Genomic DNA, 121,896 nt, shown 5'->3' with positions numbered 1-121,896 from the left:
TCTCAATCTGTTGTCTCTCCCTCTCCACACAGACACAACCCAAGCAATTTTACCAGGGGTAATATTTGACTTGTTTCTTACAAAATGTTTACATTAGTGTCAAATGTCATTTTAAGGTCTCACTAGTGAAAAATGCTTGTCCTAATCAAAAGCAAAAAAGGCCAGACATTGTGGCTCATGTCTGTAATTCAAACACTGGGAGGTCGAGGCAGGAAGATCGCTTGAGCCCAGTTCAAGACCAGCCTGGGCAACATAGCAAGACCCTGTCTCTAAACAAGCAAGCAAACAAACACAACTACAACACCTTAAAAATGATGCAATTAATAATTAGCCAGTGCAGCTCCCTGGAGGAAGGTTACGCCTCTCACTCACGCCTGCTGTTGGGCTGAAAGGTTTTTTTTTTTTTTTTTTTTTTTTTTTTTTTTCCCCCGAGACTGAGTCTAGCTCTATCCCCCAGGCTGGAGTACACTGGCGTGATCTCAGCTCACTGCAACCTCCACCTCCCGGGTTCAAGCTATTCTCCTGCCTCAGCCTCCCGGGTAACTGGGATTACAGGTGCACGCCACCATGCCTGGTTAATTTTTTGTATTTTTTTTTTTAGTAGAGACGGGGTTTAACCATGTTGTCCAGGCTGGTCTTGAACTGCTGACCTCAAATGATCCACCTGCCTCGGCTTCCCAAAGTGCTGGGATTACAGGTGTGAGCCAACGCGCCCAGCCTGGGCTGACATCCTAAACTAGAACTAATCTGTTAAAGTTATATTAGATTCTTACAATGGAAATGGAGTAACTTGAAGGAAGACAGAGAAGCAGTCAAACTTTAGCTGCAACTGTGGGCAACTGTACAATTGGAAAAATGCAAGTTATTCAGCTGAGTGAGTCACACGCAAACACTACAGAACCTTGACAGAAGATAGACGTGTGACAAGCACGCACCGCTGTCAAGTCTCCCGTCGGAAGTCGTCACACAGACACACCCAAGGGTCTCATAAGTCTGGGGGACTGTCAGAAGAGACAGAGGCTGATTGTATCGCAGCTGAGCTTCGGGGTGCCAGGCCTGTGGGGTGGGGGTGCCTGTGCGGCACATGAAGACGTGCAGCGCATTGCAGGCTGAAGTCCCACAGCTGGTGAGGACACAGTAGGAACTTGAACCCAGGTCTGTGTAGTTCCAAAGTCAATGCCATCCCCACCCCCCAGGCCCCACACCTACAATAAGCATGGCCTGGGAGAACTACTCCCCATGTACATTTCTACCCATCTTGTACACAGGTAGAAATTCTCATCTAGCCAAGGGCCAGCAGGAAGGACCCACAGTTGCCCAGGAGCCACTGGGGCAGTGACAAGTACCTACAAGTGCCCCCCAGCCAGGCTTTGGGCATGTGCCAGGAGCAGGGGGTTGGCTCGGCTGGTTTCTGCCTTTGCCATGTCTGAGGGGAGACACACATTGTCTTCACATTCCTGGAGCTGCAAACCTCCTCGCTGAGAGCACTCTCAGTGGGTGGTCACTGAGTCCAGGAGCCACAGGCACCTGCAGAAGCATCTCCTGTGTGAGCCAGGAACAGGATACCAAGGACCTATGGGCGACTTCCCTTAGCAGCAGCCGCCCTTCAGCCTCCAGAGCAGGGGACCAGGTGCCCATGTGTCCAGGGGGCCAGGAGCCTGCGTGTCCAGGGCGCCAGGAGCCCGTGTGTCCAGGCTGTCTGTCCGTCCACTGCCTTCAGCAGCCACCTGTGTACAAGGACCATGCCGGAGCCTCAGGGTCATTTCTTTAATATATAATTTTATTTCTGGTTATAGAAACAAATGCTAAGAGGAGAAACAAAACTTCCCCATCCACATACAACAATTTAATAGATAAAAGAACAGTTAAAATAAATGAAAAACAAAAAGTAGAAATTTTAAACTTTGTTATAGCTTTAAAACATTAACGTCTGATACAATTAGAAATCACATTCAGATCTCAAACTCTTAAAAAAAAGTATGGCTCCTTATTAAAAAAATACTGTATCCCATTTGAAATGAAAACACAGGCCGCCTGCTGTTGACATGGGTGGGGCTGTTCCTTCCTCTGGTGTCATGCGTGCCCCCTCCCGGGGCTGGGGTGCAGCCACACCCCCACCGGGGCGCCCACCTTCACTTCTCCAGGGCGGGACACGCAAGGTGACATGACTGGAACTTCACATCCAATGCTCTGGAACTGACATTTCCACTTTATAGGATACCGCTGCTTTTTAAAGCACTGATTATCAAACATGTTGTGAAAAATACTTTAGACAGGCAGCCACTGTAAGGAAAAAAAAAAAACACTCACATACACACACACACACACACACACACACACTGAACACCCGCCCCTCCCAAATTATTTTTACAGGAGAATAATTGTTCAGATTAAAACAACAACAAAAACTCAGTATTGGCTTTAACCTCTCCCGCACGTGTGCTGAGCTGCCAGCCTTTGTCATCTGCAGGGCACGTGCAGCTCAAGTGTCTGGACTCAGTGACATCTCAGGACAGACTCTGGAAACCAGCTGTGGTCTCTCCTCCCACCCCCACTTCTCCTGAAACCGAAATCAAGCCACGTACATGAAGGTATTCTAGGTATCCAAAAAGCCTTTCTTGAAAGAAAGGAGAGAAGGACCAAACTTAAAATACTTGATTTGATTTTTTATTTTTGAGACAGAGTCTCCCTCTGTTGCCCAGGCTGGAGTGCAGTGGCGTGATCTCCGCTCACTGCAACCTCCATCTGTCCCAGGTTCAAGTGATTCTGGTGCCTCAGCCTCCCTGGTAGCTGGGATTACAGGCACCCACCACCACGTCGGGCTAATTTTTTGTATTTTCAGTAGAGACAGGATTTCACCATGTTGGCCAGGCTGGTCTCAAACTCCTCAGGTGATCCGCCCGCCTTGGCCTCCCAAAGTGCTAGGATTACAGGCTTGAGCCATCGCGCACGGCCAAATATTTGATTTTAAGTCCCCATTGTTATTGATTAAAAGAAAAAAAATCTGGACCAGTTAACCTGGAAATTTAGAGGCCACAGACGCAATTTAACATCCAGGCCTATGAACTTCATGCAGGGGAAAAAAAAAACATCTAATTCAGAGTCACAGACCTCATTTCAGCTTAGCCAACACATTTGGAAGCTTAGGGGTCAGTTCTAGAAGCTGCTTTTAACTGTAGCCTCGGAGGAGCAGGTCCTGTCGCCGAAGGGAGGAGAACGATTGAAGCCACTTCGCTTCCCCTGGCCCCAGCCTCCCTGCACTCTTTTCGCTGTGTCTGACACAGGGCAAACCACCGACGACTCAAATGAGCAAACGATTCCAGAAAAAAAGAATCCGAGATAAAGAATAACCAACTAGGTGTCTTCCCATTGTAGTCTCACTCCTCCCCCCCAAAAAAAAAAAAACTGGGTAAGGAGCAAAAAAAGCGACAGAGGCCGGGCGCGGTGGCTGACGCCTGTAATCCCAGCACTTTGGGAGGTTGAGGTGGATCACCTGAGGTCAGGAGTTCAAGACCAGCCTGGCCAACATGGTGAAACTCCCACCTCTATTAGAAATGCAAAAATTAGCCAGGCGTGGCGGCAGGTGCTTGTAACCCCAGCTACTTGGGAGGCTGAGGCAGGAGAATCACTTGAACCTGGGAGGCGGAGGTTGCAGTGAGCCGAGATTGGGCCACTGCACTCTAGCCTGGGTGATAGAGCGAGACTCCATCTCAAAAAAGAAAGGTGACAGAGTGACTTGGAGACCTCTTCAGTCACCTCTGGCAGCCTCTGGTTGACTGAAATCTGGAGGATGGAACCTAAGATGCAGCTGGGTCACTGGGGCCTGGAGCGGGGTGGGGGCAGGGGGTCCTCTACAGCCAGTGTTCAGCTGCTTCACCAAAGCCAATAAATACGTTCACAGCTTCTCCCTGGACCCCGTATTTTTCTTTTCAACGCATTTTCCCCATGGCGAAAATGACAGGGCAGGTGCAAAGAGTGACTAAGATTCTTCCGAGGGGTTTCTCCCTGGACAGAAAGAAAGATGCCTAAAAATAAACTGACTGCCCTCTTAGTAATATTCTCTGATACTCTGAGCAGCCAAAACCAGCCATTAGGATGAGTAAAAGAAACTAAAAAAAACCCCAGAGGCTCACCAATTCAAAGGAAGAATGCTCACTTCAGCCCTGCACAAAAATACAAGGAAAATGCCAGTCTTGGCGACCCGCAGAGCTTCTGGATCACAGTCAGGCTTCCCGGGAATGGCTGGCCCCGAGGGAAGGCCTCCGCTCACTGAGCCTCAGGGTCTCATTCTCCAAGGACTGGGCTGTTTCTCAGGGCAGGAGTCTGACCTCCAGCAGCTGGCACAGACTTGGGATGTGACAGACAGGCACGGCGAGGTTCATCAGTCACAGATGAATCCTCCTCACCACTCTCCCCGCTCCCCTCTCTCTCTCGTGGCCTTCTGATTCTGTTTTGCCCAGGCAGACTTCTCACCCACCTCCAGGAAAAGCCAGCCCAGCTTCACACCCCCACGTGGCACCACCGGTCATGACGCATGGCAGGGCTGGCTCTGGGCCCTCCACCCTGTCTGCCTTCCAGGAGGGGGTTCTCAAATGTTCCATCCAGCAGCAGAGCTGAGGGCTGCAGCCTCTGCCTGAGAAGGAGGAGCTGGGATGGGGCCAGAAAAGGCCAGCAGAGACAGGGTCGCACGCCTGTGGGCTCACAAGGCAACCCAAGAGTGAAACTATTTTCCCTAAAGAAGTCAGTGAAATGGGTCTATTTTTAAAATTTCAGTTCAGAGGGAAATGTGTGTGGTTGTATCCCCAAAATCGCATCCTTGCAAGCAGCTGTGACTTCGGGGTTTGGGAGACAGGGAGGACAGAGGAAAGGATGCAGCAGCTCCAACGGGACAATCCTTTCCACAGATTCAACTCCGACAGAATTCAAGCCACGTGGCGTGGGAAAGGGGCCCCCTCTCGAGGCACGGACCCAGCTCACCACCCTGCGAGGGGCCGCAGTACCCACCGAGATCCCCTGCAAAGCACAGATTCCAAACCCTCCCTCTGGTCACCAAATGTAGCAGCTTTTCGTATTAAAAGACAATGTGAATTGCAAAGGGCTTGCACCAAACCCAACAACAAAACAGTAAGTATGTGATGAAAACCGTGTCCTGAGCACTGAAAAACAGGCCTGGAGAAAGGAAAAGAAAATTGTAAGATGCAGGAAAACAATCTGAAAATAAGGGACAGAACCAGGCAGGAGACCATTTGTTATATTCTCAATTCTACCCTCACTTCCAAGAGCCAAAATACATTACCCGGGAACCTCCGGAGCTGAGTCCTGTTCTAAGGATTAATCCTGTCTTCATAGCAGCACATGTAAGCAATGTAAAGTATCCTTATTAAATAATATTGCTTCGAGGCAGCGGTAATGTCAAGGAGGCTTGAGGCGAGGCTGTGGGTAAACACGTTTTCATCAGGAGTGTGACGCAGTCACCGTGGTCGCCCCTTACAGCAGACCTACTGCAGCCAGGCCGCCCGCAGGGCCGAGGAGGCCTCCAGCCAGCATTCTGGGGCTCTGCATTTGCAAAGAGCCTTACAGTCATGTTTTGTAACTTACTCCAGCGTGAGGAGCGTGCGATTCCGCCCTGCAACATAAGGCGGCACGCTGGTGATTCTAAAGCCTTTTTTAGGGGGCTTTCTCAGAGGGGTGAGGAGGAGCCCAGGATGGACTTGGGGTATCCTCTCTAGAGAGCTCTACAGTTCCTCACCCCGCATGAAGTCACTCAAAGGCAACGCAGAATGTGAGGCTTCTGAAGCAAAATAGACCTGCGCTCCCGCCGGCTCTGAAAGCGAAGGGGAAAATCCTTTCTTCTCCGACGCTTCCCCATGTTCAATTACGTTTTCAGTTTTCCACTGAGGTCTGTTCTTTGTCTCTATAAAAACACTGATTTCAAAGCCAAGGAAAAGCTTCCTCCTCCTCCTGAACGCGCTGGTTCGCCCAAAGAAGGGATTTTCTCTCGAGAGACAGAGGGGAGCCCTTAGTGGGGGCTTTTTGGAGAGTCCCAGCTCCCTTGGGGTGTTCCAGGGAGGGCCCTCTTTATGTAGAGAACACGAGAGCATTCACTGAATGATGCCTCTGATCTTAAACCAGTAAACGGACCCAGGAGCGGGCGATGGGGCGGGCGGCAAGGCCCAGCTGGACTCAAAACTTCTTGGGGCTCCGGCAGTCTGGAGGGGGCAGGGTGAAGCCCCGGCCCGGCCCAACTCCACCAAATCCATCCCCTCCCTGCTCAAGAAGCACAGAGCGCAGTACCTAGGATCAGGGAACACTCAGCAACTCAGAAATTCATTCCCACCTTTTTCACTCGGCATGGTTCTTAAATCAAAGAAAAAGGAAATACAAATAAACAGCAAACCCCAAAGAGAACACACCAGACCTCGGGAAGGAAACTGAGGGGCAGCAGGTGTGAGACACACATGGCTCCACCTGCCTGGTCACGGTCCCGCCCAGTGTCTTCCCAGCGCCGCCTCAAGGGTCTCTGCATGGGGACCTGACACCAGCGTCTCGTTTCACCCACAGCACATGGCGCCCTCTAGCGTGAAGCCGGTGGGAGAAGGCTGGGGCGCTGCAGAGCCGTGAGACCGTACTCGGCCCATTGGTGAGGGATTAACATTGAGGTTTTTTAGGAATGTAGAAAGAAAGCAGAAGAGGGACAGTCTATCTGGGTCCCTCAAAGGCATGAGTGACAGATTCCACCCTCAACAGAGGGCAGGTGTCACCGGGAGAACTTCCACGTGGGAAGAAAGACACAAGTGGCTGAGGACGGGCACACACCGGGACACTGGGCACCATGCCCTTGACAGCCAGGTCTCCCTGAGCTCCTCTGGCCCTGCTGCTCCGTGGACACTGGGCTGGTGGCAGAAGCTGGCACGGGAGAGGGTGCCCTGAGCCAGCTGCTGCCGTAGCAGCCGGGGAACGCTCAGGCCCTGCTTCCCCACTTCCCAGGTGCCACCAGATGGCCTCTGTGGATGCCTGTCCTCAACCACTTAAGACGTTGTTTTTGGGACTTACCTCCTAGCCAAAGTGGGTGTTTTCTTGTATTTGGTAAACCTGGCAATTATCCCGCAGGAAGCAGAAGAGAGAAGCGGGTTACCGAGCCCAGGGGCTCTGAGGGAGCCCCTTTCCGAACAGGGCAAAGCAGGAGGGGCCCTTCCCAAAGTCACCACTGTGACCTGCTGTTTTCATCCGCTGTGGACCGTGCCCCCAGACCCTGGTGACCAGAGAGCAGGCCCTCAGCCTCTGCCTCTGCAGTGACCCCAGAATGGGGCTGGAATCAAGCTGCTTTTGCTCCCCACATTTCTGCATGTCGCTAGGGTCAGCTCACCCTTGAGAACCCAGAGAAGGTTCTTGGGTCAACCAGACACGGCTCAGGGTCACAGGCCGCCCAGGCTGGGGGCTGAGGCTCTCCCGGTGCCCCTGGCCTGTGTTCTTGCTTCCGCAAAAGCGCCTGGCTGGGAGGCACTCACTGGGCTGGCTCAGGGCACGCCGGGAGGACTTTGTGGCCGGGATGTGCAGCTCTTTTGGGCCCTGTCCCTTCCTGGGCCTCTGGCTACCGGTTCCAAGACAAGCTCCAGCATGAGCCAGGCATGGTACCTGCTCAGATGACCAAAAACTCTTTCAAAATCTCATGGTTACGAGCCCAGAGCAGTGGATCCAGGACCCAGGCCTCCTCTCCCTGCCCTGCTCTGAGTCTGAGCCGACCCCTAGGACCACGTCCCTTCATCCCTCTTTGCAGTCCCCGCAGAAGCTAGACAGTGAGGACTCCCAAGCGGCAGAACGCAGCCCAGGGATCCTGTGCTCGCCACCTTCCGGCTCCATCCACCACTCCCTTTCCACGCCCTTGGCATTGAAGCAGTGAAATCAGAGAACGCTACCGCTAACAGGAAGAATGTGCTCCGTCTCAAAACCAGGAAAGCAAGTGGGTCAGAGCCAGCCTGAGCAGACCAGGCCAAGAGGCGACCTCACTTTGTGACCAACACGTGGTGCAATCCTGGCACGCCGCGCTCCCTGCAGACATCAGCTTGCACGAGGAGGCCAACCTGCAGTGGCCCAGAAGCAAACAGAGCTCCCCCGAGGGTGGCCACGTGCAGCCCTGGGGACACACAATCACCACGGAGGAGAGAGCAGCAGCAGGTGGTCACAGAGGCCCCCTGTGACGGGCGTTCCCGGGAGGGCGCCGGCTCAGGCCACACAGGCACCGGTGTCAGGGAGCCATCTCCAACCACCACACCCCATTCTCTCAGCCATGCACGCACACACCAGGCACCACGGAAAGAAAAGGCCCACAGACGACAGCAGGAGGCTTCAGTGTGGTACGGGGCGCAATCGCTCACCCTCCACGGATGGAACTGCACCCAGGACGGCCGGCTGTGTTCATCCCGCCCCCACTTCTCTGAAACCTCACCCAGCGCAACAGGTATGGACTTCCACAAAGAGCTTATTTCTCATGGAAAGGTTAGTGCCATAGAAACGACTCATTTTGGAGGGCTTAGAAAAACAACAGAATGGGAGAAGGAAACTGAACAGGGGTTTTCTCTATCTAGGTGGAAGGAGGGGGCCCACAGAGGTCCTGCACTTGTCCTGGGGGACAGGGACTCTGATGGGGCCACGGGCGACCCCACTCCGCCGCACAGCACGCGTGTCCTCCCGCACTGCCTCGGAATCACTTTGAAAAAGCATTCTCCCTTCTTCTCCAGGGAGACACCTGCCCAGCCGCCTCCCTCAGACGCCTTCCAGGCACCTGGGTCCCTTTGTGGCTCTCCCGCCACGGCCCGGGTGGAGGCTCCTTTGCTGGTGAGAGGCTGTGACACAGAGGATGGGCGATTTCCAAGACCCACTACTCCTCAGGCTCTTCCAGAGCTCTGTATTGAATCTGTCGCTGTTTCCCCAACAGGACAGCCAGCGCCGGAGCGGCCAGCAAAACTGACAGCTGACCTTTACAGGGATGCAGCTCGCATCTCCAACACACACGGAAGGACTCCTCTTTCCTCCTGGAGCTGGGCTCGGCATTACACAGCTCTGGCTCAATGCCGCTTGATGACAAAAGATCCAGGCGCCACTGGCCGTCTTAATAGAAGTGCAGGAGGGGCTTCCTCAGGGACCTCGGAGCCACCCAACTGCTGCAGCATCCCATCCTCCGGTTCTCACCGTGTAGCAAACAAAAGCAGTCGCGTTGGCTGGGGCTGGGTGTGGAGGCACAGGCCTGCTTGCCGCTGCTGCTGGGGTGTGGTCTCCCTTCTGCTCACGGACGGACCTGAGCAGTGGCCCAGGAGCAAACAGAGCTCCCCCATGAGGGTGGCCACATGCCACCTCCCTTCTGCTCACGGAGGGGCCCTGGAGTTTCAGGCAGGAGAAATGGTTCCAATTTAAAACAGCAGATCAATGTGGGAGTGGTACGGACGCTGTAACTGGGTGAAAGAGCAGCTGGAGCAGAAGGCATTTGGCACCGTTGGGTCCCACTGTGGCCGTCAGCACCGGGACGTCAGAGCCACGGGAGAATCTGGGGAGGTCTGGTCTGCAAAGCAGTGGCCCCGACTGTCCCCGGCAGTGCGATGTCTGCGGCGGGCGGATCCAGGCCGATCTTGCATCCTAGGAAGCTTCCACCGCGAATGCCAACCCAGGAAGCTGCTGCTCTTACTTGAAGTTATCAGAGTGGCAGGTTTACTCTTCGAGGGGACTCAACCCAGCGGGAACCCCAGACCTACGGCCAGTCATCAGACCGTCAACAGATGAAATCCTCAGAAATACACGATCCCTTTTGTGTCTGCCTCAGGTGTACAATGAAGTCTGAATTCCAAGTTTAAACAAAGAAAAATTTGGGGTCCAAAGTGAATCCGAACACCCCCCGAGTTAATGCCAACACTCTCCATGTCACGTTCCGGGCAGAGAGGATGTTAGGCAGTCCGTGGCTCGGCAGCTCCTGGCTTCCTCAACAGGCATCCGTCCGGTTCCCGGGCCTCCCCGGCAGCCTCGGTGTGTGCCGTGCTGCGTTTCTGTCCGTCCTCCCGAGACAAAGGCAGTTGGTCGTGCAGCGTGGAGCAGAGGGGCTGTCTTGACACATTCCTCGAGATGCTGAGCTCCAACCTCCTCCCCACGCCCGACAGGGAAGCCTGGGGAGAGGAGGTGGTGCCGAGGGAGAAGGAAATGAAAGCAAAGAATTCCCAGAATCATACAATCAGTTGTCTGAACTTGTTTATGTGTTTTTGTTTTAAACCACGGGAGGGCAGGCGATAAAATGGAAAGGGCTGGGTGTGTCCAGGTGCTGCTGATGCCCGCGGGCCGCCATGGGCTGTTCTCCTCCGTCTGTGGGTGCGGCCGCCTGAGCTGCCGGGTCCAGCTTCGGGGTCGCCGCTGGGTGAGTCCCACTCCCCCACATTGCAGGTGACCTCACTCGCCGGTGCCTGGCCCCTGGGGGCCAGCGGCTGCGATCACTCCAGCCGGTGTGGTTGCAGCCCCACTGGGCTCCTCCACCCGGGACCTTTTGACCTCGGGCTCTCCAGTGGAAGAGGCAGAGGCAGAGGCGGTGGTGGCAGTGGCTGGGGTGGTGGTGGCCGTGGCCGCGACGGCTGTTGCTGACTCCTTGGGCCCCACCTCACACACCCGGGTGACCACCACCGGCGCGGACGAACTCGCCTGGGTCGCAAGGAGCTGCAGAGGGCTGGTGAGGGCTGGAGTGGAGGAAGAAGAGGGTTACTCTGGGGTCTGGTTAGGACCCAGCTATTTTTTTCAAGTCACCTACACAGGGGCTAAGCCGCCGAGCAGGAACCAGAGCTCAGTGCACCCCTGCCAGGCAGGCCGGCTCCCCTTGCTCTGCTCCCTGCAGGCCCTGTGGGCCCTGCCGTCCCCTCCCCACCTCATCTGCCCCGTCTCTACTGGCTCCAGCCTGTCGGGTGGAGGCCCCTCTTGTTGCTGTCTGGATCCTGCTAGACATCAACGGCTCGCCCCACTCCTTTACACAGACGCACCGCCCTGAGCCACCCTGCTGACACCCTGCCCAGTGCCCTTGCACCTCAGCACCCCAGCTCTCCTCCTTCCCTCCACCTCCTGCCTCACCCCATGGAGCGTGATCCAGACACTGGGCAGGTCTGGGTTTTCCTTCCACCCTCTTTTCTTTCCCCCCTCCTTTTTTATTTAAGGGACAGGGTCTCGCTCAGTCACCCAGGCTGGCATGTAGCGGAGCAATCACAGCTGACTACAGCCTCACTCTCCCGAGCGGGGGGCCACAAGTGCGCGATACCACACCTGGCTAAGTTTCTGAATCTAACGTAGAGATGGGGTCTTGCTATGTTGCCCGGGCTGGTCTCAAACTCCTGGGCTCAAGCGATCTGCCTGCCTTGGCCTCCCAAGGTGCTGGGATGATAGGTGTGAGCCACAGAGCCCAGCCCCTTACACCCTCTTTTCTTAGCATTATCCCGGTGCCTGGAGTATAGCAGGTGTGCAATAAACTGAACTGAGTGGAGGATCGGGTGATACTGGGAGAACATTCTCGTGCTGCACTGACTACTGGGAGCCACAGACCTTGGGATGTGGCATGGAGAACAGGGCCAGGGCCTCACCGTAAGCGTTGCCAGCTAAACTGTTCGTGGGAACCGCATGCTTTCCATTCTGAGTGACGGCCCGGACTGGAAGGTGGTGCTGCCCGAGGGTCACAGGTGTGGCGGGCTGCAGGATGGTGACTGTGTGTCCAGGGACCCCAGGGGCCATCTGGCTGGCCACTGTCTGGATGACTCCACCGGCCGCGGGGATTGTGGCAAATGCAATGGTGGGTTTCTCCTCCAGGCCTGCGGGACAGGAACCAAGTCAGCACCACACTGAGCCAACGACACAATCGATTTCCTCAACGCCTGGGCAACAGGTTGCCAAGTGGGGAAAGTGAGGTCGGCACTGGGAAAAACTTGCTTTGCTAGAGGAAAATCTCACGGGCGAAATAGGTTTGGGAAGAAAACAATTACTAAGGTTTTCGAACAATATTTTTTTTTTTTTTTTTAGACAGAGTCTCACTCTGTCGCCCAGGCTGGAGTGCAGTGGCCGGATCTCAGCTCACTGCAAGCTCCGCCTCCCGGGTTCCCGCCATTCTCCTGCCTCAGCCTCCCGAGTAGCTGGGACTACAGGCGCCCGCCACCTCGCCTGGCTAGTTTTTTTGTATGAACAATATTTTACTTACCTATTTTTTGAGACGGGTTTTGTTGCTCTGTCGCAGAGGCTGGAGTGCAGCAGAGCGATCTCGGCTCACTGCAACCTCTGCCTCCTGGGTTCACGCCATTGCCTGCCTCAGCCTCCCGAGTAGCTGGGATTACAGGTGCCCGCCACCACAACCGGCTAATTTTTGTATTTTCAGTAGAGATGGGGTTTCACCATGTTGGCCAGGCTGGTCTTGAACTCCTGACCTCAAGTGATCCACCCGCCTCGGCCTCCCAAAGTGCTGGGATTACAGGCGTGAGCAACCGCGCCCGGCCTAGAACAGTATTTTAAATACCTTAGCTTTAACCAACCCAAATTTAGCCTGAGAAAGAAAATGTATTACTTGGAATGAAACGATCCTGATTAGAGCTGTAACTTGGCCTTCCCTCACCAAACTGCAGTTTCATTACGGCAACACTGAAAACACCACCACGGAGACGAAGTCAAGGGTGGAGAGTGGCGTCAGGCGGTGCTGCCTAACTGAAGGTGTTCCGGAGAGGGGCTACTTTTTCCCTAAATGACTTCTAAAGTCTCCTTACGAGGGAGTCGAAAAGAACAGTCTTCCCAGGCTCGTTCTTTCTGCAGAAAATACTAAATTCCAAATGCACGCAAGGCCGCAGCACAACCGAATTTAATGTTACCTTAGGGCAAGGACACAGCTATGTGCATCCGAGGGCCCTATTCAACAAGGAAGGACGCATCTGTGGAGAGTCACGGTTTTTTATTTTTTTGAGACAGGGTGTTGCTCTGTCGCCCAGGTTGGAGTGCACTGGCGCAATCTAACTCATTGCAACCTCCGTCTCCAGGGTTCAAGCGATTCTCCTCCCTCAGCCTCCCGAGTAGCTGGGACTACAGGAGTGCACCATCATGCCTGACTAATTTTTCTATTTTCAGTAGAGATGGGGTTTCAGTACATTGGCCAGGCTGACCTCGAACTCCGGACCTCACGTGATCCACCCGCTTTGGCCTCCCAAAGTGCCGGGATTATAAGCATGAGCCACCCACCCAGCTCATGCTGATTTAAAAGGACAAGGCAGCGAGAGGCAGAAGCAGAGAATCATCCTCCTCAAGCCCCAGGCCCAGGCTGATGGCGCTGCCTTGGGGATCTGCCGGCCCAGACCACCACGGAGGGTCCTGCGAAGGCTGCCAGCCGCAGCTGCATTACCTCTGGCCTCGCTGCCCAGGTCCAGCACGGCTGCGCCCGCGGCATCATGGGAGCCTCCTGCCGAACCCTGGCTGGTGAGGATGTATCCGTTGGCCGAGTTGGCAGACGTGGTGACCACCCTGACCATGGTGACGGTGGGGGCCTGCTGCACAACGTGGATGGCGTGACCTGCGGGCTGCTGTGAGGTTACGATGGAGGCGGGCATGTAGGCCACGGGCTTGGCCACGAGGCTGGACGGTCGGGGAGGCACGGCCATGATCACTGGCTGGGCACTGACGGGGGAGCCTGCATGGAGGGCGGAGAGCAGATGGTGACCCCTCCCGCACCCCCACGAGCCCCACCCCAACCCGCAAGAGGGCCGCCCGCTCCTTACCGGGTGCACTTTGGGAATACCGGTACTCTGGGACAGAAGCTAACTTGGACCCAAACTCAGGGTCGTGTGGAATGGGGGAGCCCTCCCGAGACAGGCACTCTGGGGTCTGCAGGCCGCTGGAGCGAGGGGACATCAGTCCGGGGTGTGTGGGTGAAGCTGGAGCGCTCCTGGAAGAGAGGGAAGGGTCGTGGCAGTCAGCACCCACGCTGAGGGACAGGAGGACATTTCCGAGACATCACGCATCTCAGTGTCGCCCCCATCCCCCGCCCACGCTCCCGGAAGTTGTCTCTGTCCTCCCCATTCAGACAGTGAGAAATGCCCCCTGAAACCTGAACCCAGTGTTTAAAACTCCATCTGAGCGGGGGCTGCATCGGGGGAGGCTCCGTTCCATGGGAGCAGACGGTATCATCTGAGGTGTTGCAATGAACGCGACAACCTACAGAGTTCACTTCCACCGAGGTCCAGCCAGGTGTCCGTGAAAATGGCTCAGGCCTTCTGTGCCAAAAACATAAGCTTCTGTTTCATGGGCACAACGATTATACCATGAAAACTCTACCCCTGAGAGTAAAACGAGCTTTGGGAGCACAACTGTTTCCTGCACAACTAACAGTCCAAGCACGCCCACTCCCCGCCCGCTCCCTGCCACCATCGACCCAGGCTCTACGATACAGCGTTCCTGCCAGGTGCCACCTATGAGGGCCTGGCGTGGGCCACACGGCCGAGACCCGGGCCTAGAAGCAGTCAGCTTTCTTCTCTGGGACCACCCAACACACACATGAGGCAGGACACGCAGCCCAGCCACGCCGCTGCACACGCAAAGCAGGAGGGTTCAGCATAGACCAGAGAGGCAGGAAGCTGGGACTCACCAGGGACGGCTGGGGTAAGGAGCAAGCTTTTATACATACACACACACACACACACACGGACACACATACATACGCAGACACACACATATATACATATATATAATAATTTTTTTTTTTTGTAGAGACAGGGGTCTCGCTAGGTTGCCCAGGCTGGTCTTGAACTCCTGGCCTCAAGTGATCCTCCTGCCTCAGCCTCCCAGAGTGCTGGGATTACAGACATGAGCCACCGTGCCTGGCCAGAGTCTTCATCATTTTACAAACATCCTTGGTCACTTTGCATATGCTGTGTCTACCGCGGGTGGCTGAGCTGGGCCCTTCCTGGGCTCCACAGGCAGAGGCCCGGGCACTCCCTCTCCATCCCTCCCCTCCCTGCTGCCCTGCAGTCTCTTCCAGACCACTTAGCTCCCTGTCTGTTCCTCATCCAGGGGCCTGGAGGCCTTGACTGTGGATTCCAGTGCACACCGGACTCAATCCCAAACCCATGTGGCCAGGCCGCTCCCCAGTTCTTGAGTCTGCCACGGCTCTAATTCTTACCAAGAGTCCAAATGCCTGTCAGGGCCCTCTCTAATCTCCCCTTCCTCTACCCAATCACCCCGTTTCCTAGGACCTGCCTCCCTTTAAATCCATCCAGCCTCTGGAAGTCAAGCCAGCCTCCTCCCTCTTTGGAAGACACAGCTCTTGCCGTACAGTCCTCAGGGCCCAGAGGGTCTTCCTCCTTCCACCGCCCAAGCAGATTCTATCAGCACAACACCTGCTTCCACAGCTCCAAGTGCGACCTTGAAGATGGACATCTTCAATGTCATTGAAAATGACCTTGGTGGCTATCAGGGGTTCACCCATGTCCCCCAAAGGAGACACACTGGCATCCTAACCCCCAGTACTTCAGAACGTGAGCTTATTTGGAGACAGGGTCTAACAGAGGTGATCAAGTCAAAAGGTCATGGTCATTTGAGTGGACCCGAATCCAATGACTGGTGTCCTCGTATAAAGGGGAAATGTGCCCTGACACACACAGATGGTGCCACTTGAAGATGAAGGCAGAGGGTGGTGTGACACACCCACAGGCGGAGGAGTGCTGGAGACCGTCGGCAGCCAGGGCGGAGGCCTGGGGAGACTCCTCGCAGCCTCAGACGGACCCCGCCCTCCCGACACCTTGTCCCTGGACCTCCAGCCTCCCTGCAGAACTGTGGTACAATCATCACCTGTTCAAGCCGCCCAGTATGTGGTACTTGTTTCAACAGCTCTCGCAACCTAATGGTTAAACAAAATTTCTGTTCACGTTCCATTTAAGTCATGTTATGTTCAGATTGATATATCTGAAAATTCATTTCAGGCACAGGGTCTGGCACTGTGATTCTCAGGTGAACAGGGCGTATGGTTAAGGCAGGAATTCAAAAAAGTATCTGAATGTCACTTGGAGCTCAGTTGAAATGCTCAGTTGAAATGCTCCAAATGATGTTCTAACACTTTTTTGAAGTCCTACCTTAACCATACGCCCTGTTCACCTGAGAACCGCAAGGCCAGACCCTTGCCTGAAATGAATTTTCAGATATTTCAATCTTTCATCGAACCGTGTTGGAAACAGAATTTTGAAATGGGAAGCACGAGATGCTAACGTGTCCTTCCGCTGGTAAGGATTTCCGGGAGTGCCGCTCAGGAGATCTCCCCCACACCTGGGATGGGCTCATCTGAGGTGCAACCTGGGAAGAGCTGCCCAGGCTGCTCACAGGAGGTGCTGCTCCTCCGGACTGGGCTCGGCCAGGACCGAGATGGGCAGGGGAGGCCCTGACCCACCAGGTGGGCGGCGGCGGCTGGGGGAGGGTCTGTCCACCCCGCCTGCAGCAGGGCTGCGTTCCCAGCATCTGCGAAAAGCAAAGGTGGTTGTGGGCTCCCCAAGTCATACCCTTCGTCTGTCCCTTCAAAGATTCGGCTCTCCCTGGGTCCTCTCACACTGCAACGGAAAGCTCAGTGCCACCGAAAGCTACAGTCCACTTATTCTCGGCCTTAGGAACTGTTCCCATTGCTACACACATTTCCACTTCTAAGAACTAAAATGTGATTTTTCATACAACAGTCAGTGGCTTACTTAGTAATCTTACTATTTTAGGAGTTCTTGGTCCTGAGGTATTCTTTCAAAACAGAAACAAAAACAGAAAATGGTGGAGTCTTTGAGTGCCAAAACCAGCAGTCACTCCTCGGTACTTGAGGGAAGGGGGTTGCAGGTACCAAATCTGCAGATGCTTATCCTAGTTCCTTGTAGAAATGGTGCCGCCTTTGCATACAACCTGCGCACATCCTCCTGTAAGCTTTAAATCATCACCAGGTTGCTTATAATCCCTACCACACTGTGCATGCTATGTAAATAGCTGTTGTAATGTATATTGTTTCATTTGTATTACTTTTTTTTTTTTTTGAGACAGAGTTTTGCTCTTGTCGCCCAGGCTGGAGTGCAGTGGTGTGTACAATCTCGGCTCACTGCAACTTCCGCCTCCCAGGTTCAAGTGATTCTCCTACCTCAGCCTCCCGAGTAGCTGGAATTACAGGCACCTGCCACCACACCGGCTAATTTTGTATTTTTTTCAGTAGAGGCAAGGGTTTCACCATGTTGGCTAGGCTGCTCTCAAACTTCTGACCTCAGGTGATCCACCGCCTTGGCCTCCCAGAGTGCTGGGATTACAGGTGTGATGCCCCGTGCCAGCCCTTTTCTTTTTGGGGGGTATATTTTGGACCTGTGATCAGTTGCATGCCCGCATGCTGAGCCTGCAGCTATGGGGCCCACAGATCCGGAGGGCAGACTGCACCAGGCATCTCTAAACTCTGGGGCAGCTCAGCTTTCCTAACAGCTCAAGAACGGCCGCGCACAGAGCTTTACCTTGAGGACAGAGGCCCGAAGGGGGTGCGGAAGCAGGAGACTCCCCTCTGCCTCCGTTTCCGGAATGCCTGTTCCACGAGCTTGGCTTCAGAGGCGGGGTCTATTCGCCAAAAAGACCCCTTCCCAGGCTCCTCCTGGGAACGTGGGACTTTAATAAAGTAACGGTTCAAAGAGAGGTTGTGTCGGATAGAATTCTGCAGGGAAGCAGAGACATTCACCCGTCACCAGCAAATCAGAAAACGAGTCCCACCCGCCCCAGATCTGCAACAGACGCGGGACCAGGGTGAGGGGGGCCGTCCCGCTGTGCAGAGCCCTTGGTGCTGCGCTGACTGGGCCTCATGGGAGCAGCACTGAGGCACAGGGCAGGTCATTCCTATCAAAATCTGACACAGCATCATGACCATTTTACCTTTTCTTTTTTTGTAAGACAGAGTCTCGCTCCGTCGCCCAGGCTAGACTGCAGTGGCGCAATCTCAGCTCACTGCAATCTCCGCTTCCTGGGTTCAAGGGATTCTCCTGCCTCAGCCTCCTGAGTAGCTGGGACTATGGCGTGGGCCACCATGTCTGGTTGATTTTTTGTATTTTCAGTCCAGATGGGGTCTCACACTCTTGGGCTTAAGCAATCCTCCCACCTTGGCCTCCCAAAGTGCTGGGATTACAGGCATGAGCTACTGTGCCTGGCTGCCATTACCACTCTTTACAGAAAAAGTGAAACAGAACGACAGATCCTGGTCTAGGAGCATGTCTGGGACAAAGAAAACACTAGGTCTTGGCCAGGCGCGGTGGCTCACGCCTGTAATCCCAGCACTTTGGGAGGCCAAGGTGGGCAGAATTACCTGAGGTCAGCAGTTTGAGACAGCCTGGGCAATATGGTGAAACCCTGTCTCTACTAAAAATACAAAAAAAAAAGCCAGGCGTGGTGGTGGGCGCCTGTAGTCCCAGCTACTTGGGAGGCTGAAGCAGAAGAATCGCTTGAACCCGGGAGGCAAAGGTTGCAGTGAGCCGAGATCACGCCACTGCACTCCAGCCGGGCCAGCAGAGTGAGATCCTGTCTCAAAAAACAAACAAACAAAACAAAACTAGTGGATGTGCTACACTGACTTTGGAGAAAATACAGGCAAATGCAACATGCGTCAGTCATGGCTGGTGTGGACAAAGCTCTTACAATCCCATCCACAATTCAGACATGCACACGGTTTTATTAACAGTATATGGTGCATTTTTCCAACTTAACATGGGATCGTAAGGCACAGCAAGCACAAAATCTAACAAGGTATAGACCCATCTTCTCAGTTCTGGGGCTCAGAAGAAGAAAACTAATAAAAAAGTATTTAGATACAACGGTATCACAGTGCTGTCAGATGTATCATATGCCATCTGTGAAAACATCCCTCTTTTATATTTATCTTCTTAGTTAAAAAAATATTTTTTTTCTTTTTAGACACAGGGTCTTTCTCTGTCTCCCAGGCTGGAGTGCAGTGGTGTGATCATAGCTCACTGCAGCCTCCACCTCCTGGGCTCAAGTGATCCTCCCACCTCTGCCTCCGAGTAGCTGGAACCACAGGTGTGCACCACCACACTCAGCTAATTTTTAGTAGGAAAGAGGTTCTATGTTGCCCAGGCTGGTCTTGATCCTCCTCCTGCCTCAGCCTCCGAAAGTGCTAGGGTTCAGGGATGAGCTCCCTCACCGGCCCTCTTTTCTGTTTTAAGGGAAGTGATGCGCCTGTTAGTTTCACGTTCTAAGGGCCTTCAGAGGTGGTCCAGCCCCAGGGACTTGGCCTCACCTGCCAACCTTTGTCAGCCGTCCGGTAGTAGGGGTAATGCTTGGTGATGTGGGCATAGATCCCGCTCAGGGTCAGCTGCCGGTCCTGGGCAGAGGAGATGGCCTGCACGATCAGCTGCGCGTAGGAGAACGGCGGCTTTGACTCATCCTGCGGAGAGACAGGGCTCACGGGATGAACTCCAGCAAGGTCCCCGAGTCCACTCCACCCACCCATCACAGGTGACAGGGAGGAACCTTCCCACAAGACCGTGCATGTCTCAACGGCACCCATCCCGGTGCCCTCCAACTATCCCATTGATGTGCTTGCATTCAACTAGGAACAGCCGTTTTTGCCTCGTGGGAAGGAAAACTTCGGTTTTATTATAATTTAATTCTGGAATTTCTCACCTCTTCCACAAATCAATTTGAAAACAGCTGTTGGACAGAAACGAGCTAAGACACAAAGTTATAAGGAGAGTGCCATCCTTCTCATGGGCTGTATGAAGGCTCTGACGCCAGGATGCCAGCAGCAAATAAACAAGGAGCGTAGCAGGAGGGGCCCTCGGTGATGGTGCCACCCCTGTCACCAGCAAATGACCAACGGGGATGATCTGGGCTCTACGGCCAGCTGTGGCTCCATTCCCTGTGGGCTGAGACCACCTCAAGCACACGCCCATGGGCCCTGGGCTGTCTGTGCCGCCCACACTGGGTCACTATGGCCCGATCCTGGTCACCACGTGCATCACGGCTCTAGGTGGGCTCAGACCTTGGGGCTGTCTCCTCCAGACGTGTCTGCCTGCTGCTCCGAAGCGGCCTTTGCTGCAAACTCTGCTGCCAGCTGCAGGTCTGAGGTCACGTTCTGCACAAAGCGGTAACTGGAGGAGCCGGCACCACGTGGACTGGCTGGGCAGGAGTTGGGGACGCTGAGGAGAGAGAAGGACACTGTAAGCTCATGGCTCTGAAAAGGGGGCCCCTGTGGGACACAGGGCTTCCGGACCTACCCAGAGGGTGGGGCTGTGGGGAAGAAGCTCGCACTTGCCAATCGTAAGTGCCATCACGCTGCCCGGCCAAGGCCACACAGCGTCAGGGACAAGACACTGGAAATAGCAGCCAAGTTTCCTTCCAGTGGTGACTTCTGCTCGGGGACTGAGGGCGCTGCAGGCCCTCCTCCTGCCACTGTGCAGGGCCCAGGGCAGCACCTGGTCAGGCAGCTCTGTGGGGGCCCCTCCTCAGCTCCCCCTACGCACACCCCTACAGGACGTGCACCCTACAGGACGTGCACCCAGAGTAGGTAGCCTCCGTGGGCTGCTGGCTCCTGCACAGGTGTCCACAAGGTGGCGCTGTGGGAAAAGGCTCGGGCCCAGGACAACCCCCCGTGCAGTCACAGAGGCAGACACTGGAAAGGGGCTGTGGAGGTACCATCGCCCCGCAGGATGAAGGAGTGGCAGGTGGCTCTCCTGGAGACACCGCCCTCGGGAAGAGACAACCCCTGCGGTTTTGCCCTGAGCCGCTGAGACACCCCTGCCCTCATCCCCTCTCCCTCCCAGGCTGGAGCAACCCAGGTGGCCGGGAGTGACCGACACCCCCGGCTGCAGGTGAGGCTCTGGGTTGAGGCCGGGACCGTGGGCAGGAGGCTGCGTCCGTCCAGCTGAGGGGTGCGCCCTGGCCTGCTTCCCTAACTCACTCAGGCAGGCTTCGGTTAGCAAACCACGGCGATGTTTTGCTTCTGAAAATGATTTCTATTACAGGTATTCAGAGAAAGCCAATGAGAACACAAAGAGTGGGTGCAAAACCTCCCAAGAGAAAGCGCTCCCACTGTCCTGAGCTCATGGGCACCCACCTGGCCCCGTCCTGGGCTGGACCCTGCCCACCTGTGATGCTGACATCCCCCCTCAGCCACCTTAGAGCCCCTGTGGCGGGCAGGACGCTCCCTGGCTGCATTGCCCTGCAGGCCACCCAGAACCATCCAGAAGGTCCATTCTCCTCCTCCCGCCTTGCTGCCGCTTCGTCTGCCTGGAACATCCTTCCCCAACTGTCCAGGCACAAGACTCAGATCTCCAAAACTTAGGCCAAGTAGGAGCCCCCTTCGGTGCAGGCGGGGCTCAAGAAACATTTTTTGGATGGAGCAGGAGGATGAATGAAAAAAATCCTGCGGCTGAGAAAAACCTGGCAGCTGACATTAATGAGCAGTTCAGGCCTGGGGCATTGTCAGCAATGACTCAGTGTCACCCACATGGAACGTTAAGGACTCTGATCTGGAATTCCTGTTCTCTCTTCCAACAGACTTCCCAAATACAGCAGAGATAGGTAAGTTCCGCACATGTCGAAACTTAAATGAACATCCATAAATGGCTCGATAGAGGTAGCAACGGTCAAAAGGAAACTTTCTGAATTTAGTTCTGAACCCAAAATACAAAACCCAAGCTTACAAGAAGGTGCGAAGGGGACAGAAAGGTTTTGACTGAGAACAGCACACAGCCCCAAAAATCAGCTTTGTCAAGGGCCTCTGGGAACCAAATACCTCCCTGCCGAGGCAGGATGGCCCCATGGCTGGAGGGGCTGCAGACCACGCCTGTGCACCTGGTCCCAGACCCAAAGCCACTGGATATCCCCCTGGGACTCAGCAGGAAGAACTGAGATGTCAGGCCTTACTGGGACCACTGAGCCGAGGTGTCACTCACATACACTCTGATCTCCGGCCACAGGCTGAGGAATGGCCAATCAGCTCGGAAAATCTTGTCCGAGGCCCATGAGGTGGCAGGCGGGCTTCTGGATCCTCCTGAGGACCAACGAGGGGCACCCCCCACCCCCTACTCCACAGATGGCCCAGCACGTGTGGCAGGGACCTGCTCCTGTTCCCAGCAGTTGTTTTGCAAAAGATCCTAGAAAATTCATGTCTGCCAGGCGCAGTGGCTCATGCCTGAAAGCCCAGCAATATGGGAGGCCGAGGCAGGAGGATCGCTTGAGCCCAGATGGTCGAAACTAGCCTGGGCAACTTAGTGACACTCCCATCTCTACAAAAAATTTAAAATTAGCCAGGTGTGGTGGTGTGCACCTGTAGTCTCAGCTACTCAGGAGGCTGAGGCAGGAGGATTGCTTGAGCCCAGGAGTTTGAGGCTACGGTGAGCTATAATTATGCCACTGCACTCCAGCAGAACAAGACCCTGTCTCTAAAAGTAAATAAATAAATGAAGTTTTAAAATTTAAAAAATTAGCTGGGCATGGTAGCGCACACCTGCAGTTCCAGCTATTCAGGAGGCTGACGCAGGAAGATGGCTTGAGCCTAGGAGGTCGAGGCTGCAGTGAGCTATGATTACACCACTGCACTCTAGCCTGGGCAACAGAGTGAGACCTTATCTCAAAAAACAAACAAAAAACCTCATGGAGTAAAACCCACAGGAAAGGCTGTCATTCCCCAGATAATAATTTCAAGTGGAAATAATGAAGGTTGTCAAAACCTGGCTCAAACACAGGGAAGAGAGGAGGGTGGTCTCTCCACCACGTTCCCCAGCACTGGACCTGGCCTGGGCTGCCGGATCCTGGTGTCATTCGAGCTGGGACAGGTACGTCGCCGCAGTTTTGGAGGTTCTCCAGCCACCTGGGCTGAGGGACCACGTGTGTTTGTTCACATGGCTCCTCCAGCCCTCGGAGCAGCCCACCTTTCAATAAGCCCCACTCAGCTGTCCTCTGCAGGTGGGCCTCAGCCATGCAACTGTGCCTGGTACCAGGCTCCTGATACCAGGGCCCCCGATACCAGGCCTGCAGCTGAGGGAGGCAGGAAGCAGAGGCTGCTCGAGCCTCACAGCTGCTAAGGGCTGGTAAAGTGCTCTGGGGAAAGACAGGTCCGAGGGTGCCTGGCCGAGGTGGGATGGGATACCCAGCTCCAAAGCCAGGGGCCTTGGAGCCGTCTGGGAAACTAATCAAGACATCTTGTGTCTGATGCCAAGAGTCCACGGAAACACTCCCTTAGCAATCTAAAGAAAATGCTGAGCCAGGTGTGGTGGCTCACGCCTGTAATCCCAGTACTTTGGGAGGCCGAGGAGGGTGGATCATGAGGTCAGGAGATCGAGATCATCCTGGCTAACACGGTGAAACCCCGTCTCTACTAAAAAATACAAAAAATTAGCCAGGCATGGTGGCAGGCGCCTGTAGTCCCAGTTGCTCAGGAGGCAGGAGAATGGCGTGAACCTGGGAGTCGGAGTTTGCATTGAGCTGAGATCGTGCCACTGCACTCCAGTCTGGGCAACAGAGCGAGACTCCGTCTCCCCCCGCAAAAAAAAAAAAAAAAAAATGCTGAATGCCAGGCACAGTGGCTCACGCCTGTAATCCCAGCACTTTGGGGGGCCAAGCCAGGCATATCACCTGAGGTGCGGCGTTCGAGACCAACCTAATCAACATGGAGAAATCCTGTCTCTACTAAAAATGCAAAATCAGCCAGGCGTGGTGGTGCACGCCTGTAATCCCAGCTACTTGGGAGGCTGAGGTAGGAGAATCACTTGAACCTGGGAGGCAGAGGTTGCGGTGGGCCAAGATTGCATCATTGCACTCTAGCCTGGGCAACAAGGGCGAAACCCCGTCTCAAAAAAAAAAAAGAATGCTGAAAATGACGGCATACACATGCACACGTTTCCTCCTGTGGGAATGAGAGAGAGCAGAAAGTTGAGGGGACCCCACTGCTCCCTGACAGGGACCCCCAGCTCAATTCCAGGAAACAGGGAATCACTGCTTCTGGGGTAAGTACCCCAGGCCTCAGTCAGGACCCCCAGTCCCTAGCTGCCTGGGTGTGGGACGCAGAGGTTGGACAGCAACAGCCCACAGATGTCGTGGGAATCAAATGCCTGTGACCCCCAATTGGAGGCTGAGAGTGGGAAGAAGCACAGTAAGCAGCTCACCCCAGGCCCCGATTTTGCTGCCTCTATAGGGAGGACAATTTCCAAGTCACATTTCTGCCTCAGGTGAGAGAGCCGGAGGATCCTGCATGGGGGGCTCCCGGAGCTGGGCTCGTGGGGACAACCCTGTGTTGGCCCACCACGTGCAGCCTCCACCATGCCCAGGGACCGGGCCTAGAAGGCACCTCTGGGACCACCCAGGACACGCCAGTGCAGGGCGACTGAAGAGGAATGGACGGGCCATGGGACACACGGGTCGCTGGGTCGCGTTATCATGAGAAGTCACGCTGAGAAAGGCAAATCCAACGACAGACCTAAAGCCACCTCTGGAGCAGCCAGCTGGGCTCTGTCCCCAGAGCCTAAGACAAGCCTTCCCTGGGGCACAGGGCTGTGGTCCTTCCAGTGCACCCTCAATGCCCTTGGCTCTATGCTGAGGTGGAGGCCACCCTGAGAGGCCTGGGGTCGGGATGGATATCGCTTCTGGCAGGCCCAGAGAGGGCAGTGCTCTGTCAGAAGGGACCTGATCCCTCCTGAAGCCCTAGAGACACAGATGGGACCCGCCTGGAAGAGCTGGAGGAAGGGGCTGGGACGGAGCCTTGTGGGCAGTGGAGGGGTGAGAAGGCCGCAGGGGTCTGCGATGTCCTTTGTGTCCCAAGGCAGCGCCTGAAGCCTCCTGGGGGAACCTCCCTGCAGAGGAGAATGCTCGGGGCCCCTGCTCCAACACCAGCCACTCTAAGAGGATTTTTAGGACCTCGCTGTTTTTTTTTTTTTTTTTTTTTTTTTTTTTTTTTTTTTTTGAGACGGAGTCTCGCTTTGTTGCCCAGGCTGGAATGCAGTGGCCGGATCTTGGCTCACTGCAAGCTCCGCCTCCCGGGTTTACGCCACTCTCCTGCCTCAGCCTCAGTCCCGAGTAGCTGGGACTACAGGCGCCCGCCACCTCGCCTGGCTAGGTTTTTTGCATTTTTTTAGTAGAGACGGGGTTTCACTGTGTTAGCCAGGATGGTCTCGATCTCCTGACCTCGTGATCCGCTCGTCTCGGCCTCCCAAAGTGCTGGGATTACAGGCTTGAGCCACCGCGCCCGGCCTAGGACCTCGCTGTTAAACAGAACAGCCGGCCAAGGCACATCTGTGGATTGATGAAGCTTCTAACAGGTGGGACATGGTGCAAAACAGAAGAGAAGAGGGACCCGGGAAAACCTATGGGAGCCTGGGAGGAGATGAGACGTGGTTCCCGTCCCTAGAGAGGTAACGATGCCGTCTCTGTAAGACAGTGAGAGCAGCAGCAAAGCACACCTGCAGAGCAAGAACACACTCTCAAAAACTAAGAATTCAAAAGAGGATAAATACACATCCAAGAAAGGGTGGAAGGAGAGACTGGAGAAAATCTCCCGGAAAGTAGAGAGAGAAAGGAAAGGAGAGGCATGAGAGACTCAGCTCAGAGGCCTGCAGGCACAGACAGTCCCAGAAGTGTGGACAGGAACCAGGGGTCCAGGTGAGGTGGCTCACACCTGTAGTCCCAGCACTTTGGGAGGCTGAGGTGGGCAGATCACTTGAGCACAGGAGTTCAAGACCAGGCTGGGCAACGCAGCGAGACCCCATCTCTACAAAAAATACAAAAATTAGCCAGGCGTGGTGGTGCACACCTGTAGTCCCTGCTACTCGGGATGCTGAGGCAGGAGGCTCGCTTGAGCCTAGAAGTACCAGCCTGGGCAACAAAGTGAGACCTTGTCTCTTAAATAAGTAAATAAATGCAAAGTCTCTCTCCTGTGCCCTTTCCCAGGAAGTGACTGGAGGATGTACTCTAGTAAAACAAAGGAACAAATCAGGAAAGAGGAAGACGTGGGAATCAGGAAACAGCCCTCTCTCCACCACCACCTCCTGAGGGGATTCCCAGGATGATGGAGAAGATGATCCTGTGGTCAGAGGGGCCTCAGAGGAAGGCCCTCACAGTAAAGGGAGAAAAGGCCATTATTAACTCCAAGGGCAGGGGGAGTGTGACGGAAATAAGCCAAAAGTACAAGGAAGGAAATGGCTAAGTGTTACAATCACTACACAGTTCTAATACAGAAAATGCTAATGCTAGGTAAACCACACATGGTGATGTAACTTTACTGGGATGGGGAGGGAGGAAGCTAAATCCTTAATTTCCATACAGGAAGCTCATGTGTCATATCTACACCGGAAAAACCAAGAGACAGTCACGTACAAATACGACTCAGAGACACAGAAGACAGAAGGGCTCAGCTCTGGGGAGTGGCTTGTGGGGGGATTTTCACTTTCTGAAATGTTTGCATTTTGTAAGATGCATATAGTCAGATAGATAGATAGTCTCTTCGTAATCTGAAAAAAATAAATAAATAGGGAAAGAAAATTTTCAGAGGCGAATTCTTAGAACGATCTTAAAGAATGTGTTCCTTTAAGATAAATCTGACATTGCAAACTGCTGGGAAGCTATTTTTAAAAAGTAACTAGTGGATCACTCCCGTAGTCACGGCTGAGGTGGGAGGATCGCTTGAGTTCAGGAGGTCGAGGCTGCAGTGAGCCGTGACTGCAGCACTGTACTCCAGCCTGGGTGGCAGAACAAGACCCTGCTTCAAAACAAAACAAAACAAAAACAAAAACAACAACAAAACGGGTCCACGCGTAATCTTGGCACTTTGGGAGGTCAAGGTGGGAAGACTGCTTGAGGCCAAGAGTTCAGGATCAGCCTGGCCAACAAAGCAAGACAGCATCTCAACAAAAATAAAAAATGAGCTGGGTTGTGTGTGGTGGTGGGTGCCCGTAGTCCCATCTACTCAGGAGGCTGAAGTGGGAGGATGGCTTGAGCCCGGGAGGTCAAGGTTGCAATGAGCTGTGACTGTGCCACTGCACTCCAGCCTGGGCAACAGAGTGAGAGACCCTGTCTCCAAAAACAAACAAACAGAAACAAAATCAACCCCCCAAACCCAAATTGGAACCACCATTAAAAATAATAATTTTAAAAATAAAATTAACTTGTTTCTGAAGTGCATTTTGCCCCGGTGAGAACAGCCAGCATGCTGGCCTGAACAGGAGCTTGCTCTCATGTGAGGCACAGACCTCACAGAGCTGAGTGGGTGCTTGAGCAGAGAGGCACCCCGCAGCTAGGCAGGTTTCGGGGTCAGCTCCATGTCTGCAGGCACCTCCTGCTTCCCCTGAGGCTCGTGGAACCCGGGAAGGGCAGTCCTCATGCGTCACGTGCCTGCATGCGTCACATGCCTGCACAGACGCTGTGCAACAGGCCTACTCCACACAAGCCGCTGGTCGCCAGAGGTCGACCTGAGAAGTCAGGCGGGCGCTAGGGCCCTCCCTGAGATTACAGGAAAGGCAGGGGTGGGGATATCCTTTCAACAGATTGGGGCAAACACAAGGACTCCCCTACCAAGCTTCATTCTGAACTCTCAACACTTTAGCACCAAAGTCGCCCCTCGAAGGGACCTAGGCTTAGGAAGACAGAAAGTCCCAACCTTCCCCTGTGGAGGAAGCAACAGTTACTGCCCCAGAGTTCTCAGCTGGGAAAAGACATAAGAGGGTGTGGTGGGGTGAGGAGGGGCAGCAGGACCTACAGGGACAGGGACAGGGAGACAAGGGAAGAGGGACCCTCATTAGGTTTGCAAATGCTGGCGCAGCCAGCCCAGATCAGCCACGCAGGATTCCCGCTAGGGGTGACTCACACCTTCACACCACAATCCTCCTGCAGACCTGCTGAAAACACAGGGAAGGCTGCAGCCACAAACTGGTGTTTTTTAATTATTAGTTTTTTGAGACAGGGTCTTGCTCTGTTGCCCAGGTTGGAGTGCAGCGGTGACATCATAGTTTGCTGCAGCCTCCAACTGCTGGGCTCAAGTGATCCTCCTGCCTCAGCCTCCCGAGTAGACGGGTTTATAGGCGTGAGCCACTGCACCTGGCTAATTAAAAAAAATTTTTTTTTTTAGAGATGGGGTCTCACTATGTTACCCACACTTGTCTGGAACTCTTGGCCTCAAGCAATCCTCCTGCCTCAGCCTCCCAAAGTGCTGGGATTCCAGGCATGAGCCACCACGCCCAGCCAACCAGAAACTTTGAAACAGATGAATCACCCTGCAGGAAGGAACCAAAGTTTGTCAGAAAAAGGAGAGTATTTCTAACGTAGATCCAATAACCTCCAAACGCAAAAGACCTCTAACTTTACAAAACAACATAAACCAAGTTAGGACTGAATGTTATCTAGTAGTAAGGCAGAACTGTGTTGAAAGATCATGATTAAAAGGGAAAGATTTCTGAAGTCAGTTGCTGCATTTTTACTGTATATTTACATACTGCTGACCTTCGCCGAATTGTACGACTTACTTTCATTTTTGATCTCCACGTTGGAGACATCAGGAAAAGCCTTAAGAGAAACAGCTCCTGAAGTATTGCCCTCATGAGCAGAAACAGTCACTCTCTGTGCAATGTCCTTTCACTGAATTTCAGCAGTTTTCTTAAAACTCTACCTCTAAGGAACACTTTTTAGACTGGTGTCTGTTTGGTAGAACCTAGAAAATGATTAACTACTTTAATTATTTCATTAAATACTTCAATTCCTTCCTAAAAACACTTTTTTTTTTTTTTTTTTTTGAGATGCAGTCTCGCTCTGCCACCCAGTCTGGAGTGCAGTGGTGCGATCTTGGTTCACTGCAACCTCTGCCTCCTAGGTGCAAGCATTCTCCTGCCTCAGCCTCCCAGGTAGCTTGGATTACACGCCTGGCTAATTTTTGTATTTTTAGTAGAGACAGGGTTTCACCATGTTGACCAGGCTGGTCTCGAACTCCTGAGCTCAGGTGATCTGCCTGCCTCGGCCTCCCAAAGTGCTGGGATTACAGGCCTGAGCCACCCCGCCTGGCCTGTAAAAACTCTTCTTTCCAAAAAAGGAAAGAAAGGTCAAACTGCTGCTAAAGATAGCAGAATTTATTTCAAAGGGAGTTCATTCATTTTCTGGGTGGAGTACTTCAGGGTAGAAAAAAATCAATCAGAAAAACACACACACGTACACACAAAACCACACACCCACACCCACCCATCCTGGGAAAGGGAGCGAGGGCCTTCGAGAGCAAAGCAGGAGGAACGGAAAGGAAGGAAGGAGGGTGGGGCGGGGGGCGGGGGCAGGGGCAGCTGATCAGGGAGGCCCCCCAGGAAAAAGCCGCTCCCAAGCCACTCCCGACTCCTGGGAATGAGGGGCTCTGGGCGAGCCCGGCCTACACCAAGGCGGCCACTCCACGGCCAATGAGGACTGGCGAGGCGAATGCACACCAAATTAGGAAGGCAGGCACCGCGGGGGCGGGGCGGCACCGGGAGGGGACAGCCTTGCAGGCAGCCGGCTCTCCGGGCCCCGCTCCCACCTCCGGATCTGTTAGGGAGCCAGCCAGAGAGGAGAGTGGGGAGGGGGCAGGGAAGGGCAAGGAGTGTTTGTAAACACGCCGGCTCCACCCTACAGCAGAAACTCAAACTGAAAAGTATCTTGGCAGGCAAAACCTCAAGGGCCTCTGAGGTTTCTAAACACTCAATTGAATTCCACGGTGCTAAGATAAACGGATGTAAACAGAGAGGCTTTTAATGTAACAATGGAAGGCCAAAAAGCCAGACAGCCAGTCCCTAACTTACTACTTTCTCCGCACAGAATTCCCCCTAACGAGAATCCGGTCTTTGCACAGGGCGGTTTCAAAGAACAGGACTGGGCAGAAGGAGGGGAACGGGGTGGCCCCCCACCTTCCCGGCTCCCGCAGCAAGATCAGGGCCGGTGTAGGCCCAGGGAGCTGCTCGCATCCCCCATGGGGACAGGAGGCCGCCACCCAGCTTCTCAGAACAGCTCCAGCCGCAAGAGCTTCAGGTGCTCAGTACGAAATTTCTTTACTCCCAGTTATAAAAAGGAACGAAATCTTGGCCTGGGCAGCAAGGCGAGGGAGCTGGAGGCCCTTGTCCCAAGTGAACTAACTCAGAAACAATACCGCACAGCGCCTGTTCTTGCTTATAAGCAGAGGCTGAACGCTGGGTACTCAGGAACAGGAAGATGGAAACAAGAAACTGGGACTCCAAAGCGGGAAGGCGGGAGAGGGGTGAAAGATGACCTACGGGGTACTTTGGGTAATGGGCACCGTAAGCCCAATCCCCACCAGTATGTAATATACCCATGTCACAAACATGCAATATGCACCCCCTGAAGCTAAGATAAAATAAAAATAAACAGTATTTTCTCTGCCCTAATTTAAAAAACAGGTATCGCTTATTAACTCCTTTGCAAATCACTACCTCTCTTGTCATACAAATGCGACTTTAATGTGCAAATTTGGATTAACACTGGGAAGTAGTTTTATTTTTTTAAGCCCCCTCCCGGAGCAAACCAAAACATTTTTCTTTCTTTCAATATGCTGAAACTCTGTCTCTACTAAAAATACAAAAAAATTTAGCTGGGCGTGGTGGCGTGCGCCTGTAATCCCACCTACTCTCGAGGCTGAGGCAGGGGAATTGCTTGAACGAGGGAGGTGGAGGTTGCAGTGAGCCGAGATCACACCACTGCACTTCAGCCTAGGTGACAGAGCAAGACTCTGTCTCAAAAAATAAATAAATAAATAAAATAAAGCTTCTGTTTAGCTGGATTACAACCTGCTGATTAATAACCCACTGCCAGGCTAAGGCAGGGGCGCTGGCCTAGCCCTTCCTCAGGAGCCCTGGATCGCTGCCTGGCCTGCTTCTCTCTGGACCTGAGGCCTTTTGCTGCCCACCCCAAAAGCAGCAGGAGCAGCCTCTTCTGGTGTGAGCTCCCAGCAGCACATGAGCTGGTCTTGGCCACCATTTCTACAGTGCCTTTAAGGTGGTACTAGGTAAAGACTTAAGGACATATGCGGTGCTCAACTGCTTCCTTCAGATACAATTCCTGTAACATTCAATTCACCATTTATTCATTTACTTAGAGATGGAGTCTAGCTCTGTTGCCCAGGCTGGAGGGCAGTCGTGCAATCTCAGCTCACTGCAACCTCTGCCTCCTGGGTTCAAGCCATTCTCCTGCCTCTGCCTCCCAAGTAGCTGGGATTACAGGCATGTGGCACCATGCCCAGCTGATTTTTGTATTTTTAGTAGAGACAGGGTTTCACCATGTTGCTTAGGCTGGTCTCAAACTCCTGGCCTCAAGTGATCTGCCTGCCTTGGCCTCCCACAGTGCTGGGATTACAGGTGTGAGTCACCACACCCAGTCAAGTCACCCTTTAAAGTGACTTTTAGGATATTCACAAAATTGAATAACCATCATCACTGTCTACTTCCAGAACATTCTCTCATAAAGCTATATGAACTAAATAAAATACTGCATGTGCACTGCTCGGCACAGGGCCAGGTGGGCACACACCAGGCTTTCAGTCACTTAGGATTCACCATCATCATCATTCCAGAGGGTCATGACGTCACAGCACTGGCTCTGCAGGCGGGAACCAGGCCCAGGAAGGTGGGGGCTGAAGTGACCGCAAAGAGTCACACACGCGACCACGCCCGGCCTGAGCCCAGGGCCTCACCTTTCCGCAGCAGCACTGTCCCTGAACTTCTCTCTCCACAAGAGACTTGCCCACCCACTGGCTCTGGAAAAAAGGAGGCCAACTCCAGGCAACTCAAATGGAGATGATTCCCACTGGTAACTTGTCGGCAAAGCAGGATAGAGAAGCCGTGCCCCTGATGGCTGTGTTCCAAGAGAAGCCAGTGTCTAATTCTAACTGTTGACCCTGAAAAGGTGCAGGCCACGTACGGGCTGGGTGTGTTGGCTCACACCTGTAACCCCAGCACTTTGGGAGGTGGAGGAGGGAGGATCTCTTGAGCCCAGGGGTTCCAGACCAGCCTGGGCAACATAGCAAGACCCTGTCTGTACAGAAGATAAGAAAATTAGCTGGGTGTGGTGGTGCATGCCTGTGCTCCCAGCGACTTGGGAGGCTGAGGTGGGGGGATCGCTTGAGCTCAGGAGCTGGAGGCTGCAGCAAGCTATGATTGCGCCGTTGCACTCCAGCCTGGGCGACAGAGTGAGACGCTGTCTCTGAAAAACAAACAAAAGCCCTCTCTTCTCCTACAGCTGCAAGGGGAAAAAAAGAAAAAAGAAAGCAAAGGTGCAGCTGGGGCTCAGCAGAGTGCACAGGTCAGCAGGGCGGGACTGACATGGCTGGCCCAGGATTGCCACGGCACTCGCTCCAACAGACCAGCGTGCCCAGAATGTGCCTCACAGATGTCCCCGAGGGCCCCTGAGCCCCTTTCAGGGTATAGGTGAGGTCAACACCATGTTCACAACAGCCCTAAGATGCGATCTGCTTTTTCCACTGGGCTGACCTTTGCTGGCGACGCACGAGCGACGCGGAAACTGCTGGTGCTGTGGAGGAGTCACAGCTCCGGCACCAAACCGTGCGCGGCCACACGTCTTCAGGGCCACAGACGTGCAGTTGGAAGAGAGAAAAGCCAGCCACGTTTAGGAAATGTCCGCCATGAAGAGGTAAATAATTAAAGAATGTATGAACCCTCCAGCCTCAAGCACACGTCTGTTTTTGCATCCTTGTATGACAGGACCAGGGCCAGGGCTGTGTGCCACGCATCTAGGCTGCCGCCTGACGTTCGTGTGTGACTCAGTCCAGGGCTCACTGGCACTCCCTACACAGAGCTCTGTTTACACTTTTCACCCTGCAACCCCTACTCAGGAGTTTATCATTGTATAACACACCAGAGATGAGGAAGTTTGAGGACTTTCTTCAAAATCTAGATTAATTTCTAAAAGGTCACAGAGAATTTTCACAAATGAAGCTTCCAGAAACAAAGTTCACCAAATCCTGGTGGACAAATATTACTTTAAAACATTTTCAGCCAGGCACGGTGGCTCACACCTGTAATCCCAGCACTTTGGGAGGCCAAGGCGGGCAGATCATTTGAGGTCGGGAGTTCAAGACTAGCATGGCCGACATCGTGAAACCCCGTCTCTACTAAAACTACAAAAAAATTAGCCAGGTGTGGTAGCAGGCGCCTGTCATCCCAGCTACTTGGGAGGCTGAGGCAGGAGAATGGCTTGAACCTGGGAGGTGGAGGTTGCAGTGAGCCGAGATCGTGCCACTGCACTCCACAGCCTGGGTGACAGAGCGAAAACTCTGTCTCAAAACAAACAAAAAAACCATTTCCAATGTACTTTAAAAAAACAAAACAAACAAAAGACAACCAAAAAAACCTGTGCTTGCTTTAACAAGCCCTAATATATAAAACTTCCAGTGGGAAAAGTGATGACCAGGCATTGATTCTTCCCTTTGTAAGAGAATTCAGAGATTTCAGCCAGGTCCCGGATGCACATACAACACTTTCTGTGTTTCCATACACGTGCAATTTTCCAGAGAGATTTGGAACCCAGTGCTGCATGCGACGGGCACGCTCGCACCATCTCCCTCTCTCCCAGGGGCCCAAGGGCAGGCTGGGGGCTGCTTACCTGATGGTGCCAGTCGGGGAGGGGACGGGGCTGACCATGCTCCGGAGGTCCGGCTCCGGGATGTGGATCTTCAGAGGGGAGATCTGTGGGTACAGCGGCCGGAGCGGGGAGGCCGGGGCCTCTTCTTTGTGGTAGAGCGACGTGAACTGGATCTTGATGGCCGTGCTGGGAAACCGGAAGGTACACCTGCAACGGGAGGAGGGGGAGGAGGAGCGGGTGTGAGGTGCAGGAGGAGACTCGAGAAGACGCCAACATCCAGGAAAGGTGCATGTCCGTGTGTCAACGTAACCGGACCCTAACTCTCAAACCTGGGACCGAGAGAGCACTTTCGATGCTTTTACGAAGACACTTAGGAACTGAGACTTAGACTTATTTGGACGTCAGTTGTCTTTCTATTTTTTATTTTATTTTATTTTTTGAGAGGGAGTCTTGCTCTGTCACCCAGGCTGGAGTGCAGTGGCGTGATCACAGCTCACCGCAACCTCGGTCTCCCAGGTTTAAGCAATTCTCCTGTCTCAGCCTCCTGAGTAGCTGGGATTACAAGCACCCGCCACCACGCCTGGCTAAGTTTTTGCATTTTTAGTAGAGACGGGGTTTCACCATGTTGGTCGGGCTGGTCTTGAACTCCTGACCTCGGGTGATCCGCCTGCCTCGGCCTCCCAAACTGCTGGGATTACAGGCGAGAGCCACTGTGCCCGGCCGTCAGTTGTCTTTCACTGTGCGTGAGACAGAAGAGATATAAATATCCCCAGACAAGTGCCGCTCATGCCATCTCCCACTCAGGCTCCAGACAGACACGGCTACTTCCTGTCTGCCAGGGCAACTGCCGTGGCACCCAGGTGAGATCTGCCACCTCTCAAAGGAGATACTGGAAGACTGAAACAGCATGGCAGCCACCTATGCAGACATTTTCAAGATGATTCTCTGCCACTGCCTAGAAGATCTGACAGCAGGAGCAATTCCACCCCTGCTCGGGCAGGCGGGAGTCGCAGAGGGCGTGCATTATCCACCCAGAGCTTAACGGACCGGCTTCACCATCAGTTCTGGGCTTAAAACCATGAGCCTCGGTTTTTCTACTGGAGACAACCAAATGCAAACAAAGCCTGCCGCAAGCGTCAGAGTCAACACCAGGGTGCCGTGAACAGTATCCAAGGTTCACCTGGCTTGAAGAAACTGCCACCGTTTACAAAGCTGAGCATTACTGATCCAGCTGCCCTTGCAATTTCTAAACTGATGAGGCAGCAACTATCAAGTTGCTAACTGCAGGACTCAGTTAAAAACAAAACAAAACAAAAACAAAAACAAAAGCAATGTAAAGCAGCAGCCTGCCCACACGGAGATAAGCAACGCTGGCCGCCGGCGCAGCTGTTTGGAAAAGGCTCTCCTTTAAAAATGTGGAAGGGGGCTTAGAAAGAATGTAGAGAAGCCACCGGTGATAATGCGCTTTTCAGAGTTCCAGAAGGCATTCAGAACAGGCGAAGTGACTCAACACTTGAGAGACGCTAGGGTCTCTTGTAGTGGAACCTGCATGAAGTCTCCCAGCACCAGACTGCTGGGTCTATGCCTGACTGTGTTTTTACATCTGCGGCAGTGTTTAAACAGTAAATCTACCTAAAACCTTGCCTGGACGTGCGCAAACACCCCTCTTTCATTTGAAAGCCCCTTTGCTCTTCGTCAAAGCGTTTTTGAAAGATAGGACGGAGGAGCGGGTCAGAGGGTGACGAAGGGTGCCTGGCTGTCGGCAGGGGGTCCTCTTGCGTCAGTCTTCTTCCCAGGGACCCGCTTCAAAGGAAGTGACTCAGCATTACAAATGTGCAGCTCCTCCCATAGCTCTGCTAGCCAGGCTGCCCACATCGAAGAGAGAAAATCAGGCACTTAAGCTGGCTCAACTGGGCCAGTCCTGATTCTCCCCGAGATACTGGGCAGAGAAGGCTGGGTCTCCCCAAGGAGGCCGGACCACATCGTTCAGCACCAGGCACCATTGGGCCTGTGGGCACCAGGTTTCTATTTCCAAACACAAAAGGGACTCTGAGACTGTTTCCAGGATGAGACGCTGTCTGGGAGGCACGGCCCACTGAATGATTCTTGGGGGATAAGGGTGGGTGGTCAGGCACCCCCAAGGTTCAGAAGGGCAGCCCGAGGCCATTTGAAAATACTCCACAATTTTGTCCTCTTAAGTCACATTGAAAGGAATGTCTGATGTCCTTTACACTTTCTTCAGTCCAGCCCAATGGAGATTTCCTGCATCAGTATTATGACTAGAAAGGTCCATCACCCATTTTCTTTCTTTTCTCTCTTTTTTTTGAAGACAGAGTCTTGCTCTGTCATCCAGGCTGGAATACAATGGCGCAATCTCAGCTCACTGCAACCTCCACCTCCTGGGTTCAAGCAATTCTCCTGTCTCAGCTTCCCGAGTAGCTGGGATTACAGGCCCGTGCCACCATGCCCAGCTAATTTTTGTATTTTTAGTAGAGACAGGGTTTCACTATGTTGGCCAGGCTGATATCGAACTCCTGACCTCAGATGACCCACCCACCTCGGCTTCCCAAAGTGCTGGGATTATAGGCATGAGCCACCGTGCCTGGCCGCATCACCCATTTTCTTTTTTTTGTTTTTCTTTTTGAGGTGGAGTTTGGTTCTTGTTGCCCAGGCTGGAGTGCAGTGGCACAATCTCAGCTCACCGCAACCTCTGCCTCCTGGATTCAATCGATTCTCCTGCCTCAGCCTCCCAAGTAGCTGGGACTACAGGCATGCGACACCACGCCCGGCTAATTTTGTATTTTTAGGAGAGACAGGGTTTCTCCATTGTTAGTTATGCTTGTCTGGAACTCCCGACCTCAGGTAATCCTCCCACCCTGGCCTCCTAAAATGCTGGGATTACAGGCGTGAGCCACCCTGCCCAGCCTTGTATCACTCATTTTCTAAGATGCTCTATGAAGCCCAAGGGCTCTTCAGTCCTGGGGGCTGTTAGCTTTTGTGGGTCCCAGAGCCGCTGTCTACCCAAGCTGGTGTCTGAGGATGGGCCGGGTGTCCCTGACCCAGGGAAGCAAGGAAAGAGATTTGAGGCCAGCATCTGGATGAGCGTCCAGGCAGGGGAGCTAAGGTGAGCTCCACCTGTGAACGACGGTGCTGAACGAACAGTGTCTGTGTGTGTATCTACACGTGCACGCACACACGCGTGCACGCACACACACACGCGTGCACGCACACACGCGTGCACGCACACACACACGCGTGCACACACACACACACGCATGCACGCACACAAGCATGCACGCACACACGGACATCCACATACACATGCACGCACACAAGCACATGCACGCACATATGTACATGCACACACACACGCACACATACAGATGCACACACAGACGTACCCCTGTTCCACCAGCGCTGGACACGATGGCAGTCATGATGCCAAATGTTTAAAGATAGTTTCTATGGCCCTTGCCATTTGTCTCTTTTCTCCAATTCCCTCAACTCCCTGAACCACTGCAAATCAATGAAACAAAGCATGTTCTCCTACTTGTCAGAAGGGCACAGTTGAGACCTCTGACCTTCTGTGTCATGAAAGTCCCTATGTTAATATGGAATCGGATCACGCTGGAGCCATCAAAGCCAAAGAGAAAGAAGACGTGGCTTCCGGCCCATGACTGAGGTCACAAGAAGAAGGGGATCCTGGAGATCGGGGTTTGGATATGAAGACATGAAGAGTGCTCACTTCGGCAGCACATGTACTAAAAATGGAAGACATGAAGAGGTGCTTTTTGGTAAGACATTTGCACATGCACATGCGCAAACACACCACACACGCACGCACACACACACACAAGCACAGAAGAGGAGCTGGGTCCCCCTTTGAACTGGGACCTGAAAGCCAGGTACAAGCCAGAGCCCATCTGACCTTGGGCTAAATCACTCCCCAACTCCAGGGGGGTGGAAAGGCCTTTCCAGGCTTCACTTCTCCCCTTCAAAGAGCAAACTGTGGCAGGAATGAGAGGTGTAAGGTGTGGGGATTCGCGAGAAAGGTGAATGCCACCAAAAGACAAAACTGGTCTAGAACCACTCGACCTAACCTCTCTGCGCTTCCGTGATCTTTGCTAATAAAACAGAATGGTTGGAATAGAAGACACCATCTCTAAGGTGCTTTCCAGTTCAAAAAACTGATTCTAGGCTAGGCGTGGTGGCTCATGCCTGTAATCCCAGCACTTTTGAGTGGCCCACATGGGCGAATCACCTGAGGTCAGGAGTTTGAGACCAGCCTGGCCAAAATGGCAAAACCCCCCCACTACTAAAAATACAAAAAATTAACCAGGCACGGTGGCACACACATGTAATCCCAGCTACTCGGGAGGCTAGGCAGGAGAAACGCTTGAACCCAGGAGACAGCCATGTCAGTGAGCCGAGAACGTACCCGTGCACTCCAGCCTGGGCAACAGAGCAAGACTCTGTCTTAAAAAAAAAAAAAAAAACTGATTCTGGATGATATGTATATATATTGAGTTTTCAGTAAAACAAAACAATGTCTTATAGGACAGGCAGGGATCTAATCCCATCTATAGATGACAGACAATTTCGTACTGTAATAGTAGTTTTCCAATTAAAGTTTAACAATAAATATTTTCATAGTCTCTGCTGGAACAGTGATTGTACTGAGGCAGGCGGCCTCGTTACTAGGAGGTGGAGAAAATGCTATGAAGCATGCTACTTTATTTTATTTTATTTATTTTTTGAAATGGAGTCTCGCTCTGTCGCTCAGGCTGGAGTGCAGTGGTGCGATCTCAGCTCACTGCAACCTCTACCTCCCGGGTTCAAGGGATTCTCCTGCCTCAGTCTCCTGAGTAGCTGGGATTACAGGCGTGCACCACCACGTCTGGCTAATTTTTGTATTTTTGTAGAGATGGGGTTTCACCATGTTGGCCGGGCTGGTCTTGAACTCCTGACCTTAAGAGATCCACCTGTTTCAGCCTCCCAAAGTGCTAGGACTACAGGTGTAAGCCGCCGCACCCAGTTTGATTTTTAAATGGATGTTTCCCCAGCGTGCTCACAGAGTTTGCCAGTTACATCTCTCCCTGTAATATCTTGATAGAGGTGCAGGGCTCTAGCTGGAGTTTCAAAGCGTACATTTTGCATCGTGACGGTGCTGCACGGTGGTTTAAACTCAGCCACACACACTGCCGGTCTTGACTGGTGGAGATTCTGCCAAGGTAAAGTGTGCCCACATGGTAGAAATCTCCGTCCACCAGCCCGGCAGGGAGGTTCTTGCACTAGCAAGTGCCCATCTTTGGAGGAAATCTCTCCAGAACATTCTTGCCTGACTTAGAAAGGAGCTTCGTGGTTGCCTAGGGCGGGAGTGACGGGTGGGACAGGCAGGAGGGTAGAAAATGACTAAGGGAGGCCAGGTGCGGTGGCTCAAGCCTGTAATCCCAGCACTTTGGGAGGCCAAGGCGGGTGGATCACGAGGTCAGGAGATCGAGACCATCCTGGCTAACACGGTGAAACCCCGTCTCTACTAAAAAATACAAAAAACTAGCTGGGGGCAGTGGCGGGCGCCTGTAGTCCCAGCTACTCGGGAGGCTGAGGCAGGAGAATGGGGTAAACCCGGGAGGCGGAGTTTGCAGTGAGCTGAGATCCGGCCACTGCACTCCAGCCTGGGCGACAGAGTGAGACTCCGTCTCAAAAAAAAAAAAATTAAAAAATGAATAAATAAAAGAGAAAATGACTAAGGGCTGCAGGGCTGCTTTCTGGAGTCATGACCATGTTCCGAGGTTGACTTGGGGGCTGTGCAACTCTGTGAATGTGCTGAAAATCACGGACTGGAACAATGGAAAGGGTTAGTTGTAGGGCGTGTGCAGTCCATCTCAGGCCAGCTGTTTGTGGGGAGAATTCTTGCCTGAAAGCTCCCACACTGAGGGTCTAACCCCAGCCTTGGGTTTTTCCCGGGTCCACCTGGAAGCTGATGGCTCCTGGAAAGTTGGGCCAAACTGGTGACTTGGTTGGAGATGACATTGCCTGGCTCAGCCTCAGACCACAGAGTCCTCTCTACACAGCTAGCTGGCACTAGCCACTGCTCCACCAGTGATGAGCCCGAGTGAGTTGGGGCATGTCACGTGCCTTCATTCCCATCCCCTCCTTAGGCCACGAATCCCACCACCTGCCTGACCAACCAGAAAGCTGTCAAGAAAATAAAAATAGCTCACTTAATTCTCGTATTTATAAACACAATTGCGGGCCGGGCGCGGTGGCTCAAGCCTGTAATCCCAGCACTTTGGGAGGCCGAGACGGGCGGATCACAAGGTCAGGAGATCGAGACCATCCTGGCGAACACAGTGAAACCCCGTCTCTACTAAAAATACAAAAAACTAGCCGGGCGAGGTGGCGGCGCCTGTAGTCCCAGCTGCTTGGGAGGCTGAGGCAGGAGAATGGTGTAAACCCAGGAGGCGGAGCTTGCAGTGAGCGGAGATCACGCCACTGCACTCCAGCCTGGGCGACAGAGCAAGACTCCGCCTCAAAAAAATAAATAAGTAAATAAATAAATAAATACAATTGCCATCATTTCAGACACAGAGAAATAATCAGAGAAGGAAAGAAGAAGCCGTGAAAGCTTCCGGAGGCAGTTTTTAAAATGAATGTGACAGATCGCTCCTGTCCACAGCTGTCCCCTCGCCCCGTCTCTCCCAGCAGAAGGACGGGTTTACTTTCTGGAGGCGGCAAACGACGAGGCCTGGACGAGGGCACACGACACAGAAGCAGCAGAGAGCGACACCCCATGCCGAAAACAGCCTTGAGACCTGAAATTCTGCAGGAGGACTGGAGGCTCTTGGCCCCCCAAGCTTCCAGAGCTGAGCCCAGCTGTCAGCAGATGATGGCCCAGGAGAAAAGCCTGAGACCCAGCCCTCCTGAGCCCTTCCATGAAGTCCCAGGGCGGGAACCCCATGCACCAATGCCCACGCACACCTGGGCAGCGGGGGGGTGGAGGGGGCGCCTCCCCTTCCACAAGAACAGACACTTGGGGAATATCCCCAACAAGGAAGACAGGGACTGAGGCAAATGAGTTTGAGGGGCACGGAGGAAGCAGACAATCTGGGGAGTGGTGGAAGCCACAGAGCATCTCATCCTCCGAAGGAGGCAGCGGGCCCTGCATCTGCCCACCAAGGCCAGGACCACAAGAGCCACGTCCAGGGGAAACGGGAAACCTTGCACAGTTCAAAGTGACTCAGAAAATGTCAAAAGGAAGAGACTGGATGAGACCTGTCCCAGGAAGGACAAAGAAAACCGGAGTTTCAGAGGCTCTGTCTAGGAGGCCTATGGCTTGAGTTAGAGTCACCCCACACAGGCCGCTCCTTCTCAGGAACTCCGGGAATGCACCTGCTATCTCCTAACCGCTGTGGAGTTGCGTGTCTCCAAGGAGCCGGGTGGCGCGGTCACTAAGGTTAAAACACAGGCATCGCTTCGGTGGTTAGGGGCCGAGGACACAGGCGACAAGCTGGAAGTCTGATGGCCTTCCCTGCGCCAGGTGAAGCTTCACCCGCGGCACCTGGAGGGCAGACCCCACGTGGCCGGCACCTGCCACCCAGACGAGCTCCGGCAGACGTCCAGGGTTGGCGCGTGCCGGGAGGTTCCTGTGGCTTCCACAATCCCGTGGGGCTGGCTATGACAGCCAGAGAGAGGACGCCAGCGCGAGTCAAGACCAGGGAAAGGCTCCCACCGTCCCACCCAGCCTGCAGCTTCAGGGGCCTCAGAGCAGCCACCACTGAGAGACACCGCAGACCCAAGCGAAGGGCCAGAAGACGCCAGGCTGGTTTTCACGAGCGATACCTGCAGGATCCAGTTCCCACGTGGGCACTGGGCAGCTTCCTGGACTGTGGCTGAGACTGTGGTTCCCAGAGCACCTTCTCTCCTTCTTCTATAGCAAACACAGCGACAGAGAAACGCCCACCCAACTGAAGACCATGTTTCTCTGCCCCTCTTGCAGCCATTAGACTATGAGCTAGTCAGTGGGATACAAATGGGTCATGTCTGTACGAGGAACCAAGGGCTTTCTTCACTCCTCCCCTTCTCAACAGTCAAATTGATCTCTGGACGCTGACGCCACTCTAGAACTCCGCTCAGCAGTTGGGTAACATGACATTCCTGTCCTTCGGTTCTCCTGGGAACCTTCTCCCGAGAGCCCTGGCTCTCTCCTGCATAGCTCTGGGCTCCTGCACAGCTTCTCTTCCTGGATTCTTTCAGTTAGAAAGTAGTTTTGATTTTGCACAAAGGTCAAAATAACAAGGACCAAGTCTGTTTCGTTTATACGTGACAGTCTTTTTTTTTTCTTTTTTTAATTTTATCATTTTTTATTTCAAGCTGGGGTCTTACTATGTTGCCCAGGCTAGTTTCAAACTCTTGAGCTCAAGCAATCCTCCCACCTAATTGAATTGATCAATTCGCAATAGGTACAGAGAATGCTGGATGAGTAAGAAGATAAAGAAGATAAAGAAACTCTGCACTACGGCAAAGAGGGCATGCAGTGTGGACCCGCGGCTCCCAGATGAGGAGGGGCAGCAGGACAGTCAGACCCTATCTTCTCTAACAGAAAGCCACGCATGTCTACAACAGGGCATTTCAGTGAATAGTAGCTCAGATTGTTAACTGGGAAGCTTTAAAAGCCACTGCCTCTGCAAAGTGAGACCTGAGGACTTCTGTTTGAAGCCCTGTGTTACTATGGCCAGTTAAAACTATGCATATTGGCCAGCGCAGTGGCTCATGCCTATAATCCCAGCGCTTTGGGAGGCCAAGGCGGGAAGATGGCTTCAGCCCAGTAATTCCTAAATCAGCCTGGGTAACACAGCGAGATCCTGTCTCTAAATTTGTTGTTGTTGTTGTTTGAGACAGAGTTTCGCTCTTGTTGCCCAGTCTGGAGTGCAATGGCGCGATCTCGGCTCACTGCAACCTCCGCCTCCCGGGTTCAAGCGATTCTCCTGCCTCAGTCTCCTGAGTAGCTGGGATTACAGGGATGTGCCACCACGCCCTGCTAATTTTGTATTTTTAGTAGAGACGGGGTTTCTCCATGTTGGTCAGGCTGGTCTTGAACTCCTGACCTCAGGTGATCCACCTGCCTTGGCCTCCCAAAGTGCTGGGATTATAGGTGTGGGCCCCTGTGCCCAGCCCTGTCTCTAAAAATTTTTAAAGAAATTAACAAGGTGTGGTAGCACACACCTATAGTCCCAGCCATTTGGGAGGCTGAGGAGGGAAGATGGCTTGAGGTTGGGCAGCGGAGGCTGCAGTGGGCTATGACGGTGAATGAATGAATGGAGAACTGTCGACACCGGAATCTTTGGTCAGTTTCTACATGCACTGGCCTTGTTTCCCTCATCAGCAAAACTGGGGTAATGACGGTGCATATTCAGAGTTCCTGTAAGGGCTGAACAAACGATTGCAAGCAGCGTCATCAGAGGCACACAAGGCGTGTCACACATAAGGAGCCCTCGCTAAATACTGATGCGTGTAGGAATAGGGAAACATTTACGACAGCTTGATAAATTTAGCAGAAGACCAAGTGGAACAGTGCAGCGGCTAACGGCAAGGGAGGTGACGTCAGACCTGCCTGGCTGGAGCCTGGGCTGCTAGGATGCCCTGGGGGCACCTGAGCAAGTCACTGGATCTGAGCCTCACCCTGGCCAGCCCAGCCTCCATGTGGCCTCAGGTCTCCATGCCGTGAACATCAGTCCTGAGTCCTGACCGGACGGCTGGCACGTGGCAAGCGGTTACTGAAAATTTGCTTCAGTTATTCTTGTTACTAAGACAAGGACTGGAAGGAGAAATGAAAACAGCCCTGGATAAGGATGGTGTTATAGCAGTCCTCTCTCTTTTCTTTCTGGTTTTTTTTTTTTTTGGTTTTGTTTTGTTTTGTTTGAGACAGAGTCTTGCTCTGTTGCCCAGGCTGGAGTGCAGTGGTGTGATCTTAGCGCACTGCAACCTCTGCCTCCGGGTCCAAGCGATTCTCCTGCTTCAGCCTCCCGAGTAGCTGAGATTACAGATGCCCACCACCATGCCCAGCTAATTTTTGTATTTTTAGTAGAGACAGGGTTTCACCATGTTGGCCAGGCTGGTCTTGAACTCCTGACCTCAGGTGATCCACCCGCTTTGGCCTCCCAAAGTGCTGGAATTACAGACATGAGCCACTGTGCCCAGCCACCTCTCTCTTTTCAAAAGGTTCTTTAAATGTTGCTACCATGTTCTTGAAGAAATGAAAGACTCAAGAATGGGAGGCAAAAGCTGTTATATACTTTGTAACAGGAACTTTCGAATTTTGCAGGCTGCAACATGTCTTTAGGAAACCCGATAAAGCTTTAAACCTGGCTCATCTGGTTCTGTTAAGTGGTCTGGCTCCAACGCAGGGGGAAAACATCGCACAGGGCCCGGGGCCCCCAAGAGTCTCAAGGGAAGGCTGGGGAACAGCAGAGCTTGACTTGCAGGGATGCCCACCCACCACCTCGGAGACCTCTCACCGCCTCCTACCAGCGAGTTCTCTGTGCGGGCACAGAAGTCGGGTGACGGTCCCAGGGTGGGCCACATCAGATAAGGCCTGAAACTGGAATGCCAGAGGCCCTGCCAGTGTTTGCTTAAACTCCTCGGAGAAATAAGGCTGTTCAGCAAATGGTTTTAATTTTTCGAAGAGACATGGTCTTGTTATGTTGCCCAGACTAGTCTCGAACTCCTGGTCTCAAGAGATCCTCCTGCCTTGGCCTCCCAAACTGCTGGGATTACAGGAGGGAGCCACTGCGCCCATCCTCAGGAAATGGTTTTGAAAGAAACGTTAACATATAAAATCCCCAAATCAGAGAATTCTGACAATCTTAATTTTTTTTAACCTAAAATACTGTCTTTCTATTAAAAATGGAAGGCATTTATTTATGACACCCCCAAAACGAACACAGATGGCTGCAGCCATAGGCGCCTCTCTATTGCAGAGACCCCGTCTTTGCCAGTGTGCTAAGAACAGTGCAAGGCAGTGATGGGACACAAGTTACAGATGACACCGCAGCAAGGATGTCTCGAGTGTGGCGGCTCTGGAAAATAAGGCACGAATTCGAAGGCGGGGCAGGGGCTGGGTCACCAACGTCCCGACATCAACAAAAACGTCATCCCCTCCCCCACACTGAACCAGCACTGGTGCCTGCAAACCACGCCCTCTCCGCTGTGCCTGCGTCCCTCCTTCAGGAACCAAAGCTGCAACCCTGACTCCACTTTTGGGTCCGTGCCCCAACCTTGTTCTCCTGAACCCCAGGACCCACGTAGCCCATGGCTGACCGCGGTGGCAAGCTGGGTGGCAGGGTGGTCAGGGACACAGCTCTGAGACTGCCCATCACTCACCCTGGCTGAGTGTACTCGGCTCTGGGCCCTGTGTTCTCGCAGTGACAACAATGTGGGGGTGTGCATGGGGTGTGCGAATTAAAACGCAGTAGCAGTTTCAGTGTTTGTAAGTTCTTATGTGTTCATAGGGGCTAATTTTTTAAAATAGAGAGAATGCACTTATTTTTGTAATCAGGCAAATAAGCACGTTCTATTTGGAAAAAGAAAAAAGACAGCGAAATACACAAGCCCATATGCTGAGTCAGTGACATGCACTGAAAACTGCAGACAATGGTCTGACCAAGGCCAGGCTTTTGTTTTCCTTTTCTTTTCTTTCTTTAAATTTTTTAGACGGAGTCTTGCTCTGTCGCCCAGGCTGGAGTGCAGTGGCTGGATCTCGGCTCACAGAAAACTCCGCCTTCTGGGTTGAAGCGATTCTCCTGCCTCAGCCTCCCGAGTAGCTGGGATTACAGGCGTGCACCACCACTCCTGGCTAGTTTTTGTATTTTTAATAGAGACGGGGTTTCACCATGTTGGCCAGGCTGGTCTCAAACTACTGAGCTCAGGTGATCCACCTGCCTTGGCCTCCCAAAGTGCTGGGATGACAGGCAGTGAGCCACTGTGCCCGGCCAGGGTTTCTTTCTGAGTCTGAAGTCTCAGCCTCCGTCTCAGGAAGGCCCTGGAGGAAGGTGGCAAGAGACCTCACTGAATTAGGATGAAGCCCCACAGAGGCCCACAGAGGCAGCCAAGCACAGCCATGGCCACCCACCCTCCCGGGGGCTCAGGTATGTGTGTCCTGCTGGGTGGGGCTCCTTAGGTCCGGCAGTCCTGAGCAGCCCACAGTAGCACAGGCAAGGATGGCACCCTTGGTGTTCACAGCTCCTTCAAAATCACCCCACCTTCCCTTCGTGGAAGGAACACTCATCTGATAGGTAACTGCTTCCCAATCCCGCCATGGGGACCCACGGTGACTCCCACAGCTTTAGCCTGCAGAGGCTAAGGGACCCTCAGATGACTGACTTGGCCAAATGGTGGTGGCCCCAGCGATCTGCATTTCTAGCAGACATTCCACTCCTCAAGACAATCTTGCCTGGCCCAGGAGAAAGCCACTGCCTGCTGCTCCCAAAGAGGACCCTGAGGGTCAGAGAGTAGGCTGCAGAATGACCTCCGCTCCCCACCATGCTGTGTGGCTTACACGTAAACACAAAGACTGCGTAAAGACGGACAGGACTCTTTAAGACAGTGGACGCAGACACAGCGTTCTGCAGCCCTCTGGGGCTGACCCGGGCAGAACAGGCTGCACGTGGTGCCAGAGCTTGCTCGCGACGAGCAGTTCAAGTTATCGTCCATCTTCTGTCTCGATGCTGATTTAAGAAAATGCTTCTGGGAAGTCCAAATGGCTTAATCTGCAGATCTCAAAATGCTGTCCACAATAATTCCACTGAGTCATTATTCACTGGCCACCTGACTGACACTAAGTACAAGACACTGGTTTATCCGCACAGACTTTTCGTCCTCTAAGACTGTTCGCCAGGCAGCCTTCCTTGAACTCCCTGGCTCACTCTCATGCCCGACTTAGGAGGAATACGTTTTCTTTTCTTTCTTACTTTTTTTTTTTTTTTTCAAAGACATGGTCTCACTATGTTGCCCAGGCTGGCCTCAAATTCCTGGCCTCAAGCGATCCTCCTGCCACAGCCTCCCAAAGTGCTAGAACTATAGGCTTGCACCACCATGCCTAGCTGGGAGCAGGTTCCTGGAGGAGTCCCAGCTGCTGCTGGTCTGTTCTCCCCACAGCACGTGGCTCCCACAGGGCAGAGGGTCAGTACACACACAGCACGTGCACTTCAGTGCACATGAGTAAGAGTTCATAACCATGCAGTTCTTTCAGGAATCTGGAGTCTCCCAGGAGGCAAATGCATAGAAACAAGTTTATACGGGAGGTGAAATGAGCTTACTGCTCAACAGCGGCACGGCCGCAGCCGGACAACCCGGAGGACTGAGGGTTAAAATCTGGGTGCTCTTTGGAAATTCCAAAAACCACAGAGAAATGATTAGACTTTTCTGATCCTGGATTAACCTTGAAAGGACAGCAACAATACCGCCTTTGCTGTGGGAGGATCGATGATCCAAAGAATCAGAGAATGTTTGGCAGACAAGAAAGAGCCATGTCACATCTCCACTGGAGGCAGGGGGCTGCCAACAGAACTGCTCCACACAGAAGCTTCTGACCGGTCCAGGCTGCTATCCAGGGCCAACGCAGTCCCCTGGTTGCTGTCCCGGGGTCCCAGCTGCCCGAGGTCAGTGCCACTAAACATGGCTGGGGGAGGGCCCCTGGAACTGTCTGTGCAGTGATTGGTAACTGTGTATACCAATGCCAATCCAATCAGCAAACACATGCCACCGACTATCTCCATTTTACAGGCCGCTCTTCCTCCCCTCCCGAAGGACGGGTGTCCAAGCACCAATGTGAAGACCACGGACAGACCCAGGATAGGCTCAGGTGCAGCCACAGGAGAGGTTCTCTGGCAAACAAGTTATAATCTCGTTTACTCTGGTAAAGTGTTTCCTCAGTGCACTGGTTCCCACCCAGGAGTGAGCACTCTCATATGACCTCGAGTGATGGGCTGGTGGGGCAGGGCCCAGTCTGTCGCAGGGACGGACAGCAGGCCGCCCTCAGCACTGAAGCCTGAAAGGAGAAAACACCACACTTCAGAACAACCTGTAAAATGAGGCCAGGCGCCGTGGCTCACGCCTATAATCCCAGCACTTTGGGAGGCCAAGGCAGGAGGATCAACTGAGGTCAGGAGTTCGAGACCAGCCTGGCCAACATGGTGAAACCAGTCTCTACTAAAAATACAAAAATTAGCTGGGCGTGGTGCTGCAAGTCTGTAATCTCAGCTACTCTGGAGGCTGAGGCACAAGAATCACTCGAACCCGGGAGGTGAAGGTTGCAGTGAGCTAAGATCGCACCACTGCACGCCAAATAAATAAATTAATTAATTTAATTTAATTAAAAAATAAAGTGAAAGAATAACCTGCAAACCTTAACCTGAAATTCTACAATAATAATAGTTAGGCTGAGTGGTGGCTCACGCCTATTAATCCCAACACTGGAAGGCCAAACTGGGAGGATCACTTGAGGCCAGGAGTGTAAAACCAGCCTGGGCAACAGAGCGAGACCCCGTCTCTACCAAAAAAAAAAAAAAATAGCTTGGCATGGTGGTGCATGCCTGCAGTCCTAGCTACTGCAGGAGGCTGAGGCGGGAGGATCACCTGAGCCCAGAAATTCAAGGCTACAGTGATTATGCCACTGCACTCCAGCCTGGGTGACAGAGCAAGACCCTGTTTCTTTAAAAAAAAAAAAAAAAAATTAAAATTAGTAGTTGACAACTAATATCTGCTATTATTATACATACCAGGTACTGTGTGCTAAGCACTTTAAGTAAATTAACTCACCAAAATATCCCACTTCTCTGAACACTTTGGTGATGTGTGAAAACACGGAGTTTGAGGGAAAGCGACCATGTTATCATTTCCCCCTATGAACAGGGTGGGCGAAAAGAGAGGGCTTGAGGGCAGAGCAGCTGCCGCCCTGCAGAGGGGAGAAGAAACGAGAGCGACATGGCAGGCCTGAACTCCCGCTGTCCATCTTCTGCACTCGGGCACCTCCAAGGCCCGGGCCCAGTTTCTGTTTTTGTTTTTGTTTGAGACGGAGTCTCGCTCTGTGGTCCAGGCTAGAGTGCAATGGCACAATCTCGGCTCACTGCAACCTCCGCCTCTCGGGTTCAAGTGATTCTCCTGCCTCAGCCTCCTGCGGCACGTGCCATTGTGTCCTGCTAACATTTTTGCATTTTTAGTAGAGATAGGGTTTCACCATGTTGGTCAGGCTGGTCTCGAACTCCTGACCTCAAATGATCTGCCAGGCCCAGTTTTGCTAAAGTTGGTGGAGGAAATGCTTTCAGAAGCAGAGGACAGAGCCCCGGGAGGGGCCTGCCAGGAAGGTGATTGCCATCCCACTGCAGCCAGCTACAACAGACGGTCTGCAGCATGGGTCTCGTCCTTCCTAAGTAAAAGCATTCATTGGCCAAGAATGAGAATGTTCTAGGGAAACACACGGAAGCCTCCTGTCCCTCACTGCACAGACATTCCTATCCAAATTCAAAGTTATTTATTTTAAGACTTTCCCTTTAGATACCATCCTTGAAGACAACGACAAAGCTCAAGAGAGCCCCCAAATGCAAACCTCAGCCACACCCCAATAGAGAGCAAAAGGTCTTTGCTGCTTAAAAAAAAAAAAAAGGTCTGTTTGTTGAAAGAAAACAGGGACAGTGTCTAAATGGCTTGACAAATCACTTCCTTGCTTCGGCCACTGCAGCTGAGCTCAGCTCACCTTCCTAATATGGGGAATCCCACCAGGCCCAAACACACCCCCGCCCCCCGCCAGCCAGAGGCCCCAGCCCATGCCCAGCACATGTGCCTCTGGCTCCCTACCCCTCCGAGTATGGGCACCTGGCCTGGCTCCCAGCCTGTTTCCCTGAAGAACTGAAACCTACAGGACAGCCCAGCCCGGGCAGCCACGGCAGTTGACAGAGATTGAGAAATCACATCTAAGTGGCACTGCTACCCACTGGGCCAGCCGGCAGCCTGTGTGTGTCCACTGCCAAGCAGTAGAGCTCCCGTCCTCCCAACACAGCCACACGCCCGGAGCACGGGTGAGGCCCAGCGAGTCTGTCCGCACAGACGGGCCGGAGGGGCCCGGCCACACGAAGGCAATGAGGTCCTTGCTCCTCACTCCTGTGGAGCGAAAGAGAAAGCGAACATCTGGCCCCAGGCCTCTGCCTGCGGGCAGGAGGCCGTGTCCCCCTGGCTGGCTGGGCTCCTGAGACAACAACTAAGCCCAGTTTCACTTTGGGCAGCAGCAGTGAAAAAAAATCCCATGACATCACCCCACTGCTTTCTGAACAAAAGCAGTGCCCCCGGTCCCACCAAGGGACTGAGCTCTGTTCTCGCTGCATTTCCCGGAGCCGATGGGGTCAGTGCTCCAAGGGGTGTTCTGGCCGCTTGGGCCAAAGCCTGGGCACTGCTGTTCTCAAGAGGTAGCGCCGATCTATCTCTGCGACCCCAACTTTCAGTGCAATGAAACCAATTCAGAGAGAGAATGTGCACCTGCAGGAACCGCGAGCGAGCACAGCACAGTGGGGTTTAGGGCAAGGTGGGCGCCAGGGGGCTGGGGGTGGTGGGTGCACAGTGCATGGATGGGCTCAGGGGAGCTCCTGCTGGGGACAGAGGGCAGCAGGCAGGGTTAGGAGGGTGGGGTGCCCCCCAAACCCACTTCTCCTCTCCCTGTCCCCACTATTTTTCTGTGTAGCCACGCACTCAGCTAAAAGATGACATTTCCTGTTCCCCTTGCAGCTGGGAGCCAGCAATGCAAAGTGGGTGTGGCCTACGGCACAGCCCTCGTGGGAGTCTCTGAAGAGGTGGCAGAGAGCTATCCAGAGGATCACCACCCACCATCCCTCCCTCCTATCTCTCACCTGGAATGGAAACATAATTACTGGGGCACCAGCAACCGTGCTGAACACTGAGGCCACCTTGAGATTTGAGACAGAAGCTTCACAGTCCAGTGGAAGCAGCCTGGCTGTCTGCTGAGCCCAGAGCCCTGGCGTGGACCACAGTCTAGGATGGGAGCTGTGGAGCCATGCCACGCGCACACACACACACACACACACACACACACACACAAGGCACAGACCCCTGATTGACACATTTGGACAAAATAGAAATGCTTGACTTTCGAGAGGACAGTAAGTCAGAGTTCCCCAACCGAATAAAAAGCGAACTCTGGGCCAGGCACAGTGGCTCACGCCTGTAATCCCAGCACTTCGGGAGGCCCAGGCAGACAGATCACTGAGGACAGGAGTTCGAGACCACCCTGGCCAATTTGGTGAAACCCGTCTCCACAAAAAATGCATAAATTAGCCGGGCATGGTGGTGGGTGCCTGTAATCCCAGCTACTCAAGAGATTGAGGTAGGAGAATCGCTGGAACCCAGGAGGCGGAGGTTACAGTGAGCCAACAGTGCACCACTGCACTCCAGCCTGGGTGACAAAGCGAGACTCCATCTCAAAAACAACAAAACAACAACAACAACAACAACAACAACCACCCCAAAAACACAAACTCTGGATGTGCACAGAATCCCAGCTGGGAGCAGGGAGGTCTCGGGCACTGCCTGGTGCCCAGCTATTCAGGGCACCAAGAGCTGCTTTGGCAAGGTCATTCTCATGTTCACTCACACAACTTAACAATCCAAAGTACCAAAAGCCCTCAAAAAAGTGGGCAGCAGAAAACGCAGGGTCATTTAAGTTTTTAAAAATCGAATGGGCTGAGCACAGAGGCTCACGCCTGTAATCCCAGCACTTTGGGAAGCTGAGGTAGGAGGATCGCTTGAACCTAGGAGCTCAAGACCGGCCTGGGCAACATAGTGAGACCCCATCTTTACCAAAAATACAAAGAAGTCAGCCAAGTGTGGTGGTGCACACTGGTAGTCTCAGCTATTTGGGAAGCTGAGGTGGGAGGATTGCTTGAGCCCAGGAGGTTGAGGCTGCAGTGAGCTATGATTGCACCACTGCACTCCAGCCTGGGTGACAGAGCAAGACCCTATCTCAAATAAACAAACAAACAAACAAACAAAAATTGGTAGTAACTGTTTTGAGCAACATCTGGAGAAAGGAAAAGCTCCCCGCACTGCTGCAAGTCTCCGCGCTCGGTCCTGTGCCGTGGTGATTGTACCACGGCCAGGAGGGACCTGTGTTTGCAGAGGCACCCCAGGGCTGACAGCATGGACATACCCGAGAGGCGACAGGAAGGCAAGGGGCTGCGTTTGCTAGTTTTAGTCTGCAACATTATTCAGCTGAGCAAGATTATTCCAAGATGGTCCTGGAGGGAAGAATGCAAATTTAGTCAGCTGGGAATGTTAAAAAAAAAAACCACAGAAAACAAAAACAGCTTTGAGAAGACAAATTAAGCCAATGTTTTCAGGCAGTATTTACCAACAAGCTCTTTTGCTATATTTGTCACTCTGGAGCCGGGCGGCAGCCACATTCTTCAGGGTCCAGGCCCACTTGCTCGGTGCTGAGCCAGGGGGTGTGCACCGTGCAAGCCGCCCTGGGTGTCCACCGTGAGCAGGCGCCCTGCACCCAGTGCTTTGAAGCTTGCTCCGCTCACATCCACGGTGTTGGAGGAAGCACAGTGCCGTTACCATCATCATCACCAGGCTTGGAAAGACTGGTTTTTGTTCTGGATCACAAGCTGATACAGGTGGTGTGGGGACCTGAACCCAGTGCTGCCTCTCGTCTGGATCTCAGGGCTGAGGGTGCCTGCATCAGCCACCTGCTCCTGTGGGTTCTTCCTACAACGACTGCCCTGCCTGGGACCACACCATCTCCCATAGACAGCTCTGCCCACAGGCACCTCACCTGGATGCCAATTCTGCGGGAAGCAGAGAACAAGAGAGGGATGGCGAGGAGCAGAGACGCAGCAGAGGGCTGTGGAGGCCTAAGGGCCTGAGGCCAAGGGGGCGGCAAAGGAACGGAATTCCCCAAAGCCAAAAGCCACGCTGGGCGGCTGACTCTCCCCAAACGGGCACCCGAGCATCTGAGATGGGTCTCCTACTACTTCCTCGTTTCGCTCAAGGAAAATCCCGTTTCTCAGAAAACACCAGAGACAGCACATGAATGTGCATGAGTGTGCGGCTGACGTGCTTGTGTGCGAGTGTGCCCATGCTGCACGCAGGTGTGCAGTTAACAGGCACGAGTGTACCCATCCCAGCACGCTGGCACCAGGCTGAGGCCACTGGTACTGAGCAGTGCACCGCCCTGCCATGTATGCCTGGCGCTGCCGCCACTTGGCCACGGGACCTCCTCTGGCCAGGATCTCAGGGAAGGCCTCTTCACAGGAGAATGGTTTTTTAAGCCTAGGAAATACAGACGGCCAAAGTACGTAAGAGGCAACAATGGGAATCTGGGTAAAACCTTAGAGTTTCTAGAACAACAGATTTTGGAATCTGAGGCAGGGGTATACAGGAAAGGCAGAGAATGCAAAGCCAGCTTGCACAGTGCTGGCATTTATCTCCAGGCGACTATGGAAGTGAAATCCAGCATCTGCTGAGACACAGACACCTCCTGCCCCGCCATCTACTGAATCAGGGCAGGATGTGACCGGGAGCCCAAGGCCTCACCAAAGTCCCCTCTTCAAGCACCTCCCACCCACAGGCAGGAGGCTGCTGGGATGGGTGGAGGGTATGGGATGCAGTGGGGTCACCAGTCTCGCCCCAGCCGCCTCCTCTGGGAGAAAGTAATATGGCTGTGCATGTCCCCGTTACTCCTGCAGGAGAAAGGGATGCATTTACATTTCAGAAATCTAATTTGGAAAAACAAAACTCAAATATTAAAATGAAAACGGGCCGGGCGTGGTGGCTCACACCTGTAATCTCAGCACTTTGGGAAGATGAGGCGGGAGGATCACCTGAGGTCAGGAGTTCGAGACCAGCCTGGTCAATACAGTGAAACTCTGTCTGTACTAAAAATGCAAGAATTAGCTGGCTGTGGTGGCTCACACCTGTAATCCTAGCTACTTGGGAGGCTGGGGCAGGAGAACTGCTTGAATCTAGGAGGCAGAGGTTGCAGTGAGCCAAGATCGCACCACTGCACTCCAGCCTGGGCAACAGAACAAGACCCTGACTCAAAAAAAAAAAAAAAAGAGGCCGGGCGCGGTGGCTCAAGCCTGTAATCCCAGCACTTTGGGAGGCCGAGACGGGCGGATCACAAGGTCAGGAGTTCGAGACCATCCTGGTGAACACGGTGAAACCCCATCTCTACTAAAAAATACAAAAACTAGCCGGGCGAGGTGGCGGCGCCTGTAGTCCCAGCTACTCGGGAGGCTGAGGCAGGAGAATGGCGTAAACCCGGGAGGCGGAGCTTGCAGTGAGCTGAGATCCGGCCACTACACTCCAGCCTGGGCGACAAGAGCGAGACTCCGTCTCAAAAAAAAAAAAGAAAGAAAGAAAAAGAAAAGAGAAAACTGCTTCTCAGGCTGCCGTCTGTGAGTTCTTATCAATGGAGAGCTGGAATTATTCTTACTCTCAAAGTTTAAGAAAAAGTTCTTTCTGCAGTTTAGGTTAATTGACAGCCGACGGCTGGAGGTTAGAATTCAAGACATTTTACTGAGCCACTCTCGCCTGCAGGGAACAGGCTGGAGGTTGCAGGGAATGGTCATTTCTCACCAAGGTCATCTGAAGGTTGCACCATTGTGGGCTGCAGCGACACAGGGCCAGGCCAGCAACTCAAGGCTGGGGAGCTCGGGGGGTTTCCAAGGCCCCTGTGCACCGCCACACATAGGCAAAGTCTCCACGATGCCCAGGATCCAAGCTCCAGTCTGAGCTGCTGCATCGAGCCAAGTGCACAGACTGAATAGAGAACCTCCTCCAGGGTCCTAACGCACAGAGGGAGGCTGCTGACTCAGGGGAAAGCACTTACGGCAATGGTGACAGAGTAAAGCAAGAAAGGGACAGGGGCATGGAGGGCCCATGCAGAGAAAACTACAAAACAACCGAAGGACAAAAAAGACCTAGGTAAAAAGTTAACTTTGGGAGGCCGAGGCGAGCGGATCACATAAGGCCAGGAGTTCGAGACCAGCCTGACCAACACGGCGAAACCCCGTCTATACTAAAAATACAAAAATTAGCTGGGCGTGGTGGCGCACGTCTCTAATTCCAGCTACTCGGGAGGCTGAGGCAGGAGAATCACTTGAACCCGGGAGGTAGCAGTTGCAGTGAGCCGAGATCGCGCCACTGCACTCCACCCTGGGCAACAGAGTGAGACTCTGTCTCAAAAAAACAAAACAAAACAAAAAATAAAAAGCTGAGGACGCAGCATACAAAGCTGGTTTCCAACAAGTCTGCCTAATTCTCAGGAAGCACCTGCCTGCGTGGGAGAGAAGGGGCTAAGGCTGAAGCCTCCCAGCCTGGCTCTGCCAGCGTGGAAGTTGGTCATGCCCCCTGTAACACGCGCTGCCCATCCCCGCCTAGGCACGGGGGAAATTTCAGATCTAAAATGTACGGCAGCTGAAATGAAACCTCAATGAATGGGCTCACGCAGAATGAAAAAGCCAGAGGAAAGAAATCAGCGCACTTGAAGCTGAAACAGTAAAAATTACCCAACCTGAACAACAGAGAAAAAGAGGCTGAAAATCAAGTCTTAAGAGTCTCAGGGACACACTAGACCATACATAATAAAAGCTCTCCCATGCATGTCACTGATTCCCAGAAGAACAGAAAGCGGATGAGGCAAAAAACACTCAAAGAAATAATGGCTGAAAAATGTCCAGAGTTGGCCAGAATGATAAACCTACAGACTGAAGGCAAAGGCTGTGGGGAGCCGAGACTGCGCCATTGCACTCCAGCCTGGGCAACAAGAGCAAAACTCCATCTCAAACAAACAAACAAAAAACAAAAGCTACATACCTATCAGAATGGCTAAAATTTTTTAAAAATACAGCAAATGCTGGTGAGGCTGCAGAGACACTGGGCTTCTCATACGTAGCTGGAAGGAAGGTAAAATGTGGCAGCCACTCTGAAAGCGAGGTCGGCAGTTTCTTTAAAAACAAAACCTATGCCAAGGACAGGCCTTAGCCACTGCACTCCCGGGTACTTACCCCGACAAGCGAAACCTGTGTCTGCTCCAAACCTAAACTGGTTGCTCATAGCAACTATTGTATTTTTAATACGCCAAAAAATGGAAAAACTAATGCCCTTCAGTAGACAAGGGGGTTAAACAAACAGGGGAACCTCCACCCAGCGGCATCTCAGCAATAACAAGGAATCCACTCCTAAGGCCCACAACTCAGAAAGCCGACCCTGCGCTGCGGACGAGCCCGCTTCCGAAACCTTCTCAGAATGACAGGCCTGCAGCCATGGAGACGCATTTACTGACTGCCAGGATCACAATGGCTGTGTGACCGCTGCGGTGGGGATGGCTCTGCGTGGTGACCGAGGTGGCGGTCACACAGAGGCACGCAGGATGACATGATAGAACCACACACATCGCACCGATGCCAACTTCCGGGAGGAGGCTGGTGGGCTGTGCAGGGACCTCTCTGCAACACACCTGCTGCTCCTTGTGAATCTGTAATTGTTTCCAGATGGAAAGTGTGCCTGTGGAGCTGGCGGGAACACGGGCGACGGGGCCCCCAGGGGCAGCGACCCCCACTTTCCTTTCCTTTCCTTCAACACTGAAACAGCACACAGGAGGAGTGAAAAACATAAACCAGGATCACTGGACATTTATCAGGGAGAAAAGGTGACGAGGCAAAGATGCTTAATATTCTCCCACTTTTACAACAGAAAACCATCACCTAACCTGAGACCAGAGCCCAAAGATGCGGGCAACACACGGTGGTGGTCGGTCTTCAACTGGAGCACGGACTTGTGTGTTTGTAAATAAACATACACGGTGCAGCAAAGCTTCAGAATAAACAGCATTTAGAGGCGGGGTTCAAGCGCCTCCTCGCACAGATGAAGCTGCAATGCTCCGAGAGACAAGGAGGCCGGCAGGACCAGGAGGGCAGTGGGGTCAGGTGCAGGGAAGGGCCCTGCCTCTGGGGCTAGGGTGGAGTACCTCCTGTCATGCACCTCACAGACACTTGCCTTACAGCTGCGCACGCCACAGACACTTGCTTCCCAGCCATGCACCTCCCACCACAGCCTCCCAGCCATGCACCTCCCACCACTGCCTCCCAGCCACATGCCTCCCGCTACCACCTTCCAGCCATATGCCTCCCGCGACCATCGTCCAGCCACATGCCTCCCAGCCACAAGCTTCCCAGCCACACCGCCTCCCAACCATGCACCTCCCACCACCACCTTCCAGCCACAAGCCTCCCAGCCATGCACTTTCCAGCCACCGCCTCCCAGCCATACATCTCCCAGCCACGCGCCTCCCGCCACCACCTTCCAGCCACGTGCCTCCCAGCCACGCACCTCCCAGCCACCACCTCCCAGCCACGCACTTCCCACCACGTACAACCTGCCCTTCACCTGGGGATGTGCTGCACATATAAGCCAGACAAAAACCAACCAATTTTAATCTCTATTAAGATAAAGAAAAATCGGCCGGGCGCGGTGGCTCATGCCTGTAATCCCAGCACTTTGGGAGGCCGAGGCGGGCGGATCACAAGGTCAGGAGATCGAGACCACGGTGAAACCCCATCTCTACAAAAATACAAAAAATTAGCCGGGCGCGGTGGCGGGCGCCTGTAGTCCCAGCTACTCAGGAGGCTGAGGCAGGAGAATGGCGTGAACCCGGGAGGCGGAGCTTGCAGTGAGCCGAGATCGCGCCACTGCACTCCAGCCTGGGCAACAGAGCAAGACTCCGTCTCAAAAAAAAAAAAAAAAAAAAAAAAGATAAAGAAAAATCAAACAATCAGCTTAAAATAGTTCATAAAATGAAAACTTGTAGACATCTGTTTTGCGACGCCTACGTAAGCCAACTCCAAACCAGTAAAATGGAGATGCCCATAGCCCCCTCTCACGCAGCTTCCAAGGAGCACATCCACCCTGCGCCTGCCGTTCCCTCACTGGCCTCTGTACTCACCCGCTTCCAAGACCAGCACTGGGTCTTGAGAAGGACCCAGCCTCAGGCTTTGGCCCTGCCTGTGGCCACGGTGGGCCACAGAGACACGTCTGGGGCCCCTCCCACTGTACCGGCTTTTTGGAGGTGGCCCATTCTGCTAGTCTGTATTTCTTTTCTCTTTTCTTTTGGACAGGGCCTTGCTCTGTCACCCAGGCTGGAGTGCAGTGGTGCCATCATAGCTTACTGCAGCTCTGAACTCCCAGGCTCAAGTGATCCGCCTGCCTTAGCCTCCCAAGTAGTTGGGGCTACAGGTGTGTGCCACTACATCCAGCTGACCAAAAAAAAATTTTTTTTGTAGAAACAGCGTCTTGCTATGTTACCCAGGCTGGTCTTGAACTCCTGACTTCAAGTGATCCTCCCACCTTGAAGTCTGTGTTTCTTTCTTTCTTTTCCTTTTTTTTTTTTTTTCCTTTTGTAGATAGGTTCTTCTTCTGTTGCCCAGGCTGGAGTGCAATGGTGCAATCTCAGCTTACTGCAGCCTCTGCCTTCTGGGTTCAAGCAATTCTCCAGCCTCAACCTCCCAAGTAGCTGGAATTACAGGCACCCACCGCCATGCCTGGCTAATTTGTAGAGACAGGGTTTCATCATGTTGGCCAAGCTGGCCTTGAACTCCTGACCTCAGATGATCCACCCACCTCAGCCTCCCAAAGTGCTGGGATTACAGGCGTGAGCCACTGTGCCCGGCCGAGGTCTGCCTTTTCGATCCTTGCACAGAGAGCAGATACTGGTGGCCAACACTGAAGTTCAGCAACTCCCATCCTGTGACCAGTGGCTGGAAGGATTGTCTCGTGAGTTTTGCTTTTCCTACATTTCCTCAAATATTCAAAAAGCCAGCTGTGGACGGGAGCGCTCTTGGGTGGATTCACTGTGAGAGAGCGTCAGGGTACCTGGCGCTGGCTTGGCCAACGCCAAGCAATCTAACAGCGTGTACTACAGACTGACTTGGCAAGCCCTGGGTCCTGCCAGTCAGTCACAGCAGGGAACAAAGGGGACGGCCACAAGAACTCACAAAGTTCTGTATTTCACAACACCAGAGCATTTCCAAATATCCTATTCATTCATTCTAAACTTGGCTCTGCTTAAGTTGAAAGCTGACTGCTGAGAGATGAAGAGCTTCTCAGAGCTCGGGCATTCCAGCTCCTGCCGCCGGCCAGTGGGGCCCGAGTTCCAGCCAACCCCCCAAAAGGACGGATGCACAGACGAGCTGGACCACCGTGCAATCCCACTCCTGTACACAGGTCGCCCACAGCTGAGCCCCCCTGAACACTTGGGCTTGATCCTGTCGGCTTCACTCTGAGACACACTTTGCCAGCAGACGGAAGCCATGACTTACAATCTCTCCTTGAAACAAAACACCATGCACCGTATCACAGTTCCACCGTGCCCCGGATCATCACAGTTCCACCATGCCCTGCATCATCACAATGCCACTGTGCATATATCACAATTCCAGCTGCACTTGCTTTGAATATTTTCTGTACTAAAGCCGTGAAACTCATCTGATCAGAAAAGCTATGCCCCAAGCCTATTAGCCTCTGATTGTTGCTGGTGTGGCTTCTGTTCTGTATCAAGGAAAAGATGCAGAACCACGTTACAACAAGACACTCCCTGAATACGCACAACTCCACGTGCACACAGACTTCCCAAAAGCACATAAAAGCATGATGCTCATCGCGGCTCTCTGGAGAAATCGGACTCGGGTGGACAAACGTCTGGATTGTAAGCCCTTCCTGTACAAGACACTGGAAACTGATTCTCTAAGGTGGGAAACTGAGATGAGAGAGAGAGAAAAAAAAAACCACATTTTTTAACTGCATACCTTCTGAGTTTTGAACTGCGGGAATGTATCACCTACTTAGAAAATATGTAAGCCAAAATCCATAAGATGTGCCTTGAAAAAACAAAGAAAGCAGGCACTCCTACTTTCACACATAAGAAGTAATGTCTTTAAACCTAAACTTTTCCTTTCAAAGTGAAAATAGGGGCCAGGCTGGTGGCTCATGCCCATAATACCAGCACCTTGGGAGGCGGAGGTGGGTGGATAGCTTGAGCTCAGGAGTTCGAGACCAGCTTGGGCAACGAAGCAAAACCCTGTCTCTAAGCCGGGCATGGTGGCACGCACCTGTAATCCCAGCTACTCAGGAGGCCGAGGCAAGAGAACCCCTTGAACCCCAGAAGTGGAGGCTGCAGTGAGCCGAGATCGCGCCATTGCACTCCAGCCTGGGCAACAGAGTGAGACTGTCTCAACAAACACACACACACACACACACACACACACACACAGTGAAAATAGTGTCAACATGAAAAGATGATCTCTGTTCTCTCCTTGTTATGTCTTGTAAAAGGTGACAAGATTTGGGAGTTACAGGCCAGTTTCCAGGGCTCAAGAACAGATGACTTAAAAAACCATCTTACAGATGGGTAAGACATCAAGAGGCTGAGCACAGTGGCTCACGCCTGTAATCCCAGCACTTCGGGAAGCTGAGGCAGGTGGATCACCTGAGGTCAGGAGTTCAAGACCAGCCTGACCAACACAGTGAAACCTCGTCTCTACTAAATACAAAAAATTAGCCGGACATGGTGGCGCATGCTTATAATCCCAGCTACTCGGGAGGCTGAGGCAGGAGAAATCGCTTGAACCCGGGAGGTGAAGGTTGCAGTGAGCCAAGATGGCGCCACTGCACTCCAGCCTGGGCAACAAGAGCAAAACTGTCTCCAAAAAAAGAAAAAAGAAATCAAAAGAAAACACGGGGCTGGGCGCGGTGGTTCACGCCCATAATCCCAGCACTTTGGGAGGCTAAGGCAGGTGGATCATGAGGTCAGGAGTCGGAGACCAGCCTGACCAACACAGTGAAACCCTGTCCCTACTAAAATTACAAAAATCAGCTGGGCGTGGTGGCACGTGCTTGTAATCCCAGCAACTTGGAAGGCTGACGCAGGAGAATCACTTGAACCCAAGAGGCGGAGGTTGCAGCGAGCCGAGATCACGCCACTGCACTCCAGCCTGGTGACACAGTAAGATTCCGCTTCAAAAAAAATAATAATAATAACAAAAAGAAAACACAGTGGTTATGCAAATTCTCTTATTTAGGTAGCTGACCTCGGCGGCTGCACCGTGGTCTAATTCTCTCTCTACCTTCGTTTTTTCCGCGATACCAAGCCCAGTGCAGCGGGAATCCCAGCCTGCCCCAAGCCCAGAGCCTAGCTTGGGGCCTGGCACAGCGCACTGTTACGATCAGTAGAGAAAAGAAATAATTTTTCGACTACTTTAAAATTACACAATGGGCTGTGACCAGAGCTATGAACTTTGTTGACTATTTCAAAATGTAAGTAACTGGCAAATTAATAGGGCAGGAAAAGAATTCTTTTTTCAAGCCACAAATGTACTTGGATTAAATGACCTGAACCAAAGTTACCTGACTATGAGCTCCAGATGTGGAGTTATCGGCCTAAGGGGGCCAAGGAAGTAGGCATGTCCCCTTTGCTGGTATTGGTCATTATCCCCCCTCTTACTGTATTTTAAAAATGAAATCGCGTTTGGAGTTCTGCAGAAGTCACAGAGCTCTGAGCACAATTTAAAAATAAATGTCACCTCTTGTCAACGGGAAATAAACAGAAGAGAGAGCAATGATTCATCCCCTACCACTCCGTCCCCGTCACACCGCTGTGTGTCAATAAACCCTGCCCCAGCTGTTTGAGCAGTGTTTAATCATAAACGGATTTGAACGCACTCTGCAGCATAAACAGAACCAAGTATCTCCTATCTGTAAGAGCAATAGATGAGCGAGGTAAGAGGATCGGAAACCCTTGAGGTGTAAAATGAGAAGCCTGATCGCTGGTACACTTAAACACAAACATGACCAGGCTTTTCGAGACTGCAATAATACACCCAGAATTCAGAGAGTGGCAGGTTTGATTCTAACAACTCTCCATGTGCCTTCTCAAGTAAGTGCATGGGGCAGGACAAATGGGTTCAGCTGCCTCTGTAAGTGTTTATGCCTTGATGGTAAATAATCCAACTGAAACTAACACATCTCCTTTCCCTTCTCAATGATGATGTAAGGCGAAAGGCGTCTGAACGCGGAGCCTTCACTCCAAGGGACGGTCAATCCTCAGTTCAGATTCTTCAAGACCACCGGCAATCAATACCAATTTACAGCCCTTTTTACATTCCCTTTAAAGCAGCCGTATTTATGGAGACAGGAACCAAGTGCCGGAGTAAATCGTTTCCAAGTCCATTACTGCACTGAGGCAGGAGATGCTCTGGGTGAAGTCTGACACATCAAACGTCTCACCCCAGGGAGGCGACCGTCGGGGAAGGGAAACGCTGCTTGGATTTCATCTCGATCCTCCTCCCCATCGCACAGAATAAAGGCAAATAAGCTGTCACGATTAGATGGTGGATAAAAACGACAGATTGATAAAAAAAAAAAAAATAAGCACAGATGATCCACCTCTGAATATCATAGAATCTGACCTTCCAGCTTTGGACTTGGTGGGCTCTGCGACCTGCTGCGTCCTCCCTCCTGCTCGGCGGCACCTGCCCTCTGCCCCTCCCTCCGGAGTCCCTGCCCCATCCCAACCTTGAGTCATACATAGTCCACCAAGTTCAGCCTCAGCTCCAGGCCCAGCTCACGGGACCCCCCGACACCGGCCGGCTGTGATCTTAGCTGTCTGACCTTGCGTTGCTTCTCCACGGTCCAAGACGTCTGCCCTGGAGGTGCTACGTTGCTGACCTGTGGCTGAGCCCAGCCTGGTGGGTGACGCAGAGCTGGCCTCCTGACAAGACACGGCTGCACCACTGCCCACCCCTTATGGGTGATGCAGATACGAGAGGGTATGACGCCCATCCGCATGGTGCCGAGGACTTGCACTCCTGAGACCCGCTCTGATCTCCCCAAGCGACTGCTCTAGGAGCTTCTGCCAGTTCTCCAGTGGCCATGGGATGGGGCACACCTCTTCATGCTCTTCACTTGCCAAGACGTCTGAGGGCCACTGAGAAGGTCACATCTTCCTTAACTCCAGATCTCTCCCTCCTCAACATCCAGGTATCACTCCGAGGAGAGTTGGCGGCTGGCTGGGATCCACCCCCGAACTGCCACACCCTCTTACAGGAAGCCCTTCCACGCTGGGCGTGTTTATTACTGCGCCTGGCCTCCCTGACTGACACATCCCACGGACGCTTCCCAGGACCCTCAGCCTTCCCACCCTGTGCAAACACCCCCAGGTGTCGGGACCGAGGAGGGCACGCCAACACAATGCTTCCTGAACAGAGCTAAGCACACGCTGCTCGGGCAAGGCATCAGGAATGGACATCCTGCTTGAGTAGAAGAAGTCAGGGAGACTAAGCAGGATCCACTGCCCAGCTGATGGACAGCCGTCTCCATCAATCTCCGTCTTCTCTAAGTGTTCTCTAAAGCCAGGCTGCTCTGCAACTCTGTGAAGCTCAGGCACCGTGATGGGGCTTCCCAGAACCCAGTGGCTAGGATGGTGTCAACAGGTAATGCTGACAGACACATCTCTACCCAGAAGGAACTACACAGACGAGGAGAAGGGACAAGAGTCACAACAAGCTGAAAACAAACACACGGGGAAAATCCACGACATGGAACGGCTGTAATTCCCAGTGGTGGGAGCCGGTGGCTCCAAAACTGAGCTCAGCTTCTATTAACAGCACTGTGGCCCGTGCCACACAGGCACCGCTGGGGCTGCAGAGAACATGCCAGAACAGGCACTGCTGGGGCTGCAGAGCCACCACTGCACCGCTGCCCTGAATGTGACCCTCCCCTCCAAAGCAAGAACGTACCCTGGGGTCCCACAAGGGACAGAAGGCTATACACCTGGATATATACCTGGCTGCACCCATTTCTCCAAAATATACAACTATTTTTTATTATTTATTTATTTTTGAGATGGAGTCTCACTCTGTCACCCAGGCTGGAGTGCAGTGGCACGACTGTGGCTCACTGCAACCTCCACCTCCCGGGTTCAAGCGATTCTCCTGCCTTGGCCTCCCGAGTAGCTGGGATTACAGGCGCCCGTCCCCGTGCCCAGCTAATTTTTGTATTTTTAGTAGAGATAAGGTTTCACCATGTTGGCCAGGATGGTCTCAGACTCCTGACCTCAGGTGATCCGCCTGCAAACTCCTGGGCTCAAGCAATCCTCCTGCCTCAGCCTCCCAAGGTGCTGGGATTACAGGCGTGAGCCAATGCACTGGCCTATCCTGTACTTTCTGAGACCTCTGTTATCTTAGAAAGGAAGCAGGCAGGTATGTTGTTTATGACTGGGGAAACTGAGGCTTAGACAAATGAACTACTCGTCCAAAGTCAAAAAAACACAGTAAGTCACAGATTCTATTTAAGTGCCAACCTTCTCATTCAGATGAGGAAACCAAGAAACTGAATATTGTGAAATTTTTGGACAATACAGTCAAAGCCGTAAGAAGCAGTGGCGCTGAACTAAGTGGCCACCACACAATCTAATGTTGAAAAATCATGGATTTTGCCTGGTTTTCTATCCCTTCACACATCAACAATGTTAACACCTAACACACAGGCTTCCGTGTTCTTCCATGTTCAAATGTGTCACGTGTTGTTCTAAATGAACTCATTCGATCCTCTCCTTCCTCGGAGGTGGGGACGGCTTTTGGACCTATTTTACAGACAGTGAATTGCTGGCTGAACAGCGAGAAGGTGCGCAGCACATCGTGAGGTCACTCAACGCCAAGAATTACCATTACAATGGGGAACTTCACTGCCCCAATGTCCAAACCAGTGGCGTAAAACACAATTTGACATTTTATATCATGGATTACACTTTATTGTGGCAAAATAGGTTCACGATTTTACCGAAGTTAAAATCTTCTGCCACCTGCCCTTTTCCAGCAGACCACATGGGCCTGCTGCAAAACCAGCTGTGCACAGGGCTCCCAGATAAGGTCCGCCTGCCCAGGTCATGGGCCAGCCTCGATCTGCCAGCAGTGGTCACGGGCCAGCAGCGGTGGGCCAGCCTCGATCTGTTCGGAGACATCGAGTCCAAATGGGCAGCCAACGTGGATTGTGCGCTTGGGAAGAGCCTGGCCCTGTTCAGACCCTGAGAATGGAAGCGGAAGCCAGGCTTATGGATGCGGCAACGTGACAGTGGGAAGGAGGCACGGTACGTGGCCTCACCCTGACCTGGCCGAACAAGGAGGGATCCTGGTCAGATCCGAAACGTGCAGTGGGGATTCTCGGGGTGACAGGATGGGGATGCCAGGCAACAAATAGTGTGAATAAGGCACGAGGGGATCCTGGGGCTCGGGCCCCCAGTGTGCATAGCAGCAGCCACGCAAGGCTATGTTTTCCCACCAGTCTCTTTTCTTTTTTCTTGTTTTTCTTTTTCTTTTTTCTTTGCTTTTTTTTTTTTTTTTTTTTTTGAGACAGAGTCTCGCTCGTTGCCCAGGCTGGAGTGCAGTGGGGCGATCTTGGCTCACTGCAACATCTACCTCTTGGGTTCAGGCAATTCTTCTGCCTCAGCCTCCCGAGTAGCTGGGACTACAGGCACACGCCACCACGCCCAGCTAATTTCTGTATTTTTAGTAGAGAAGGGGTTTCGCTATGTTGGCCAGGATGGTCTTGAACTCCTGACCTCAGGTGATCCACCCGCCTCAGCCTCCCAAAGTGCTGGGATTACAGGCGTGAGCCACCAAGCCCGGCCTTACCAGCCTCTTTTCTAAAAGCAGCATTTGACAGCCACCGATATCCACCCAGACTCCGAGAAGCTGGCAGGAATAAAGGTGACCCCAGGCGGGGAGCCCCGGGAAGGGAACAGCCTCCCGACCGCTGCAGCCACAAAAACACCAGGGAGAACTCTCCTTACCAGGCCACACACAAGTTTATAGCATTGGGGGCAAGTTGCTGTACTTTTATGACATCAATTTATTAAACTCGGTCATCTTTAGTTCTTGTTCTGCCGTACATAAAACTGCACCCTAACCCTGAAGAGAGGCTTTGGATAACTGAAGGTCATGTTACAGTTTAACCTAATCAACCTTTCCCGAGGAAGTGGTCTTTTCCCAAGATCCACTCTGATTTACCTTTGGGTGAGCTTCCCCCAGACCAGCAGCCCTGGATGAAGGAGGCTGGATCCCGGATCCACAGGTGCTTCCAGTTTTCCGAAGGGCGGCTGGGGTCATTGTGGCAACCAGGTCATGTTTACAAAGCAATGCGGACTCATTTTTAGAGACCTCTCTGCCAGCCAGGATAAAAACTGAACCCAAACAAAGCCACACAGCATCAGCACCAATCAGCATCTGAAAAAGCCTTTATTCGGTGGAAGACTCTGGCCCTTCAAACAGCACATTCCAAGCACTCCTGGAGGGCGGAGCAGGTTCCAGGCTGGGAAAAGGAACTGGCTGTCATCCTTCCAGTTCATTCCCCACCTCTCCCAGGGGGTACCCCAGTGCCAGGGCACTCTCTTCCTCCACATTTACTCAGATTTCAGAAAATAGGTGAAAACAGGCTGAGCGCGGTGACTCACGCCTGTAATCCCAGCACTTCGGGAGGCTGAGGAGGGTGGATCACTTGGGGTCAGGAGTTTGAGACCAGCCTGGCCAACACGGTGAAACCCCATCTCTACTAAAAATACAAAAATTAGCCGGACATGGTGGCGGGCCCCTGTCATCCCAGCTACTTGGGAGGCTGAGGCAGGAGAATCGCTTGAACCCAGGAGGCGGAGGTTGCAGAGAGCCACAATTGCGCCACTGCACTCCAGCCTGGACGACAGAGCGAGTCTGTCTCAAAAAAAAAAAAAAGTGAAAATGGAGTACTGCTGGCATGCTATGGTCGCACACGCATGAATCAGATACGAATGGCACCGGGGAACACGCCAACTGCAAACACCCAGTGAGGCAGCCTTCTCCATGCACACCCGGAGAAGAAGGCGGAAGAGACAATTCACCAACTCCCACACCCACCCTCTCGCTGCTGCAGATACCTGAGTCGCTAAATGTATCTTAACACTCACAAGGCAAAATTATCCATTTGGGGAAACTGGGTCATAAAGTAGATTAATAACACGGAAAGCCCGCCCAGGGAGAGGCCTGGTTTCAGCAGCGTTGCAGGATGTACTAAACTAGCTTAATTGTTATGTAAATTGCACTCTCAGCCCCATCTGTTAGTCCCGGATGGCCCATTCATCAGAAGAGTTTTCCCTAAAATAAGCACTGAGCCAGACCTGCTCTTTCCCAGCGTCCCCCCGACCAGACCACCACCCCAAACGTCCTGAGCTCCCCGCGCCTCTTCCCTCTCCATTAGCGTTTGGGCAACATCTGTGTCCATGGCACCAGGGGGTGGTAACAAAGTGGTCAACGTGACGTCATGGGAAACCTGGAGGGGAGACATTGCCGCTTCTCTAAGATCGGAAGGTGGCCGTTATGGACAAAGGCAGGAAGCAACCGTTAGTTTTTAGTCTTTTATTTTTAAGAAGAAAATGCAATGGAATTCAATTAGGGCATGAAGTAGCTAAGTTATTTCCTGAAGAAGGGTAGCGGGAAGTGGCCCGGAAGTCTAGGGCACAGCCCTCCTTGGAGAAGGAACTCAGAACTCCCGGCGGGAGAGAGGGAGAAGGCACAGGCTACAGGGGCATCGGGGGCTGGCATCCGGGTGGCCAAGGAAGGTTAGCCCCGGCTCTGGGGTCAACGATGAGTTGGCTGATACTGACAAAGGAAATCATTCCTCACTCACGTAACTTTCGCAGGTTTCACCCAGTGACGTGTCTTTTATGAGGATGATGAAGATCTCCTTTACATTTCTGCACTCCGAAAACAATTCAGAAAGCACCGTAAATCACATTTTGCTTTTCGGTGACTGTCGGCATTATCTCATCCAGCTGGTGGGGTGCGGGAGGGTGGTGTCAGGATTCCATCCACGCTGAAGAAGGGTGGAGAGGTTCCTTCTCGATAGGAGGGAACCACAGACACCCAGCCACGCTGCTGGGGACTGTCCCGGCTGGGACCCCAACTGTCAGCGTCCACGGACCCACCCCACTCTGGGGCCAGAGGCCTGCATTCCTGGAACTTCCCTGACCAACTCCCTTTGCTGTTTAGCTGGAGGGAGGGAGTGTCACAGATATAAACTCCTAACTTAGGGTGGCAGAGCACTTTACCCACTTAAAGGGATCATTCACAGACAAAGGGTATTTTTTTTTTTAAGAATTTAAGCCCCTAACCAGTTGTGATTCTGATCACCAACCGTTGTGAATATGCAAATACAAGGTTTCAGCCAAGTCCCTGCTATAGATTTTTTAAAAGGAAACAGGAGGAAAACACACTGAAATGGTGTTCGCTGTCATCTTTGTGGAGAGTTCTATGTGGCTCTTCTCCTTCTCACATTTCTGTATTTTTCAATTTTCTGTAAGCATCGATTGCGCATATATATATCTATATATATAATTTTGAAACACTGAAATGATATAGTTTATATAGATATATAACTTAAAAGCTGAGCTCTTAAAATTGGCTTTCTTTTAAAATTGGTTCCTATAAAAAGAAATGACATGTAAGGGCCGGTCGTGGTGGCTCACACCTGTAATCCCAGCACTTTGAGAGGCCGAGGTGGGGGGGATCACAAGGTCAAGAGATCGAGACCAGCCTGGACAAAGTGGTGAAACCCTGTCTCTACTAAAAATACAAAAATTAGCCGGGCGTCGTGGCACAAGCCTGTAGTCCCAGCTACTTGGGAGGCTGAGGCAGGAGAATCGCTGGAACCCGGGAAGCAGAGGTTGCCATGAACCGAGATTGCGCCACTGCACTACAGCCTGGTGACAGAGCAAGACTCTATCTCAAAAAAGAAAGAAAGGGCCGGGCGCGGTGGCTCAAGCCTGTAATCCCAGCACTTTGGGAGGCCGAGACGGGCGGATCATGAGGTCAGGAGATCGAGACCATCCTGGCTAACACGGTGAAACCCCGTCTCTACTAAAAAATACAAAAAACTAGCTGGGCGCCGTGGTGGGCGTCTGTAGTCCCAGCTACTCGGGAGGCTGAGGCAGGAGAATGGCGTAAACCCGGGAGGCGGAGCTTACAGTGAGCTGAGATCCGGCCACTGCACTCCAGCCTGGGCAACAGAGCGAGACTCCGTCTCAAAAAAAAAAAAAAGAAAGAAAGAAAGAAGGAAATGATCCATAAGAATTCTCACTTAAGGCCGGGCGTGATCACTCATACCTGTAATCCCAGCACTGTGGGAGGCCAAGGTGGGAGGATCGCTTCAGCCCAGGAGTTCAAGACCAGCCTGGGCAACATGCCAAGACCCTGTCTTTACAAAAAAAAAAAAAAAAAATTGGCCAGGGTGATGGCGTGCACCTGTAGTCCCAGCTACTGGGGAGACTGAGGTGGGAGGATGGCTTGAGCCCAGGAGTTTGAGGCTGCAGTGAGCTGTGATTGTGCCACTGTCCCCCAGCCTGGGTGACAGAGTGAGATCTTGTCTCTAATAACAGCAACAAAAAAATAAAATTCTCACTTTAAAAAGCTGGAGAATGTAGACTGATGGAAAATAAACTTTTAGGCCAGGTGCAGTGGCTCATGCCTGTATTCCCAGCACTTTGGGAGGCTGATGAGGGCAGATCACCTGAGGTGAGGAGTTCGAGATCAGCCTGGCCAACACAGTGAAACCCCGTCTCTACTAAAAATACAAAAATTAGCCAGGCGCGGTGGCATGCACCTGTAGTCCCAGCTACTCAGGAGGCTGAGACAGGAGAATCACTTGAACCAGAGAGGTGGAGGTTGCAGTGAGCTGAGTTCATGCCACTGCACTCTAGCCTGGGGGTCAGAGCCAGACTTTGTCTCAAAAAAAAAAAAAAAAAAAAAAAAAAAGAATAAAACACAGATCGGTTTGGGAGGCCAACTCAAGGCTAGGAGTTTGAGACCTGCTTGGGCAACACAGTGAGATTCTCTCTCTACAAAAACTAAAAAAGAAAAAAATTTTAAAAGTATGACTATAGATGGGCCCATGATCCGAGCACAGCCTGATGCTGTCACTGATGTCAGCCTTGCCTAGCACACAGGGCAATCCCTCCTGCTTTGTGGATCCCAGCTTAGCTTATCCAACTCCGACTTGGTAATCCTTTGAGCATTTTTTTTTTAATTTTTGAAAAATATTTGTTTCTTGTTTGATGAAAGGAATGTTTCTTTTCTTTTCTTTCTTCCTCTCTCTCTCTTTCTCTTTCTTTCTTTCTTTTTTTTTTTTTTTAGACAGAGTCTCACTCTGTTGCCCAGGCTGGAATGCAGTGGTGTGATCTCAACTCACTACAATCTCCACCTTCTGAGTTCAAGTGATTCTCCTGCCTCAGCCACCGAGCGACTGGGATTACAGGCATGCGACACTACGCCCAGCTAATTTTTGTGTTTTTAGTAGAAATGAGGTTTTACCACATTAGCCAGGCTGGTCTCCAACTCCTGACCTCAAGTGATCTGCCTGCCTCAGCCTCCCACAGTGCTCGAATTACAGGTGTGCACCACCACGCCTGGCCAGGGATGTTTCTTAGCAATGCATTTTAAAAAATCTTTCACCTTTAAATGAAAAATGCCCATAGTGTACCCTTGGCAGACCCTTTCAGCACAGCTACTGGCAGACGCTACCAAGGTTAGACGCTGATCGGAAGCCTCGCCATGAGTAATTCATTCCCAAGTTATTTTGTAAGCATGCAGTAGCCAGTTTTCCACTCATAAGGCTACGTATACACACATTTTTTTTCCCGCCAGGTTTGGTTTTCTGTATTTATAGTGACTGGGAGTATTAGGCTTCATGGTCGTGAAGTAATGTGACTGCCACGTGTTACTTTTCTCCCTTCCCCGGATTAAATCATGGTTAGGGGGAGTCTCTCTAAAGCTCTCGGCAGGCTGCGATTCCATTTTCATCTACTTTTATCTAGTCATGATGCTCTGAAAGATGAGGCTGAAAGTGCCTCTTGAGCACTGAAGGGCCTCGGGCTCCCGGTTGCCGGAGCTGCGCTATATGAATTGCATGGCGCACCCGTCCCCTGCTGCGGCTTTCCCCGGGATCATCTGGTTTTAATATTCAAGCTTTTAGTTTTGTCAGATATAAAAACAATTCTTAATGATGTCCTGTCCCCAACCCTAAGATGAGCAAAACGTACGCAAGTCTCCTGGGCACCTTCAACCTTCTGTGGCTCTGTCCCTCCTGTGCAGCAGGGTCGGGCCACCCTGGAGGAGGCTTGTGGGGTGAGGACACCAGGACTCTGTCCTGTGCTGGACGCCACCAGCCCTGCAGATGCGGGTTCTCCACATGGCTTGGGGCCGCTAACTTCGGGCGAGTTGTCCTCCCGTGCCCTGAGAGCCAGGCTGTCACCACGCCTTACTCACTCGACGTCCTAAATGCTCTGCTGCCTCGGGTCCTCCCCCTCCCTGCCCTCGCCCCAGAGCTGAGAGGCCCAATGGCTGGAGGTCTGTCTCCCTGACTCCTCATCGCCAGTTCCTGCTGGTAACTTAGACCTCGGCTAAAACAGGGCTTCCTCAGAAACGCCCTCCCAGCCGCCTGCCCTGGAATCCCGCCTGCCCTGGAATCCAGAGACAGCCAGTCTTCCCAACCCAGCCCAGCCTCCGACACAGAGGCGCTCTCACCCAGCACTGAAAGCAACCAGGGTCTTGGTCCCCAACCAGACCTGGCGGGGGGGAGCTAAGGACGGCCTTTCAGGTAGAGACACAGGCCAGGAGCTCAGGAGGATGAACAGGACACGCAGCCCTGGGGACAGGGACAAAGGAACCCAGAACGCAAGCTGGGTAGGGTGGGCAGGCTGGCTCTGTCACCCAGAGGGACACAAGCTTCCATCCCTTCTGGTCAGAGCCGAGAAGAGGAAGGCAGGAGAGGAGGCCACAGGCCCCGTCAAGGCCCCATCCAAGACGGGGGGCTATACCTATTAGAGTTACGCATGTCTGAGGGCGCTAACCGATGAAGCGATCTTTCCAGAGAAGTGGAAAATACAAAAAACAGCATCATGAAGAAGATGGCATGACACCACTTACGCAAACCTGAAAATTCGCATAAACTAAACAATGAATGCTGGCCGGGGGTGGTGGCTCACGCCTGTAATCCCAGCACTTTGGGGGGCCGAGGCGGGTGGGATCACCTGAGGTCAGGAGTTTGAGACCAGCCTGGCCAACATGGTAAAACCCTGTCTCTACTAAAAATACAATTAGCCAGGCATGGTGGCACATGCCTGTAATCCCAGCTACTCCGGAGGCTGAGGCAGGAGAATCACTTGAACCAGGGAGGCAGAGGTTGCAGCGAGCCAAGATTATGCCATTGCACTACAGCTTGGGCAACAGAGTGAGACTCTATCTCAAAAAAAAAAAGAAAGAAAAAGAAAAACCACAAACAACAAATGCCTCTTAGATATCTATGTGTACATGTGACGTATGCAGGAGGACTAGGATTAAATTCCTCCAGAAGCTGCCTCTGGAGAAGGGACAGAAACGGGAGGGGAAGGCAGAGGACAGGGGACGTCAATTTCATCTGTCATGTGTCTCTTTAAAAAGGGCTTGAAAAAATATGACAAAATGTGAATAAGCACTGATTCTTAGTGGGTACAATACGACTTGGGTTTTTTGTTGCTGCTTTTTGGGTTTTTTTTCGAGACAGGTCTCATTCTGTTGTCCAGGCTGGCGTGCAGTGGTGCGATCACAGCTCACTGCAGCCTCAACCTCCCAGGCTCAGGAAGTCTTTCCATCTTGGCCTCCCGAGTAGCTGCGAATACAGGCAAGCACCACCATGCCCAGATCATTTTTCACTTTTTATGTTTTGCAGGGACAGAATCTTGCTATGTCGCCCAGACTGGTCCCGAACTCCTGCGCTCAAGGGATCCTCCCACCTCAGTATCCCAAAGCATTGGGATTACCAGTGTGAGCCACCGCACCCAGTCAATAGTACTTGCTCCATATCCTTTGTACTTTTCCACATTTAAAAGATACCTTAAAATAGATACGAACTGGCTGGGCACGGTGGCTCAAACTGGAGGCTGTCTTGAGATCAGACCTTCTTATCTCAGTGTCCTTCCGAAGTTTTGGCCAGTTTCTGTACCCGACAAACGTTACTCAAACTAATTCAAGGTAAAACCTGAGGTTGTCTCTTCCAGTCCCTGGTCCTTTGAGCTCCCATTTTCTAGATAAGCAGCTCAGAAAAACACAATAAAACAAACCGCTACTGTTTAGCTCTGATCATGCAGCCTTCAGAGACGCAGGGAGCTTGGAGATACCAAACCCGTTCTGCAGCCAGCGCAAGATGCTACCTAGGAATGACAGCCTTGCTGGTCAGTGGCAGCCCTTGCTGGAACAGGCTGGGGCAGGGAGCTCAGCAGACCTGAGGGCCAGTCTGCTCCACTGTGAGCAGCTCAAAGCACTGCAGCCATTTCCCACTGCCCTGCAACAAACCCCGCTTCTGACATTGCAGAATGAAAAATACATTCTTGCCAGTAACAGCTACGATGATGACAGCACAGATGCATGTATGTGGGATGTTTGTGTATCAGCACTGTCTCTGTGCCAGGCACTGAGGTAAGTACTTGTTTGTTTGTTTGTTTATTTGTTTCTTAAGACACGGTCTTGCTCTACCCAGGGTGCAGTGTAGTAGTGCGATTATAGCTCTCGGCAGCCCTGACCTTCCGGGGCTCAAGCGATCCTTCCCCCTCAGCCTCCTGAGTAGCTCATACCACAGGTGCGTGATACCATGCCTGGCTAATTTTTGTACTTTTTGTAGAGACGGGGTTCACCATGTTGCCCAGGTTGGTCTTCAACGTCTGACTTAAAGCGATCCTCCCACCTCGGCCTCCCAAAGTGCTGGGAGGGGATTACAGGCGTAATCCCACTGATCCACCACACCCGGCCCAGTAAATACTTCTAATGTATCTCTAGTAATTCTCGCCATTACCTATGAAAAAGGAAGTGTGCCCACTTTACAGATGGGAAAACAGGAGCTCGGGGGCAATCCACTTGCCCAAGGGCACTCAGCAAAAGCCAGATCTTTAGAAGCTAAGTCAGCAGAACTTCTGATCACTTTCTTAGACCAGGTTATTGTTGCATTCAGATCTCTCCTATTTGTTTATTCATTTTGCCAACAATTATTTACAAAGTGCCAACGATGTGCCAAGCATATTGGTATGGACTGAGGTTATGCAATAAACAAGAAAAACATGGTCCTGCCCCCACAAAACTCAGGGTGTCTCAGAGAAATATAACCACAAACAATGACAGGCCACATGGGGTGCCGTGGGGTGCTGCAGTGCACGCCAGTAGGACCTAAGCTCAGCCGGGCACCGGGGAAGGCCTCCCGACGGAAATGGCTCTCAGGCAGGCAGAGCACCACTGACTCTGAAATGCTTTACAGGCATTTCTTTCCCAGCTAGAAACAAGAAGGAGCCCATTATCATGGTACCCAGTCAAGGTTATTTGGAGGTCCTAGTTGATTCAACCAGACAACATGAAGAAATGAGATCTAAGATACTGGAACAAAGAGAAGAATTATTATTTGCACATGAGGATTATGACCTAGGAAATGCAAGCACATGAATTTAAAAAAAACTGTTACCAGAAATGTAATGTGACTAGATACAAAATTAATATTTTACACTTGTACTGAATCTCAAAAATTACTTACTTACAAAAGAAAAAAAAAAACCAGTAACTCTTTGGTGGAAAAGCCAGCCAGACAACACCTAAACCAAGTGATCAAAACTAACCCTGTGAGGCCAGGTGCTGTGGCTCACGCCTGGAATCCCAGCACTCTGGGAGCCTGAGGCGGGTGGATCACCTGAGGTCAGGAGTTCAAGACCAGCCTGGCCAACACAGTGAAATCCCGTCTCTACTAAAAAATATAAAAATTAGCCTGGTATGGTGGCGGGTGCCTGTAATCCCAGCTACTCGGGAGGCTGAGATAGGACAATCACTTGAACTCGGGAGGTGGAGTTTGCAGTGAGCCGAAATCATGTCACTGCACTCCAGCCTGGGTGACAGAGTGAGACCGTCTCAAAAAAAAAAAATTAACCCTGTGGATAAGGACCCCACGAGTCCCACGGCCAAAATGCTCGACCTGATTGAAGTCGGGATTTTGTCAAATTGAACAAATGTATATGGAGAGCCAGCCCACAACATAACCAGTTTGTTTTTAAAAATGTCAAGGTCAATAATGACAAAGAAGGGCTGATGAATTGTCCCAGATTAAGAGGACTAAAAACACAGGACAACAGCACGCCAAACTCCATCCTGGGCTGGAGCCCGAGCTGGGGACAAAGCACTGCACTGGGGGCTTAAGCGATCCTGGGACAAATGGCAAAAATGGTATGTGGGCCGGGCACAGTAGTGCACGCCTGTAACACCAGGACTTTGGGAGGCCGAGGTGGGTGGATCGCTTGAGCCTAGGAGTTTGAGGCCAGCCTGGGCAACACAGCAAGACCCCATCTCCATAAAAATTAAAAAGTAAGCTGGGCGTGGTAACGCGGGCCTATAGTTCCTGTTACTCAGGAAGCTAAGGTGGGAGGATCACCTGAGGCCAGGAGTTTGAGACCAGTCTGGGCAACACAGCAAAACCCCATCTCCGTAAAAAATAAAAAGTAAGCTGGGCGTGGTAACGTGGGCCTATACTTCCAGTTACTCGGGAGGCTAAGGTTGGAGGATCACTTAAGCTCAGGAGTTTGAGACCAGCCTGGGCAACATGGTAAAACCCAGCTTCTAGAAACAGAAAAAAATTAGCAGGGTGTGGTAGCATGTGGATGTAATCCCAGCCACTCAGGAGGCTGAGGGGGGAGGACCACTTGAGCCTGGGAGGTCAAGGCTGCAGTGAGCTATGATCATGCCACTGCACTCCAGCCTGGGTGACACAGAGTCCCCAACTCAAACAACAACAACAACCACAACAAAGGGGTACGTGGACTGCACATGAGCTAGCTAATCATATGGGATCATCATTAATGTTCCTAAATTTAATAACAGACTGTGATTATGTAAAATATCCTCCATTCCTTTTTTGGGTATCCTGGGGTGGGCATGAATAAAATATCCTTATTCTTGCATATGATGAAACGAAAAGAAAAAAAAATCCTTATTCTTAGGAAATGCATCTTGTGGTATTAAGAAAAAGGGCACGATATATATATATATATATACACACACACACAAACATATATACATATCTCATATATATCTCACTCTCAGATACCATACATAGAGAAAATGCTAAACATGGCAGAGCACTAAAAATGAACAAATCTGGGCAGAGGACATGCAGGAGTTATTTGGACACGTCTTGCAACATTTTTGGAGGCATGCAACTTTTTCAAAATGTAAAATGTTAATAACAAATTAGGGCTGGGCGCAGTGGCTCTTGCCTGTAGTCCTAGCACACTGGGAGGCCAAGGCAGGAGGTTCACTTGAGGTCAGGAGTTCAAGGCCAGCCTGGCCAACATAGTGAAACTCCATCTCTACTAAAAATACAAAAACTAGCTGGATGTGATAGCACACCCTTGTAATCCCAGCTACTCGGGAGGCTGTGGCAGAGGAATCGCTTGAACCCAAGAAGTGGAGGTTGCAGTGAGCTGAGTTCACGCCACTGCACTACAGTTTGGATGACAGAGCGAGACTCCATCTCAAAACAACAAAAGAAAAAAAAAATTAGTATTATAAAACTCATACCAAAGAAACACACACACACACACACACACAGCCTACCTTTCCTGTATGTAAACACTAACCTTTAGAAAATAAGAAAAAAAGATCTTCATATTCCCAAAACCCAGGACTCAACATGACAAGAAACACCGGCAGTTCGATGTGGAGAGAAACTGGTAATAAAAGGTGCTGATGAACCCGGGTGAAACGCACTGATGTGGAAGAGTAGACGTCTGTGGCCTAGGGCAGGGGTGTGCAGACGGGCCACCGGACGTGGCCAGAACGAACTAACACAGGCTCTGGGGTCCACATGGTCTCTGGCTCAGCTCAGGAGCCACAGACAGCACTTACCAAATGTGTGTGGTGTGTTCCAATAAAACTTATTTACAAACACAGGCGGCTGGCAGGGTCTGGCCCACAGGCTGCAGCTGGCTACCTTGATCTGAAAAGTTGGCCACGACCACTGGCTAGCTGTTCAGCGAGCCATTGTCATCTTCTTCCTGAGCATGCTGCCTTCCCTTGGGGTGGCCGGAGACTGAGCTCTGGTCACTGGCTTGAGTGGAAGTGAGATCTGCTGCTTCTGGGCCTGGCCTCCCCGAGCCTCCCTCTCTTCCTCCAGATGCAGACAGCACTGCAGCAGGCACCGCCATGCCCAGGCCGCCGGTCTCCAGACAGTGCCAGCCTAGGTCCCTGAATCACACCCTGAGGGAGGCATTTTCTTTTTTTGTTTATTGAGACAGAGTCTCGCTCTGTTGCCCAGGCTGGAGTGCAGTGGTGGGATGATCTCAGCTCACTGTGACCTCCACCTCCCGGGTTCACGGGATTCTCCTGCCTCAGTCACCCGCCACCATGCCTGGCTGATTTTTTATTTTTAGTAGAGATGGGGTTTCGGCCATATTGGCCAGGCTGGTCTCGAACTCCTGGCCTCAAGTGATCCACCCGCCTCAGCCTCCCAAAGTGCTGGGATTACAGGTATGAGCCACCCTGCCCGACCCGGAGGAGGCATTTTCTGCCCACCATTCAGGAACATCTACTGTGGACTTTCCATGGGCAAGGTTTTGCGGTTTATCTATTAGAAGAGCTAGCAGGTTACAGCAGATGACACCCGTAAATGTGTCTTCACTGGCACTGGGCGAGGAACTGAGAACAAAATGCCTCCCGAAAGAACCAGCCCCTGCCTTCAAGGGACTCGCAGCTTCTGGGAGACAGAGATATGCGGTATTCACACCAATGCTTAATCACCACTGCGCAAGTTCCATGAGCTCAAAGCACGAGTACTCGGAGGGCTTATTAAGCAAAGAGCCTTTAACAGGGGTCTGGTGGGTGGGCTCCCTGCCTTAGGACGCCCTGTGACCACAGACAACTTCGGTGGGCGGGCTTCCTGCCTTAGGACATCTTGTTACCACAGACAACTTCGGTGGTCTGCAAAATCCCACAGCCTTGACCAGACCTTTCCGATCGTTTCCACCTCAAAGCCAACTGCAGAAAATCATACTTGTGCCGCTGAGGTCAATGGGGCAAACTGAGGCAGTGGCCACGCCCAGTCACCAGGGAACTCGCAGACCTGCAACTTTTCAAGGGCACTGCTGACCAGCAGCGTGTATGGCCACTTCAATTTAACTTAAAAACTAATGCTGGGGCCAGAGGCGGTGGCTCACGTGTATAATCTCAGCACTCTGGGAGGTTGAGGTGGGTGGATTGCTTGCACCCAGGAGTTCAAGACCAGCCTGGACAACATGGTAAAACCCCGTCTCTATAAAAAATACAAAAATGAGCCGGGCGTAGTGGCACACACCCGTAGTCCCAGCTGCCCAGGAGGCTGAGGTGGGAGGATCATCTGAACCCTGGGAGCTAGAAGCTGCAGTGAGCCACGATTGCACCACTGTACCCTAGCCTGGGCGACAGAGTGAGACCCTGTCTCCAAAAAAAAAAGAAAAAAAAACAAGAAAAAAAAAATACTACAGCCAAATGAAAAATTCAGTTCTGGCCAGGCGCAGTGGCTCAAGCCTGTAATCCCAGCACTTTGGGAGGCCGAGACGGGCGGATCACGAGGTCAGGAGATCGAGACCATCCTGGCTAACACAGTGAAACCCCGTCTCTACTAAAAAAAATACAAAAAAAAAAAAAAAAACTAGCCGGGCGTGGTGGCAGGCGCCTGTAGTCCCAGCTACTCGGGAGGCTGAGGCAGGAGAATGGCGTGAACCCGGGAGGCGGAGCTTGCAGTGAGCTGAGATCCGGCCACTGCACTCCAGCCTGGGCGACAGAGCGACAGAGCGAGACTCCGTCTCAAAAAAAAAAAAAAGAAAGAAAGAAAAATTCAGTTCTGTAGTGACATGAGCCACATTTCATTTTATTTTTATTATCATCATTATTTTTGAAACAGAGTTTCGCTCTGTTGCCCAGGCTGGAATGCAGTGGCACGATCTCAGCTCACTGCAACCTCCACCTCCCAGGTTCAAGTGATTCTCCTGCCTCAGCCTCCTGAGTAGCTGGGACTACAGGCGTGAGCCTCCATGCCCAGCTAATTTTTGTATTTTTAGTAGAGACAGGGTTTCACCATGTTGGCCAGGGTGGTCTCAAACTCCTGAACTCAGGTGATCCTCTCACCTTGGCCTCCCAAAGTGCTGGGATTACAGGCGCGAGCCACCGCGCCCGGCCTTGAGCCACGTTTCAAACACTCAACAGCCATACATGCCTAGCGGCAGCCATGTTGGACAGCACAGATATAAAACATTTCTACCACCACAGAAAGTTCTAGACTCGCCATGGCCAATCCCTGACTGGCCAATCCAAGGGTGGGCAGGCCTGTAAAATCTGTCCACACCACAACTTACGGAGAAAAAGAGAATTGCAAAGGAAGGTGGAGAGTCTAGCAGAATCTTTTTGCAGGTTAGGAACCAAATTAGGGCTGCAAGCGTTCCCTGGTTAATATGGACTCCAACCCAAGGGAGGTGGATGTTCTTAAGGGAAAGATGTTTTCATCAAACAGCGATGAATCACTGTTCCCAATGCCAGGGCTGTAAGGCCAAGCAGACAGAATGGCTCCATCCCAAGGGCAGAGGTAGCGAACACAAGCTCTGCAGTTTTCCTTCTTCTGGAACCTCACGGCTGAGGTCGGCCTGCTCTGTTGTCTGGCAGTATCAGCTATCATTTTAAACATTCTTTCGAAGTCAGCTCCAAAGAGTTACTAAGTTTACAAATCACTTTTCATTGACTGAGTTCCAGCCACAGCTTCTTGGTAAGGGGTAGGAGGTTCCCTAATTTCATCGGTAAACTGTATCCAAGTCACAGGATGGGAGGGTGTATTTCTGGGAAGGTTTTCTACAGACGACTAATCCCACCCGCGGCGGCTTGTGCATTTATCCAGGCGTCAGTCCCTCTGGCTCCTGGGTTTGGGGAATGAGACGGTCTCCGCTGACAGGCGCCCTGCAGCTCCCTGCTGCTAACAAACCCCTGTGGACTCCCGGCCACCAGGTGAGACCCACACCGGTCATCCTACAGACAAAGCTGGCACAAAGCTCCAAATCTAGGCTGTGATATTATTTTTGGGTTCCTTATGCTGCCCCCAACAAAAACAAAGACCAAGCCCCAGAATTCATTTGTGAGACCGGGCACTGTTGGGGTCTGTGGGTGGGGCTGGGAGGAGCCTCCATCACAACTGTATGTTTGAAAAAACAGGACCCTTCACCCGCGTGATACAAATCACAAAAAGCAAAGCTTTTTCAGAATAGGCAGAAGACTGCTTTTATTCTCGGTGTACTGCTGATTTACTGTGATTTACCGTGAGAAGGAAAAGAGAGAGAGAAAGAGAAATTTCCCCAAGAGTTCCTATCAGACTGGGGAGGGAGAAAATGAATTTTTATGTTTATCCGAAGTGGCATAGTTTTTCAAAAAGTCTGCTTATTTTGATGTAAATGTTTCGAAGTTAAAAACAACAACAACAACAACAAAACCTAGAAAAGTTTCATGAAGAATCCCACACAACACTGTCTCCATACACACACATTCTGGCTGGGTGCATGGCTCAGGCCTATAACCCCAACATTTTGGGAAGCCCAGGTGGGAGGATCATGGGAGCCCAGGAGTTCAAGACCAGTCTGGGTAACATAGTGAGACACTGGTCTCTATAAAAATAATTTTAAAAAATTAGCCAGGCATGGTGGTGGGCACCTGTAGTATCAGCTACTTAGAAGGCTGAGGCAGGAGGATCGCTTGAGCCCAGGAGTTAGAGGCTACGGTGAGCTGTGATCATGCCACTGTACTCCAACCTGGACAACAACACCCTGTCTCTACAAAAAAAAAAAGTTTTAGTTTTTTTTTTAAAGAGATTATTTGCAGTCAGGTGAGGTGGCTCACACCTGAGCACATTGGGAGGCAGAGGCTAGAGGATCACTTGAGCCTAGGAGTTGGAGACCAGCCTGGGCAACAGAACAAGATCGTCTCAAAATCAATCAAACAAACACAAAACAAAACAAACAAACAAAGACAAATTCTGTTACTGACTTTAGGACTCATCTGGGACATCCCAACCCTGTCCCACCTCCCCCATCACTCTGCTGTTCTCAAGGGGAAGGGACACCCACATCTGTGGCTAAAAGGCTAGGGGCACCATCAGAGAGCAGCCTGGGGGACAGAGGCTCCCGCGGAAAATAACAGCAGTAACTAACAGGATGAATTGTGCCACCCTAAATCATCAAAAAATTACCGTGCATTTAAAAAAATACACTAAATTTAGCCAAGTCATGTCACAAGATGCTAATAAGGCCAATGACTAAATTATATAACTTTATTTCTATAAAAATATGCTTTTGCTGTGAACCTAAAACCGCTCTATAAAAAGTCTATTAAAAAATATGCTGTGTCACTCAACTTTTAAAACAGATTTAAAAATTAACTGACTACAAAAAGCCTTTTCCTATAAAAAATCTCTGTTTTTAAAAACACAGCTTTCTGGGTTTGAAGAGACCAAGTTTAACAATGAGCTGAACCTCAGGATAAAACAGACTTTGTTTTGTATAATTATATTAACATTAGAAGATCTGCATAACTCAATCAATAATCTTCCCAATGGCCAAGTATGATGTTACAAAGTCACACAGAGGTGGCAAAAGATTCATTCAAAATGAAAGATAGAGCAACAGGTTTTAACGTAACACAGTATAAAACATCCATGGACATTACAGCAGAGGATGACTTAAGGCCAGGAGTTTGAGACCAGCCAAGGAAACGCAGTAAGACCCCATCTCAACCAAAACTAACTAACTAACTAACTAACTAACTAAATAAATAAATAAATAAAAGAAATTAACTGGTTTGGTGGTGCTCACCTGTAGTCCCAGCTACTTGGGAGGCCGAGGCAAGAGGACTGCTTGAGCCCAGGAGGGCGAAGCTACAGTGAGCTATGATTGCACCACTGCACTCTAGCCTGGGCGACAGAGCAAGACGCTGTCTCAAAAAAATAAATAAATAAAAAGAAATTACCCAGCCGGGCGCAGTGGCTCACGCCTGTAATCCCAGCATTTTGGGAGGCCGAGGCAGGTAGATTACCTGAGGTCAAGAGTTCGAGACCAGCTGGCTTACATGATGAAACCCTATCTCTACTAAAAATACAAAATTAGCCGGGCGTGGTGGCACGTGCCTGTAATCCCAGCTACTCAGGAAGCTGAGGCAGGAGAATCGCTTGAACCTGGGAGGCGGAGGTTGCAGTGAGCTGAGATCGTGCCGCTGCACTCCAGCCTGGGCAACAGAGCGAAACTCCGTCTCAAAACAAAACAACAAAAAAAGAAACTATCCCTTGTCAGGTTTTAGTGAGGCATCCAGGAACATCCACAATATCTGAAAAGGCTACAAAAACACTCCCTTTTCCAACTACGTGTCCTCAGGAGGCTGGCTTTTCTCCATGTACTTCAGCCTAAACATGCATCAACGCCGACTGAAAGCAGAAGCAGCCATGGATTCCAGCTGTCTTCTATTAAGCCAGACATTACAGAGTTCTACCAAAAAACCTCTTATTCTATTTTTTGGGGGGGAAATATATTTGTTTCATAAAAATATTTTTGAAATAGAGTATTATTGCTATTTTTGAGTAGATGAATAAATATGTATATTTTAATTTCTAATACGGTCAGCGTCAACAGATAGAGCCCATATAAACCAAAGCTCTTTGGGGTCCCCAGTAATGTGTAGGAGTTCAAGAGTATAAAAACGTCCTGAGACTAAAACATGTCTAGGAATTGCTCGTATAAGCAGAGAATGTCCAGCAGTCATTCTGCCCAAAGAGAACCATGCCCTTTGACACTTAGGGGAACAGGTTAGGGGAGCAGCTTCAGAATACCAGGGTGTCTGCTGAGGGGCAGGGCCTCACCCCCTGGGAACACGGGAGCTACTGAGGTTTCTGGGCAGGGCGGCAACATGATCAGAGCTCAGCATCCTCTGAGGAAACATGGAAGACAGTTCACACCTTTCCCAGCAAGGTTCAATGCAAGACTGAGGGCAGACGAGATTCTTCATCAAATCATGTATATAATCCCCACCAGGGCCGGGCGTGGTGGCTCACGCCTGTAATCTTAGCACTTTGGGAGGCTGAGGTGGGTGGATCATTTGAGGTCAAGAGTTCGAGACCAGCCTGGCCAACACAGTAAAACCCCGTCCCTACTAAAAATACAAAAATTAGCTGGGCGTGGTGGCACGTGCCTGTTATGCCAGCTACTTGGGAGGCTGAGGCAGGAGAATTGCTTGAACCTGGGAGGCAGAGGTTGCAGTCAGGCGAGATCGCGCCACTACACTCCAGCCTGGGAGACAGAGGGAGGCTGTGTCTCAAAAAAAAAAAAAATTCCCCATCTGTATTCTGTACGCCTGTTGATCAGTTTGTCTACCTCCTGAAAACTCTTCTAAGGAGAGAAAAGCTACTCTTTGCAAGCAGTTCATGATTTAATGATGGAACTGTTATGTTCAAGTAAAGCAAAACACGCCCAAACTCATCTTCACAGCATCCAAGGAAAATATACATCGTCAACACTGTAGAAATGGGTCAGGTGAGGCGAGTTCTTGAACCCTGGTTCCTCCGACTCCTGGCAGCAAGCCGCACGCCTTCTTGGTTTCGCTTTGTAAACTCACCAGCTACACTCACACGCACATTCTGGTTTTTATCCTTTTTAATTACCTGGCAACATTTTACCAGGAAACTAGAAACTCGTGAAAAGTAATAGTCGCAATGAAAATTAAGTACAAGATCACCCAACAAGTCACGACGCAGGGGCCTATTTCCAGGAAATCAAACTAAAAACATTTTATACAATCCTCTCATTTTAATATGAAATGCTTTAAATGTAGAGTAATTATGGAAATGAGGCATTGCTGCAATTTGAGTTGTCATTAATTTAGCAAGTTTATCCTCTGACATTCACAAGATGCAAAAACAGCAAATCGTAAATTACTCTATCTCCAAATCAAATGCTTTAGTCTCATTTCAGCACACAATTTTAAACATAGCTGCGTCTTTTCAAAAATACTAAATAAGAACACCACTACATCCTACACTTTTAGCACCCACAAACCCTATTCCTCCATCAATATGACAAAGGCTTTCATGCGAATATTCTAAATTCAGTTCAATGACACTACATGACAGCACCCTCCTCAGAGACTGACTTTTAAAATCCTATGTAAGTTCTCTTAAATGGGCGGCAAGCCCAAGAAATTCAACATGCACCAAATACTAGAAAGTGGCTCATATTTTTAACATCGACCCAATGTACTTGCTATGTGCCCACAGAGCTTTTTAAAGTAACTTTTAACAAGTTGACAGTCTCACTTGGAACAAATACATGTGATACACAATAACTGCCAACTAGCAAAAAACCAGAATAAAGACTTTATTTGGAGATGCCGCATTTCATTTTTTGACTATCAGGATACCACCGGACTAAAACTAAAGCTTCACCCCGTTCCGCGAAGCAGCTCCCCACCAACCTCTACAGCAGCGATTTTTTTCCCTAGGTCCGGCTGAAAACCATCACCCAACGGGAACGTTCCTTCCTTCAGATCTTGCACCTGGATCTGCTCCTCTCCAGTCCTGGGGCCACCAGGTCTCAGGAGTCAGGCCTGATGCCCCTCTTTGTCTCCTCCGTGGCTTCCTTCACTAAGAGACCAACCCTGCCTAATCACAGCTCTTCCCATCGCCTTTGGCACTGCAGGCTGATCCTTCACGTGGAGAAGCGAGACAGCACCATCTGAGTTTTCACATCTACCCACTGGAAAGAGACTGATCTGACACCCTCTCTTGTCCCAAGTGCAAAGCCCAGCTCAGCACATACGACCACTCCTGCACCAGCCAAGCATGACCCACTCAGGCACTGGGTCACCTAAGGGGACTGGGTGAGGGCAGTGACAAGGGTGGGAAAACCCCAGGAGAAGAGGAATGCCGTGACCGTCCTTGATGCCACGTAGTGAGGCGTTCAACTTCCCCAGGTCTGGGGCACTTTTCCAATTAATTTCAAGATAATGTCATGTCAAAATCTGTGACTAATTTTATGATGGTTATACAATGTATAAGTAATTGTATAATTCGATATTCTTCAAGTGACCAGTTGGAAATAGCCATGCGAAACTGGCTTCCGTATGTTTTATTTATTAATTATTTTTCAGGTCAGACAGGTAATTTGCCCACGTCGTAACAAGGTTCCAGGGTGGCACATCTCACATGCCGCCACGTGAAAACACCCAATTGTCAGGCTCATGAACAACAAAAGGATCTCCGGATGTTTTTATAGGGGCTAAAACATTTACGTAGTAAAACGCTTTGGTGGTTACAATTACTTTTTCTCCTGGCACATGTGCAGAGGCTGTGATCCATAACACCTGCCATTCACAATGCACCTCTCAGCAGCTGGGGCATGGTAACCCAGGCACGTATCCATGCTGGCAGCCAAAATGAACTACAAAAAAGTACAGGGGGCCACCACGGTGGCTCACATCTGCAATCCCGGAACTCTGGGAGGCTGAGGTAGGCGGATCACCTGAGGTCAGGAGTTCAAGACTGGCCTGGGTAACATGGCGAAACTCCCTCTCTACTAACAATACAAAAATTAGCCAGGCATGGTGGTCGACGCCTGTAATCCCAGCTACTGGGGAGGCTGAAGCAGGAGAATTGCTTGCACCTGGGAGGCAGGGGTTGCAATGAGCCAAGATGGTGCCACTGCACTCCATCCTGGGTGACAAGAGTGAAACTCCATCTCAAAAAAAAAAAAAAAGTACAGGTAAGAACAAATTAAGGGACCCAGGCAATGATCACCAAAAGCTGCTAATCTTACAAATTAGGGGGGACACCCAGACATTTTCACCTCTGCACGCACCACCACCTATAAGGCAGTTCTGGCAAAAAAGCAAAACAAAGCAAAACAAAACACACTTGAGTTGATGGAATCCCCGGATCTAGTCACCAGTTTACAGAAATGACAAGGGGAAGGGACATAGTGAACAGATGCTGGCAGAATCCAATTGCAAAGGCAGGGTATGGGGAACTACACAGGACAAAAGACCCCATGAGAAAAAAGCAGTGGGCACCGGGCCTGGGGGCTCACGCCTGTAATCTCAACACTTTGAGAGGCTGAGGCGGGCGGATCACTGGAGACAGGAGTTCGAGACTAGCCTGGCCAATATGTGAAACCCCATCTCTACGAAAAACAAAAATTAGCCGGGTGTGGTGTTGCATGCCTGTAATCCCAGCTACTTGGGAGGCTGAGGCAGGAGAATCGCTTGAACCTGGGAGGCAGAGGTTGCAGTGAGCCAAGATAGTGCCACTGCACGCCGGCCTGTGCGACAGAGCAAAGACTCTGTCTCAAAAAAAAAAAAAAAAGAAAAGAAAAGAAAAGAAAACAACTATGCAGACGGTAAGAGAAACCTACGCACTGATTATTTGAGGACAGTAAGAAATTATTATTCATTTTTTAGGTGTGATAATGACACTGTGGTTTGTTTTTTTTTTTTTTTAAGAATTCTTATCTTCTAGAAATTTTGGTTGAAATATTTATAGACAAAGTAAGATGACATCTGTGATTTGCTTCTCAATAACTGGGGCGAGGGGGAAAGGTGAATGGGGGTGAAGATAAAGAAGACTGCCACACGATGATAGCTGCTGAAGCCGGCAACAGCCATGTGGAAGCTTGTTCCTCTATGTCTAGGTTTGAAATTGTCCATGATCAAAAGTGTGTTTTTAAAAAAGCAGCTGGGCATGGTGGCTCACACCTGTAATCCCAACACTTTAGGAGGCCAAGGTGGGAGGATCGTTTGAGGCCAGGAGTTCCAGACTAACCTGGGCAACATGGTAAGACCCCGTCTCTACATAATTAAAAAATAATTTAAAAAAGTAACCACATTCACTTCAGAAAACATGGAAAACACAGAAAAGTATAAAGAAAAAAAGACACCCATATGAATCTTACCACTCAAAGTTACCACAAACAGAAGTCTTGTTCTCATTGTAATTATTCAAGCAATCCACATTTACTATAAAAATATTGGGGGAAAAGGTTGCAGAGAAAGAGAGAAAAGCAAGTATGGGATACACACAGGGTCTCAGGTTCATGAGAAAAGCAAATCTGTTGAATTTTGAATTGGGTAATTGAAATTCAAAATTAAGTGGCATCAAGAATTCAGCTGGGGCCGGGCGCAGCAGCTCACGCCTGACATCCTAGCACTTTTGAGAGGCCAAGGCGGGTGGATCACCTGAGGTCAGGAGTTCCAGACCAGCCTGGCCAACATGGTGAAACCCCCATCTCCACTAAAAATACAAAAATTAGCTGGGTGTGGTGATGTGCGCCTGTAATCCCAGCTACTCAGGAGGCTGAGGCAGGAGAATCGCTTGAACCTGGGAGGCGGAGGTTGCAGTGAGCTGAGATCACACCCCCACACTCCAGCCTGGGCGACACAGTGAGACTGTCGCAAAAAAACAAAAACAAACAAACAAACCAAGAATTCAGTTGGACACATTAACTATGCAAAAAGGGAAAAAAAGGCCAGGCGCGGTGGCTCACGTCAGTAATCCCAGTACTTTGGGAGGCTGAGGCGGGTAGATCACGAGGTCAGGAGATCAAGACCATCCTGGCTAACATGGTGAAACCCCGTCTCTACTAAAAATACAAAAAAATTAGCAGGGCGTGGTGGCAGGCGCCTGTAGTCCCAGCTACTCAGGAGGCTAAAGCAGGAGAATGGCGTGAACCCGGGAGGTGGAGCTTGCAGTGAGCCGAGATCGCGCCACTGCACTCCAGCCTGGGGAACAGAGGGAAACTCCATCTCAAAAAAAAAAAAATTAAGTGACATCAAGAATGGCAGCACACACACACCTCACCCCCACTTCCCCATAACCGAAGAAGGCTGTCTGAATTCCCCCCCATGACAGGCTCATGGTGCTTTTAGGACACCAGGCTAAATCGATGACACTATTTTTCTCCTACGGAAGCTGCAAATTCATTTAGTCATTAATTTGTTTACTCAACAAACAGAACTCAGTTGCTGTGTACCTAATACCAGCCAGTGCCTGCGCTAGGTCTCTGGTGAAAGATCATAAATTCTCGGCCCCAGCCACAGGCAGCTTATGGTCTAGGAGAAACGCTAGGACGGAGACCCGGGCAGTTCCTCCAACTCAACACCAAGCAAACCTGAATCAGAATCCACGCACTCTCCCCTGTGCCTGGGGGCTCTGGCGAGATGCTTACCCACCACGCATAGTGTCAGACACCCAGTGGAGCAAGATCAGCTCTAAGCTGGGTCACAAGTCATTTTTTTTCCCCCCGCCAATAATTAAAAATATTGAAGATTTGGAATTATATACCTCCAGTAACAAATAGGGGTGAATTCTGGCATCCTTCCTGAGTGGGAGCCGTACAGGAAGTGTGTGTGGCATGCACCTGTCCCAAGGTGAAGAGGGCAGCCCCGCACCACACAGCTTTGGAAAATGGTGTGGGCACCAACACAACATAGACCTCCCACCAAATCCAAGCATGTCCAAGGCAATCACATTCCAACGCAGCAAGAGAATTTGTAGTTTACAATAAAGAAATTCACAATTTCCAGTAGCAATGGCAATAGCAGGTACCAAAGCCCGAGAGAAAACAGACACAGTAATTCCTGACATTCGGTGATGAATTTCCCACTTAGGGTGACAAAAACTTAAGCATCTAACTTCCTTGCTCTGAAATCCTTAAAATTTCTTGATGACTTTCAACATAACAGGCTTAAGAAGCATTTTTTGTTTTTTGTTTTGTTTTGTTTTTTATTGAGATAGAGTCTTGCTCTGTCGCCCAGGATAGAGTGCAGTGGCGTGATGTCAGCTCACCGCAACCTCCGCTGCCGGGTTCAAGCGATTCTTCTGCCTCAGCCTCCCAAGTAGCTGGGACTACAGGCGCGAGCCACCATGCCCAGCTAATTTTTGTATTTTTAGTAGAGACAAGGTTTCACCACATTGACCAGGGTGGTCTTGAACTCCTGAACTCAAGTGATCCACCCACCTTGGCCTCCCAAAGTGCTGGGATTACAGGCATGAGCCACCACACCCAGCCAGGCTTAAGAATCTTTAGCTAACCAGGCAGGGTGCAGTGGCTCACGCCTGTAATCCCAGCACTTTGGGAGGCTGAGGCAGGCGGATCACAAGGTCAGGAGATCGAGACCATCCTGGCTAACACAGTGAAACCCCGTCTCTACTAAAAATACAAAAAATTAACCGAGCATGGTGGCGGCGTCTGTAGTCCCAGCTCCCAGGGATGCCGAGGCAGGAGAATGACGTGAACCCGGGAGGTAGAGCTTGCAGTGAGCTGAGATTGCGCCACTGCACTCCAGCCTGGGCGACAGAGAGAGAGACTCCATCTCAAAAAAAAAAAAAAGAATCTTTACCTAACCAAAAAGAAGTTTATAACAGCCTGTGCTACATATGTGACTACTTAGGTATAAGTTTTCTAAAATTAAAAAAAAAAAAAAGTGAGGCCGGGTACAGTAGCTCACGCCTGTAATCCCAGCACTTTGGAGGCCGAGGGGGACAGATCACAAAGTCAGGAGATCGAGACCATCCTGGCTAACACAGTGAAACCCCGTCTCTACTAAAAATCCAAAAAATTAGCTGGGCGTGGTGGTATGTGCCTGTAATCCCAGCTACTCAGGAGGCTAAGGCAGGAGAATCACTTGAACCCAGGAGGTGGAGTTTGCAGTAAGCCATTGCACACCAGTCTGGGCAACAGAGCAAGACTCCGTGACAAAAAAGAAAAAAGAAAAAAGAAGCAAACAGCTCTTTTCTAGAAGGGTGGACGTGGACATCCAGTTAATGTTTTTCCTTCTGCACATGTGCTTTGTTCTTGTAAATTTTACATTGCTGCCTACATAGATATTGCTCACATGTGCAGGTGAAGTCAAATAAAAACAGACAGGCACAGTGGGCCGAGCACTTCACACACATCTAATGCACCAAGTCAGCAGGCGGGCATCCGTGTAGCCTGACAGCTCCACCACGATGCCTGGTAATGCACCCACTGAGAACACGAGCTCCCTGGAGCATAAATGTGCAAGGACTGTATACACTGATAACACTTCATAAATAACAAACCTGCTACTGGCCTATTCGTAGACGATCTGAGGTCGAATTTTTTTCCCCTTGAGTTAGAAAAAAAAAAATACCGTGAAAACCTCCTTCAAGATTCACTAAAGCTGGGTCTGACTGGGGAGTGTACCTGTTTCCATGGCTGGCACAGGAAACCTGAAAACAAGACTGTTTAATGGAAGTATTTGGTGAACCTGAGTTACATAAAAGTGCATCTGTAAAGCAGGCCTCTCAGGGGGGCCTGGGGAGCCTACCAGTCATTTTCTTACTGGAGGGGAGAGTGGCCAGCAAATGCATTTAATGACCCCAAACGAAAGAGAGTATATTGGTTATGGAAAAGAGAGAACAGAGTACTAACTGAGGCAAAGAACAACTTTGTTATCTCCTGAGTTCTAATTTTACCAAAATGCACACCTTTCAGCATGGCTAGGAAAAGGTATACTTCCCCTCTCACGCCCCAAGAGGGAGTGAGTCATTGTTGATGTTGCATTGTAAATTATTCAATGCGATATTTGTAACCAAACATGCCAAGGCTCTAAAAATGGGGAGAAGTTTACAGACACAAACTTTGGGCTCTGGGAATTACCCCAGCAAAAATTCCCCAGACGCAAGGCGTTTATAAAAGGGAGTAATTAGACAACCCTGGAACGAGAACCACACTTAAGAAATATAAACACTGGTGATGAGTTAGAGGCAATCACTAAATAGAAAAAGAAAGTGGCTCCAGAGGAAATGAGTAATTAAACAGGCTTTCTCTTGATCAACAGACCTTGAGGTCCGGGGTAGAGCAGAGGGTGCGGAGGGCAGGCGGTGGAGCTGGAAAGGAGGGAACCGGAATGGGCGGGAGGTGACCACGGGATGCTTTGAAAAGGCACCAACAGGCCTGGGCAGCTATCCAGGCCCAGCTGGGTCTCTCTGCCCTGGCGACCTCGGGCCCAGGGGAATCTAATTCGAGCTTGGGGTCCTGCTACACCATCCCAGGATCACTCACTGGCGAGATAAACTGAGGCACGGGCTTCCTGTCCTCTCCCCTCCCTGCCAGGCCTCTGCTCCTTCAGCACAGTCCAAACTCCTAGGGTCCTCGCACTTCCCGGAGCAACACCCTTCCCACTGTCCTAGGTGAGTGTGCTGGGGCTCCCCAGGACCCAGACTGGATGGGGTGAGGGTGGCCCAAGGATCCAGACCAGACAGAGTCAGAGGTGGCCACTGGGGTCCAGGACGGCAGGGATCAGGCACTGAGGTGACTTGAGGCCCTGGCTGGTGGGGGTCGGGGGTAGTCCTGAGAACCAGGCCAGGCTGGGGTGACCCTGGAGTTCAAGCTGGTGGGGTCCAGGGTGACCTGGAAGGGTTGAGGGTGGTCCCCAGGCCCAAGCAACAGGGACTGGGGTCAGGGTGACCTCAGTGACCCAGCTGGGTGGAGCTGGGGTGGGAGTGGCCCTGCGAGCCCAGGCTTGTGGGGTTAGTGGTCAGGGGTGGCCCCGGGGGGGTGGGGGCCTAGGAAGTGGGGGTCACGGTTGACCTTGCGTGTTTAGGCGGGGTGGGGAGGTAAACGACCCCAGGAATCCAGGCCAGTAGGCGTTAAGAATGACCACGGAGTCCAGGCCAGTGGGAGCTGGGGGGCAGCAGGGATCTGGGTCAGGGGTGACCTAAGAGGCCCAGCCAGGTGGGCTTGGGGTAGGGGTGGCTCCAGGAGCCCAGGCCGGTGGGAGATGAGGTCAGGGGTGACCCCAGGAGCCGCGAGGTGTGGGTAGGGGTTGACCCCAGAGTCCAGGCCGGTAGAGGTCGGAAGCGACGGGGTGTCCAGGCCGGGGAAAGTGGAGGAGAATCCTCCGGCCGGAGGGTCCAGAATTGGGGTCTAGGTGACCCCAGGGACCCAGGAGGCGGGGGTCGGGGTGGACCCCGGGGTCCAGGCCGGTCGGGGGTTACCGGGGGTAGCTGGGGGTGGTGGGGGTTCAGGCCAGGTAGGCTGTAGGGGGATCCCCAGGCCTGGGCCTCAGAGATCGAGGTCGCGGGTGAGCCCCGGGTGCGGGCGGCGGGGGTCGCGGGGGGCACTCACTGCTTGGGCAGCTGCAAGGCGGGCGCGCCGCGCCGCTGGAAGGCCCCGTCCACGAAGACGCCGTTCTTGCCGAGGCAGCGCAGGTAGAAGTGCGGCTCCTGGAAGCTGAGCTGCAGGTGGCGCCGCGAGATGAAGCTGGACAGGCCCATGCTCAAGTCCACCGAGCCCTGCGACGAGTTGCGGCCGATGGTGACGCTGGGCTGGCGCATGAGGAACTCGAACTCGCGGCCCTCCAGCCGCGCCAGCGCCGGCCCCGGGCTCTGCCGCACAGAGGCGGCCGCCGCGGCCACCAGGGCCGGCGCTGCGCCCGCGCCCCCGGAGTCTCCGGATACCCCGGAGGACCCCCCGGAGGAGCCCGCGCCCGCGATCGCGATCGCGCCCGGAGGCAGCGGCGGCGGCGGCGGCAGCGGCGGCCCGGGCGGAGGCTGGGGCTGCGCTGGGGCCGGCGGGGGCGCGGCCGCCGGGAAGGCGGCGGCTGCGGCTGCGGCGCACAGCACGGGGCTGCAGGGCGCCGAGCGCAGCGCGAGCAGGGCGCGGGCGCCGCTGTCCTCGCCGACTTCGGCCATGTTCGCGCGGCTCCGAGCGGCCTCCGGCGGCGGCGGCTGCAGCGGCGGCGCGGGGGGCGGGGAGGCCGGGGCGCTGGGCGGGCGCGGAAACCCGGACCAGATCGCGGCGGCGCGGAGCGGAGCCTCCCAGCCCACCATGCGCCTCGCCCGCCAGCCTGTCCCGCCCAGCGCAGCCCACGGGGCGCGCGCCAGCTGGGGGCCGGGGGCGAGGCCTGTGCCGGCAGGGCTGCGGGGGGGGCCCCCGGAGGGGGTCCCCCGGAGAGCTGGACCCGGCGCACCTAGCCCCCTGCCAGCGGGGCTGCAGGCGGTGGACGCCCTTTCCTCCATCGGGAGGAACAGAGGACCCCTGAAATGCCCATCCGGAAAGTTTTGAGCCTAGGTCACTGGAGAAAGGGACGGATGACCTCAGCAGTCTCTCCGCCCCAGCCACTCCAGCCCCCAACCCTAAAGTGTAAGATAGATAGAAGATAAAATATATGTATATTATATATAATACATACGTTTATATTTTAATCTCGCTCTGTCGCCCAGGCTGGACTGTAGTGGCACAATCATAGCTCACTGCAACTTCTACCTCCTGTGCTCAAGGGACCCTCCTGCCTCTGCCTCCCAAGTGCCACCACGCCCAGCTAATTTTTTTACTTTTTATAGAGACAGGGTCTTGCTATGTTGGCCAGGCTGGTCTCAAACTCCTGGTCTCAAGAGATCTATCTATCTCGACCTCCCAAGGCACTGGGATTACCCGTGTGAGCCACAGTGCCAGGCCTGATCATAAACCCTCAGATTAAAGGTCATCATACTTTACTGTAACTGAAGACCACTTGAGATGGATACCTGAATCCCTGATCCCTTCTTTCCTTCTTTCCTTCCTTCCTTCCTTCCTTCCTTCCTTCCTTCCTTCCTTCCTTCCTTCCTTCCTTCCTTCTCCTCCCTCCCTCCCTCCCTCCCTCCCTCCCTCGCTCTCTCCCTACCTCCTTTCTTTTCTTTTTTCTTACTTTCCTTTCCTTTCCTTTTTTCTTTCTCTTTCTTTCCTTCTTTCGTTCTTTCTTTCTTTACTTCTTTCTTTCTCTCTTTCTGTCTTTCTCTCTCTCTTTCTTGTCTTTTTCTTTTGAGACAGGGTCTCACTCTGTCACCCAGGCTGGAGTGCAGTGGCACAATCATAGCTCACTGCAGCCTCGACTTCCCAGACTCAGCTGATTTCTCCACCTCACCCTCCCAAGTAGCTGGGACTATGAGCCACCATGCCCAACTAATTTTTAATTTTAATTTTTTTTTTTTTTTTTTTGAAACAGAGTCTTACTCTGTCATTCAGGCTGGAGTGCAGTGGTGCAGTCTCGGCTCACTGCAACCTCTGCCTCCTGGGTCCAAGCAATTTTCCTGCCTGAGCCTCCCAAGTAGCTGGGATTATAGGCATCTGCCACCACACCCAGCTAATTTTTGTATTTTTAGTAGAGATGGAGTTTTCACCGTGTTGGTGAGGCTGGTCTTGAACTCCTGACCTCAGGTGATCCACCCACCTCGACCTCCCAAAGTGCTGGGATTGCAGGCGTGAACCACCTCGCCCGGGCTTTTTAAATTGTTTATAGCGACAGGGTCTCGTTATATTGCCCAAGCTGGTCTCCAACTCCAGGGCTCAAGCAGTCTCCCACCTCAGCCTCCCAAAATGCTAGGTTACAGGCATGAGCCATCGCGCCCAGCCTATCTCTCTTTCTTTATAAAGCCCTTCATTCACTCATTCGATACGCTAGATCCAGGCAAGACAGATCTGAGAGAATGCCCCAGAGAGAAATGTTAGCTGAAAACGGAGTGGCAACGTTGGCATCATTGGGATCCCTTTGGGACTTCAATAGCCTGGTCCTCCATTGCCAATTCAGATCCCCCTAAAAAGGTGGTGCGATTTCCACATTTCCCTCATTTATGAATTATTAAGGGCAGGAAAGGAGACACAGTTCCCACCCTGATGGAGATTATAGTCGAGGGGGAGATGCAGATATTAAATCAAAGACACATCTAGTAAAAGTAAAATCAAGTCACAGCTATGATACATCCGGTAAGGGACTAGTACATGGTGACGTGCGAGTATAGACGAGAGACTGGGCCTGTCTAAGGCGGGAGCTTCCCTGACCCGCACACACTGTGTTCCAATCTGGGGCTGAAATAGGTATTAATCTCATCTCTCATTCTTGAATATGTGCATGCAAACAGAGGTAAGTGGGAGGCAAGGAAAGCATTTTTTTCTTTTTCTTTTTCTTTTTTTTTTTTTGAGACAGAGTCCCCCTCTGTCGCCCAGGCTGGAGTGCAGTGGCGCAGTCTCGGCTCGCTGCAAACCTCCGCCTCCCGGGTTCAAGCGAGTCTTCTGCCTCAGCCTCCTGAGTAGCTGGGACTACAGGCGTGCACCACCACACCCGGCTAATTTTTGTATGTTTAGTAGAGACAGGGTTTCACCATGTTTGCCAGGATGGTCTTGATCTCTTGACCTCATGATCCACCTGCCTCGGACTCCCAAAGTGCTAGGATAACAGGCACTTTGGCGTGAGCCAAAAGGAATGCATTTTTAGCAGGAGCAGTAACTAGAGTACCTGCGATTGAGGTGGGGAGGATGGTAAACAGAGTCGGGGCCTCTCCTTGAGGTCTAAGGGATGCCTGATTAGAGAAGTGGCATGGGACTGTGAGGGCAGTGCCCCTGTCAGGAAACTGTGGTAAAGAAGGAAGTATGGGCTGTGGAGGGGTAGGCCGGTGGCCACTGTGTGTGGAACCGAGTGGCCATGTTCAGCTGAACCAGGTTAGGCTAAGGAGGGAAGAAGGGCCGAGATGGGTCCTATAGGATCTGGGGCTGATCCGAGAGTAATGGGAAGCCACTGAGGGGCTTTAAGTGCAAGACGGCAGGCACACCAACATGCAGTATCTGAAATGCAATCACTCCAGCTGCCATGGGGATCCTGAACCGGAAATAGGCCAGAATGACGGCGGAAGTTCCTTAGGAAGCTGGAGACCAGCAAGAGAAGCGAAAGGAGAGAGGTGCAGAGAAGCAAAAGGATGCAGGAGATACTGATCTTCTGCAAAGGCACACACTGTTGGTGCGAATGGAAGATGGGGCAGCCTCTGTGGGAAACATCATGGAGGGTCCTCAAAAAGTTAAAACTAGGCAGGGTGCAGTGGCTCACACCTGTAATCCCAGCATTTTGAGAGGCTGAGGTGGGTGATCACCTGAGGTCAGGAGTTTCAGACCAGCCTGGCCTACACAGTGAAACCCTGTCGCTACCAAAAATAAAAAAAAAAAAAAGCTGGGTGTGGTGGTGTGCACCTGTCCCAGCTACTCAGGAAGCTAAGGCATGAGGATTGCTTGAACCTGGGAGGCAGAGGTTGCAGTGAACCAAGATCGCACCACTGCGCTTCAGCCTGGGTGATAGAGCAAAGCTCTGTCTCAATAAATCAACAAACAAATAAATAAATAAACTAGAGTTCCCATAAGATGCAGTGCAGACTTCCACTTCTGGGTTTATACCCCAAAGAATTGCAAGCAGGGTCTTGAAGAGATACTTGCACGCTATGCTCACAGCAACGTTTATTCACAAGAACCAGCAGGTGGAAGCAATCCAAGCATGCATTTACCCCTGTGGTACCACATCCAGTGGGGTATGATTCAGACTTGAAAAGGAAGGAAACTCTGACACACGTGACATGTGAAGGGATGGGCTTTGAGGACGTTATGCTCAGTGAAATAAGCTGGTCACAGAAAGACAAATGCGGTGTGATTCCACTTCTGTGGGGTCCCTTGGGCAGTAAGAGTCATAGAGAGGAGAGTAGAATGCTGGGTGCCGGGGACTGGGAGAGGGGAGACGGGGAGTTACTGTCGAATAGGGACAGAGTTTCTGTTTGGGAAGATGAGAACATTTTGGAGGTGGATGATGGTGTTGGTTGCATAACACTGTGAGTGTGCTTGATGCCACTGATCTGTGCACTTAAAAATGATTCAGATGGCCGGGCACGGTGGCTCATGCCTATAATCCCAGCACTCTGAGAGGCTGAGGCAGGCAGATCACTTGAGCTCAAGAGTTCGAGACCAGCCTGACCAACATGTTGAAACCCCATCTCTACTAAAATACAAAAATTAGCTGGGCATGGTGGCAGACGCCTGTAATCTCAGCTACTCAGGAGGCTGAGGCAGGAGAATCACTTGAACCCAGGAAGCGGAGGTTGTAGTGAGCCAAGATTGCACCACTGCACTCCAACCTTGGAGAGAGAGTGAGACTCTGTCTCAAAAAAAAAAAAAAAAAAACAAATACAGTTAAGATGTTAAATTATATGTTATGTGTATTTTACCACAATGGTAAAGAGAGATTTACATACAATCTCCTCATACAGTCTCTTCCTTTGGACTCATTGAGATGACTTCTGACTTCTTAATGACAGATTTATTTAATGACAAGAGGCATGTATGTACCTCCAGGCCCCACAGGCCTAACAATATTAAATGTAAAGAATTGTAGGCTGGGCGTGGTGGCTCATGCCTGTAATCCCAGCACTTTGAGAGGCTGAGGCGGGTAGATCACCTGAGGTCAGAAATTTGAGACCAGCCTGCCTAATACGGTGAAACCAAGTCTCTACTAAAATACAAAAATTAGCCAGGCATGGTGGCAGGCACCTGTCATCTCAGCTATTTGGGAAGTTGAGGCAGGAGAATCACTTGAACCCGGTGGGTGGAGGTTGCAGTGAGCCAAGATGGCGTCATTGCACTCCAGCCTGGGTGACAGAGCGAGACTCCGTCAAAAAAAAAAAAAAAGACTTGTAGTCTAGGTGAGGTGGCCCATGCCTGTAATCCCAGCACTTTGGGAGGCCGAGGTGGATAGATCACTTGAAGTCGGGAGTTTGAGAACAGCCTGAGCGACACCGTGAAACCCTGTCTCTACAAATAATACAAAAAATTAGCCAAGTGTGGTGGCGCATGGCTGTAATCCCAGCTACTTAGGGGACAGGGGCTGGAGGATCACTTGAGCTCAGGAGGCTCAGGCCTGTAATCCCAGCACTTTCGGAGGATGGGGGCAGGCAGATCACGAGGTCAGGAGATCGAGACCAGCCTGGCCAACACGGTAAAACCCTGTCTCTACTAAAATACAAAAAATTAGCCAGGCATGGTGCCGTGCACCAGTAGTCCTAGCTACTCAGGAGGCTGAGGCAGGAGAATCGCTTGAACCTGGGAGGCAGAGGTTGTAGTGAGCCGAGATCGTGCCACTGCACTCCAGCCTGGCGACAGAGCAAGACTCCATCTCAAAAAATAAATAAATAAATAAATAAATAAATAATAAATAAATAAGAAAGAATTGTGCGCAAACTACAAACCTAGATGATGTTTTCCCCAAGGAGCAAAACACTGTACAATAATACTGCAAGGAGTTCACGAGGCCAACTCCCTGTGACCTTGGCAAGTCCAGACATGTATTTAATCATTTGCCATTCCTTTTTCCTTACGCAGTCAGTCATTGGATATATTGGTAGCTTCCACAGGGAAGGTTTAAAAAGGACCAGTAAAAAGGCATTGACCAACCAAAATGTTATAAACGGAGTTCTTCTCTCACTCTCTCCAGGTCCAGAGGGCATGTGAAAGCTGTCTCACAAAGCATGCGCTCAAAAAAAGAAGCACAGGTGGCCCGGTGGTTCACACCAGCACTTTGGGAGGCTGAGGCAGGAGGATTGGTCTCCATGAGTTGGAGACCAGCCTGGGCAACATAACGAGACCCCCCCCCCATTTCTACAAAAAATTACAAGCCGGGCACGGTGGCTCACGCCTGTAATCCCAGCACTTTGGGAGGCCGAGGCGGGTGGATCATGAGGTCAGGAGATGAAGACCACAGTGAAACCCTGTCTCTACTAAAAAAAAAAAAAAAAGTACAAAAAATTAGCCGGGTGCGGTGGCAGGCGCCTGTAGTTCCAGCTCCCTGGGAGGCTGAGGCAGGAGAATGGCGTGAACCCGGGAGGCGGAGCTTGCAGTGAGCCGAGATCGCACCACTGCACTCCATCCTGGGCGACAGAGCTAGACTCTGTCTCAAAAAAAAAATACAAAAAAATACAAAAATTGGGCAAGCATGGTGGAGCACCCCGGTAGTCCTAGCTACTTGGGAGGCTGAGCCTGGGAGGTCAAGGCTGCGGTGAGCTGTGATCACACCACTGCACTCCAGCCTGGGTGACAGAATGAGATCCTGTCTCAAAACAAAAACAAAAAAGAAAAATAAGAAGGTTCCAGCCTGGCGCGGTGGCTCATGCCTGTAATCCCAGCACTTTGGGAGGCTGAGGAGGGTGGATCACCTGAGATCAGGAGTTTGAGACCAGCCTGGTCAACATAGTGAGACCTCATCTCTACTAAAATACAGGCATGGTATTAGCCATGCATGTATTAGCCAGGCATGGTGGCTTGTACCTGTAATCCCAGCTACTCAGGAGGCAAGGCTGGAGAATCACTTGAACCCAGGAGGTGGAGGTTGCAGTGAGCTGAGATTGCGCCATTGCACTCCAGCCTGGGCGACAGAGTGAGACTCCATCTAAAAAAAAAAAAAGGGTTTGCAAAGGAGGGGTGAGACAACCTTTTCAAGCTCCACCATAGCCAGGCTCTTACCTTAGCAGAAGCTTGTGAAGCTGGTAGCAGAAACAAGAAGGAACAAAACTAACTCCAAGGCAGTAAGCCATCCACAAGACCACTACACGAAGTTAAGGCTGTGTGAAAGAAGGAGTTTATTTAATTTTATTGTTAAAGAGGTAATAAAATATTTAGAGAAACAGTCCATTAGAAAATCGGCAAATCCAGCCTGGCCAACATAGTGAAACCCCATCTCTACAACAATACAAAAATTAGCTGGGTGTGGTGGCGCATGCCTGTAGTCCCAGCTCCTCAGGGGGCTGAGGCAGGAGGATTGCTTAAGCCAGGAGGTCGAGGCTTCAGTGAGCCATGATTGTGCCACTGTACTCCAGCCTGAGCAACAAGAGTGAGACCCTGTCCCTAAAAACACATTAACTAATTTAAAAATCAGGTGAAAGTTATGAACAGATACTTCTCCAAAGAAGGCATATGGGACCAGGCATGGTGGCTCATGTCTGCACTCTGGGAGGCTGAGATGGGCAGATCACCTGAGATGGGGAGTTTGAGACCAGCCTGGCCAACATGGTGAAACCCCATCTCTACTAAAAATACACACACACACACACACACACACACACACACACACACACAAATTAGCTGGGTATGGTGACAGGCCCCCATAGTCCCAGCTACTCAGGAGACTGAGGCAGGAGAATCGCTGGAACCCGGGAGGCGGAGGTTGCAGTGAGCCGAGATCGCAACACTGCACTCCAGCCTGGGCAACAGAACAAGACTCTGTCTCAAAAAAAAAAAAAAAAGTATGGGTGACAAGCAAGCATATGAAAAGATGATCAATATTATTATTAGAGAGCAACTTAAAACCACAACAAGATATCACTACCCACCTATTAACATTCCTTAGAAAACAAAACTGACAATAACAACTGTTGGTGAGAATGTGGAGCAACTGGAACTCTCTTACCTTGCCAATGGCATGCAAAATGGTACAGCTGGAAGGGTGTGGGAGCTCACGCCTGTCATCTCAGCACTTTGGGAGGCCGAGGCAGGAGGATTGCTTGAGGCCAGGAGTTTCACACCAGCCTGGGCAACACAGTGAGAACCCCATCCCTACGAAAAATGAAAAATTATCAGAATGTGGTGGAACATGCCTGTAGTCCCAGCAATGTGGGAGGCGGAGGCAGGAGGACCCCTTGAGCCTGGGAGGTAGAAGCTGCAATGAGCTATATCTTGCCACTGTACTCCAGCTTGGGCAACAGAGCAAGACCCTGCCTGAAAATAAATAAATAAATAAATATTTTTTAAAAGATTAAAACAAAACAAAATGGTACAGCAGCTTTGAAAAACAGTTTGGGGCTGGGCGCGGTGGCTCACGTCTGTAATCCCAGCACTTTGGGAGGCTGAGGCGGGTGGATCACAAGGTCAGGAGATCGAGACCATCCTGTCTAACACGGTGAAACCCTGTCTCTACTAAAAATGCAAAAAAAAAAAAAGAAAAAAAAATTAGCCGGGCACTGTGGTGGGTGCCTGTAGTCCCAGCTACTCGGGAGGCTGAGGCAGGAGAATGGCAGGAACCCAGGAGGTGGAGCTTGCAGTGAGCTGAGATTGTGCCACTGCACTCCAGCCTGGGCGACACAGCAAGACTCCGTCTCAAAAAAAAAAAAAAGAAAAACAGTTTGGTAGTTTCTTATAACGTTAAGCTACACTTACAGCAGGATCCCACAATCTCATTCCTAGATGTTTACCCAAGTGAACTGAAAACTTTATGTTGACACAAAAACTTGTACAAAAATATTATGGTGGATTTATTCTTTTTCTTTTCTCTTTTCTTTTCTTTTCTTTTCTTTTCTTCTCTTTTCTTTTCTTTTCTTTCTTTCTTTTCTTTTCTTTTCTTTGAGACAGGGTCTCACTCTGTCACCCAGGCTGGAGTACAGTAGTAGGGTGATCATATCTCACTGGAGCTTCGACCTCCCAGGCTCAAGCAATCCTCCCACCTCAGTCTCCTGAGTAGCTGGGACCACAGCCACCTGCCACCATGCCTGGCTAGTCTTTTTTTTTTTCTGAGACAGAGTCTGAGCGATCTCAGCTCACTGCAACCTCTGTCTCCAAGGTTCAAGTGGTTCTTCCACCTCAGCCTCCCACGTAGCTGGTATTACAGGCACTAGCCATCATGCCAGCTAATTTTTGTATTTTTAGTAGAGACAGGGTTTCAACATGTTGGCCAGGCTGGTCTCAAACTCCTGGCCTCAAGTAATCTGCCCACCTCGGCATCCCAAAGTTCTGGGATTATAGGCTTGAGCCACTGCACCCAGCTGTGGCTAGTTTTAAAAAAATTTTGTTTTTTATAGAGACAGGGTCTCACTATATTGTCCAGGCTGGTCTTGAACTCCTGGGCTCAAGCAATCCTCTCACCTCAGCATTCCAAAGTACTAAGATTACACTCAGTGAGCCACTGTGCCTGGCCCAATTTAAAAGCTTTTTGTTGTTGTTGTTGTTGTTGTTGTTGTTTGAGACGGAGTCTTGCTCTACAGGCCAGGCTAGAGTACAGTGGTGAGATCTTGGCTCACTGCAACCTCCACCTCCTGGGTTCGAGTGATTCTCCTGCCTCAGCTTCTTGAGTAGCTGGGATTACCGGTGCCCGCCGCCATGCCTGGCTAATTTTTGTATTTTTAGTAGAGACGGGGTTTCACCATGTTAGCCAGGCTGGTCTCGAACTCCTGACCTCAGGTGATCCGCCTGCCTTGACCTCCCAAAGTGCTGGGATTACAGGCGTGAGCCACCATGCCCTAACAAAAGTTTTTGTGAATCTTTAGAGAGACTGTTTTTATAAACCCAAAGCAATGCCATGCAATTCAGAAGCTGCTAGCCATATATGACTACCTAAACTTATACTCTAATTAAAATTATATAAAATTAAACATTCCACTCCTCTATGGCAGGCACCACATTTCAAATGCTTAGTAGACCCTTGGGGCTTCTCTTTGCTCTCTCATGGAGTCGTAGCTGCAAGGGAAGCTATGCTGTGAGGATGCTTAAGCATTCAGTAGAGAGGTCACATGACCTCCTGCCAATAATAGCACCAGGTGTGTAAGGGACCACCTCGGAAGCAGAGCCTCTAGGCTCAGGTGGCTAATAGCTACCGTATTGATCAGTGCAGAGGAAGAACACTTCCATCACTGTAGAAAGTTCTATTGGACGGTGCTGCTCTAGAAAATGAGGTATAGCTGGGCTATTCTTCTACCTTCTCTTTCCTTTTTCTTCCAAAATCTAGGAATCACGCCATGCACCATGTGCCGGGCACACAGTAGCTGTAGAAGACCCATGAAGAAGCGATAATGGGGTTGTTCTTCTGCCTGAAGCCCAAGGGGTCCTTGCTTTGACCATTGGTACCAGGTGGACATGTGCAAGGCAGCAGAATAGAGCCCCATCACAAGAAAAGGGTCCTTATGGAATTCCCTGAACCCCGGCACTGGCTGAGTCTGAAAGCAAGCTGACAAAGCAAAGCAGAAGTCTCAGAATCTGAAACCTTTGAAGCTCGGTAGCTATTTGGCGAATGATCGGGGAACTCAGAGCATTCTTCTGTCTTCTCCTCCTCTTCCTTTTCCTGTCCACTGAATGTCACCTACTACGGCTTCTGTATCCTCCGAGGATCTTTCCTGTGTCTCCAGTCTTGCTTCCTGCCTGTTCACTGAGTCTGTAGGATTTCTCATCACTCAGTGATGAAAACTCTGACCATTCCTGAAAAGAACTGCACTTTGGTGTCACTGCAAAAGACAAGGAGACCAAAAGTGTGTGTGTTTGTGCATGTGTGCATGTGTGTGTGTGCATATGTGCATGTGTGTCTGTGCATATGTTCATGTGTGTGCATGCATGAGTGTGCACGTGTGTGTGTGTGCACGCATGTGTGTGCCTGTGTGTAAGGCACAGAATTATCTTCTGTGGAAACACTTCCTTACTCATTCGAGATCATAGCCTAAAAATCTAAGAGCGATGAACCATGTTTCCTCAGCTTGCTTCCAACAGGTTAACTTGTTTTTCTTTTACAGCCACCCTGTCATTTAGAACTCATACATATTTCTTAAACACCAGCTCAGGAAAATATACATCTGACTCTGACACCACAGGAAACATGTTCAAACCAAAGCATGGGGAAAAATATTCCTGATGAAATACACTGGCGTTGGGACTTGGAAAAAAGATAGAAGTGCTATACATTACTCGTTTACTGCTTCATGACAAATGACTCCTCACTCCTCACCTAGTGGCTTAAAATGGTGAACATTTATCATCTCACAGTTTCTGTGGCTCAGAAACTTGGCAATAACTCAGATGGATGGGTCTGGCTCAGGGGTCTCTTGTAAGGTTGCATCAAGATGTTAGCTGGAGCTGAAATTTACCTGAGCCTGGAGGCTCCACTTCCGAGGTGGCCCCTTATACACCTGGGAAGTTGGTGCTGTAATTGGCAGGAGGTCATGTGACCTCCTGCCACTGGGCTGCTTGAGCATCCTCACAACATGGCTTCCCTTGCAGCAAGGACTTCACGGAAGAGCAAAGAGAAGCCACAGAGTCTTTTATGATCTGGCCCCAGAAGTCCAATTCTGCCTAGTGGTTACACAAGTTAGCCTAATTCAGTATGGGAGGGGACTACACAGGGGTGTGGATACCAGCAGGGGAGTTAATGAGGGTATTTGATGTTCCATACATGGATTCAACAGCCAGATAAAATACTAGTGATAACAATAGAAGCAATTTGAGTCAGTCTATCCCTGACCTGGATGGAGGGGTGAAGCAAAAAAAATTGAGACGTTTGCATTACTATGTTAAAACAAAGCAGCATGATGGTGCCATGGGAGAGGTGTAAATTTTGGAGGCAGCTTCATGAATAACAAGCTGTGTGACCTCAGACAAGTTACTGGCCTCGCTGGGCTTCAGTTTCCCTTACTATAAAATGAGGGTTAAAATGGATGATGTTGGCTGGGTGCAGTGGTTCATGCCTGTAATCCCAGCACTTTGGGAGGCTGCAGCAGGGGGATTGTTTGAACCCAGGAGTTTGAGACCAGCCTGGGCAACATTGGGAGATCTCGTCTCTACAAATAATTTTAAAACTTGGCCAGGTGTGGTGGTGCGTGCCTGTGGGCCCAGGTACTCTGGAGGCTGAGGCAGGAGGATCAGTTGAGCCCAGGCAGTCGAGGTTGCCATGAGTTGTGACAGCACCACTGCACTCCAGCCTGGATGACAGAGACAAACCCTGTCTCAGAGAGAGAGAGAATATCAATGAGGGTGTGAGACACTCAGAAACTCACTCATGTTACCTTAAGACACAAAGCTTATTTGGCAAGAATAGATTTGGAAATGAGAAAAGCAAGAATCATCGTAGCCCAAACACCAGATTCACAGAGGACTGGACTGAGTTTGAGGACCGGATGTCCATCAGGATCCAGAGATGCTCCGGTGTCCACATCTCTGCCCTATCTGGGGGCAGGGGATGACGATAATAATGATAGCAGATAAACGTATATCAAGCAGGTGCTGTGCACCAAGGCACCTCTCAGAACATTTTGCAAGCATTCATCATTTCATCCTCACAACACCATTATGAGGTTGTAGCTACTACCCTGGTTTTATAAATGAGGACAATAAGGCACATTCAAGATAAATAAGTGGTTAGTCTACGCCCCCAGTCCATCCATCTGGCTCTGGTGAAATAGTTTCCCTTGAGGGCAGGCCTTGCAAAGAATAGCAGAGAGCTCTGGTGTATTTCAAAACGTCTGTGTTCTGCTTCCCTCGCTGAAGCATGAGGGTTTGGCTTTGTCTTTCTCTGATCTTTACTGTGAAAATCTGGTAGGGCTTCAAGAGCAAAACACAAAAGTATGAGAGCCCTCTAGGGCTGGGTCCCCTTGGAGATTTTAACACTCAGACTCGTCTGTCCGGAGCCTCCAGGAATTCATTGTTACTGCTTACGTTTTCCTACCCTGCTACTGGTTCCCATGGAATTTTTTTTGTTGCTTTTTTCCGGACAGATTCTTGGTGTGTCGCACAAGCTGGAGTGCAGTGGCGAGATACCGGCTCACTGCAACCTCCCGCTCCCAGGTTCAAGTGATTCTCCTGCCTCAGCCTCCTGAGCAACTGGGATTATGGGCACCCGCCTCCACACTTGGCCAATTTTTTTTTTTTTTAATGGAGTCTCACTCTGTCGCCCAGGATGGAGTGCAGTGGCACAATCTCGGCTCACTGCAACCTCCGCCTTCTGTGTTCAAGCGATTCTCCTGCCTCAGCCTCCCGAGTAGCTGGGATTACAGGCCTGCACCACTACACCAGGCTAATTTTTGTATTTTTAGTAGAGATGGAGTTTCCCCACGTTAGCCAGGCTGGTCTTGAACTCCTGACCACAAATAATCCACCCATCCACCCACCTTGGCTTCCCAAAGTGCTGGGATTACAGGCGTGAGCCACTGCGCCTGGTTGAATTTCTTTTTATTTTTTTGAGACAGGGTCTTGCTCTGTCCCCAGGTTGTAGTGCAGTGGTGCAATGATAATGCACTGCAGCCTCCACCTCCTGGGCCCAAATGATCCTCCCATGTCAGCCTCCTGAGTAGCTGGGACCACAGACTGACTCCACCATGCCCTGCTCATGGCTTGCGTAAGTCTTTTTTTTTTTTTTTTTTTTTTTTGAGACAGAGTCTCGCTCTGTCGCCCAGGCTGGGGCGCAGTGGCCGGATCTCAGCTCACTGCAAGCTCCGCCTCCCGGGTTTATGCCATTCTCCTGCCTCAGCCTCCCAAGTAGCTGGGACTACAGGCGCCTGCCACCTCGCTGGGCTAGTTTTTTTGTATTTTTTAGTAGAGACGGGGTTTCACCATGTTAGCCAGGATGGTCTCGATCTCCTGACCTCGTGATCCGCCCGTCTCGGCCTCCCAAAGTGCTGGGATTACAGGCTTGAGCCACCGCTCCCGGCCGGCTTGCATAAGTCTTAATGTCCAAGGGGTTCTGGGCGTGTAGCTGTACCAGCCGAAGACAGGCCAGGAAAAGAAGCACACAGAATAGCTGACGATCCGCAGAGGCTCTGCCATGGGGTGCTGTGGTTTTGAGCCACAGAAACCAACCCCAGCCAACTTAAACAAAAAGGGAATGTATTAGCCCGTAGTTCCCATAACAGAAGAACGCCAAGATTCAGGATTCAGAAAAGACAGGAGTCAGGGCTGCTGTGGGATTCAGCAGCAAAAATACAAGGCTGGTGTCTCAGGATGCCCCGCCGGGATCTATCTGCTCTGAGCTCTTCCCTTCTTGCATCATTGTATACGAGACTGGAATCTGGAATCCCCGAGGGATCCCAAGCGGCGATCGGCTTAGCAGAGGTTCTGTGTCCAGGCCTGGGCTAAGGGTGGACCTGTGTATATTACCTTGAGGGGCAGACTCTGGAAGGCTGCATGCGAAGGGCTGGCCACCCCTTCAAGCAAAGCCTGACTCCTGTTAGCAGAAGGGGAAATGAATGCTGAGCAGTCGAAAACTAGATGTTCACGAAGCCTTGTTCCAGCCAGATGTTGTCAGTGACCTCTGCTCCAGAGCTTCATTTTTGTTTTTTTAGAAGACTCTTAAGTTTATTTATTTATTTATTTTAGTGATGGGGTCCCGCTCTCTCACCCAGGCTGGAGCGCAGTGCAGCAATCACAGCTCACTGCAGCCTTGAACTCCTGGGTTCTAGTGGTCCTCCCGACTATAGGCACGTGCCACCACGCCCGCTAATTTGCTTTGTTTTGTTTTTTGAGACAGAGTCTCGCTCTGTTGCCCAGGCTGGAGTGCAGTGGCGCGATCTCGGCTCACTGCAACCTCTGCCTGCTGAGTTCAAGTGATTCTCCTGCCTCAGCCTCCCAAGTAGCTGGAATTACAGGCATGCACCACCACGCCCGGCTAATTTTTTTTGTATTTTTAGTAGAGATGAGGTTTTGCCATACTGGCCAGGCTGGTCTCGAAGTCCTGACCTCAGGTGACCTGCCCGCCTTGGCCTCCCAAAGTGCTGGGATTAACAGGCATGAGCCACTGTGCCTGGCCTAATTTTTGTATTTTTTTTGTAGAGATGGAGGGTCTCCCCTATGTTGCCCCGGCGGGTCTCGAACCCCTGACCTCAAGCAATCAATCCTTCCTTGGCCTCCCCAAATGGTGAGATTATAGGTGTGAGCCACCATGTCTGTCGGTTTGTCTTTTAAAACTTTATTTTTTTTTTTTGAGACAGAGTCTTACTCTGTTGCTCAGGCTGGAGTGCAGTGGTGCAGTCTCTGCTCACTGCAACCTCTCCCTCTCTACAAAAAATTTAAAAATTAAGCTGGGTGTGGTGGCTCATGCCTATATCCAGAACTTTGAGAGGCTAAGGCGGGGGCCAATCACCTGAAGTTGGGAGTTGGAGATTATCCTGGCCAACACAGTGAAACCCTGTCTCTACAAAAAATACAAAAATGAGCAGGGGGTGGTGCCAGGCACCTATAATCTCAGCTGCTGGGAGGCTGAGGCAGGAGAATGGCTCGAACCTGAGAGGCAGAGGCTGCAGTGAGCCAAGATTGCGCCACTGCACTCCAGCCTGGGGAACGCAGTGAGACTCCAGCTAAAAAAAAAAAAAAGAATAAAAAAAATTAGAAAAAGTTAGTTGGGTCTGGTGGTGTGTGCCTGTGGTCCCAGCTACTTGGGAGGCTGAGGTGGGAGGATCGGTGGAGCCCTGGAGTTCAAGGATGCAGTGAGTTATCATTGCACCACTGCATTCCAGCCTGGGTGACACAGCGAGACTCTTGTCTCACCAAAAAAAAAAAAAGAAAGAAAGAAAGAAAGAAAGAAAAGAAAACAAGAATACCTCCATCATCCTAAACATTTTCTCATGCCCATTTGCAGTCAGTCCCCACTCCAGCATCTGCTTTCTCCTTGACTATTTCTACTTTTTTATTTTTTTTTGAGATGGAATCTTACTCTGTCGACCAGGCTAGAGTGCAATGGTTGGATCTCAGTTCACCGCAACCTCCACCTCCCGGGTTCAAGCCATTCTCCTGCCTCAGCCTCCCGAGTAGCTGGGACTACAGGCGCCCACCATCACACCCGGCTAATTTTTGTATTTTTAGTAGGGACGGGGTTTCACCATGTTGATCAGGCTGGTCTTGAACTCCTGACCTCAAGCAATCCACCTGTCTCAGCCTCCCAAAGTGCTGGGATTACAGGCATGAGCCACCACATCTGGCCCATTTCTACTTTTCTACGGATTTCACGTACACAGGATCATGCAACACATGGTCTTTTGTGTCTGACTTCTTTCACTAAGCACAAGCTTTGGGGGTTCATCAGTGTTGTTGCATGTACCGGCACTTCATCCTTTTTATTGCTGAGAACGCTGTATGGTATGGACATACCACACTTAAAAAAAAAAAAAAGTCGAACAGGTGCGGTGGCTCACGCCTATAATCCCAGCACCTTGGGAGGTCAAGGTGGGCGGATCATCCGAGGTCAGGAGTTCAAGACCAGCCTGGCCAACAAGGTGAAACCCCATCTCTACTAAAACTACAAAAATTAGCCAGGTGTGGTAACACATGCCTATAATCCCAGCTACTCGGGAGGCTGAGGCAGGAGAATCGCTTGAACCCGGGAGACGGAGGTTGCAGTGAGAGCTGCAGATCACACCATTGCACTCCAGCCTGGGCAATAGAGATCACGCCATTGCACTCCAGCCTGGGCAATAGAGTGAGAATCTGTCTCAAAAAAAATTTTTTTTAAACAGTAAAAAATAAAAAAATGAATAAATCCACGACTCAATGGACACATGGATTGCTTCCAGCTTTTGGCCCTGTGAATAATGCAGTTGCTATGAACATTCACAGACTAGTCTTTGACGTGTGTTTTCATTTCTCTCCAGTTAGATTCCTAGGGATGGAATTGCTGGGTTACATACTAAGTATATGTTTACCTTTTGAAGAAATTACCAGACTGCTTTCCCAAGCGGCTGCAGAATTTGACATTCCCAAGAACAGCATATGAGGGTTCTTGTCATTGCTTTTCGTCTAGGCTTTCCCATCCATTTCCTTCTCTTCCCCTTTCAAGAAACTGGGTCATTTGCTCATTAGAGTTTCCCACAGTCTGACTTTTGCTGATTGCATCATGGTGGTTAAGTTCTTCTGAACTCAAATTTTTAAAAATGCATTTCTGATAGCTTACTCAGATATGTACACACAACAGTGTAAAAGTAGATCAGTAAATAAGAAAACTGAAAAACAGAGAAATACTGACCAGAAATGTAAGATTAAGCCATGCATATAGTGAGTACACAAAATGCAAACCGTAAAGTTTAATGTAGTTGGGAGAGATGGATTCCAGTTTTAGGTTCTGAGCTACCTAGCAGCCCAAACAAAGAAGGAAACATGTTCACTTCTAAGGTTAACTCTCCATAAAATAAAAACAAGCTGATTGCTAAGTGGAAGCTACTTTTTTTCCTGGCAGAGACCAAATAAAAATTTCTTTTTTTTCCCCTTTTTTAATGTAATGTAATTTAATTTATTTTATTTATTTATTTATTTATTTTGAGGTGGAAGTCTCGCTTCGTTGCCTAGGCTAGAGTGCAGTGGCACGATCTCAGGTCACCGAAACTTCCACCTCCTGGGTTCAAGCGATTCTCCTGCGTCAACGTCTCGAGTAGCTGGGACTACAGGCACACAGCACCACACCCGGCTAATTTTTGTATTTTTAGTACAGACGGGGTTTCACTATGTTGGCCAGGCTGGTCTCAAATTCCTGACCTTGTGATCCACCCGCCTTGGCCTCCCAAAGTGCTGGGATTACAGGAATGAGCCACCATGCCTGGCCTAATTTAATTTTTAGTAATAGAGGCAGGGTCTTGTTATGTTGCCTGTGCTGGTCTTGAACTCCTGGGCTCAAGCAGTTTTCCCATCTCAACCTCCCAAAGTGCTGGGATTACAGGGATGAGTCACCGTGCCTGGCCAAAAGAACAATTTCAGTAATTATTCCTGCTTCTTTATTGAGGATGTGGGAGGAACTCGTGGGAAAGACATTCCCATTGGCGACCAGACCAGTGCACAGTGATGTTTGCTGAGAGACTTCAGCAGTGGAAATGGCAGTTGGTTTCTTTGGGATCTGATGAAAGAAAACAAAAAGTCAGGCTTCCAATTCCAAGTCAAAAAGGCAATTTTATTTATTTTATTTTATTTATTTATTTATTGAGATGGAGTCTTGCTCTGTTGCCCAGGCTGGAGTCCAGTGGTACGATCTCGGTTCACTGCAAGCTCCGCCTCCCAGATTCATGCCATTCTCCTGCCTCAGCCTCCTGAGTAGCCGGGACCACAGGCACCCACCTCCACACTTGGCCAATTTTTGTATTTTTAGTAGAGACAAAGTTTCACCATGGTGGCCAGGCTGGTCTCGAACTCCTAACCTTAGGAGATCCACTCACATTGGCCTCCCAAAGTGCTGGGATTACAGGCGTGAGCCACTGCACCCGGCTACAGTGGCATATTATTTGGCAATAAACAGGATTGAAGTTCTGATGCATGCTACAGTATGAATGAACCTTGAAAACATTATGCTAAGTGAAGTAAACCAATCACAAAGGACCACCTAGTGTGTGGTTCCATTTATGTCAAATGTCCAGAACAGGCAAATCCGTAGAGACAGCAGATTAGTGGTTTCTTAGGGCTGGCTGGGATGGGGATGTGGGAGAGGAAGCTGATAGCTATAGAGCGAGGAATTTCCTTTTGGTGTAATGAAAATGTGGTAATAGGGCTAGGCATGGTGGCTCATGCCTATAATCCAGCACTTTACAGGGCCGAGGCCCGCGGATTGCTTGAGTCCAGGAGTTCGAGACCAGCCTGGGTGACATGGCGAGACCCTCATCTCTAGAAAAATAAGCCAGGCGTGGTGGTACACACCTGTAGTCCTGGCTACTTGGGACACTGAAGCAGGAGGATTACTTCAGCCCAGGAGGTGGAGGTTGCAGTGAGCCATGATCACGCCTCTGCACTCCAGCTTGGGTGACAGAGTGTGACTCTGTCTCAACAATGACAAAAAAGAAAATGTCCTAAAATAAACTGTGTTGATGCATGCGCAGATCTGTGAATATACTAAAAGCCACTGCATTGTATATTTAAAATGGGTGCTATATATGCTATGCGCATTTTGTCTCAGCTGTTAAAAGTTAGCAAAAATTTTGTAGGAACTAAATTCAGTGAAGCATAAGTGAAACCAACGTATTTGAATCATCTTTCTAGGTAAAGCCTGAATCATACCTTTTTCTCACAAAATTTCACAGAATTAAAACGTGTTGGTTTCCATTTTAAGTGGATTCAGGGTAAGCAGCCTTTTAATGTAGATCCCAAGGTGCTGCTGTATGTCACGTCTTCTTACCCTGAAGTGACAAATAGCCACGTGTTTGAGAGGTGTGAGAACAGTGATGAGGAGCTCAGACCCGTCTCCAAAGAAACCAGTTTCCACGCACCGTGGCTCATGCCTGTAATTCCAGCAATTTGGGAGGCCGAAGCCGTAGCATTGCTTGAGGCCAGGAGTTCAAGATCAACCTGGGCAACGTAGGGAGACCACCATCTCTTTTGTTTTGGTTTCTTTTTTTGGAGACAGAGTCTCACTCTGTTGCCCAGGCTGAAGTGCAGTGGTACGATCTCGGTTCACTGCAACCTCCGTCTCCCAGGTTCAAATGATTCTTGTGCCTCAGCCTCCTAAGTAGCTGGGATCACAGGTGCGTGCCACCCCCCCCAGCTAATTTTTGTATTTTTAGTAGAGATGGGGTTTCACAGTGTTGGCCAGGCTGGTCTCATACTCCTGACCTCAAGTGATTCGCCTGCCTTGGCCTCCCAAAGTGCTGGGATTACAGGTGTGAGCCACCGCGCCTGGCCAGACCCCTGAGTTTTAACTGAGGCTCCAACACTTACTAACTGCACAACCCTGGTCGAATCACTTAATCTCCATGCGTGCCCCAGTTTTCCCACTTTATGTGAATCTGCAGTCTAACTGGGGGTTATATGTGTAAAAACTTGGTGCAGTGCTGTGAATATAAGCACGAGCTCAATGTATGCAGCTTATAATTAGGTTGAATCAGATACAACTGCCAATCAAATATGGTCAAATGTGAGGGCCTGGCGTGGTGGCTCACACCTATAATCTCAGCACTTTGGGAGGTTGAGGCGGGTGGATCACCTGAGGTCAGGAGTCAGAGACCAGACTGGCCAACAAGATGAAACCTTGTCTCTACTAAAATTACAAAGAAAATTAGCTGGGCATGGTGGCGGGCACCTGTAATCTCAGCTACTCGGTAGGCTGAGGCAGGAGAATCGCTTGAACCGGGAGGTGGAGGTTGCAGTGAGCCAAGATCAAGCCACTGCACTCCAGCCTGGGCAACAGAGCGAGACTCCATCTCAAAAAAAAAAAAAAGTCACGTGGTTAATTGTCATTACTTTCATATGGCTCAACCTAAAATTATAATCAAAGCTGAAGTTAAAAAAAAAAAAAAAACCCAAGTGTAGGAGTTTAATTACAAATCTTCAGAGCTCTGAACAGGAAAGAAGGAATTACATGGAGACAAGGAGAGAAAATGAAATTGGATGTTAGTGAATTACATGCAAGATGTAGGAACTGCTTGTTTCTCATGCTACTCTAAATATATACTCACATATTCACTGTTTTGAAGTGAGAGGAAAGGAAAGAGGAAACGTAGCTTTCCACATCTATGAGGAAATTCGTATCCTAGAGAAGGAAATGGAATTTGAGAAGCCTGGCTTCCAGCCCGTTGCTCGGCCGTTTATAAGAAGTGTGGTTGTACTAAACATACACGGTGCTGTGGTGATTGAAAGCAGATGAGATGCAGCCTATTTTGTGTGTACCTTGCAGATATGCAGCCTCCAATGATGATGTGTTATGGGAAGGCCACAAAATATACATGAAATGTACAAGGCCCAGCATCCTTTGGCTGATACCTACCGATCATATTTTTTCCCTCTGCCAGTTATCGTATTCATGATTCAGAGGAACAAACCAAGCTGGCCAAGAGCGTCTTCCAAAGTTTAAGTTAGTAAAAAAGATTCCATCTATGAGATATAAGTTTGCCTCCCTCTTTTTATGTATATTAATGCCATACAGCCAAAGCACCTGGCTGGTGAAATGAAAGTGAGCTGGCATATGGAGTTAATGGATTTGGAATCCTCCCAAACAAGCATTTTCTTACCAAGTCAATAAGAGTAAATGCAGGTACCAAAGGGTACTTAGAATAAAGACATCTAGGAGAAAACAGTACTTAATGTTTGAGAAAACAAACCAGAAAAACACCAAATAAAAAGAGAGTACAGGACACAGGATTCCTGAACCCATCATAAGACTAAAACAATTTTTAAAAATTGCAGTGGGGTCTTGCTGTGTTTCCCAGGCTGGTCTTGTTTTTGTTTCTGAAATTGAGATGGGGTCTTGCTATGTTGCCCAGGCTGGTCTCAAACTCCTGAGCTCAAGTGATCTGCCCACCTTGGCCTCTCAAAGTGATGGGATTACAGGTGTGAGCCACCATGCCCGGCCAAAACTAAAATCTGTGCTAAAATCTCTGTGTGTGTGTGTGTGTGTGTGTGTGTGTGTCTGTGAGACAGAGTCTCACTCTGTTACCCAGGATGGAGTTCAGTGACACAATCTCGGCTCACTGCAACCTCTGTCTCCTGGGCTCAAGCAGGTGGGCCTACAGGCACATCCCAACATGCCCTGCAATTTTTGTATTGGTTTTAGAGGCAGGGTTTGCCATGTTGCCAGGCTGGTCTCAAACTCCTGAGTTCAAGCAATCCACCCACCCTGGCCTCCCCCAATGCTGGGATTACTGGCATGAGCCACCGCCCCCGGCCCAAAACTAAAATCTTAAAACCAGAATTCCCATTGAGAAAGAGTCAAGCATGACTGCAAACACAGAAAGAAAAATGATGTGTATGTAAAATAGCCATGGTTCCATTTGGTGACCATTTTCACCCGGTAACTGGGTCAAGACATGGTGGGAAGGTTTCCTGACCAAAGGTAAACCTCTCACCTTTGGAATATAATTAGTCATTGAAGCTTGAAAATGCTAACATATGGAAATAGTTTTCTCTCTTGGCTACCAGAAATGAATAATTGTTTGAAAGAAGGAAACAGGCCACCTATGGGGGCCACCAGCAGAAGACCTGGCTTATTGTCACATCTCTAATGATAGCCATGTGATCTCAGGCAGTGTTGCGGGGTGGTTAATGATTGCTGTCTGGAGTCAAAGGGTTGAACCACTAGCTGCCTTTCCAATATCCATTATGCCCTTCCTTCAAATTAACAGGACTCTGTTTTTGACTGGAGTGATAATGAGCCCTGCTAAAAACCTATATATTCCAGCCTTCCTTGAAGCCAGAGGTTAGCAAAATGACCATAGAAATAGCTACAGTCGCCAGGCGAGGTGGCTCACACCTGTAATCCGAGCACTTTGGGAGACCGAGGCAGGCGGATCATGAGGTCAGGAGATCGAGACCATCCTGGCTAACACGGTGAAACCCCGTCTCTACTAAAAAATACAAAAAATTAGCTGGACGAGGTGGCAGGCGCCTGTAGTCCCAGCTACTCGGGAGGCTAAGGCAGGAGAATGGCGTGAACCCGGGGGCAGAGCCTGCAGTGAGCCGAGATCGCGCCACTGCACTCCAGCCTGGGCGACAGAGCGAGACTCCATCTCAAAAGAAAAAAAAGAAAGAAAGAAATAGCTACAGTCAATGTGTTTAAGCAGAAGTCACAGAGTTTAGGGTGACCAACTCATCCCTGTTTGCCCAGACTTTCTTGGTTTCAGTCATGAAAGTCCTGCATCCTGGGGAACTCTTCAATCCTGCACAATCAGGGACAATTGGTCATCCCAGCAAAAGCTCTTTGAAAGGGGAAGATGTGGCTGACAAACACCATTTCCCTCTCTCACTAGCTGGGATTACAGGCACGCACCACCATACCTGGCTAATTTTTGTATTTTTAGTAGAGACAGGGTTTCACCATGTTGGTCAGGGCTGGTCTCAAACTCTTGACCTCATGATCCACCCGCCTCGGCCTCCCAAAGTGCTGGGATTATAGGCGTGAGCTACCGCACCCAGCCAGCTCTTTTTATTTTTATGATTGGGTTTCTACGGTGTATGGTCTTTTATCTTTTGGGCTTTGGGAATTGTTTGGGATCTATATTTTGATCCTAGCTACAGTCCATTCATTTCCAATGCTTTGCAGTACTCCACTACAGAAATATCCCATCCTTCAACGGTCCCCAGTCCCCAGGCCCCGGACTGGGAATCAGGCTACACGGCAGGAGGTGAGAGGCAGACTAGTGAGTGAAGCTTTGTCTGTATTTACAGCCGCTCTCCCTGGCTCTCATTACTACCTGAACTCCGCCTCCTGTCAGATCAGCGGCAGTATCAGATTCTCATAGGAGGGTGAACCCTATTGCAAACTGCACATTTGAGGGATCTAGGTTGCACAACTCCTCGTGAGAATCTAATACCTGATGATCTCTCATCACACCCAGATGGGACTCTCATTGCAGGAAAACAAGTGCCTACTGATTCTGCATTATGATGAGTTGTATAATTATTTCATTCTATATTACAATGTAATAATAATAGAAGTAAGGTGCACAATAAATGGAATGTGATCGAATCATCCCAAAACCATCCCCCCCACTCTGGTCTGTGGAAAAATTGTCTTCCACGAAACTGGTCCCTGGTACTGAAAAGGTTGGGGACCACTGCCATACTTTATTCATTCAACTGGTGTTGGACATTTTCAGTGATTACTCTATTAGCAAGTCTTGTGTGTATATCTGGGTGGTGTGCATGTTTCTCAAAGTGTGATCCTCAGACCAGCAGCCTTGGCGTCACCTGGGAACTTGTTAGAAATACACATTCTCAGGCCCCAGCCCTGATCTACTGATTCAAACTCTGGGAGGGGAACTCAAAAGCCTTCCATGGGATTCTGATGCAGGCTAAGGTTTGAGAACCGTTGTTCTAGGTTATGAGTCTAGAAGCAGATTTGCTGAGTCATAGGATATGCAAAGTTCAAATTTTTTAGGTAATGCCAAGCTATTGCACCAATCTACACTCCCACCTGTAGTGTGTAAGAGTTCCCATTGCTTTACATCTTTCTTATTTGGCTTTAAAATTTCTGCCAGCCTAAAGAGCATAAATGTATCTCCCTACTGTTTTAATAGGCACTTGAATGATGTCTAATGAGATTGAATGCCTTTTCAAATGTTTACTGGCCATTTGGACTGCCCCCCTTTGTGAATACAAGGAACTTAAATGAACCACAAAAGTCAATCACCAAAAAAGCATATGGGAGAAAAGGAATATTAGAGCACTGTTCCCGTTTCTGTGATATCTCATTTAATAAATGATATTTCTCTTTTGTGAAGTGCCTATTCCAGTCTTTGCCCGTTTCTTTATAGGGTCATCCTTTTTTTCCTTATTGGTTTGAAGTTCTTTGAACAGTAGGAAAACTACTAGTCCTGGTTGGCTATATGTGTTGCAGGTATCTTCTTCTACTCTCTGTGACTGGTCTTTTCATTTTCATTTTATTTTTGTTGCTGTACATTGATGAACAACTTCTTGATTTTAATTCAGTCAAATATATCACTATTTTCCTTTGAGATTAATGTTTTTAATAACTTGTTTAATGGCTGGGCAGTGGTGGCTCCTGCCTGTAGTCTCAAAACTTTGGGAGACAGAGGCAGGAAGATCACTTGAGCCCAGGAGTTTGAGACCAAACTGAGCAACAAAGTGGGACCCCATCTCTTAAAAAAATGAAAAAAATTAGCCAGACTTGGTTGCACCCACCTGTAGCCCCAGCTACTCAGGGAGGCTGAGGTGGGAGGATTGCTTGAGCCTGAGAGATTGAGGTTCACTGCAACCTCCACCTCCTGGGCTCAAGCAATGCTCCCACCTCAGCCTCCCAGGTAACTGGGACTACAGGTGTGCACCACCACATCTGGCTAATTTTTTTTGGAATTTTTTTTGTAGAGATGGGGGGTTTGCTTTGTTGCCCAGGCTGGTCTTGAACTCCTGGGCTCAAGTGATCCACCCACCTCAGCCTCTCAAAGTGCTGGGATTGCAAGCATAAGCCCAAATTCTCTCTCTCTCTCTTTTTTTTTTTTTTTTTTTTGAGACGGAGTCTTGCTCTGTCACCAGGCTGGAGGGCAATGGCGCCATCTCGGCTCACTACAACTTCTGCCTCCCAGGTTCAAGTGATCCTCCTGCCTTAGCCTCCTGAGTAGCTGGGACTACAGGTGCATACCACCACACCCAGCTAATTTTTTGTGTTTTTAGTAGAGACAGGGTTTCACCATATTGGCCAGGGTGGCGTCAATCTCTTGACCTCGTGATCTGCCTGACTCAGCCTTCCAAAGTGCTGGGATTACAGGTGTGAGTCACTGCACCTGGCCCAAACTCTCTCTTTTTATAAGGACACCAGTTGTATTGGATTAGGGGCCTACCTGACTTCAGTATAACCTGATATTTTTTTTTTCTTCAGAGATGGGGTCTCTCTCTCTGTCACCCAGGCTGGAGTGCAGTGGTGCGATTATAGTTCACTGCAGCCTTGACCTCTTGGACTCAAGCAATCCTCCCACTTCAGCCTCCTGGGTAGCCGAGACTACAGGCGCAGCCAGGATCCCCAGCTAATTTTTAAAAAATTGTTTATGCCGGGTGCGATGGCTCACGCCTGTAATCCCAGCACTTTGGGAGGCCGAGGTGGGTGGATCACGAGGTCAGGAGATCGAGACCATCCTGGCTAACATGGCGAAATGCCATCTCTACTACAAATACAAAAAATTAGCCAGGTGTGGTGGCGGGCACCCCAGCTACTTGGGAGGCTGAGGCAGGAGAATGGTGTGAACCTGGGAGGCAGAGCTTGCAGTGAGCCGAGATCAAGCCACTGTACAGAGCGAGACTGTCTCTAAATAAATAAATAAATAAATAAATAAATGTAGGTATGTTTGTAGAGACAGGGTCTCACTATCTTGCTCAGATTGGTCTCAAACTCCTGGCCTCAAAGTGATCCTCCCACCTCAGCCTCCCAAAGTTCTGGGATTACAGGCATGAGCCACTGTGCCCAGCCACATGACCTCATCTTGAGTATTGATATCTGAAAAGACTCTATTTCCAAACAAGGTCACACTTTGAGGTATTTACAGTTAGGACTTAAACATAGAAATTTCAAGGGCACACAATTCAATTCGTAACAGGGACCATACGATCGATCACCTGAGACTGGGACACTTTTGGGAGTAGAGCGAGGCATTTTTATAATTACGCCAAGATCACAGGTGTAGTCTGAGTGTGGTGGATGGCCCCAGTGGGTGGGTCACCCTCTGCAGAGGGGAGAACAGGGTATCCACATCATGCAAGCCCTCAGCTTAAGCACTGGCTCAGTGAGATGGCTTCAGATGGCAAATAGCAGAAAGCTTAACTCAACGTGACTCTGACACTGAGGGCATTTATGATCTTGCATGATGACAACTTAGGAGGCCAAGCATGGTGGCTCACGCCTATAATCCCACCACTTTGGGAAGCCGAGGTGGCTGGATCATGTGAGGTCAGGAGTTCAAAACCAGGCTGGCTAACATGGTGAAGCCCCATCTCTACTAAAAATACAAAAATTAGCCAGGCGTGGTGGCGCATGCCTGTAGTTCTAGCTACTTGGGAGGCTGAGGCAGGAGAATCACTTGAACCTGGGAGGTGGAGGTTCAAAATCACGCCGAAATCATGCCACTGCACTCCAGCCTGGCCATAAGCGAGACTCTGTCTAAAAAGTAAAAAAGAACTTAGGAGACGGACAGTCCTGGGGTGGACTGATTCAGTGACTTTGTGATGTCATTGAGGACCCCATTTCTTTCTGTCATTCATCCCCTCTGTCCTGGTATGTTGGCTCTGATGATTTCAAGACGGCTGCAGGGACCATAGGCCTTCCATCCACAATGCAGGATCCAGATACCATTTTTGCTTTATTCATCTCTTCTTAGGAACAAAGACGCTTTTTTCCAGGTGCTCCCCTCCCCTAGCATGTTTCCCCTTCTGTTCACTCATCACAATGACATCATGTGGCCATGCTTGGACCCAATTCCTGGAGAGGTGTCTGGGGTCACCTCGCTTTTCTTGGCTCTGCCATGATTCTCTCTTAGGAACTGGGGTCCACCTTCCCTGAAGCTTATGGAAAATGAATATCTGGACGAAATCTGGGTTCTCTGGATAGGAAAAGGGGGAAGAGGTTGAAAGGTAAGCAACCAAAAGGTATGTGATGCAACAGGACAGAGACAGAACTCTGGGGACCAGCAGTGTGCAAGGGACAGATAGAAGGCGAGATCTGCACATCTGCAAGTTGAAGCAAAAACAGGGAACCGTGAATCTTGAAGGTGTTATTCTTTCCAGTACATTTGTTCAACGTAATGTTTTGGGAAATTGCCAATGGTACCAGCGTCCACTCGGTAATTCAGAAGACCAGGTAGTTTCATTGTGGCCCTGGCCTGAAATCATTTCACACCAGTTGGCTCTGCAGCTCAGCCCTGCTGAAGGGGACCAGTGAGAAAAAGGCCTTATTAAAAATGACTGTTACCAAGCAACAAGCTAGCATCTCAAGAATTGCATACAAGGAACTTAAATGGACCACAAAAGTCAATCATCAAAAAAAGGTAGCATCTGGGAGAGAAGGAATATGAAAACATTGTGCCCGTTTCTGTTACATCTCGTTCAAAAAATGATATTTCTCTCAATTAGAACTGCAGCTTGCATTCATTGTAGGGAATTAGGAAATACATACATAAAAGAAACAAATCTTATGCCTAACCTTACAGCTGGCTATTTTCAGCTTCTTTTCTTCCTTTTTTTTTTTTTTCCACTTTATGTGGTATTTCCCCATGTTCTTAAAAATTCTTAGTTGACCTAATTAAAAAAATTTTTTTAATAGACAAGGGCTCCCTCTGTCATCTTGTGTGGCATGATCTTGGCTCACTTGCAGCCTCCATTTTGTGGGCTCAAGTGATCCTCCGGCCTCAGCCTCCTAAGGAATTGGGATACAGACGTGCATCACCATGCCTGGTTAATTGTTTTATTCTTTGTAGAGATGGAGCCTTGCTATCTTGCCCAGGCTTGTTTCAAACTCCTGGCCTCAAATGATCCTCCTGCCTTGGCCCATCCCCCCTCCCCTGCAAAGTGTTGGGATTACAGGTGTGAGTCACTGCACACGACCAATATCATTTTAAATAACTGTATAGTACACATATTAATCAAGCACTCTTTGCAAAGCACTACAAATTTGTGCTTTGGGAGGAATACCGAAGGGGAAAAAGAGAACAAAGCCTCCCAAAGTGCTGGGATTGCAGGTGTGAGCCACTGTACCCAGCCCTCAGCTGATCTTTAAAAAAAATGCCAGTAATGATTGGAAAGTTTCATATTTTGCTTTATGGTTTGCAGCACAAATCAATGAACAGGATCTTAAAAAAAAAAAAAAAAAAAAAATCAGATAGGCCGGCTGCGATAACTCACGCCTGTAATCCCAGCACTTTGGGAGGCCAAGGCTGGTGGATCAACTGAGGTTGGGAGTTTGAGACCAGCCTAACCAACATGGAGAAACCCCTCTCTACTAAGAATACATAATTAGCCGGGTGTGGTGGTGCATGCCTGTAATCCCAGCTACTCGGGAGGCTGAGGCAGGAGAATTGCTTGAACCTGGGAGGCAGAGGTTGCAGTGAGCTGAGATCGTACCACTGCACTCTAGCCTAGGCGACAAGAACAAAACTCCGTCTCAAAAAGAAAAGAAAAAAACTAATTCAGAGACGTTTCTCTTGCTCCATCCGCAACACAGACTTTTATTTTCCCCAGAGTGAAGGAGATGTTAGAAGAATGCTAAACCTTTGCCTCACTATTCTTATTTGTTGAACTTTGAAGTTAGGCAAACGTTTAGCATTCTTCTAACATCTCCTTCACTCTGGGGAAAATAAAAGCCTGTGTTGAGGATGGAGCAAGAGAAACATCTCTGATTTTTTTTTTTTTTTTTTTTGAGACGGAGTTTTGCTCTTGCCGCCCAGGCTGTAGTACAATGGCACGATCTCAGCTCGCCGCAACCTCTGCCTCCTGGGTTCAAGCGATTCTCTGGCCTCAGCCTCCCGAGTAGCTGGGATTACAGGCATGTGCCACCATGCCCGGCTAATTTTGTATTTTTAGTTGAGATGGGGTTTCTCCACGTTGGTCAGGCTGGTCTCGAATTCCCGACCTTGGGTGATCCGCCTGCCTCCTTCTCCCAAAGTGCTGGGATTACAGGCGTGAGCCACCCCACCCGGTCTATCTGAATTTTTTTTCGTAAAATCCTGTGCATTGATTTGTGCTGCAAACCATAAAGCAAAATATGAAACTTTCCAATCATTACTGGCATTAAAAAAAAAAATCAACTGAGGGCTGGGTACAGTGGCTCACACCTGCAATCCCAGCACTTTGGGAGGCCAAGGCTGGAGGACTGATTGAGCCAGGAATTTGTGACCAGCCTGTGAAACATAGTAAGACCCCATCTCTACAAAAAAATAAAAAACTTAGCCAAGCATGGTGGTATGCACCTGTGGTCCCAGCTACTTGGCAAGCTGAGGTGGCAGGATCGCTTGAGCCCAGGAGTTCCAAGTTACAGAGAGCTATGATCGTGCCGCCACACTCCAGCCTGAGCAACAGAGCGAGACTCTGTCTAAAACAAACAAAAACAAACCAGAAAGATCAGCTGAGAGTTATTTGAATTCTTCCTGGCAAATAACAATGAGTAGACCCTCAGC

General features: G+C 50.8%; 1 protein-coding gene and 1 non-coding gene across 2 annotated transcripts; both read right to left on the bottom strand.

Moving 5' to 3' along the window:
* Nucleotides 1-5,233: 5,233 nt before the first annotated feature.
* Nucleotides 5,234-92,521, bottom strand: FOXK1 (forkhead box K1). Its single transcript, XM_010370752.2, has 9 exons — nt 91,931-92,521; nt 33,616-33,801; nt 20,027-20,183; nt 19,283-19,429; nt 17,499-17,692; nt 13,761-13,927; nt 13,388-13,672; nt 11,598-11,822; nt 5,234-10,709 (listed from the first exon to the last, which is right to left on the bottom strand). Exons 1-9 carry the CDS (start codon nt 92,494-92,496, stop codon nt 10,429-10,431), a joined length of 2,208 nt encoding a protein of 735 aa, XP_010369054.2. The 5' UTR covers nt 92,497-92,521; the 3' UTR covers nt 5,234-10,428.
* Nucleotides 84,935-85,042, bottom strand: LOC115898500. Its single transcript, XR_004058225.1, has one exon. It is a non-coding gene; the product is annotated as a small nucleolar RNA U13 (small nucleolar RNA).
* Nucleotides 92,522-121,896: the final 29,375 nt, after the last annotated feature.

The sequence above is a fragment of the Rhinopithecus roxellana genome, chromosome 6 (genome assembly GCF_007565055.1).
Source record: "Rhinopithecus roxellana isolate Shanxi Qingling chromosome 6, ASM756505v1, whole genome shotgun sequence".
NCBI lineage: Eukaryota > Metazoa > Chordata > Mammalia > Primates > Cercopithecidae > Rhinopithecus > Rhinopithecus roxellana.
The sequence above is the reverse complement of the archived record's forward strand: the minus strand, read 5'-3'. Positions and strand labels throughout refer to the sequence as shown.

Coding starts and splice junctions, on each gene's coding strand:
- FOXK1 (XM_010370752.2), bottom strand. CDS start 92,496: ATGGCCGAAGTCGGCGAGGACAGCGGCGCCCGCGCCCTGCTCGCGCTG. Junction 17,693..19,282: donor CGGCTGACAAAGGTTGGCAG/GTGAGGCCAAGT, acceptor GCTTCCCTGCAG/AATTCTATCCGACACAACCT. Junction 13,673..13,760: donor GTATTCCCAAAGTGCACCCG/GTAAGGAGCGGG, acceptor CCCTCCATGCAG/GCTCCCCCGTCAGTGCCCAG.